The 115,788-nt window shown below is 42.8% G+C and overlaps 4 protein-coding genes and 1 pseudogene across 7 annotated transcripts; 2 read left to right on the forward strand and 3 right to left on the reverse strand.

Annotated features, from left to right (window-relative positions):
* Positions 1–2,332: 2,332 nt before the first annotated feature.
* gas7b (growth arrest-specific 7b) lies at positions 2,333–56,285 on the reverse strand. Its single transcript, XM_038975001.1, has 14 exons — positions 56,106–56,285; positions 31,695–31,812; positions 22,286–22,363; positions 21,515–21,603; positions 20,141–20,194; positions 18,618–18,707; positions 14,384–14,499; positions 14,036–14,110; positions 8,344–8,422; positions 7,189–7,317; positions 6,272–6,395; positions 4,288–4,367; positions 3,960–4,058; positions 2,333–3,853 (listed from the first exon to the last, which is right to left on the reverse strand). The coding sequence occupies exons 1-14, from the start codon at positions 56,283–56,285 to the stop codon at positions 3,740–3,742; spliced, it is 1,425 nt and encodes a 474-aa protein (XP_038830929.1). The 3' UTR covers positions 2,333–3,739.
* Positions 56,286–57,243: 958 nt separating this feature from the next.
* Positions 57,244–69,066, reverse strand: LOC120029641 (myosin heavy chain, fast skeletal muscle-like). Its single transcript, XM_038974928.1, has 38 exons — positions 68,863–69,066; positions 68,049–68,192; positions 67,235–67,391; positions 67,098–67,125; positions 66,894–66,999; positions 66,669–66,761; positions 66,512–66,575; positions 66,332–66,430; positions 66,129–66,232; positions 65,822–65,960; positions 65,536–65,654; positions 65,290–65,439; positions 65,026–65,196; positions 64,625–64,931; positions 64,464–64,528; positions 64,283–64,370; positions 63,622–63,739; positions 63,394–63,517; positions 63,168–63,304; positions 62,794–63,049; positions 62,190–62,432; positions 61,915–62,091; positions 61,673–61,818; positions 61,489–61,579; positions 60,994–61,383; positions 60,676–60,921; positions 60,387–60,583; positions 59,998–60,181; positions 59,753–59,918; positions 59,517–59,641; positions 59,061–59,369; positions 58,652–58,855; positions 58,396–58,521; positions 58,134–58,304; positions 57,812–57,916; positions 57,585–57,680; positions 57,354–57,488; positions 57,244–57,255 (listed from the first exon to the last, which is right to left on the reverse strand). Exons 1-38 carry the CDS (start codon positions 69,064–69,066, stop codon positions 57,244–57,246), a joined length of 5,796 nt encoding a protein of 1,931 aa, XP_038830856.1.
* A 1,932-nt stretch (positions 69,067–70,998) lies between these two features.
* LOC120029642 lies at positions 70,999–79,849 on the reverse strand (annotated as a pseudogene).
* A 9,345-nt stretch (positions 79,850–89,194) lies between these two features.
* On the forward strand, positions 89,195–90,994 carry adprm (ADP-ribose/CDP-alcohol diphosphatase, manganese-dependent). Its single transcript, XM_038975215.1, has 3 exons — positions 89,195–90,016; positions 90,330–90,452; positions 90,572–90,994. The coding sequence occupies exons 1-3, from the start codon at positions 89,440–89,442 to the stop codon at positions 90,859–90,861; spliced, it is 990 nt and encodes a 329-aa protein (XP_038831143.1). The 5' UTR covers positions 89,195–89,439; the 3' UTR covers positions 90,862–90,994.
* Positions 90,995–94,280: 3,286 nt separating this feature from the next.
* Positions 94,281–112,115, forward strand: map2k4b (mitogen-activated protein kinase kinase 4b). Of its 4 annotated transcripts, XM_038974841.1 has the most exons (13): positions 94,281–94,546; positions 95,355–95,390; positions 96,011–96,043; positions 98,527–98,638; positions 99,369–99,543; positions 103,018–103,137; positions 106,550–106,669; positions 106,790–106,841; positions 106,956–107,083; positions 107,738–107,815; positions 109,938–110,086; positions 110,279–110,324; positions 111,596–112,115. In XM_038974841.1, the coding sequence occupies exons 1-13, from the start codon at positions 94,429–94,431 to the stop codon at positions 111,707–111,709; spliced, it is 1,281 nt and encodes a 426-aa protein (XP_038830769.1). In that variant the 5' UTR covers positions 94,281–94,428; the 3' UTR covers positions 111,710–112,115. The 4 variants fall into 4 exon arrangements, with proteins under 4 accessions (XP_038830769.1, XP_038830770.1, XP_038830771.1 ...); XM_038974842.1 differs by lacking the exon at positions 96,011–96,043; XM_038974843.1 differs by lacking the exon at positions 95,355–95,390.
* The last annotated feature ends 3,673 nt before the right edge of the window (positions 112,116–115,788 follow it).

A 115,788-nucleotide genomic window follows, 5' to 3' on the forward strand; every position in this document is an offset into this window, starting at 1 on the left:
CAAATACATTTAATCTTCGTTTTTCACAATTCCTAACATTTAATCCTAGTAAAAATTCCCTGTCTTAGGTCAGTTAGGATCACCCCTTTAATTTTAAGAATGTGAAATGTCAGAACAATAGCAGAGAGAAATATTTATTTCAGCTTTAATTTCTTTCATCATATTCCCAGTGGGTCAGAAGTTTACACACTCTCAATTAGTATTTGGTAGCATTGCCTTTCAATTGATTAACTTGGGTCAAACGTTTTGGGTAGCCTTCCACAAGCTTCCCACAATAAGTTGGGTGAATTTTGGCCCATTGCTCCTGACAGAGCTGGTGTAAATGAGTCAGGTTTCTAGGCCTCCTTGCTCGCACACGCTTTTTCAGTTCTGCCCACAAATTTTTATGGGATTGAGGTCAGGGCTTTGTGATGGCCACTCCAATACCTTGACTTTGTTGTCCTGAAGCCATTTTGCACAACTTTGGAAGTATGCTTGGGGTCATTGTCCATTTGGAAGACCAATTTGCAACCAAGTTTTAACTTCCTGACTGATGTCTTGAGATGTTGCTTCAATATATCCACCTAATTGTCCTCCCTCATGATGCCATCTATTTTGTGAAGTGCACCAGTCCCTCCTGCAGCGAAGCACCCCCACAACATGATGCTGCCAACCCCGTGCTTCACAGTTTGGATTGTGTTCTTCGGCTTGCAAGCCTTCCCCTTTTTCCTCCAAACATAACGATGGTCATTTTGGCCAAACAGTTCTAGTTTTGTTTCGTCAGACCAGAGAACATTTCTCCAAAAAGTACGATCTTTGTCCCCATGTGCAGTTGCAAACCATAGCCTGGCTTTTTTATGGCAGTTTTGGAGCAGTGGCTTCTTCCTTGCTGAGCGGCCTTTCAGGTTATGTCGATATAGGACTCGTTTTACTGTGGATATAGGTACTTTTGTACCTGTTTCCTCCAGCATCTTCACAAGGTCCTTTGCTGTTGTTCTGGGATTGATTTGCACTTTTTGCACCAAAGTACGTTCATCTCTAGGAGACAGAACACATCTCCTTCCTGAGCGGTATGACGGCTGCGTGGTCCCATGGTGTTTATACTTGCGTACTATTGTTTGTACAGATGAATGTGGTACCTTCAGGTGTTTGGAAATTGCTCCCAAGGATGAACCAGACTTGTGGAGGTCTACAATTTGTTTCTGAGGTCTTGGCTGATTTCTTTTGATTTTCCCATGATGTCAAGCAAAGAGGCACTGAGTTTGAAGGTAGGCCTTGAAATACATCCACAGGTACACCTCCAATTGACTCAAATGATGTAAATTGGCCTTTCAGAAGCTTCTAAAGCCATGACATCATTTTCTGGAATTGTCCAAGCCGTTTAAAGGCACAGTCAAGTTAGTGTATGTAAACTTCTGACCCACTGGAATTGTGATAGTGAATTAATTATAAGTGAAATAATCTCTGTAAACAATTGTTGGAAAAATTACTTGTGTCATGCACAAAGTAGATGTCCTAACCGACTTGCCAAAACTATAGTTTGTAACAAGAAATTTGTGGAGTGGTTGAAAAACGAGTTTTAATAACGCCAACCTAGGTATATGCAAACTTCCAACTTCAACTGTATAACAACAATGCTAATGTTAATGAGATTGTTGTCCTTTTGATTTCATTCGTATGATTTAATCCATCCTAGGTATTTGTTTGTGATTCAGTTCATAATACTGATGATAACCAAAACCACTCTTATTAAAAACTTCATCACATTTATATTCTACAGCTCAAATGTTCTGTAAAAAAATATAAAATTGATGCTTGGTTATAAAGACATTGATAGACAGTTTAAATACCTACATAGAGAAGTTAAAGGAAAATTTGTGTTCACTTTTGACTCTCATTCTACTTGCTCATCCAAAGAGTTTGACCAAGTAAAGTTATATAGCAGTAATGTGCATGACCTTTTACAACTAGGGGGCAATATCCTTACCTGAAATCTGCATTTGTATCGCAAGTCTTCCACTGGCATCTGAGGTTATACCCGCTTGCATGTCGAGTAAGAATTTCAGTAACACTTCATTTGGCTAGTCCATCTGTAGATGCTCCAGACTATCAGTAACACTTCAACAAACCATCTACTAACTAACCTTAACCCTTATTCCAAACCTAACCGTAACCTTAGCAAGCAATTGCTTATCAACAGATGGTTTGTTGATAGTACGACCGTCTGTAGAGCATCTACAGATGGACTATCCAAATACACTGTTCCCAGAATTTTGGACAAAGATGCTATATCAAAGTTTACCATTATATAAATGTGCAGACATATATATCACTGCCAAAACATTTTTTACATTACTTGTCCAAAGCATTTTATTGTTGAATGTAAAAATGTGTTAAGAAATAAAACCTTTTTTCATTCCTTAAATGTCTTCTTGTAGCCTCAAGATAATTTGCCAGAAACACAAATACCTACAAAAATCACCTGGTTCTATTGTCAAATAAAAAACAGCAGAAAGGAACTACCAGAGATAGATGTAACATAAAATGTATATCTATATATTTACCATATCAATGCAAAGACATTAATGCCAAACATTCAGCAGTTATGTCCATATGCAGAATCCTTGGAACGTTCAAGGCTCTTGTTGCACCAAACAAACAATAAATGGAAAAGTCTGTACAACATGTATGCGTCTGCATGGAACAGTAGTAACATGTACGTAATACTTACAGGAGAGAAACGGGATCATGATATACTGTAACCATTTCAACTTCAGTTGAGGATCTACACCCAGTTAGCGCGTTTCTGAAACAACGTTGTCGTCATTTCATTTAGTAGAAAAATAATCATTGTGTAATATCACTTTAATATATTATCTGTACCATCACTCCTGTGTAATGTATATATATATATATCATCTGTTCTACTGCGGATTCCACTATTTTACATCCTTCATTCTCTAGATGTTTTACTTCTACACCCCATTATCTTACATTTAGTATATTCATCTTGTATTTACAAAAGCGAAAGCACATTCCCTTGTAACAGCATCCCAGTTGTACTGCCCCCTTAGAGACTATAATTCAAATGTTGATCAATTCAACAGTAAGGAAAACGTCACAATACATTGTAGATCTGTTCAATTTGTGTCAAGCTCTCTTCCAAACGACCCATTTGATATACGTTTGCAGAATCAATATTCACCTTAAAAACCTTTTGTTCACCTCACTTTACAGTTTCAATTTAGTGGCGCAGATAAAAATATAATCTATAAATCGGAATGCATATGATGTACGGTTATTACATAAAAGCAGCAGTAGCTGTTAAATTTCATAATTAACCTTTGCGTCAGTATTTCAGTTGGCCAACCATTTACAGAATTTGTTTGGGGTTATAGCTCACACAGCCTCAGTCCCACAGGCTTGTACTTACTGTAGACCATAGATTACGTACAGGTCAAAATAGCCATGCCGTTTGTTTATGTTGGTAATACATTCCCCTCACCTGAGTTTGGCCCATATACACACCTGTCTTCCCTATAGTAGTCCTCTAGGTCATAATGAACACTGTCTGTCTACCATACATATAGAATACTCAAGGGCATCAAGTCTCTCTCTCTCTCTCTCATGACTTATTCTCATTTCTCAGGATGTCCATAATATCTCAAAGTTGACTTTAGTAAAGGGGCTAAGGTCTTGAAGCCCTAGTATAGATTGATGCTTGTGGATCCACGTGTGTGACCCCTGGGAACCAGGTGTGTTATATCTCAATGTCCACAGGCCTGATGTCTCCTGTCTTATGCTCCTGGACCCAGAGCTCTCGGTCTTTAGCTGGGTCCACACTCTGTAACAGCTGATCCACTGGCTCCATCGTCTGCAGGGGCAGGTGGAAAAACAATCAATGCCCTGTATGTTTGTGTGTGAAAAAAACAAGGCATTTAGTGCCCTCTAGAGGTACTACGAGGTGGTGCTTGACTTACACTCTGGTTAAACATGTCCGTCTCATGCCGCAAGGTGGTGTACTGACACAGATGCTGTCGTATCATCTCCACCCTCTCTACCTCCAGCCTCTCCAACTCCTGATGGACAGAATGGATTGAAGGGAACGGGGTTTTACAAGACATGATTCAGATTCCTCCTTTCTGTCGTTAAAACCAACGCCTCGATAGCCAGCCTCACCGTTTTTGGAGATGGCTGGAGTAGAAACAGACTAGCACCCAGGCTACCAAAGCAATAAGTTACATACAGAGTCACTTTTAATAAAAGGAGGAAATACAAAGGAGAATATGAACTACAGATGAGTCTTACCAGGCTTGTGGTCACCATCTCCTCAAACCATTTGGACTGGGACTGGTTGTAAAGGTCGACACAGCGCATCAGGTCATCTCCTGGTAGAGACAAAAATGATGTTTAGACAAACCTATCTATACTTTGGACACTGGCTGGCACCTTTCTCTCTTCTGGGTTTATGATGCATGTTCAATAACTTATCCAGCAGGGGGAGCCCCAGTCTAAATATGAACTTACAAAAGAGAACGCCCCTCTTCCTTCTTCTCCTTGAACCTTAGCGCCAACAAAAAAACGATAACTAAGGCTCACGTTGCAGTACAACCTGCTATAAATGGATCTATATCCAATTTCAGTCTTAGATAGTGTTTTATTTGTTTGTATTTTATTAGGATCCCCATTAGCCCCTGATGCAGCAGCTACTCTTCCTAACACATCATCAGATGCAATATGAATAATACACAGTTCAGTCTGATACATTCTGGTTACAGTGTAATACATACCGACAAGAACATGTATGTAGCCTAACATACCCTACTCATAAAATCAGAGCGATGCCTCTAAAATTACAATGATGTGTGACTAACCCAAGACAGTGATGGTCAATCCCTTCCCTTCTCTCCCTTCCCTTCTCTCCAAACTTCTCTGCTTCATCATTTATTGCCTGAATGTAGACACTGAGATCATCCTAACGTGCATGTTCAAACCTATTATCCCACGCTGTGTTTACTTCCCTTAAGACTTAGTAATTAATAGTATGTATTTGGAGAGGCACAGTACATTGTGTTTAATGAATTGCCTTTAGTCAGGGGTAGAGAACATATCTATGGGGACTGGGACTGAGAATGTAGCCTTGCTAAAGGCTAAGCAGATGCGTTGTGTTGTGTGTTGGCGCTCTCTCTCTGTCCTCTCTGCCTCCTTCACACGACTGTCATAGCTGGCACACACACCACCATCACCATCGTCACAAACAACTGCTGCTGCTTTTCACACAGACTACGCAAGCAAAGAGGAGGTGTGAGTGTGTGTGGTGTGTGAGTGCGTGTGTGCGCGAGTGTGAGCAAGTTTGTGCGAGAGTGTGTGTGTTCATCCACCTCTCACTGCGAGTATCTGGCGAGCCATGATGTGAGTGTATGGTCCAGCCATGATGTCACTCTCCGGATGAGGTCATCTGTTTATTCTCAACAGTTACTTTTCCAAATCTCTAACCGTATAACTACATTTTGTCTACAGCATTCTCCCTCCCTCCCTCCCTCCCTCCCTCCCTCCCTCCCTCCCAGAAGGTTAGCCTCCAGAGGGAAGCATGGAGAGAGATAACCCCCCACACCCACGCCTGTCTACAGGCCTAGAGATGCACTACACTGCGTTTCTGTTCTCCATGTCGTTCCACAGACCCCCCCCCCCCCCCCCCCCCCAGTCTCAGTGAAACTGCTGATAAACCAGTGACTCATACACAGTTAAATGTCTACTGTACAGATAGATTAAAACACATGGTTTGCAGTGCCATCTCCATCTGATAGTCAAAAAAGGAGGCCCTTAAACATGCCCCTGAGGGATGAGATTAAGCCTCAAGACACCTTTCTGTTTCACTGCACCATTGCCAGCTTCAAGAGCTTCCTTATAGGAACTTTCCTTTTCTTCTTGTTTATTGCTATATATGCTATTCTGCATGTGTACTCGGTCTCCACGGCAACATGCCATTGGACATAACACTGACCGCACAGTCATGACGACTGTTTGTATATAGTTTAGAGTGTCTGTTAAGCAAGTCATAAACAACTTTTTGTTTAAAGTTAGGTGTTAGCTAGCTACATCTTAGTCTCACTTGGTAAGATTTGTACTATAAGAACCTGTAATCTGTACAGATAAAATACTCAAACACCCAGAAGGGGACGTAATTAATGACACCCCTTTCAGTTATAACAAACATGTGAGTCTTTGACCCCACTGGCTAACCCCACAGTGACTGATGACCTTTGGTTTGACCTTTGACCTGGACTCTGACCTGCTTGTGTGGACTTCCGCCGGGCCTTCTTGATGTCCTCCTCGATCTTGTTGCTTAGTTTGACCTCCATCTGCTGCGTTTTCACCTCCAGGTCCTTCTGTCTGTCCGCTAGAGCCTTACGGGCCTAGGGAGATATATTAAGATGTTATAAAAGCTGTTATGAATGCTTATAGCTGCTGACTCTTCACCTCCAGGTCCTTCTGTCTGTCCGCTAGAGCTTTACAAGCCTAGAGATGCATTCAGATGTTATAAAGGCTGTCATAACATTGTTGTAAGCTGTTCAGAACGCTTATAACAAAGCGAATGGGGACATACCGGAGGGTATTTCAGTAGGCCAGGTGTAGGCAACCCTGGTTCTGGAGTGCTGCAGGCACTTCATGTTTTTGATTTAACCAACCTGGAAGGCCAGGTGTGTTGAATTCAGCTCAGTTGGATGCCTTCTTGGAACAAAATCACTCCAGGAACAGGGTTGCCTACCCTGCGGTAGGCTACTACTTGCTATTAGCCATGCATTATGAATGTCTAAATAACTGATGGTGAGGAGTTGACAAGTCTATGGTAGCTACAGGGATCGGTCCAATCATTATTTATAGAAGCACAAAGAGGTAGTGTTTGTGTGTGTGTGTGTGTGTGTGTGTGTGTGTGTGTGTGTGTGTGTGTGTTGACAGGAAATGGTCCTCTACTTAGGGATAAGTTGTGGAATTTTAATCTCATGTGAGAAGATTCCTGAAATTCTACAGCTGCAAAGTGCAAGGACGGTTATTATTGCGTCAACTTTTGTATAACTAATGTAAGTAGCTCTGCATAAGACCGTCTGCTAAATGACAAAAATGTAAAGGTAGATTTGTGTGTGTGTGTATGTGTGTGTGCCTGCATGCGTATGTGTTTGTTGCGCCTCTTTGCGTCAGGATGCGTACCTTCTCCACGGCTGTGTGCCGTCCGACCAGATGTTTCCGTAGTTCTGCGATGTGATGGTCGAACCGCTTCATGTCCTTCTTAAAGTTATCTCTGAAAGTCAACAGAGGCTTCTCCACCTCACTCTGGAGCTGAAAGAGTTCAAAAACAATACATGCAGACCTCATTGGAGACAACTGTTAGGAAGGCCTATAACATTACCTGGGGGGTTTCCTGTTTAAGTCATGTGGTTAGTAAAAACAGCTGGCCATGGCCTTTCCTATAATAATGATATATTGTGTTGACAGTTGTGTTGTTTTTGTCTTGTTTTTCTATGCCTGTATCTCATATGCTTAGTGGCTAAGGGACAGCTATTTACAAAAGCCCCTTTTACCCATAAAACGTGTTTATCTGACAGAGCTGTCAATGAGTTATAGTCACAAATGTGTCTCTCTAAAACATAAAAGTAGGTCAATGTAGAGTTTGATTTGTGAGCAGCTTTGATTCTACTGAAGAGTGTCTGCTTAGGACCAGGAGATTATTTACGGTTGGGAGACAGACTCCTACCCATAAACAGTTTATAGAAATTATACGGGCAAATCAGTAAATTATGAAATGCACAATGCAAGAGGAAACATTATTAAATTACTGCAGAAACCTGATTGAATAGGACACAGATTTAAGGATAATAAATAGCTATTGAAGAGATAGGAGGTGCATGAAGAATGTATTCAAATCTGCTCATTTTCCCTCCCCCCCCTTTCCTAGATAAAACTCTGCTCATTCTCTCACTCTTTGCTTCCATCTCTCATACTCCCCCCTAAACCTCAAGTTGTACTAAATACAGCACATCTGTGTGTGTCTGTCTGTCTCCAGAGAATTGAAACACTGACGTTGTCTTCCTCCACTCAGTCCAGCTGGGCTCCTGGCTGGAACCTCTCTTTCTCTCACACACAATACCCCCCCCCCCCTCTCTCTCTCGCTCCCAAGACAAACCAATCATACATGTGTACTTCACAGCAAGGGGCCAGAGTAAATAGGCCTCAATTAAGTGTTACAAAACCACGGGACACAATGTTAAATAGGCTGTACTGTGAATTGAAGTCATGTGGAAAATAATTCCCAAAATGTGAAGTGTTTTCTTTGTGTAAAGAATACAGTCCAGTGTAATACAGTACCTTAGAGGAGAACTTGAGGTGAACCTCAGCCTCTTCAGTCAAACTCTTCTTCAGCTGCACCCAAGCTTCCCCTAGAGTACTGAGGAGAGAGATAACACACCAGTTAGACCACAGAGAAACCACACTATCACTGTATGACACCACGTAGTACTAGGAGACAGATAGAGAGAGGGGGGTAATAGTAGAAAGAAGGGTGGGAGTGAGAGGACCACATCCTGTATGAGCTAAGTACCACTCACATCAAGAGTTAAGACCACACAGGCTTTACAGAGAGAGAGAGAGAAAGTGAGAGCGAGCGAGAGAGAAAGAGGGAGCGAAAGAGAGAGAAAGCAGAAAGGGAGGAGTAAGAGAGATCATGAAAGAGAGAGAGGGAATGAAAAGAGAAGTGTCAGGGTGGATCCCGCCAAACAGAGAGAGCGATGAGGTTTAAACTGAAGGTTCAGTTTAAAAGTTCATAGGCTGCATATAACCCAGCAGGCAGCCCATCTCACAGTTGTGTTTGGTCCTCTGCAAGTTAACTGGCTGGTTAGGATGTATAGACTGAGGATATGAGATGAAGCTAAACCCTTTCATGGCTCCTTCTTACTTTAACACTTTAACCTCTGTAACATAATGCAGTGTGGGTAAAAGGTATAACACGTCTTTAATTAATGTTTACAAATTAATGCTGTCAATTTATATCTTATCAATCATATCTACAGAAAATAATGACAAAAGGTGAGCGGACACCAACATTAAGGGGCGGCAGGCAGCCTAGTGGTTAGAGCATGGGGCCAGTAACCGAAAGGTTGCGAGATCGAATCCCCGAGCTGACAAGGTAAAAATCTGTCGTTCTGCCCCTGAACAAGGCAGTTAACCCACTGTTCCACGGTAAGCCGCCATTGTAAATAAAAAAGTGTTCTTAACTGACTTGCCTAGTTAATTTAAATAAAATGAACACTGATCATAGCAGAGGGAACCAGACGTTGTTAAAAAAAAGAAAGTCTACATATCCTTAACGGAAAATTCAAAGCCATGGTACATCAGTGAGTGAGACACCAGGCTAGCCTTGAGTACTATGCAACCTCATGTCCTCTGAACATAAATCTTGAGTCCTCCATTCCAAATATTAGCAGAATATTTATCCAAGTTGCCATACAGTGAGCCAGCAGCAGGCCCATTCAGCCATGAGGCACTTCTGGGTCTGGGTCTTGGTCTGGAGCAGGAGAGGAGAGGAGAGGAGAGGAGCTGAGGGTCTTTAGCCTCTTCACCACTAGCCAGGTCACATCAAAGCACCGCTCTGAACGGAAGACATATGTGGAATTCTCTCTGACACCCGTGCAGGCTACATTCCTACAGCATCGGGGTGCTGCTCTCTGCTCTGCCAACTGCACTTTAATATACTATATTCAGCTACTTTCAGAGCCATCGGAGAAGAGACAGAAGATGGATAAGAACAGATACACAAACAAATTGCTAAAAAAAAGGTATTTTTTACTTTGATCAAGAAGTCCCACTGAGATGAATAATGTGTCTTGCAAGGGAGGCCTGGCCAAGAAGGTTTCTATACTGGTAGGTTATAAAGTGTTATAGGCTCCTAAAAAGTACACGATGGCACCGATCCAAAACGCATTCACAGTTGGTTCCTCATACTCATATCCTTAAGACAGCTGCTTAAAGTGTTCATACCCCAGAGAGCATTGGCCAACAACAGTTTAGTCAAACAAATGGACCAGTGTCCACTCCTTTCTAGCCCACTGTAAATACAGCACATGATTGGTAGCGAATCTAGTGATACAAGCTAGTCACATGCTCTCGGGGCTGTGTTACGGCCAGACAAATGGTAAATTCAGGAATAAACAGGCAGTATTTCTGGGCTCGGACGCAGGCAGGGCAGGAGCATAGCAACAAAACAGTGATTGTCCAGGAAGCCAGGCTGACAACAGAGCAGGGTAGAGGGAGAGGAGATAATAACAGTATTGTGTTGCTCTCTCTGGATGTGGTGGGCGTCAGTGGACGGAACTCACTGGCATCGTCTAGATTCTAGAATCTATATGAAACAATTCCACCCCACCCTGCCATTCTATCACAATAACACTGGTGCAGTACAGTAGTGGAGAGAGGTCAACGTGTACAGAGTTGTATAAAACGCAGAGAAGGGGTTTTAGTAGTCCAGCATCATATGTCTAATGCAGGAGAGTGCCGTACCATCTTTGTTTCAGTGTTGACCGTAGGGCAGTATCATAAACATCAGTATATCAAGCCTCTCATAAACTGGAGCAGCATCTCTCTCTCCTCTGTCTCCATTCTCACCCCCTCTTAGAGCCATAAAGAGCAATATCTGGTACAAGTATCTGGCACAGGGCAGCCTCATAACACAGTGTGTTTAGAGCACATGTACTGTAGTTCAGTCTGGCAGAGTGGCCAGACTCATTATATCTGTGTGGTAAATGTGGTATGCAGATGTTCTTTTACAGCCTTCCCTCCCTCTCATCCTAGCCCAGGACCCTCACCATACAGCCTGCCATTCCCCCTCAGCCTAGCCCAGGACCCTCACCATACAGCCTGCCATTCCCCCTCAGCCTAGCCCAGGACCCTCACCATACAGCCTGCCATTACCCCTCAGCCTAGCCCAGGACCCTCACCATACAGCCTGCCATTCCCCCTCAGCCTAGCCCAGGACCCTCACCATACAGCCTGCCATTACCCCTCAGCCTAGCCCAGGACCCTCACCATACAGCCTTCCCTCCCTCTCAGCCTAGCCCAGGACCCTCACCATACAGCCTGCCATTCCCCCTCAGCCTAGCCCAGGACCCTCACCATACAGCCTGCCATTCCCCCTCAGCCTAGCCCAGGACCCTCACCATACAGCCTTCCCTCCCCCTCAGCCTAGCCCAGGACCCTCACCATAAAGCCTGCCATTCCCCCTCAGGAAACCATTTACCAGGGGAGCACCAGACAAAGAGGTGCTCACAGTGAGAGGTTTCCCTATTGTGCCAGACTGAAGAGGGGTCCCCCTTCTCTCACTCTGTGTGTGGCCCCCCCATCTGTCTCTTAATCAATCCCCCCATCTATCTATACCTCCCTCCTCTCATACAGTGCCTTCAGAAAGTATTCAGACCCTTGACTTTTTCCACATTTTGTTACGTTACAGCCAGTTAAATGTTTTAATTTTTAAAAAAAGGCAACCTCAACCTACATACAACACCCCATAATGACAAACCAAAAACATGTTTTTAGAAATTGTTATAAATTGAAATATCACATTTACATAAGTATTCAGACCCTTTGCTCAGTACTTTCTTGAAGCACCTTTAGCAGCGATTACAGCCTTGAGTTTTCTTGGGAATGAAGCTACAAGCTTGGCACACCTGTATTTGGGAAGTTTCTCCCATTCTTTTCTGCAGATCCTCTCAAGCTCTGTCAGGCTGGATGGGGAACGTCGCTGCACAGTTAATTTCAGGTCTCTCCAGAGATGTTCGATCGGGTTCAAGTCTGGGCTCTGGCTGGGCCACTCAAGGACATTCAGAGACTTGTCCCGAAGCCACTCCTGCGTTGTCTTGGCTGTGTGCTTAGGGTCGTTGTCCTGTTGGAAGGTGAACCTTCGCCCCCCAGTCTGAGGTCCTGAGCACTCTGGAGCAGGTTTTCATCAAGGATCTCTCTGTACTTTGCTCTGTTCATCTTTCCCTCGATCCTGACTAGTCTCCCAATCCCTGCAGCTGAAAAACATCCCCACAGCAGGATGCTGCCACCGCCATGCTTCACCGTAGGGATGGTGCCAGGTTCACTCCAGAAGTGATGCTTGACATTCAGGCCAAAGAGTTCAATCTTGGTTTCATCACACCAGAGATTCTTGTTTCTTGTGGTCTGTGAGTCTTTAGGTTTGTTTTGCCAAACTACAGGCTGTCATGTGCCTTTTACTGAGGAGTGGCTTCCGTCTGGCCACTCTACCATAAAGGCCTGATTGGTGGAGTGCTGCAGTGATGGTTGTCCTTCTGGAAGGTTCTCCCATCTTCGCAGAGGAACTCTAGAGCTCTGTCAGAGTGACAATCAGGTTCTTGGTCACCTCCCTGACCAAGGCCCTTCTCCCCCGATTGCTCAGGTGGCCGGGCAGACAGCTCTAGAAAGAGTCTTGGTGGCCACTATGTTATTGGGGACCTTCAATGCTGCATATTGTTTTTGTTACCCTTCCCCAGATCTGTGCCTCGACACAATCCTGTCTCGGAGCTCTACGGACAATTCCTTCGACTTCGTGACTTGGTTTTTGCTCTGACATGCACTGTCAACTGTGGGACCTTATATAGACTGGTGTGTGCCTTTCCAAATCATGTCCAATCAATTGAATTTACTACAGGTGGACTCCAATCAAGTTGTAGAGACCTCTCAAGGATGTTCAATGGAAACAGGATGTACCTGAGCTCAATTTTGAGTCTCATAGCAAAGGGTCTGAATACTTATAACCTGATTTACATATTTAAAAATAATAATAATAGCAAAAATGTCTAAAAACCTGTTTTCACTTTGTCATTATGGGGCATTTTGTGTAAATTGCTGAGGACTTTTTAAAAAATGTAATCAATATTAGAATAAGGCTGTAACGTAACAAAATGTGGAGTCAAGGGATCCGAATACTTTCCGAAGGCACTGTATGTAATGGTTTAAAAGGCACAGTCTGATGGGGTCTGGATCAAAGGAAGTTGTAGCGATTTACAGGACGACCATACTTCCTGTTTCACTGATTCTTCTGACTGGCTGGGCCTCCATGCAGTCTCACCAATGAGTCTGGCCTGATATGGTTCAATACCACCCTAATGGGAGAGCCACAGTACCCTGCTGTCCAGTCCAACAATAAACACAGTGTTCCTGCTCCTAGCTACATGATTGTTTTATCATCAGAAAGTCTCCACCATCTTTGACTAAAATGTACAATCATCAAATCCTTTCAGATCTACAGGAGTTGGAAAATAATTTACATAATCTGTGAAATAACTTTCGACATGGAATCTTTCAAAATGTTGACGCGGAGCAATTTTCTTGTATTGTGCCATATCTTCCTAAGCGTCAGTGAGCACGAGCACAGTGTGTGAGTGAGGCGACAGACGACAGCTATTCCAGCTGTGACTCATACACTGAGTATACCAAACATTAAGAACATCTTCCTAACAATGAGTTGCACCCCCCTTTTGCCCTCAGAACAGCCTCAATTCGTCGGGGCATGGACTCTGCAATGTGTCGAAAGCGTTCCACAGGGATGCTGACTCATGTTGGCTCCAATGCTTTCCACAGTTGTGTCAAGTTGGCTGGATGTCCTATGACTGGTGGACCATTTTTGATACACATGGGAAACTTGAAAAACCCAGCAGCGGTGCAGTTCTTGAACCAAACCAGTGAGCCTCGCACCTACTAACATACCCCCTTCAAAGGCACTTAGATATTTTGTCTTTCTCATTCACCCTCTGAATGGCACATATGCACAATCCATGTCTCAATTGTCTCAAGGCTTAAAAATCCTTCTTTAACCTGTCTCCTCCCCTTCATCTACACTGATTGAAGTGGATTTAACAAGTGACATCAATAAGGGATCATAGCTTTCACCTGGTCAGTTTGTGTCATGGAAAAAGCAGGTGTTCTTATTGTTTTGTACACTCAGTGTGCATGTAGGTTCCTCTTTATCAAGGAAGCACCACAGGAAGTGATGCCACCGCTCACTCACCCTTCCTCCTGTCCTGCGAGGGGAATCTGTGACAGCTTGGAGAGGTTCTTGGCATATTCTTCTTCTATCTTTATTCTGAAAGAGGGAAGGAGAAAACATTTTGTTACAGTACCACAGAATTGCAACACAAAGCAAGTCATTTTTCCTGTTTTGCACAAAGTGGAAAAGTGCACATCTGTGCAAAAAAAACATTTATTTCAAGAAATGATATTTTCCAATGCATGGTTTTCATGGCAACACGTGTCAAACATGAAAATGCTCAAGATTAAAGAAGGAGTCGTGAAACATTGGTCTGACCAGGATTGTTGACAAATCAGCTGAGATAATGATATTCGATTTTGTTGTTACCTTTCTCGTATAAACTCGGCCATCTCTTTCTGCATCTGTTTCCCCTTCAGCTGTTTCTGCAGTAAGACCTCAAACCCTGAGATAGAGCTTGTCCCCTGAGGGTCCTTCTTATCCTCCTAGACAACAACAACAACAACACAAATACACACTACTGTATAACAACATCTAGTGTAACATACTGTAAATCAACAAACAATCCACAAATAATATGACCATTACTGTAAATTATTTCACTGCTGGGTTGTATAGTATAGTGATATTGTATTGTACTTTATTGCATGGTATGCATTCATTCATACAGTTATTCATTGTATTGTATTGCTGGGAAAATACCAGGCAATATTTACTGCAGCACTATAGTCCATTCTACGGCACCACAGCCAGTGTTCTAGAAAGTCTACATTTCACACACAGCAGGGAGTACTAAATACTTGGCAACCTGTTTTAATCTGACCCTCTGTGTCTCAGTAAACGCTGTCTCTTAGTGTACGGTATCCACTCTTTCTTTACGAGCGTCTTCTGCTGTTGTCACCTTAAAGTGTAACCTTAGCCCAGTCTGACTGTAACATTAGCTGAGTGTTAAAACCTGAGAACACACCTTGTGGTGATTACGTTTCAGCCGTGGGAGAAATTAAAGCAGAGCCAATCAGATGCATGGAGTCGCTCTCACTACGTCTTGTGTTATTCTATTACAGCTCTGCAGCCTTACTCTGACCATTCTGTAAAGTGTCCTGTTTCTAACTGTTTATCGCACGGCTGTTTATGTGGAAGAGCTGCGGGCTGCAGTCTAAGGCACGGCAGCACAACACCAGTCCTTGAAGGCTGCAGTGTCTGAATGTTTTTAGTAGATTTTTTATTCTTGCCCGGACAATGTTTTGATTATTCATACCAAGGATACATGAAAATCAGCAGAACTGTGGTCCTCAAGGACTATGTAGTGCAGTGTATTGTAGAGTTGTGTAATGTAGTGTTGTGTATCGCTGTGTTGTGTAATGTAGTGTTGTGTACCGCAGTGTAGTGTAGAGTTGTGTAATGTAGTGTTGTGTATCGCTGTGTTGTGTAATGTAGTGTTGTGTACCACAGTGTAGTGTAGTGTAGAGTTGTGTAATGTAGTGTACCACAGTGTAGTGTAGTGTAGAGTTGTGTAATGTAGTGTTGTGTACCGCAGTGTAGTGTAGAGTTGCGTAATGTAGTGTTGTGTACCGCAGTGTAGTGTAGAGTATCGCAGTGTAGTGCAGTGTAGACTAGTGTTGTGTAGTGTAGTGTAGAGTAGGGTTGTGTAGTGGTGTAGTGTAGTGCAGTGTAGTGTATTGTAGAGTTGTGTTGTGTAGTGTAATGTAGTGCATCGTAGTGTAGTGCAGAGTAGAGTGGAGTAGTGCAGTGTAGACTAGTGTTGTGTAGTGCAGTGCAATGCAGAGTTGTGTAGTGCAGTGTAGAGTAGTGTAGTGTAGAGTAGTGTAGAGTAGTGTTGTGTAGAGTAGTGTTGTGTACCGCAGTGTAGTGTAGAGTTGTGTAATGTAGTGTTGTGTACCGCAGTGTAGTGTAGAGTATCGCAGTGTAGTGCAGTGTAGACTAGTGTTGTGTAGTGTAGTGTAGAGTAGGGTTGTGTAGTGGTGTAGTGTAGTGCAGTGTAGTGTATTGTAGAGTTGTGTTGTGTAGTGTAATGTAGTGCATCGTAGTGTAGTGCAGAGTAGAGTGGAGTAGTGCAATGTAGACTAGTGTTGTGTAGTGCAGTGCAATGCAGAGTTGTGTAGTGCAGTGTAGAGTAGTGTAGTGTAGAGTAGTGTAGTGTAGTGTAGAGTAGTGTAGTGTAGAGTAGTGTTGTGTAGAGTAGTGTTGTGTAGAGTAGTGTTGTGTAGAGTAGTGTTGTGTAGAGTAGTGCAGTGTAGAGTAGTACAGTGTAGAGTAGTGCAGTGTAGACTAGTGCAGTGTAGACTAGTGCAGTGTAGACTAGTGCAGTGTAGACTAGTGCAGTGTAGAGTAGTGTTGTGTAGACTAGTGCAGTGTAGACTAGTGCAGTGTAGACTAGTGCAGTGTAGACTAGTGCAGTGTAGACTAGTGCAGTGTAGACTAGTGCAGTGTAGAGTAGTGCAGTGTAGAGTAGTGTAGAGCTGTGTAGAGTAGAGTAGTGCTGTGTAGAGTAGAGTAGAGTAGTGCAGTGTAGAGTAGTGCAGTGTAGACTAGTGCAGTGTAGACTAGTGCAGTGTAGAGTAGTGCAGTGTAGAGTAGTGTAGAGCTGTGTAGAGTAGAGTAGTGCTGTGTAGAGTAGAGTAGTGCAGTGTAGAGTAGTGTAGAGTAGTGCAGTGTAGAGTAGTGCAGTGTAGACTAGTGCAGTGTAGACTAGTGCAGTGTAGAGTAGTGCAGTGTAGAGTAGTGCAGTGTAGAGTAGTGTAGAGTAGTGCAGTGTAGAGTAGTGCAGTGTAGACTAGTGCAGTGTAGACTAGTGCAGTGTAGACTAGTGCAGTGTAGAGTAGTGCAGTGTAGAGTAGTGTAGAGCTGTGTAGAGTAGAGTAGTGCTGTGTAGAGTAGTGCAGTGTAGAGTAGTGCAGTGTAGAGTAGTGCAGTGTAGAGTAGTGCAGTGTAGAGTAGTGCAGTGTAGAGTAGTGCAGTGTAGAGTAGTGCAGTGTAGACTAGTGCAGTGTAGACTAGTGCAGTGTAGACTAGTGCAGTGTAGAGTAGTGTAGACTAGTGCAGTGTAGACTAGTGCAGTGTAGACTAGTGCAGTGTAGACTAGTGCAGTGTAGACTAGTGCAGTGTAGACTAGTGCAGTGTAGACTAGTGCAGTGTAGACTAGTGCAGTGTAGACTAGTGCAGTGTAGACTAGTGCAGTGTAGAGTAGTGTAGAGCTGTGTAGAGTAGAGTAGTGCTGTGTAGAGTAGTGCAGTGTAGAGTAGTGCAGTGTAGAGTAGTGCAGTGTAGAGTAGTGCAGTGTAGAGTAGTGCAGTGTAGAGTAGTGCAGTGTAGAGTAGTGCAGTGTAGACTAGTGCAGTGTAGACTAGTGCAGTGTAGACTAGTGCAGTGTAGACTAGTGCAGTGTAGAGTAGTGCAGTGTAGAGTAGTGTTGTGTAGAGTAGTGCAGTGTAGTGCAGTGTAGACTAGTGCAGTGTAGACTAGTGCAGTGTAGACTAGTGCAGTGTAGACTAGTGCAGTGTAGACTAGTGCAGTGTAGACTAGTGCAGTGTAGACTAGTGCAGTGTAGACTAGTGCAGTGTAGAGTAGTGTAGAGCTGTGTAGAGTAGTGCAGTGTAGAGTAGTGCAGTGTAGAGTAGTGCAGTGTAGAGTAGTGCAGTGTAGACTAGTGCAGTGTAGAGTAGTGTTGTGTAGAGTAGTGTTGTGTAGAGTAGTGCAGTGTAGTGCAGTGTAGAGTAGTGCAGTGTAGAGTAGTGCAGTGTAGACTAGTGCAGTGTAGACTAGTGCAGTGTAGAGTAGTGCAGTGTAGAGTAGTGTAGAGCTGTGTAGAGTAGTGCAGTGTAGAGTAGTGCAGTGTAGACTAGTGCAGTGTAGAGTAGTGCAGTGTAGAGTAGTGCAGTGTAGAGTAGTGCAGTGTAGAGTAGTGCAGTGTAGAGTAGTGCAGTGTAGAGTAGTGTAGAGCTGTGTAGAGTAGTGTAGAGCTGTGTAGAGTAGAGTAGTGCAGTGTAGACTAGTGCAGTGTAGAGTAGTGCAGTGTAGAGTAGTGTAGAGCTGTGTAGAGCTGTGTAGAGCTGTGTAGAGTAGTGTAGAGCTGTGTAGAGTAGAGTAGAGTAGTGCAGTGTAGAGTAGTGTAGAGTAGTGCAGTGTAGAGTAGGTTTGTGTAGAGTAGGTTTGTGTAGAGTAGTGTACACTCTTAGAAAAAAGGGTTCCCAAAGGGTTCTTCGGCTATCCCCATAGGAGAACACATTTTGGTTTCATGTAAACTCTCTGTGGAAAGGGTTTTACATGAAACCCAAGGGTTCTACCTGGATTCAAAACATTTTCTTCAAAGGGTTCTCCTATGGGGACAGCCGAAGAACCGTTTAAGGTTCTGATTGCAACTTTTTTTCTAAGAGTGTAGTGTTGTGTATTGCTGTGTAGAGTAGTGTAGTGTAAAGTAGTGTAGAGTAGTGTAGAGTAATGTAAAGTAGTCTAGAGTAGTGTAGAGTAGTGTAGTGTAACGTAGTATAGAGTAGTGTAGAGTAAAGTAGTGTGGTGTAGTGTAGAGTAGTGTAGAGTAGTGTAGTTTAATATGACTCTGTGGTGTGGCCAGTCTGTCTCTTACCCAGAAGTAGTCACAGTAGCTCCACTCATCTGGCTTCAGCAGCTGCTGCTCAGGCATACTCATAGGGAGGGGGAACGTTACACAGTTAATCTGGAAGAGAGCGCGAGAGAGAGACAGGAAGAGAGGGGGGGGGGGGGGGGGGTATGGAGAAAGAGCGATAGAAGGAGCGAGGGAGAAAGAGAGAGAAAGGGCAAGAGAGAGGTGCTCGGTCTCCCAATTTTTCCATTGTGCATGGTATTTTATTTTAATAAATTAGACTTGGTATGCACGGGTCTGAGGAATCTAAGCCATGAAGGTCTACATTAAGATTAGCAATAGTGCAGGATGTGGAGCTGCACACACATCCACACTGCACAGACGCTAACTGTCCAACTCTGCTGATGCTACTATTCAAGGTGCTCTGCCACCGTTGCTCTGGCAACACTTCACCTCCTCAGTTCATCTTGACTTCATATCGCTCCTTGAATTTGTCAACTCTTTTTTATTTCCAGACTTCATGAATAATGCTCCATGAAAACACAGAAACTGTCAACCTTGTCCTGTCACCAGCATTTATCATTGAACAGTCCTGACAGTATGTTATAATTCTCTTTCTCCTCTAGATGTTAAATCTGTTGGTAGAGCGACTATCTCCCTGCTCGGCTCCTCTATCTGTTCTCTTGCTGCTGCACAGGGCCTGAGCGTTGTGTATTAAAGTCGCTCTCCACACACACACACACACACACACACACACACACACACACACACACACACACACACACACACACACACACACACACACACACACACACACACACACACACACACACACACACACAGTGAGGCAGGCAGAGTGCTAACAGCAGGTCTCCTGTGTGGTCGTCAGTTCCAACTGTTAGCACACAGAGCGGGACTGTTGTCTCCCCTCACATTAACTTTCATTACCTCCAGCAGCAAAACAACTCCACCTCGGGGTGCTGGAGGTGTGAGCGCATGCGGATCCACCGCTGAGCATGACCAGCAGTTTACTGCTGTGAAATTGCAAGTGGAAATGGTATGATAATGAAGACGGTCCTCTTTCCACTATTCCCGTCTTCAGATGAAAGTTCACACAAAGCAGCCAAAACATCCACATCTGGCTTCCGTCACTTTCTAATGAGCCTTTAAGTGACCTTAGTTGACCTCTATCAACCACTCCCTTAACCCCTGACTTATTGGCTGAAGACTAAATCAGCACTGTCTGCCAATTCTCCCTCTCAAACATCCGCCAATCAATAGCATTGTCCTGGTTGCTGTGGGAACAGGGTGAGCAGCTTGTTTCCCTCCACTGCAAACCCCTGTGCACTCCTTCACCTCTGCTCAGGTCTCAGTGTTTCCAGAATTTCTACAACTGTTTTACAAATTCAAAATGTCAATATTCAATTCTGTTCGACACTGGCATCTGGATTATGAAACTTTGTATTGCTCATGCGTGTTGGGGTTAGGGTCAGTGTTAGGGTTTGTGTTAGGGTTGGGTCTGGGATTGTTTTAGTAGTGGTACTCACTGTGATGGTAGTCTCTTTGCTCTGTCTCCTGGTGGGTGATGTAGGACCTGGATTCTGTTGAACGAGACAGGATGCTCCGTCAAAACCTTCCTCTGTGTCCGACATGGTCTCTGGCTAACACACACACACTCACACACACTGGAGCTGTTGAAGCTCTCTGGGACTGGCTGTCTGTGCGCTGCCTCCGCTCCGGCTACTGTGTGTGTGAGTGTGTGTGTTGCAGTGCTGAGTAGGGGGGCATGTCTGCAGCGCTGAGCAAATCGCACTTGGATGTATGTGTGTGTGTGTGTGTGTGTGTGTGTGTGTGTGTGAACGCACTTCGGCTCAGACTATGTCATCACATGAGCAATATGAGTGTGTGTGCACATGTGAGTGTGTATGCGTGCGTGTGTGTGTGTGCGCGGAGCGAAACAGAGAGAAAAGGTGGGCGTAATGAGATGGAGGGGGTAGACGTAGATTTAAAAAAAGGTAGAGACAGAAAACGAGAGGGAGAGAAAGAATGAAAGAGAGTGCACATCCCCCACCGTCCATAAAATGCCCACTGAAGCAAGACACGGGGCTGGCGAGAAGGAGGGAAGGAGAGGAGGAGGAAGGGAGGGTGGGGGGTTTATTGATAAAGTACAGAATGCTCCACACCTCCTCTCCCAATGAGAAAAATAGAAAGGAGAAGTTAAAGGAGGAGCTAAAGGAGGAGCTAAAGGAGGAGCTAAAGGAGGAGCTAAAGGAGGAGCTAAAGGAGAAGTTAAAGGAGAAGTTAAAGGAGAAGTTAAAGGAGGAGCTAAAGGAGGAGGATGAGAAGCTGGGTAGTGGTGGGGTGTATCTGGATGGTGTGTGACTGTGTGCGTCTGAACGACGATGAGTGCTCTCCTAATTATGATCTGAGGATAAGATAATGAAAGGAATCAGGATGGAGAAACTGCTCTCCTTTCCTGGGGTAATGAGTATCATTATCTCATTTCATGATGACGGGGTTGTGTGTGTGTGTGTGTGCGTGCGTGCACGTGTCGGTCTTTGCCTCTGTGTCTTTGCGTGTGTGTCTTTGCGTGTGCGTGTGTGTAAGCAGGTTGGGTAACCATGTCACCAGTAACCATGGCATTACTGTACATAGGAGAAATCTGCTGTTTGAAGCTACTACTGTACAGTACCTCTATCAACGGGGATGCATTGGCATAGCTTCTGCTAAACGCTGCTAAATGCTTTCGTTGACTGGCTACCACTGTGGCGTGGTGGTGGCTGTTGGTGGTGTAATATGAAGAAACAGAAATGGGCTATCTTCTGTGTAAACATAATCATAGTTCATGGGGTTCATGGGGAAGCCCTTAACTGGAGTAAGGAGAGAAGGAGGAGGAGGAGGGAGGAGGACACCAGTTTTACCTGTAGTTCGGAACTGGGCTTTTTGACCAGACTGATGTGGGAGTGTTCACTCTGATGCAACGTACCGCCACTGGAGTGAAACCCGTTCACTGTGGAGTGAGAGAGAGGGAAAGAGATGGAGAGGGGCGGGGAAACGAGAAAGAGAATTTAATTTGTAACACAGAGCCTGCGGAGGAGGAATAATGTGTGTTTGCCTCCTATGAGTTGTCTGTATATCTGAGCCGGGGTAAATTAACTTATCTTTGTGACTCAAACAAAGCTATCAGAGAATCGCTTCTTCTTTGTTAAATGTCTTTATCAGGGCGGTTACTGGAAACCAGAGACCGAGCACCTCACCAAACCCAGCTCTGAGTCCAGACCGCCTGGGTTGTCCTCTGGTACACAGGCAAGGAAAATGAGCTATTATTTGGGAGAGTTGCTCTGCATGTGTGTGTGCATTGTTTGCATGTGTTCATTTGAAGGTGTGTTTGAGTGATCAGGCGGCATGCGAGACTACATGTCAGTGTGTGTGTTGGAGAGAATTATTATGCCGTCTAGATGATACCCCACTGTGTCACAGGAAGTGTGTGTGTGTGTGTGTGTGTGTGGTCAGAGGCCTCTGGAATTTTCTGTGTGCTGCCACACAGCGGTAGGCCTATGTTCAGCCCTCACGACACTGGCAAAGGAGGAAAAGTGAGAGAAAGAGAGTGAGAGGGAGTTAAGGACAGAGTGAGCAAGAGGGGGGATAAAGAGAGAGAGAGAAAGAGCGAGAGAATGAGATAGCGTCAGTACCTGTAGGTAGTGAGTTCTTGTGTTTCAAAGGTGTTTTGGGGGTCCCAGGTACACTGGAAGGTCTCTCCCACGTTGTCTCTGGAACCAGACAGGAACATGAAAGTCAATTTAACTTGTGTGGTCAGAAGTACATGAAAACTTGTTCATATTAAGGTTCTTGATGATTATGTTGACGGGTCGTTCTTGAATTGCAGTGGCAACTTCATTTTTCTAGATGTGTTTTTATGTAAATGTATTGGGTACATCTTCCCATTCTAAATCAATGAATATGGCAGCTTAACGACTTTAAATCATGTTTACCATTACCATAACATCGTGCCACCAGTAGGAGTAGTGACACCAATGACACACTTTCGGTCCATTAAGATTTTCTGAAAAGTAGGCCACAGATGCTCAAATCTAAGGTCATTAATGCTGGAAAAATTATTTACTAAAGTCAAATGATTAATCATTTTGCTCCCTATGTAATTCCCCTTAATGTAAATTGAGCAACACTTTGGATTTGGACACCAAATTATCAAAAGAATCCTCAATTTTTGTACATAATAAAAGGGTGTGATTACCTAATATCTATATTTCATATAGAAGCCTCCCCCAATAACAGTTTGCCACTGGAGGGAATGTTCAAGGTCTTTGCATATCTTTGTAATAAGTGATTTTCAGGCAGTAACACCGAGGACAAAACTTAAGGACACTTTTTGGGGGGGGGGGGGTACGATATTTTAACAGCCTTCTTTTGTTTTATTGATCTATAGAAGATATCAAATACTTTTGATTACTTTCTAGCATTCATGATAATAGACACAGTTGAAGTCGGAAGTTCACATACACTTAGGTTGGAGTCGTTAAAACTCGTTTTTCAACCGCTCCACAAATTTCTTGTTAACAAACTATAGTTTTGGCAAGTCGGTAAGGACATCTACTTTGTGCATGACACAAGTAACTTTTCCAACAATTGTTTACAGACAGATTATTTCACTTATAGTTCACTGTATAACAATTCCAGTGGGTCAGAAGTTTACATACACTAAGTTGACTGTGCCTTTAAACAGCTTGTAAAATTCCAGAAAATTATGTCATGGCTTTAGAAGCTTCTGATAGGCTAATTGACATCATTTGAGTCAATTGGAGCTGTACCTGTGGATGTATTTCAAGGCCTACCTTCAAACCCAGTGCCTCTTTGCTTGACATCATTGGAACATCTAAAGAAATTAGCCAAGACCTCAGAAAATAAATTGTAGACCTCCACAAGTCTGGTTCATCCTTGGGAGCAATTTCCAAATGCCTGAAGGTATCACGTTCATCTGTACAAACAATAGTACGCAAGTATAAACATCATGGGACCAAGCAGCTGTCATACCGCTCAGGAAGGAGATGCGTTCTGTCTCCTAGAGATGAACGTACTTTGGTGCGAATAGAGCAAATCAATCCCAGAACAGCAGCAAAGGACCTTGTGAAGATGCTGGAGGAAACAGATACAAAAGTATCTATATCCACAGTAAAATGAGTCCTGTATCGACATAACCTGAAAGGCCACTCAGCAAGGAAGAAGCCACTGCTCCAAAACAACTATAAAAAAGCCAGACTATAGTTTGCAACTGCACATGGGGACAAAGATCGTACTTTTTGGAGGAATGTCCTCTGGTCTGATAAAACAAAAATAGAACTGTTTGGCCATAATGACCATCATTACGTTTGGAGGAAAAAGGGGGATGTTTGCAAGCCGAAGAACACCATCCCAACCTTGAAGCACAGGGGTGGCAGCATCATGTTGTGCCGGTTCTTTGCTGCAGGAGGGACAGACATCTACTCACAAAATAGATGGCATCATGAGGACGAACAATTATGTGGATATATTGAAGCAACATCAAGACATCAGTCAGGAAGTTAAAGCTTGGTCGCAAATGGGTCTTCCAAATGGACAATGACACCAAGCATACTTCCAAAGTTGTGGTAAAATGGCTTAAGGACAACAAAGTCAAGGTATTGGAGTGGCCATCACAAAGCCCTGACCTCAACCCCATAGAAAAGTTGTGGGCAGAACTGAAAAAGCGTGTGCGAGCAAGGAGGCCTACAAACCTGACTCAGTTACACAATATCTGTCAGGAGGAATGGGCCAAAATTCACCCAACCTATTGTGGGAAGCTTGTGGAAGGGTTCCCGAAACGTTTGACCTAGGTTAAACAATTTTAAAAAGGCAATGCTACCAAATACTAATTGAGTGTATGTAAACTTCTGACCCACTGGGAATGTGATGAAAGAAATAAAAGCTGAAATAAATAATTCTCTCTACTATTATTCTGACATTTCACATTCTTAAAATAAAGGTGGTGATCCTAACTGACCTAAGACAGGGAATTTTTACTAGGATTAAATGTCAGGAATTGTGAAAAACTGAGTTTAAATGTATTTGGCTAAGGTGTATGTAAACTTCCGACTTCAACTGTAGTTCTCTAAATCCCCAAAACATGTCACTACAACTCTACTGGGTCACTGCTGGGACAAGACAATTTGCTTACCCTAAGTAAGTTAAACAACGCATAAAACAAAGTTGTGCAGTATAAATCACTTGCATTCTTTTTTATCATTGAGAAACTATTCAATATAAACAAAAACATGTATGACGTGTAGCTAGCTGTCATTTGAAAGTGTTTTTCATGGTTGCGAAGGTGAGGGACGCACAGTTTCTGTCCAATCCAACTAAACAGTTGTCAGACTGACTTTGACAACTTCCCAGAGCGATATAAGAATATGAGCCAGATTCACTAAGTGTTTGCACCTGTGAGCAGAGCACTGCACCTGCTATTTTCATAAGGATAATAAAAGACAAGACAACAAAGGAATCATTATTTCATCTTTCGTTCTACCGCTTTATCTTCAACTCCCTGTGTTAAAAATAACAGGTGCAAACTTTCAGTAAATCCAATATGGCTGTTTAACTTCACCAAGACTCTCTGCCTCACTCTTTCAATTCACGTGTCCCCATTTGACTCTTGCCGGAGGAAGCAAGAACAAGAGAAGGAGAGAGCGAATGAAAAGAGGATAAGAAGCATGACTGACAGAACCTGACAGAGAGAAAATCTGTCATTCACTTGACTCCAATATCCAAATTCACAATACACAGTTGATCTCAATTACCCCTTAGTGTCACCAGGGAGAGAATAGTCGTTGAGACTAACAAGCTTTTATTTCATTTGTGGCTTTGGCTAGCACTCAGCTGTCTGCCTGTACTAAGCAGAGACTGAGCCAAAACCATCAGTTCTGATGACACACGTGGATAGAGAGGGAGAGAGAGAGAGAGGGGGAGAGAGGGAGAGAGCGCAAGACGGAGACAGAAACAGACAAAAGGTGAGAGATTTGGCAGACAGACTCAAAGGAGGAGAGTCTTTCCCTTCCGATACGATGTATAACACTGTCAAAACACAGTCACAACGGTTCATTAGAAGGTGCTTTCTGCCTCTATTTCTCTCCGTTAGCTTGACAAAGGAAATCGATCTGATGGGAGGATTCAGATATTAATGGAGAGACATACAGTATAATTAGGTTAGCTCTGGGGAATTGTATGTCACTGTATCCTTCTCTCAGGAGCTACAGCAGTAGCAATAAAATCCTGAGAAGGGTCAAGTCTCTCTAAGTGTCATTACGCTATACTAATGATACATCAAGATAGGATTCAATCAAATCTCGACTACACTCTCTATAATTGTCATTGTGCTATAAAATACATCACCAGAATAATTCAATCAAATCTCTACTGCAATCTGGGAACAGGTATCATCATTAAAGATGGAATCTGCAGTAGGGGAAACAGCGCCACTAAGCCCCACGGCCGCGATTATTGTTTTTGTTTTGTTGATGAAACGAAGTTGAGGAGCGTCACGCAACGTGGTAACATACATTTGCTGTATATATTCTGCTGTTCTATAGCACGTGTAATGATGTCCGAGGGGGAAAAAAACAACAGTGTTCGTTGTTTGCAGTAACTTCTTTGTTGTTGTAATATCACAAACAGATGCAGCTACTTCAAGAGACACTGACATGTCAAATTAGCATGAGTAAAGTGTGTCAATGAGCAAAGTTAAATACGGGTTTACGTTATATTTACAGTACCAGTCAAAAGTTTGGACACCTACTCATTCAAGGGTTTTTCTTTATTTTTACTATTTTCTACATTGTAGAATAATAGTGATGGCATCAAAACTATGAAATAACACATGGAATCATGTAGTAACCAAAAAAGTGTTATTTTATTATTATTCTTCAAAGTAGCCACCCTTTGCCTTGATGACAGCTTTGCACACTCTTGGCATTCTCTCAACCAGCTTAATGTGGAATGCTTTTCCAACATTCTTCTGTGGTCCAACTCATCCCAAACCATCTCAATTGGTTTGCGGTTGGGTGATTGTAGACAACAGGTCATCTGACGCATCACTCCACTCTCCTTGGTCAAATAGCCCTTACAACTGGGTGTGTGTGTTGGGTCATTGTCCTGTTGAAAAACAAATGATAGTCCCACTAAGCACAGACCCAGATGGGATGGTGTGTCGCTGCAGAATGCTGTGGTAGCCATGCTGGTTAAGTGTGCCTTGAATTCTAAATAAATCACTGACAGCGTCACCAGCAAAGCACCCCCACACTATCACACCTCCATGCTTCAGGACAGATTTCCACCGGTCTAATGTCCATTGCTAGTGTTTCTTGGCCCATGCAATCTCTTCTTCTCATTGGTGTCCTCTAGTAGTGGTTTCTTTGCAGCAATTTGACCATGAAGGCCTGATTCACGCAGTCTCCTCTGAACAGTTGATGTTGAGATGTCTCTGTTACTTGAAATATGTGAAGCATTTATTTGGGCTGCAATCTGAGGTGCAGTTAACTCTAATGAACGTATCCTCTGCAGCAGAGGTAACTCTGGGTCTTCCTTTCCTGTGGCGGTCCTCGTGAGAGTCAGTTTTATTATAGTGCTTGATGTTTTTTGCGACTGCACATAAAGACATTTTCAAAGTTCTTGAAATTTTCCACATTCACTGACCTTCCTGTCTTAAAGTAATGATGGACTGTCTTTTCTCTTTGCTTATTTGAGCTGTTCTTGCCATAATATGTGACCCGATTCAGGAAACTAGGTGTATGTCGCAAGTCACAACTTCACAGAAGAGCAGTTTGAGTAGTTGCATGACAACTTTACTAAGAAAATGAACAGGAAATGAATGTTTCAATGTTTAAATTACATTGAAAAAAATGACTTAATTTTATATGTAGGCCTTGATGCATGACATGTTTAATCAGAAAATGAACAGGAAATTAATGTAATATCAGTGGATAATGGACTGAAAGGTGAAAGAAACATCTCTATTTACTATCAGGATTACAACAGAACTGTAACACTGTTGACATCAAAAGGGTCTGTTACTTAGCAACTGGCACCTGGAAATGCAGATTGGAGTGATTATCTACTTCACATCAGTGTGCTCAGATGAGAGGTAGGCTGCAGCTCTACACACATCCTCCAACATATTTACTCTGTAACAAGCTCATTACAAAGCTGTAATTCCAGGATAGCTGAGACAAGATTTCAATACACTTACACAGGTGTGTCAAACTCATTTTGATCCCGGGGGACCGCACAGAAAATTGGTTATATTTCCTCGCCATCAAAATTTGTAAATCTATCCATCGTTTTTGGAATGTTCGATGATCCCGGACTGTCTAGCTTTCATTTCGGTGATTATTAGCGAGCTGGATACAGTAAAAAAAAAAAAAATGTATGAATGTAGGTCCATTATAATTTCTCCACAGTTTTGATTTGATTTTAAAAGTATATTAAAGTTCATCCCCCCGCCACACACACATTTTGCCAAGGGGGCATTACAACACTATTACAGCTAGAAATACAATAATTTCGCTGCACCTGTGATAACATCTGCAAATCAGTTTATGCGACTGACAAACTTTGATAACGTTGCAAATTTTATACATTTCATGCAATTCTACACAATTTGACATGCGGCAGAGATATTTTTTGCAGTTTTACAGGTAATTTCCTGCAATTCTGCACATTTTGTAATGACTTATGCATGTTAATATGATATCTGAGTGAGAATGACTAACAAAATCAATTGGGGGCCCCCTAGAGGTCAGGGCCCCTAGGCACGTGCCCTGCATGAATTACTACAAGTTTAGAGAGCTGGCTAGACTAACTACCAATCTAAAAATTGTTAGTTTACATGGCTAAATTGACTGACTGTCCATGATTGACATAACAGAAAAACTGCTGATTCACCTGGTGTATTCTACTATTCTTATTTTCAATAGTAAGTTGAGCCCCCGACTGAGTTCTTAAAAAAATTATTAGAATTGTCACGCCCTGATCTGTTTCACCTGTCTCGTTATTGACTCCACCCCCTCCAGGTGTCACTTGTTTTCCCCAGTGTATTTATCCCTGTGTTTCCTGTCGCTCTGTACCAGTGTATTTATCCCTGTGTTTCCTGTCTCCCTGTACCAGTGTATTTATCCCTGTGTTTCCTGTCTCTCTGGGCCAGTTCATCTTGTATGTTTTCAAGTCTACCAGCATTTTCCCTTGCTCCTGCTTTCTATTTTTCTTTGCTAGTCCTCCCGGTTTTGACCCTTGCCTGTTTTCTGGACTCTGTGCCCACCTGCCTGACCACTCTGCCTGCCCCTGAGCCTGCCCGCCGACCTGTACCTCTGCATGCCCGCCGACCTGTACCTCTGCATGCCCGCCGACCTGTACCTCTGCATGCCCGCCGACCTGTACCTCTGCATGCCCGCCGACCTGTACCTCTGCATGCCCGCCGACCTGTACCTCTGCATGCCCGCCGACCTGTACCTCTGCATGCCCCTGAGCCTGCCCACTGACCTGTACCTCTGCCCACCCCTGAGCCTGCCCACTGACCTGTACCTCTGCCTGCCTTGACCTGTCTTCTGCTTGTCCCTGTTGCAACATTAAATATTGTTACTTCGACAGTCTGCATCTGAGTCTTACTTTGATATCTGATAATAATTGTGTTTGGGGCTCCTAGCAGCCAAGGGCCCTAAGCAACCCCTTATGTTGCTTATGCCTGGAACCAGCGCTGGTTGTGTGGGATATCAAAGTGAGTGAACAGAATTAGTAGTAATATGGCCTAGTTAGGTCTAGCAATCCCCATCTTTAATTCATAACCAGCTGACGCTCTGACACTCTCCTCGCATGCACACACTACGGCCCATTCACACTGACTACATTTATCTGGTTATAGCATGGAGGGTAACTCACAAATGCCCAACACAGCTCACAACCAATGATGAATTGAAAAAAGGACAAATGATGGTATCTGTCAAAGTCAGATTGAGAGAACTAAGCATAAAACATTGTGTCACTGTAGCCTTTACAGAGTCTACTGAACATTTTATAGACAATAAACAGTCTAGGCATCTGTCTAATAGTGTCTGTTGGGAGACGGCAGGCTGTGGGTCTATGGAGGATTTTTTTACAAAGCTACGCTCTGGACAGAGAAGAGGATGCCCAGGGAGAATGTAAGGAAACCACAGTACAGAAACACACTGAACCACAACATAGTAGCCAAACTGTAATGCACAGAAATACAGGAAGGAAACCTCCAAGATACAAGCTGTAACTCAGGAACCTTTACAGCACTAGCTCACCCACGCATGACGGTCCTCTGGTTACTATAGCAACGCAGAAACATAATACACACGGACGCACATGCATGTGCGCGCATACATATATGCACGCACGCACAACATTATCTAATCTATCTGAACTTTAACATAAGAGGGATGGAGGCCCGTTTGAAATAGCGGATATCCTATAAATAGCAGATTGCTTCAGTTAAATGTTATTAGATAGTTGGAGACTTTGGAAAAGTCCTAGTTACAGTGGCTCTGCTGGTTGTGTGTGTGTGTGTGTGTGTGTGTGTGTGTGTGTGTGTGTGTGTGTGTGTGTGTGTGTGTGTGTGTGTGTGTGTGTGTACACTGTGCATTTATTGTGCTTACATTTCCAATTACTTGAGGAAAGCACATCAAAGAAGTACTGGTGATTGTCTATGCCCCTCAGAGGCCGATTTTGCAATACCACAAGTACAATAATCATTTTAATTTTTCAGCTGGGATGACCGTTACAGCTGTGTGTATTTCTGTGCAAAGTTATGAAAGATGAAGCATTTCCCTCCAAGGACATCTGACAGCAAGTAAAACTAATCCAACATCAAGAACAAAAGAGTGTCATGGGATCATATCCCCCTCATCTCTCTGCAACCCTGGAGTCAGAGAGATGGTTAGCTACTGAAGAGATGCTTATTCTCCACATAGAGATAGATATGATAGATATGAAATTATAGATAGATATGATAGATACTCAGATATGAAATTAGTATGTAAGGGAAATAACAACAATGTGAAGGGGTTTTGCCATGCTTTTGGCTGTGTGGTAGACACTCCTTCAGAAGAGGGTGACATGACTGCCCTCTAGTTTGGTTTGTCTTTTCTCTTTCCCATTAACACATTAACCAAAGAGATCTTCATCTAAAAAGGAGAGGGAGGAAGGAGCAACTTGTTATTCTGGTCGTGTTTCTGGGTGGAGTTTTGGTTTGCCAAATTGTAGATGTTTTCTCATGGCCAAGTGTAGACCATGTGCCCAACTCTACACACACAATCTTCCCGCTCCACACAGTAAAAACATGATCCCAGACAGGCACACTGGGAATGCCTTTGGTCTTAATTACAGCTACTATCATTCACAACACAACTTGTTACGGCACTGAATCGCTTTACTCATAAGTGAGTGGTTTCATGACAAAAATACAGTAGATCTACATCTTCTAGTGTCTACAACCTCCCAGTGCTGCGCTGCCAATCTTACTTCTCTCAAAAATAAACTCAGAACCTGAACTGCATTCATCCATCCCCCCCCCCCTCCTCTCTGTAGTTGCCATGACACCCACAGCAGGCATAATAACATCCCCCAGCAGGTCTTCCATTCCATTTCACACCATCATGTCAACACTTCACGTTTCCTCCCGAGTTCATTTAAGGTCAGTAAATCAATACGGTGCCAGTGCCTGTCCTATTCTAGACAGAGGAAAGCTCACCGTGTTGCTTTCTCTGTCTCTGTGTGTCTCTGTCCCTGTCTGTGTGTTTGAGTGGTGGTGCTGGGGATAGAGACAGACAGCTAATTGTGTGGACAGAAACAATGGTGTGAAGAGGAGAGAGAAGAGGAGATATCTTCCCCAAGTCTTTAATGTGCCTCGACACCCAGCAGTACCAGTCAGACACCTCAGCAGTCAACTAGTGCTCTGTGGACATTGTTATGTAGCAGTGACCTTCAACATCTCTAGATTCATATGAATCAACTTATCTTAGGCAATACATGTATATCAGTCTCCATGTGTGTCCTTACCATTGCTGGCTGTGTTGACATAGTAGTGCCGCCCTTGTGGTGACATGTAGCACTTCCAGTGTTGAGGGAGAGGCTCTCCGAGGTCCTCAACAGGCAGTGAGGTCATAGACGCAGTTTTCTGTCAAAACAGATACATAAAAGACGTATAAGATGAATAAAATGAACATAAGGGCTTTCAGCATTCACATGAGTGCTTACCGTGTCTTTTGTTTCTAGCTCATTTCACAATTAGCAACCATTGGTGGATAGACTGCGGTATATTGCAATACAAAAAACAACAAAACAACTAGAGCCAGTCTGCTATTGGCCAGGCATGATAGAACTAATTGAACGTGTCTGCACACACATACGCACACAAACACAGGTGAGTGTGTAGCCAACTCTGGCCAGCTGCTATTGATTAACAACATGAAAACAACATAGTTAAGTACAAGGCCAAGGCCATTGTAACACATGATTGGATGTTATTGGTGGTGGTTGGGAAAACCGGATGAAATTCCATAACAATTACTCTCTGTTATTGGAGCGGGTGCCAACTCGTCAAGCGTCTATAAGAGATTAGTTTTAGTGGGTGTAAGTAATAGTAATCCATAGACTGGAGTGATTCAGGAGAGTTCTAAGTGCAGGTTAAGGTCTTATAACTATTACATGACTGCATGTCTACAGCGGGACAAAGGGAGAGCTAGGCTTAAGATATCTTATTAGTTAATGAGAACCTTTGATTACTTTTAGGTGAGGGGCATTTTCACGGTACACTCAAAAAGATGCTGGGTTAAAAACTACCCAATTTGGGTTATTTGGTAAATATTTGAAAAGAACACATGCTGGGTTATTTTGATTAACATGGGTTAATTTAACCATCAGTTGGGTTTTTAATTCACTTTCATTCTGGGTAGACCCAGCAGCTGGGTCTCAATGTAATCCACAGGTTATTTTCAGGAGGCGTGGTCTATTAGGGGGCGTGGCTTTCATAGTTATATAATTAGGCCACCCGTGAGAGTAAATGTCATTCCTGTTCATTATGTTAAGTTTGTACACTGCACATTTCAATTTCCTTGAATATTTTTGCACATTACGTATTTTAGTATAACATTAATATTTATGGTATTTGATTTGGAGGAGCAGGCGAGTTTGATAAGGACTCACCCCGTTCCTGTACAAAGGACCAAAGACAGACTTTTAGCAAAGTGACTTAACATGGTATCCATGTCTTAAAATTGTTTTACCTTGTTAAATAATTTGTACACATTTTAAATGGCATTTACAGAATTTGATGTTTCTTTACAAGGACAAAGTACTTTTATTTATGGTTGTTTCTATTGTTTTTAACAACATGTACTTTTTAACAAATTTAAAATGCATAAAACATAACAGTGTTATTACGTGTATAAAATGATGAGCAAAAATATATAAGCTGCTTTAAAAGGAAATCCAACAATAAAACTTTTCCAAAAGAAAAAAACATTAATATTTACATATTGTAACAAAGTGGTAACTATCCAGACAGTAGGATATGCATGAGGAACTCACACAGTTGTATAAGCCTCATTAAAGCCACAAACATGTCAGTGTTGAACCATAACATGTGATAACAGAACAGATTAACTGGAATGACATTTACTCTCACAGGCTGCTCTGGATCATTACTCCTAGCTAGCTGCTAGCTAACTAGCTGCAAACGAGTGGCTACTGTTAGCTAACGCCTCTCTCCCGAAGCAAGCACCAGCTAGCCTCGAGCGAAGCCCATATACCAACTAATTCTAGGGCTACAATTACCTCCTTTGCCAATTGGCCTGGACCCTTTATTGTCGACACGGAGCCCTGCCGATCCATCACAACTGGACTGCCGATGTGATCGCCCGATGTGGTCTCAACAGGCTATTCTGTTATGATATCGCCGCAGAACCATCTACTAGCCCCGGCCGTTAGCTCTTTCTGAACGCTGTGTCCCCTGCTCGCCCAGCATAGTAGTGAATACCGTACAGCACCCTGTCTTACCTATTGCTACACTTTTGACCCTATGATCACTCGGCTACACAGCTGATGCTGTTTCAATAACACGGTACCTCATTTTGTTTACCTGTCAGCCCCAGCCTCGAACTCAGGTCCTGTATGTATCTAACTGACCCGCTCTTCGCCATTTACCCGTTGTCTTAGCTCTCCTGATCAACACCTGTGATTGATTTATGCCTCTCTCGAATGTCAATATGCCTTGTCTACTGCTGTCTTGGCTAGTTTTTATTGCTTTATTTCACTGTAGAGCCCTCAGTCCCGCACAAATTGCCTTAGATAGCTCTTTCGTTCCACCCCACACACATGCAGAGACCTCACCTATGTTAATTGATAACTCCAGAGACTAAACCCCTCTCATCATCACGCAACGCATAGGTTTACCTCCACTGTACTCACATCCTACCATACCCTTGTCTGTACATTATGTCTTGAACCTATTCTACCACACCCAGAAATCTGCTCCTTTTATTCTCTGTCCCCAACGCACTAGACGACCAGTTCTTATAGCCATTAGCCGTACCCTTATCCTACTCCTCCTCTGGTGATGTCGAGGTTAACCAAGGCCCTGTAGCCCCCAGCTCCACTACTATTCCCCAGGCGCTATCATTTGTTGACTCCTGTAACCGTAAAAGCATTGGTTTCATGCATGTTAACATCAGAAGCCTCCTCCCTAAGTTAGTTGAATTCACTGCTTTTGCACACTCCGCCAACCCTGATGGCCTAGCCGTGTCTGACTCCTGGCTCAGGAAGGCCACCAAGAATTCTGACATTTTAAACATTTCTGCCAAGATAGTACTGCCAAAGGGGGTGGAGTGGCAATCTATTGCAGCGATAGCCTGCAGAGTTCTGTCATGCTATCCAGGTCTGTACCCAAACAGTTTGAGCTTCTACTTTTAAAAATCGACCTTTCCAGAAATAAGTCTCTCACTGTTGCCGCTTGTTACAGACCCCCCTCAGCCCCCAGCTGCGCCCTGGAAACCATATGTGAATTAATTGCCCCCCATTTATCTTCAGAGTTTGTACTGTTAGGTGACCTAAACTGGGATATGCTTAACACCCCGTCCTACAATCTAAGCGAGATGCCCTCAATCTCACCCAAATTATTATGCAACCTACCAGATACAACCCCAAATCCGTAAACTCGGGCACCCTCATAGATATCGTCCTGACCAACCTGCCCTCTAAATACACCTCTGCTGTCTTCAACCAGGATTTCAGTGATCACTGCCTCATTGCCTGCATCCGTAATGGGTCCGCGGTCAAACCACCACCCCTCATCACAGTCAAACGCTCCCTAAAACACTTCAGTGAGCAGGCCTTTCTAATCAACCTGGCCCGGGTATCCTGGAAAGATATTGACCTCATTCCGTCAGTAGAGGATGCCTGGTTATTCTTTAAAAGTGCTTTCCTCAACATCTTAAATAAGCATGCCCCATTCAAAATATTTAGAACCAAGAACAGATATACAGTTGAAGTTGAAAGTTTACATACACCTTAGCCAGTTTTTCACAATTCCTGACATTTAATCCAAGTAAAAATCCACTGTCTTAGGTCAGTTAGGCTCACCACTTTATTTTAAGAATGTGAAATGTCAGAATAATAGTAGAAAGAAAGATTTATTTCAGCTTTTATTTCTTTCATCACATTCCCAGTGGGTCAGAAGTTTACATACACTCAATTAGTATTTGGTAGCATTGCCTTTTAAAATTGTTTAACCTAGGTCAAATGTTTCGGGAAGCCTTCCACAAGCTTCCCACAATAGGTTGGGTAAATTTTGGCCCATTCCTCCTGACAGAGCAGGTGTAACTGAGTCAGGTTTGCAGGCCTCCTTGCTCGCACACGCTTTTTCAGTTCTGCCCACAAATTTTCTATGGGATTGAGGTCAGGGCTTTGTGATGGCCACTCCAATACCTTGACTTAGTTGTCCTTAAGCCATTTTGACACAACTTTGAGAGTATGCTTGGGGTCATTGTCCATTTGGATGACTCATGTGTGACCAAGCTTTAACTTCCTGACTGAGGTCTTGAGATGTTGCTTCAATATATCCACCTAATTTTCCCTGCCTCATGATGCCATCTAATTTGTGAAGTGCACCAGTCCTTCCTGCAGCAAAGCACCCCCACAACATGATGCTGCCACCCCCGTGCTTCACGATTGGGATGTTGTTCTTCGGCTTGCAAGACTCCCCCTTTTTCCTCCAAACACAATGATGGTCATTATGGCCAAACAGTTCTATTTTTGTTTCATCAGACCAGAGGACATTTCTCCAAAAAGTAAGATCTTTGTCCTCATGTGCAGTTGCAAACCGTAGTCTGGTTTTATGGCGGTTTTGGGTCAGTGACTTCTTCCTTGCTGAGCGGACTTTCAGGTTATGTCGATATAAGACTCATTTTACTGTGGATATAGATACTTTTGAACCCGTTTCCTCCAGCATCTTCACAAGGTCCTTTGCTGTTGTTCTGGGATTCATTTGCACTTTTCGCACCAAAGTACATACATCTCTAGGAGACAGAACGCGTCTCCTTCCTGAGCTGTATGACAGCTGTGTGGTTCCATGGTGTTTGTACAGATGAACGTGGTACCTTCAGGCGTTTGGAAATTGCTCCCAAGGATGAACCAGACTTGTGGAGGTCTACAATTTGTTTTTGTTTTTTCTGAGGACTTGGCTGATTTCTTTTGATTTTCCCATGATGTCAAGCAAAGAGGCACTAAGTTTGAAGGTAGGCCTTGAAATACATCCAATTTCCCAAGCTGTTTAAAGGCACAGTCAACTTAGTGTATGTAAACTTCTGAACCACTGGAATTGTGATACAGTGAATTATAAGTGAAATAATCTGTCTGTAAACAATTGTTGGAAAAATGACTTAGGACATCTACTTTGTGCATGACACAACAGACTTGCCAAAACTATAGTGAATAGCATCTCAGCACGCTCAATGTCCCAAACGATATCAAAATCGCCAAAAGACAATACTGTGCAGCCGTATTCATCGACCTGGCCAAGGCTTTTGACTCTGTCAATCACCGCATTCTTATCGGCAGACTCAACAGCCTTAATTTCTCAAATGACTGCCTCGCCTGGTTCACTAACTACCTCTCAGACAGAGTTCAGTGTGTCAAATCGGAGGGCCTGTTGTCCGGACCTCTGGCAGTCTCTATGGGGGTGCCACAGGATTCAATTCTCGGGCTGACTCTTTTCTCTGTATACATCAATGATGTCGCTCTTGCGGCTGGTGATTCTTTGATCCACCTCTACTCAGACGACACCATTCTGTATACTTCTGGCCCTTCTTTGGACACGGTGTTAACTAGCCTACAGACAAGCTTCAATGCCACACTACACTCCTTCCGTGGCCTCCAACTACTCTACTTAAATGCAAGTAAAGCTAAATGCATGCTCTTCAACCGATTGGTGCCCGCACCTGCTAGCATCACTACGCTGGCCGGTTCTGACTTAGGTATTTGTAGTTGTCCACATATTCTAGGTGTCTGGTTAGACTGAAACTCTCCTTTCAGACTCATATTAAGCATCTCCAATCCTAAATTAAATCTAGAAATCGGCTTCCTATTTCGCAACAAAGCATACTTCACTCATGCTGCAAAACATACCCTCCTAACACTGACAGTCCTACCAATCCTTGACTTCGGCGATGTCATTTACAAAATACCCTTCAACACTCTACTCAGCAAATTGGATGCAGTCTATCACAGTGTCATCCGTTTCATCACCAAAGCCCCATATACTACCCACCACTGCGACCTGTATGCTCTCATTGGCTGGCACTCGCTTCATATTCGTCGCCAAACCCACTGACTCCAGGTCATCTCTAAGTCGTTGCTAGGTAAAGCCCTGCCTTAGTTCACTGGTCACCATAGCAGCACCCACCTGTAGCATGTGCTCCAGCAGGTATATTTCACTGGTCACCCCCAAAGCCTATTCCTCTTTGGCGGCCTTTCCTTCCAGTTCTTTGCAGCCAATGACTGAATTGCAAAAATCACTGAAGCTGGAGACTCATGTCTCCCTCACTAACTTTAAGCATCAACTATCAGAGCAGCTCACAGATCATTGCACCTGTACATAGCCCATCTGTAAATAGCCCATCCAACTACCTCATCCCCATATTGTTATTTATTTTATATATTTTTTTTTTGCTCCTTTGCACCCCAGTGTCTCTACTTGCACATTCATCTTCTGCACATCTATCACTCGTGTTTATTTGCGAAATTGTAATTATTTCGCCACTATGGCCTATTTATTGCCTTACCTCCCTAATCTTACTTCATTTGCACACACTGTATATAGACTTTACTATTGTGTTATTGACTGTTAGTTTGTTTATTCCATGTGTAACTCTGTGTCACACTGCTTTGCTTTATCTTGGCCAGGTCACAGTTGTAAATGAGAACTTGTTCTCAACTGGCTTACCTGGTTAAATAAATAAATTAATAAAAATGTAAATTGATTTTTATTTGGATTTCATGTAATGGACATACACAAAATATTCCAAATTGGTGAAGTGAAAAAAATAACTTGGAAAAGTGGTGCGTACATATGTATTCACCCCCTCTGCTATGAAGCCCCTAAATAAGATCTGGTGCAACCAATTATTTTCAGAAGTCACATTATTAGTTAAATGAAGTCCACCTGTGTGCAATCTAAGTGTCACATGATCTCAGTATATATATATATATATATATATACACCTATTCTGAAAGGCCCCAGAGTCTGCAACACCACTAAGCAAGGGGCACCACCAAGCAAGCGGCACCACGAAGACCAAGGAGCTCTCCAAACAGATCAGGGACAAAGTTGTGGAGAAGTACAGATCAGGGTTGGGTTATAAAAAAATATCAGAAACTTTGTAACATCCCACGGAGCACCAATAAATCCATTATTAAAATATGACAAGAATATGGCACCACAACAAACCTGCCAAGAGAGGGCCGCCCATCAAAACTCATGGACCAGGCAAGGAGGGAATTAATCAGAGAGGCAACAAAGAGACCAAAGATAACCCTGAAGGAGCTGCGAAGCTCCACAGGAGGAGATTGGAGTATCTGTCCAATAGGACGACTTTAAGCCGTACACTCCACAGAGCTGGGCTTTACAGAAGAGTGGCCAGAAAAAAAAGCCATTGCTTAAAGAAAAAAAGAAGCAAATACATTTGGTGTTTGCCAAAAGGCATGTGGGAGACTCCCCAAACATATGGAAGAAGGTACTCTGGTCAGATGAGACTACAAATTGAGCTTTATGGCCATCAAGGAAAACACTGTCTGGCACAAACCAACACCTCTCATCACCCCAAGAACACCATCCCCACAGTGAAGCATGATGGCAGCATCATGCTGTGGGGAAGTTTTTCCATCGGCAGGGACTGGGAAACTGATCAGAATTGAAGGAATGATGGATGGTGCTAAATACAGGGAAATCCATTTCAGTCTTCCAGAGATTTGAGACTGGGACGGAGGTTCACCTTCCAGCAGGACAATGACCCTAAGCATACTGCTAAAGCAAAACTTGAGTGGTTTAAGGGGAAACATTTAAAATGTCTTGGAATGGCCTAGTCAAAGCCCAGACCTCAATCCAATTGAGAATCTGTAGTATGACTTCACTATCACTAGGGTAGGGGGCAGCATTTGAAATTTTGGATGAAAAGCGTGCCCAAAGTAAACTGCCTGCTACTCAGGCCCAGAAGATAGGATATGCATATAATTAGTAGATTTGGATAGAAAACTCTAAAGTTTCCAAAACTGTTAAAATAATGTCTGTGAGTATAACAGAACTGATATGGCAGGCAAAAACCCGAGGAAAATCCAACCAGGAAGTACTATTATTTTGAAAGGCTGTTTTTCCATTGAAAGCCTATCCACCATACAAAGACTTAGGACACAGTTCACGAGCGCCGTGGCTTCCTCTACGTGTGGCCAGTCTTCAGGCATTGTTTCAGGCTTTTACTCTGAAAAATGAGGGAGAAACAGCACTTTCAATCAGTGGCCAGTGGATTTCCATTCATCAGCCATGCGCCCTGATCGGGAACGCGCCTTTCTTGTTTCTCCTTTCCTATTGACGAAGCTTTTGTCCGGTTGAAATATTATTGATTATTTAGTTTAAAAAACTTTGTCTGGAATTAGTGCACGCGCCTTTTATTACTGGATTACTGGACAAAACGCGTGAACAAAAAGGAGGTATTTGGTCATAAAGAGGGACATTATTGAACAAAATGAACATTTGTCTAACATAGAGACCTGGGAGTGCCACCAGATGAAGATCAAAGGTAAGTGACTAATTTTAATGCTATTTCTGACACTCTCCTTGGCTGGAAAATGGTGGTATGGGTTTCTGTGGCTAAGTGCAGATCTAACATAATCGCAAAGTGTGCTTTCGCCGTAAAGTGTTTTTGAAATCTGACACAGCGGTTGCATTAACTGCTCTGTGCTACGGATCCCTTTAGCGGGATCATTTTCTTAAACAACCGCTGAATTGCAGGGCGCAAAATATTACAAAAAATATTTATAATCATGCAATCACAAGTGAAATATACCAAAACACAGCTTAGCTTGTTGTTAATCCACCTATCGCGTCAGATTTTGAAAATATGCTTTACAGCGAAAGAAATCCAAGCTTTTGTGATTGTATCAATCAATGCTAGAACAGTTAGCCCCAAATTAGCATGGTCACGAAAGTCAGAAAAGCAATAAAACTAATCGCTTACCTTTGATAATCTTCGGATGTTTGCACTCACGAGACTCCCAGTTACACAATAAATGTTATTTTTGTTAGATAAATATTACTTTTATAACAAAAAAAAAAGCCATTTGGGTTGTGCGCTATGTTCAGAAAACCAAAGCCTCGTTCCGTTCGACGAAAATTCCAAAAAGTATCCGTAATGTTCGTAGAAACATGTCAAATGTTTTTTATAATCAATCCTCAGGTTGTTTTTAACAAACATAATCGATAATATTTCAACCGGACCGTAACCTATTCAATAAAAGAGAGAAAGAAAATGGAGAGCTACCCCTCTTGCTCGCAGGAACTAATCAAAGGACACCTCACTAGTTTTGAAAAATCTCGCTAATTTTTCAAAATAAAAGCGTGACACTATGTCTAAAGCCTGGTCACAGCCTGAGGAAGCCATTGGAAAAGGAATCTGGTTGATACCCCTTTAAATGGAAGAAAGAAGGGCAAGGAAACACAGATTAAAAATCTTTAAAAAAATCACTTCCGGGTTAGATTTCTCAGGTTGTCGCCTGCAGAATCAGTTTTGTTATACTCACAGACAATATTTTGACAGTTTTGGAAACTTTGGAGTGTTTTCTATCCTAATCTGTAAATTATATGCATATTCTACGATCTGGACCTGAGAAATAGTCCGTTTACCTCGGGAACGTTAGAAAAAAGATATGACCCCTAGCGTCAAGAGGTTTTAAGGAGAAGTTTATCTATATTTCCATGAATAATACTTGTATCGTTTATCAATGTTTATGATGAGTATTTCTGTAATTTGATGTGGCTCTCTGCACTTTCACCGGATGTTTATTTGAGACAATGCATTTCTGACCATAACGCGCCAATGTAAACAGATTTTTGGATATAAATATGAACTTTATCGAATAAAACATACATGTACTGTGTAACATGAAGTCCTATGAGTGCCATCTGATGAAGATCAAAGGTTAGTGATTCATTTTCTCTATTTCTGCTTTTTGTGACTCCTCTCTTTGGCCTGAAAAATGGCTGTGGTTTTCTGTGACTAGGTGCTGACCTAACATAATCGCATGGTGGTTGGACTGTGGTTGGATTTACAAGAAGTTCATCTTTAAAATGGTGGATAATACTTGTATGTTTGAGGAATTTTAATTATTGGAATTCTGTTGTTTTGAATTTGGTGCCCTGCAATTTCACTGGCACTTGTACCAGAGAGGTTAAAGATTTCCACTGGTGTACAGCACCTATCCAAAAATGTGCCAAGCTTATAGAGACATACCCCAAGTGACTTGCAGCTGTAATTGCTGCAAAAGTTGTTTCTACAAAGTATTGACTTTGAGGGCGTGAATAGTTCTATTTTTTGTCTTATTTCTTGTTTGTTTCACAATAAAAAATATTTTGCATCTTCAAAGTGGTTGGCATGTTGTGTAAATCAAATGATACAACACCCCCTCAAAAATCAAGGTAACAAAATAGAAAAAATGCAAAGGGGGGTGAATACTTTTGCAAGCCACTGTATGCTAGCACACTCGTTTGGTTCGCCTAGCCGACTTCAGCTTGCCACCAGCTGAACTGAAGCAGGCTTACGTCTTTACACTAAAAGGGCATGATCATCATTTTCACAATTTACAGTATTATTCCAGCCTCATAGTGTGGAAATATATACAGTGCCTTCAGAAAGTAGTCACACCCCTTGACTGTTTCCACATTTTGTTGTGTTACAGCCTAAATTTAAAATTGATTAAATATATGTTTTGGGGGGGGTCACTGGCCTACACACAATACCCCATTATTGTTATGGCATGCCTAAATAAGTTCAAGAGTAAAACTGTACTTAGCAAGTTGCATGGACTCACTCTGTGTGCAATAATAGTGTTTAACATGATTTCTGAATGACTACCTCATCTCTGTACCCTACACATACAGATGATTGTAAGGTCCCTCAGTCGATCAGTGAATTTCAAACACAGATTCAACCACAATGACCAGGGAACTTTTCCAGTGCCTCACAAATAAAGGCACCTATTGGTAGATGGGTAAAGAAAGTAGACATTGAATATCATTTTCAGCATGAAGTTATTAATTACACTTTGGATGGTGTATCAATACATCCAGTCACTACAATTCTGTTGCTGGAGAGGAAGGAAACCACTAAGTGATTTCACAATGAGGCAATGTCTCAATGCTGACTTTAAAATAGTAACAGGGTTTAATAGCTGTAGGAGAAAACTACAATGTTGTTGATCCATCCTCAGTTAACTCCCCAATACAAACCTAAATGACAGAGTGAAAAGGAAGCTTGTACAGAATTTAAAAAATATTACAAAACATGCAAAGCAATTAACTTTTTTGTGCTGAATACAAAATGTTACATTTGGGGCAAATCCAATACAACACATTACTGAGAATCACTCCATATTTTAAAGCAAAGTGGTGGCTGCATCATGTTATGGGTATGCTAGTAATCGTTTAGGACTGGGGAGTTTTTCCAGGATTAAAAAAAACGTATTGGAGCTAAGCACAGGCAGTTCAAGCACTGAGTGACAGTTGACTTAAATCTAGTTGAGAATCTATGACAGGACCTGAAAATGGTTTTCTAGCAATGATCAACAAAACAAAATGACAGAACTTGAAGAATTTTTTTAATATATATTTTTTTAAGTTTATTTTTTTAAACAATGGGCAAATGGTGCTCAATCCAGGTGTGGAAAGCTCTTAAACACTTACCCAGAAAGACTCACAGCTGAAAACGCTGCCAAAGGTGCTTCTACAAAGTATTGACTCAGGGGTGTGAATACATACAGTAGCAGTCAAGTTTGGACACCTACTCATTCCAGGGTTTTTCTTTAAATTTTACTATTTTCTACACTGTAGAAGAATAATGAAGATATCAAAACTATGAAATTACATATGGAATCATGTAGTAACCATTTATATTTGAGATTCTTCAAAGTAGCCACCCTTTGCCTTGATGACAGCTTTGCACATTTGACATTCTCTCACCAAGCTTTGAGGTAGTCACCTGGAATGCATTTCAATTAACAGGTGTGCCTTGTTAAGTTAATTTGTAGAATGTCTTTCCTTCTTAATGCGTTTGAGCCAATCAGTTGTGTTGTGACAAGGTAGGGGGGTATACAGAAGATAGCCCTATTTGGTAAAAGACCAAGTCCATATTATGGCACGAACAGCTCAAATAAGCAAAGAAAAACGACAGTCCATCATTACTTTAAGACATGTAGGTTAGTCAATTCCGAACATTTCAAGAACTTTGAAAGTTTCTTCAAGTGCTGTCGCAAAAACCAAGCACTATGAAGAAACTGGTTATCATAAGGACCGCCACAGGAACAGAAGACCCAGAGTTACCTCTGCTGCAGAGGATAAGTTCATTAGAGAGTTACCAGCCTCAGAAATTGCAGCCCTAATAAATGCTTCAGAGTTCAAGTAACAGACACGTCTCAACATCAACTGTTCAGAGGAGACTGCGCGAATCAGGACTTCATGGCCGAAATGCTGCAAAGAAACCACTACTGAAGGACACCAATAAGAAGAGACTTCCTTGGGCCAAGAAACACGAGCAATGGACATTATACTGGTGGAAATCTGTCCTTTGGCCTGATGAGTCCAAATTTGAGATTTTTGGTTCCAACCACCATGTCTTTGTGAGATGCAGAGTAGGTGAATGGATGATCTCCGCATGTGTGGTTTCCACCGTGAAGCATGGAGGAGGTGGTGTGATGGTGTGGGGGTGCTTTGCTGGTGACACGGTCTGATTTAAAAAAGGAATCAAGGCACACTTAACCAGCATGGCTGACACAGCATTCTGCAGCGACACGCCATCCCATCTGGTTTGTGCTTAGTGGGACCCATATTTGTTTTTCAACAGGACATTGACCCAACATACCTCCAGGCTGTTTAAGGGCTATTTGACCAAGAAGGAGAGTGATGGCATGCTGCATCAGATAACCTGGCCTCCACAATCACCCGACCTCAACCTTATTGGGTTGGTTTGGGATGAGTTGGACCGCAGAGTGAAGGAAAATCAGCCAAAAAGTGCTCAGCATGTGGGAACTCTTTCAAGACTGTTGGAAAAGCATTCCAAGTGAAGCTGGTTGAGAGAATGCCAAGAGTATGCAAAGCTATCATCAAGGCAAAGGGTGGCTACTTTGAAGAATCTAAAATATATATATATTTTGGTTACTACTACATGATTCCATATGTGTTATGTCATAGTTTTGATGTCTTCACTATTATTATACAATGTAGAAAATAGTACAAATAGAAAAATCCTTGAATGAATACTTTCTTAAAAGCACTGTTTAAAAACATAGGAAACTCACATTTTTGACTGTTCTGGGCCTTTAAAGTGAAAAAGTCCCAGTGAAACTCAGTTAACGTGGAATTGCACTGAAGTATTCCAACATCATATAAGCTCATTCACAGACGACCTACTACAGTTATTCTTAATGACCTTTAAATACATCTAATCCCTCTCTTCAGCTAATCATCAAGATCATGCTTAGCTTAGTCTGGTTTGTTGGTTGGTGATGGGCTGGAGCAAAAGCCTCCACACCCCTCCTGACCAATAAACTAGAGTCTAGTAACAGGCAATGCAAGCAGCTTGAGTCATACTTATTTGACCAGTCATAATTCCATCAACTTGGAATGCTGGAAAGGTGCTATGGAACATACTTTCAGCGCTAACATGCATGCATCATCATCATCATTACACAATCAGACACAACCTGTACACAATTGTTTCTGACTTAATAGTCAACTGGTCATTTTTATCGTTGAAAGGAATGTGAGTCAGCATTCTAGAATGATAAAATGATCTGGGAGGAACAGGGTCTAACATGAATGAATCACCAATATTATACACAAAATGTCTGAGAATCCAAAATAACAGACACATCACCACATTCCCTCACTAATGCTGGGAATAAGAACCCGTGCTGCTTTGATCTTCAACGATGACATCACCAACTTGCAGGAGTCATTTATATAATTGAAGGCAGAAACTGTCCCTCAAGACAGATCGTTCCTTTTCTGTCCCTCTCAGAATTAACTCATTCCATTCAACACTTTCCAGGAAAAGAGAAGAAGAGAGGTTTGCTGCTGGTCCCACAAGGATGGAGAGTATGAAGCAACATCAACCCTGGGTGACTTATGACTCCATGTAATTATACAGAACATTACAGCATCGTACTTCCTTTGATGGTCACTGTGTTATATATGTCCACATCCGCCCTTCAGAAATGTATTTACTTAACTAACCTTGGATATTCCTCTATTTATTAAGAAATGGAGGCGTATAATATTTCGAAACAGAAAAAATTAAATGGGATGGATGTACGAGTGTAAGCGAGCATGCTGTCTTGATGGGGGTAGTGGTCAGAATGTCATAAAAGAGCAACCAAGATGCTTGAACAAAGGAGTAAACCAAAAGCACAATTTTCAGTGTTTTGTGTTTCTAAACCCAATCAACAAGGGTCCAATCACCATTGTTTTCTCCTCGCATGAAAACAAATAAAAGAGAGGTTCAGTAAGGGATCTTAGTGAGTGAAAGTGACCATCACCGAAAGCAAATTTCCTGTAGAAACCCGAGACACCAACTGAGTGTCTGTTTACTTCCCCTTAGTCTGCCTTCTTGTCTGCTTCCATACGTCTGAAACACACACACAGTCCAACGACATGGTGAAACCTCACATTAGCTGGGGAATGTGTAACACAATGTTGGGTCACGTCTTGGTCTTATCAGTAAGGTGACACTAGGGTTTTTCTCCTGCTCTGCAGATAACACTGAGGAAGACAGATGGGAGTGGGCTGTACTCAGTCAGGACACTGATTTCAAGAAAAGAGGACATCATTGGTTCACCCCATTGACATGGTCCGTTTTCTAGACGGCAATATCTCATTGACTGTCTTTGAACACGGTCACTGAGTGAATTTGTCTTCGAACTGCCAGTCAGTAAATCACCGTTCAAAGAGTATATGGGCTCTGTGAACTGGGCTCAACCTTTTAATAACGACACGTGTTGGACCTCAATGTAAAATCTCTAACCCCGCTTCACAACATTGGGAGAGGTCACATCTTGAATTAACGTTCATATGAACCATGCATTGATATCAATGGGGAGTTAGGATTCAGGCCACAATTAGGCACACGGGGATGCAGTGAGTGAGGGAATGAGCACCGCGCACCTGTGTGTGCTGGGAACTAGGAACTTTGACAGCACATGGAGACAGCTTGTCCCGGCATATGCAACATTAAATAATGCACCATGCCAGATGGTTAACCTCGACAACCCCAGACTGCCTGTGGCTCTGCATTCACAGGATGCCAGAACAGCCCCTGGCTAAGAACATATGGTTTCAGCTATGGCTGTCTGGAGAGCAACAACAACAACAATCATGGTTGTCACTGTGAATGGCTGGCTGTCTGTGTTCTGTAGAGCCACAACAATCATGGTTGTCACTGTGAATGGCTGGCTGTCTGTGTTCTGTAGAGCCACAACAATCATGGCCGCCATCATGTTTCGAATACAGTATCTATTCCATTCTAATTTTTGTTGACATGTCGCTTATTCCATAAACCTAGAACCTAGTAAAGTCCCCCAAGTCATAAAGAGAGTTACCGTAAGCTCAAGCTGAGGATCATTTCAACACAAGCCAATGCCATTGATTCATTTTTGCTGAAATAACCAAATCAAGTCACCCGACCTTAGTTAATGATGACTAGTCCCAGTAGTGCTACGAGTACAAACAAACATGCTTATTATAAGAGCAGAGTGGTCCATGGTATGTATGGCATGACAGACACATCCCTGTGACGGTTTACATCCACGTTTCCCACACCCAAAAACACAAACAGCATCTCTTACTATGGAAAAACTAAATAGGTCATAGCTTTCCATTTCAGTGCCACTGGCTCCCCGCCTGGAAAACCAGGAATCATTTGTCAAATTCCCTTCGGAAAAATGGCTGTAAATACCCTGGGCCTGTGGAGGAGGTCAGTGAGAGTATGAAGAGGCATTAAACCATGCCGTTACCCTTTCACCTGAGTTGTAATAGGCTAGCTAAGACCTGAGGAAGAGAGAGAAAGTGTTATGTTGAGAACAAACATTAAAAGGATAGTTCACTCCACAGTCAAAGTATGTCAGAAGTTTTAAGTTTGCTGAAAGTGGTTGAGCTTCCAACGGGGAATATGAACTCTTGGATCCATCTAATTCAATTATACATGTAGGGTGGACACAGACATTTGATATACAGATTTTAAAGTTTTGTATAAATAAATATCTCGACTGGACCTCTGCGTAAAATAAATCACTATTTGTTAACCATATTTTTGTTAAAATAACGTCAAGAAGAGAGAAAACTGGGTTATGGAAGTACTAAAGCTAATTCCCCCAGCCTCACCAGAAATAGTGTAAACATTAGATTGGGTTTCAGACCACCCAATAACAATTATTTTTATATCATATCAATGTCTTCGAGACAAATGAATATAATTTAAAGATGTAAAACTTCTGGCTTGATCAATTGAAAAGATTCTAATATTGAAGTTGAAGAAAAAAAATGTATTCAGTAATGAATTGCAGCAAGTCATTTAAATCTCATTTAGAACAAGACCAAAAATTGTGGGCTTCTGTCTTAGAATGAGATTTTCTATGAGTTTCTCTTCAACTTCCATCTGGGTTTTGACATGAGTTTATTCATGTTTGACAACATAAGTAGGTGATTCACTGAGTAGATACTGAACGGTCAGCAGGTTTGTGAAATGGAGGTCGCCCACTCATGGACTGAGAGGAGAAATGTGCAGCCTCTGTATTAGTGGTCTTCCAGAGTTCCAACAGAGGATTACCAGTCAGGTCCTTGTCCAAAGCTTAGCTGCCCTTACTCATGCCTGAATTACTCATAGTCTCCTGACATGTGGTGGTGTGAGCTCAGTGTGTGTGTGTGTGTGTGCCACAAGAGGTTGGTGGCACCTTAATTGGGGATGGTAATGGCTGGAGCAGAATGGTATCAAATACGTCAAACACATGGTTTCCTGGTGTTTGATGCCATTCCATTCGGACCGTTCCAGCCATTATTATGAGCCGTCCTCCCCTCAGCAGCCTCCCCCCGTGCGTGCGTGCGTGCATGCCTGCGTGTGTGTGTGTGTGTGTTCAGCCTGTCCTCCAGTGACCTCTAGTCAAACATCTGGATGTAGGAAGATGGGGGTATGAGGGTCAGGGTCTGTATGTGAAACCAGCGGTTCTGTTCTAGTTGAGCCAGGGATGGAAGTGTCCAGTACACGACCAGTTATAAGACAACACACCAGAACAGAGGTGGAACAGTATCATGAACCAAGGACAACAAGCCATTACATAGAACATAAAAAAAGTTCCCAGTACACCAACTGTAACAGGTCTTTCAACTGTGGTTTAAATAAGTATATGTTGTTCAGTATACAGAAACATTGAGGTCGCAAACAATGCTGGTGATGATTCTTGAGAATGAGAAATGTTTGGAGTTTTCCAATATTGCCAAATGTTGTACATCCTCAAAGCATCTGAAGTAGCCTTGGGCTGTACAGAGATACGATGTGAACACAAGCCCAAAAATGTGCATATATTTACATGCCAGCATATAGCCACAAACAGGCGCTGGCACACACACACACACACACACACGCAAGCACGCTGACACACAGAGCAGAGGGTACCTCCTAGTCATGAGGGATGGCAAAAATAGTAGCAAGGTACACACTGTCTCTGTTTACTTTGCCTCTCCATCCCCCCATCCCTCTCCCTCCCTCTCACTCTCTTCCACTGTGATCTCTCTATCCCACCCTATCCTGTCCAGTCAGCACATGCAGTGTCAGAGGAACAGAGGTGTGACTGATGGTGGAAGTGTCTGTTTCCTATTATTCACTCATAAATACCTTTACTGTACTCTTATCAGCACCATCATATGTATATACCCAGAGTCCCTTGCCTTCATAGGTCACTACCAATAATTACAATGATGAAGGACTGGTGAATGTTGATGTGTACTTTCAGACCATGCAAAAGCTATACTAAAAGCCAATACGAAATATGGATGCTGTCAGGGTACATTTCCCCCCTCAAATGTAGATAAAAAGGCTCTGGTACACACACATGGTTGTGACTCAGCAAATATGAGCTCTTCACAATCTATCGTCATCCGTTTAACAATGGCTCCCAATGGAGAGTGGAGCAGCCAGCTAACGGCTGTTGCCCAAGACTTCTGAGGCTGCGAAGGAGAAAAGGAGAGAGTTCTCAACCCTGTGAGATCACTCAGCCAGTGACGGGCGGCTAGGGGGCCCAGGCCTCTCTCTCCGGGTGTGAGGAATACAGTCAGAGAGAAACATCTCTCACACACACAGTCACTTAGTCATTACTACCGTAAGACTGTCTAGCAGATGCAAGTGTACAGTGGAAAGACTAACAGTGAAATGAGAGAGGGAGGTGAGATGGAGAGCGAGAGAGAGCTCTGCTTTGGGCTGTAGAGTATGGGAGCAGTAGCAGACGTCTTTATTTAGAAGAGTTTTTTTTTGGTTTAGGGCTATTGTGAGAGCCTGAAGCCACATTCCCAGATGTGCACACACACACACAGAAACTAGACACACATTCAGTCACAATGAGAGAGAAACACAGGCTATGAGACATAAGGAAGCAGACAATAGCAGACAGTGTGTGGTGAGTGCTAGGGTGCTCCCTACGTGCAACAAAGCCCGTTTTGTGCTTCCTCTGCCCATACCAGTTTATGTGGATTGCACAAGACCTGTACCATGCCTTGTAAGTCTCTCTATCCCTCCTCCGGTCTCCTTCTCTAGCCTTACAAATTTAACTGATAACACTGTAGAAGTGACGTGAGACAATTGAGTTAGTGAGGCATGTGGAATGACTCTACTGACTGCTAAGGTCATGCTGTACAGTGGAAGATCATATCTTGTATTCACTAATTTGACAAAGCAAACAAAGAAATACAGACACTTAATCCTTCTACTTGAATACTATCCCAGGTAGGAGATATCAAACTGCATGCAACTACATAGTACCTATACCCTAGTAACTAATTTCCTTTATAAAACAAGGAAAATCCTCATCTGCAGCTACCGTGTAGAGCAGAGTAAACAAACAGTCTGGTTGTTATTCAAAGTAGTCAGAGTAACTACGGTATGATACTGAATAAATACAGATTATATGCACTTTAGTGGAAAGTGTTTACCACAGGTATGACGTCAGCATTGGGAGTGGTGTTTAGAGAGTTGTAGAGTTTTCCCATGTTCCAGGCAGGGAAACACCTGGCAGTGTGGTGTGTAGGGGGGCAGTAGGTCTCAGCAGCTCCCTGACCCTCACATTCCTCTACAGGGGGATTATGCCAGCCTAAATGACCATCTACCTACCCCGCGTGTGCAGAGCCCAGAGTCCTAACACTACACTAGTCCAGCTACAACCACAGATACAGTTTCATAACACAGCTGACTAACCCACTGAGGGAAGGCTTTAAAGGCAGTAATGAGAGAGGGTTTTATTTAACTAGGCAAGTCAGTTAAGAACAAATTCTTATTTACAATGACGGCCTACCGGGGAACAGTGGATTAACTGCCTTGTTCAGAACGACATTTTTTTTTTTTACCTTGTCATCACGGGGATTCGATCCAGCAACCTTTCGATTACTGACCCAACGCTCTAACCACTAGGCTACCTGCTGTAAGTTCCCTTAAGGGAAAAAAACATGAATTCCACATGTGAAGTGTTCCGAAAACACACGTTTTCATGTGGTCCCCTTTTAGTTGAATAAGATCAGATCAGTTGGCCAATTCAGTATATTGCCTGGTTTCATTTACTCATTTGAAAGTTTAACATCAAAACACAACTATCTTTAAAAACATATGCCATATGGAGATTAAGTTGTATGACTATTACACATTTCTATAAATAATATCCGTTACAAAAAACAAAAAAAACGTGTTTTTGGAACACTTCACATGTGATCAAGTTTTCACATGTGTAGTTTAATGTTATCACATGTTGCTTTACTTGTTGTCACATGTTATGACATTAACTTCATATAAGATCCCATGCCTAATTTCAACAGTAGAAAAGTTCTGCCTCCTACTGCTGTTAGTAGACGTGAAAACCTCAACAAGTAAAATGATTTAGTCATTGTTTGAGAGTCAAGGTGAACTCTCTACCCTAGTCTCTACAGATGGTCCCTCTTAGGCCCATCTGCAGAGTTAGGGTTACATATCCATCCACATTAATATTTCAGGAGTAAAGGGGGCGTCCTGATTAGTTATGGGAGTGGTGCCCCAGTAACGCTGACCCTGCCCAGCTGTCATCTAGACTAGAACTGTGGTCTCCATGCCCACACAGCACAGAATATAGCAGGCCTCATTGCCTCGCCATGCCAGCTCCCTCAGTCACGCCAGTGCTGATAATCACACTAGACTGTCTTTGGGTTGGAGATTAGAGCGAGAGTGGGCTACTAAGGAGAGATGAATGCAGGATGCCATTCCATAGCAACTATTGGAATAATAAAATAATAATAACATAGCATGGACACCACAAAACCCAGTAAGTTACACTATAACCTATAGTCTAATCTGTTTTGATTGGAACAGAGGCTAGCTAAAATACATAAGTATAGGAAATGAGCAAAATACATTTACAGTAAGCTGTGAGCTACTTCAAGATGATTAGGCAAAGGAAAGTGACATCACACCAAAGTGCTAATTAGTTTAGTTTAGCGTGGAGACTAAATTGTTTTCTGGTAATAGTCGGTCATTGCCAACTCACCAACGTGGTAAACGGCTGTATATGTAACTAACTATTATACACCGAAATGTTAATGACTCATTCACTCATTCTTCGAACCAATCAAATTCTTTGTCCCCCGGAGAGCCATTTCCATTGGGTGAAATCTGTCATCAATGGTGTGTCTAATTGGTCCATTCATCTAGATTCTACAGCTTTCATTTCCTTTGTCCTTTTTTCCTCATCTCTTCCTCATTAAGCTCCACCTCAATTAGTTTGGCACTAATCAGCAATCACTTGACTTGATGACTCAATGGCATGATCCATGATTCACCGTGCCCTGTTCCACTTCTGTTCATCAGTTAGGTTGTCAAGACCACCAGAGTCACACCGGTACAGTTGAAGTCAGAAGTTTACATACACTTAGGTTGGAGTCATTAAAACTCGTTTTTCAACCACTCCAAAAATATCTTGGTAACAAACTATAGTTTTGGCAAGTCGGTTAGGACATCTACTTTGTGCATGACACAAGTCATTTTTCAAACAATTGTTTACAGACATATTATTTCACTTAGATCACAATTCCAGTGAGTCAGAAGTTAACAAACACTAAGTTGACTGTGCCTTTAAACAGCTTGGAAAATTCCAGAAAAGGATGTCATGGCTTTAGAAGCTTCCGATAGGCTAATTAACATCATTTGAGTCAATTGGAGTTGTACCTATGGATGTATTTCAAGGCCTACCTTCAAACTCAGTGCCTCTTCGCTAGACATCGTGGGAAAATCAAAAGAAATCAGCCAAAATTGGAGACCTCCACAAGTCTGGTTCATCCTTGGGAGCAATTTCCAAACGCCTGAAGGTACCACGTTCATCTGTACAAACAATAGTATAAACACGCAGCCGTCAAAAGCCAGACTACGGTTTGCAACTGCACATGGGGACAAAGATCGTACTTTTTGGAGAAATGTCCTCTGGTCTGATGAAACAAAAATAGAACTGTTTGGCCATAATGACCATCGTTTTGTTTGGAGGAAAAATGGGGAGGCTTGCAAGCCGAAGAACACCATCCCAACGTGAAGCACGGGGGTGGCAGCATCATGTTGTGGGGGTGCTTTGCTGCAGGAGGGACTGGTGCAATTCACAAAATAGATGGCTTCATGAGGCAGGAAAATTAGGTGGATATATTGAAGCAACATCTCAAGACCTCAGTCGGGAAGTTAAAGCTTGGTCGCAAATGGGTCTTCCAAATGAACAATGACCCCAAGCATACTTCCAAAGTTGTGGCAAAATGGCTTAAGGACACCAAAGTCAAGGTATTGGAGTGGCAATCACAAAGCCCTGACCTCAATCCTATAGAAAATGTGTGGGCAGAACTGAAAAAGCGTGTGAGAGCAAGGAGGCCTACAAACCTGACTCAGTTACACCAGTTCTATCAGGAGGAATGGGCCAAAATTCACCCAACTTATTGTGGGAAGCTTGTGGAAGGCTACCCAAAACGTTTGACCCAAATTCAACATTTTAAAGGCAATGCTACCAAATACTAATTGAGTGTATGTAAACTTCTGACCCACTAGGAATGTGATGAAAGAAATTAAAGCTGAAATATATAATTCTCTACTATTATTCTGACATTTCACATTCTTAAAATAAAGTGGTGATCCTAACTGACCTAAGACAGGTAATTTTTACTCGGTTTGAATGTCAGGAATTGTGAAAAACTGAGTTTAAATGTATTTGGCTAAGGTGTATGTAAACTTCCGACTTCAACTGTATATAAAACCATATAGACAACGGGTAGACTCATACTGATATAGAAAAATACCAATTTCAGCACTTTACTGATGTTAGGGGTGGAACCCCTCTTTAACCACCCTGTCCTAAACATCTCATAACATCATAAAATGACATTACCTCTGTCTCTTAGTCAATCAGTGAGCTTGGAAAATACACAAAAGGACAGGAAACAGTTCCTCAATCAAACACAGCTGTCATCCCTCACCCAGTGATCACTGCTATAGTAACAGCAAATGTATAGCTTATTATCACCATCCCCTTTAATGTACTCACATCTGAAAGTAGCCGGCAGGGCCCAATTATATTACACATTCTCCAGCTTCCATAAGAATAACACAAAAATAAAGTCTACAAGTTAAAGTTAAAAAAAAAATAAAGTTATGAACATCTCATCATAAAATATGAACTGAATGCCTTCTGTGTTGTATTTGTTTGTTCAAATGAAGGCAGTATCTATCTATACAAGGAGGTTCCTGGGGACTGTGTGGATCTGAGGGTCTGTCAAGGCGAGCACAGGCCTGATGACAGGTTTTCTGTTGAATGATTCATCAAAGTTTGAAGAAGAAGAAAAAAGAAGAATAGACTGTTTGGAGAACAAAGCCTCGTCTGCCGAAGATGACAATGGAGCGTGTCTCAGAGAGATCAAAGCACCGCACTGTAAACTACGCCAGCGGTGAAAACACACATTCCCCCGATTCTGTCGTTGAAAACACCTTGGTCTGAATTGATGATATGACTGTTTCTAGGTGCGTTTTCCTCTTGTATGAATTCATGTAGAAAAATGCCTGGCTAGTTTGATTGGTCGACTAAAATAAGGAAGTTTCTATTGTGGTTCTTCCATTCAGATCTATATGCAAGAGCCAAGTCAGCATTAGTAGCAATCATTTGGTAACTCATTCGGAAGAACTTCCTGTTTCTACACACTTCTACATCAGTGTTTCAAATGAAATGTTGATGGTGCAACACACATCCTAAACCTGAGCCAATGAAACTAACTATTCAAGTAATTTCCTTCAATGCAGCCTCCACCTGTTGCACACCCAGTATCAGGTCGTGTCAGAGCTGCTTCCCACTTCTCCTTATCTGTAAAAATAGAGATGTACACTACTGTACCAAGTACCAGATTCCAGACCTCCCTGTATGTACATGTACAACCTCTATCAAGAGATCTGACCCTTTATGATAAAAGGTGGATGTTCACATGCTCTGGAACTACAGGGTCACTGGTGATTTGGCAGTTCCCCTTCAAGCGCTACACAACTACATCAACCTGGTATTTTGAATGACCGATTGAGGTGTGTTGAGGACCAGCTGCCTCGGCCAGCCGGCCAGCCCACATCCTACAGATCTACTCCCATCTGCCCATCTCATTTCTGATCCAGTGATTTACTGTGTCCGCGAGTGTGAACATTGGGCTAGTGTCCATTTCCTTTTGCCAATTGTTGATAAAACAAGTAATTAGCTGTGTGTTTTCTTGTCACTCTTGGCTAAAACCTGATTCAAGACAGTCTTTGCCAAGGATTTCCCTGCCCTTCTGTGAACCTTGTGTTCACCTGCATACTGCAAAAGCGCGTGTTTGTGCGTACTTGTGACCTTGCTGTGACAGAGCAGTGTGTTCCCCCAGTAAACTGCCCCGTGCACTCATGCAGACAGACACAGGCAGGAGACCTGAGAATTCCAGTGGAATGTGTCAGGAATGAGGAAGTGTGGTGGAGGCCTCAGAAGAGTGGACAGGGGTGGGGAGGCTAGCTCTCAAGCTGATGAACACCAATAGGAAAACTGTTTAAAACCCTAGTCGCCTCTGAAACAAATCTCCACATCTGTTAGATACCAGCCATGGGTGTGAATGTGGGGTTATGTGGATATGAGAGTGGACATATGTATTTATCACAATGTCAAAATATCTGAGTGTGTTATTTAAGTGTAAAGACATATTGACTCTTTATGATGACGTTATTTCATTGGGTAATATAGTAAGCATCATAAGAACTCTTACTACTTCATTAGGTCATACTAAGTATACATTTCACTCCAAACTCAAAGGGAGAGAAAAAAAGTGTTTATTTTGTTGGTATTTGTTTCACCATTGGTATTGTACCATTTATTGATCTGAGAGTGGACATTCAGACTTACCTCTAAGACCTGAACATAACTTGCTGGGAACCATCCCCTGACTCCATCCAGCTCTCCTTCCCACCAGCCGCCTGGCAATGGCTGAACTATCTTTAGGATTTCTCCAACTTCAAAAGTCAAACCCTGCTGATGTTGGTCCCCGCTGAAGGAGTATAAACTTTTGCAGTAAGATCCAGACATCGTTATCTTCTCCGGTATAACGTCGGGTCCGCGCGTAGATTCACACAGACTGATCCCCTTCCTCGAGATTCACTTGGCTCTTTCTTGTCAAACTTGTAATGTTGATTAGTTACCGCATCAATGACAACAATCCAACATGTTGCGAATCTGGTTAAAGTACTTTCTGAGTGAATGAAAAGGTATCCCTTGTCAAAAGAATCCTGTAAAATCCTGAACACAGCGCAGATGCGTTCTGAGCGTGTGTATATGGGCGCTTCTCCGTTTGTGTGAACTCCCTTTCGCAAACTCCACAGTCAAGTCTGTGCTCCTTCAATTCCTATTGCGCTTTTCTATGAGATAACTCGGTACTCGCTTCCGTTTTTTGCACATGAGTTATGTTGTGGGGATTAGTAATCAATTAGCAACTTTCACCAAGGCTGTGCCTATTGAAATGTAATGTACTTTGTCAATTGAATCACTTCTCCAAGACGCGATTGTTTATGAAGGGTTGACAAGGCGACCGTGTAAAATAATGTGACTTTGCCATAACGTGAACTGTTGAAAAGGAGCTCCACCGATCAATGATATGCACGTCCAATGAATGCAGCTACGTAGTCATACTTTTTGAATGTGTGCCACAATTTATTTTGCAATTAAACGTAGTGCAGAACTCACAATCATGGTAGGCGAGCCTATGCTCTTTGTAACATACAGCATAGCCATATTTATTAGGTCGAAAATCATCTTAGTGTCGCAATCTAGAAAATACAACGGGTGTTAACCACAAGGCGGCGCCAATATACTTCAGGTAGAAATGGACTATTCTTTCCAAAGGAGCTTATATCATAGGTCTACTACACACAAAACCCATATTATGTGAGTTTAATAATACAGCACATACAGTGAGCCAAGCATGCATAGTACATAAGTCATTAAAAACTCTTATTTTAGGAGTCTTCTGAGTCATATCTTCTCTTCACTATTCTTTGCTCTGTTTGGAGAAAAGAAAGATTTGATATCATTCACTACCTATGAATACTGTGGCATTACTAAACAAAATTTACTGTAAAGGTATCATTTCAAACAAACCGTTGAGCCCATGTCTCTGCTCTTGGCTCTCATCTTGTTGACCTGGGACTCAGCGAGATCAGCCCTCTCGGATGCCTCCTCCAGTTCATGTTGCACTTTCCTGAACTTAGTCAGGTGGGTGTTAGCCTGCTCTTCCTGTGGAGAAATTAAGCATCAACAAGGTCAACATAATCAAATAAATATGCAGACATTTTGAATTGGGGTATAGATCACAAATGAAATTTTTCTTACAGCTTCCTCAGCCTGGCGTTTGTATGCCTTTACTTTCAGCTGCAGCTTGTTCACCAGGTCCTGGAGTCTGAAGACATTCTTCTTGTCCTCCTCTGCCTGGAAAATATTATTATTATTACCATTTTGTCTTCATCCACCTACCCCACATCATCGTCATCATCATAACCATCATTATCATTAAACTACTGTAGTAGTGGTAATATCAATGCAATATGGTAATCCTCTACCTGGTAGGAGAGTTCCTTGACTCTCCTCTCATATTTCCTGACTCCTTTGATGGCATCAACTCCCATCCTCTGCTCAGCCTCCAGTTCTCCCTCCAACTCTCGCACCTGCAACCCAGAGGGTCAAAGGTTGGAATGTCACTCAAATATATTTGTTTAATTAATATGCACTTCTTTTGAAAAATCAATTTGAAATTCAGATGCAGAGTTATTATAGCCTAGAGATTTTCCTACCGCTTGTACTCAGTCGGCTAATCCTCTGGATATCATCCATTTGAGAGCTATGCATTTGCATATCAAAAGAGAATAGCTGTTATTGACTCACCCTGGTCTCCAGTTTCTGGAGTTGCTTCTTGCCTCCCTTCATGGCCAAGTTCTCAGCCTCGTCCAGACGGACCTGCAGGTCCTTGACTGTGACCTCCAGGTTTTTTCTCATCCTCTCCAGGTGAGCGCTGGTGTCCTGCTCCTTCTTCAGCTCCTCAGCCATCATGGCTGCCTGCATTGGCACACAGAGAACAAGGACAAACAGGATTGAAAGAGGGATGTCTATGACAGTGTACTCAGTGAAACCTCTGGTTGTCACTCACTTCCGTGATTGCCTTCTTGGCTTTCTCCTCTGCATTCCTGGCCTCCTGGACAGCATCCTCAACCTCAGCCTGGAGTTGGGTGAGGTCAGCATCCAGCTTCTTTTTGGTGCTCATCTGGTTGATGTTCTGAAACAGAAGTTCTTAAACTTGAGAAGTTCTTCCTGACTTGACCGATGAGAATAGATCAGGCCTCAACTGTAATTTACATGATTATATTTCCTTATAAATATGATGTAAATAAGCCACTGACACTAACCTGGGAATGCAGCAGCCCCACTCTCTCACAGGCATCAGTCAGCTCCTGCTCGGCCATCTTGCGGCTCCTCTCCGTCTGCTCCAGGGCAGCCCTCAGCTCCTCCACTTCGGCCTGCATCAGGGAGCTCCTGCGCTCTACCATGGCTGCCTGGTCCCTCAGGTCCTCTTGGCTACGCAGAGCCTCATCCAGGTGCAGCTGGGCATCCTGGCAAACCAGTCACAACCATGTCTTGATTAGTTCTATGAAGCTGCAACTGAAGTGCAGCAAGGAAGTAGAGTTGTGGATCCTACTTCTAACACCAATTCAGCGAAGTTGGGGATAGTGCTACTACCATGCTCTGTTATGATGCCACACATTACCCTGCTCCAAAATTCATCACATGGCTGTTTGCAGTAAAAGTGACCCTCACCTTAAGTTGTCCCTGGACATTCCTCAGCTGTTTCTGGGCCTCAGCAGACTGCCGGTTGACATGGCTCAGCTGGACCTCCATCTCGTTAAGATCAGCCTCCATTTTGCGTTTGAACCTGAGAGCATCATTCCTGCCCCTGACCTCAGCTTCCAGAGTGCTCTGCATGGACTCGATCAACCTCTGACTGTTGCATTTTAGCTTATCCATCTCCTCGTCCTTCTCCGCTAGCTTCCTGCCCACTTCGCCTTTGACCTGGGCCAGCTCCAGGTGCACACGTAGGATCTTGGACTCCTCGTGCTCCAGAGAGGCCTGAGGGAGATACGGGTGGTGATTGAAGAGCACTTGCATTGAAGTGTACATGTAACTATAAAGAGTACAACCTACCAGGTTTCATGCGCAGAACTGAACTGAACCACACCAACTTTACTCATCTACAGTATTGTTGAAACACGGTACCTCTGCTTCCTCAAGAGCTGTCTGGATCTCTGCTTTCTCAGTCTCTATAATCTTCTTGGCCTTCTCCACTTCATGGATGCTCTTCACAGTCTCAACAAGCTGATCACGCAGGCCTGTGACCTCCTCTGGTGATCAAATAGAAAAACAGAGATTTGGTCTATAATTTTATCAGTTGCCTTTGCCTATAGGATACGTTTTAAAGTCTAAGAATGACAAAACCACAGTCTCAGCCATACGCTGCAGCGTCTTGTTCTCTCTCTTCATGGCTTCCAGCTGATCCAGACATTCCTCGTAAGAATTCTTCATTTTGAAGAGCTCAGTGCCCATAGCACGAGACCCTTTCTGGGAACCTTCCAGCTCAGCCTGACTCTCCTCATACTTCTGCTTCCATTCAGCCAAAATCTGAGGAGACAAAAAGTTTGTTACCAAGAAATAGACCTCAACTTAAAATGATTTGAGTCCTCTCCAAGTCATTTAATACCTTGTCAAAGTTCTTTTGCCTTTTGTCCAGGTTAGCGGCCCAGGCATTATTTTTCTCCTGATCAATCATCAGGTCCTCCACCTCTCCCTGCAGCCTCTGCTTGCTCTTCTCCAGAGAGGAACACTTAGCGTTCACAGCCTCAATTGTCTCTTCAGCATCCTGAAGACGCAGGGCAAGCTTCTTCCTAATAGATCAATGAAAAGTTATAGAGAGCCATAGATAGAGATTTCAGCAAACGCTGCTATATATTAAGAAATAGAATGGTCTCTATATTGTCATCACCAGTTTCAAAAAAACACTGTATGTAAATCAGAATATCTTTGCAATTGAATGTTTGGTGTCGGCATGAGAGCCTAACACTGTATATCTACAGGTCTGACTAATCATACTTGGCCTCCTCCAGCTCTTCTGTTCTCTGGATGGCATCAGACTCGTATTTGGTTCTCCACTGAGCCACCTCTCCATTGGCCTTGGATATGCCGTGCTGCAGCTCTGCCTTGGCCTCCTGCTCCTCCTCGAACTGCTCCCTCAGCAGGTCACAGTCGTGGCGGGACGATTGGAGGACATGGGCTAGGGCATTTTTGACCTGCAAACACACCCAGTAAGGGAAACGTTTAGTATATGTCTTAATGTTTGTTTGATGTGATGCGGACATTTGAATCAGTTGTGTTTCTGTACCTTAAGCTCCTCTTCAGCCAGCCTCTTCAGTTCATCCACCTTCGAAGTCAAAGCCTGTTTGCTTCTGGTCAGCTGGGATACCAGCGATTCTCTCTCCTCCAGCTGACGAGAAAGCTCGCCACTCTCTGTTTGGAATCTTGCTTTTTGGACAGTGATGTCAGTGACGTTTCGCTGACTTTCGTCGCTTTTGGCCTTTAGCTCGCTGATTTGATCTTCAAGGCTTCGGCACATTTTCTCCAGGTTACTCTGGCAGAACAAAACATTCTTTATAGCCACAAATATAGGTTTGAAAATGTGCAATAAATCATGTTAACTTACCTTCAATTTGGACACCGACTCCATGTTGCTGACCAGGTCACTGATCTCCATTTTGTATTCTCCCTTCTCCTTCTCCAGCTTCTGTTTGACTCGCTGCAGGTTGTCGATGTGCTCTCCCATCTCGGCCATACTTTCTGCATGTTTCTTACGCAGGGCAGCAGAAGTAGCCTCATGGTGCAGAGTTGACTCCTCCAGGTCTCGTCTCAGTTTCTGAAACTCGGCCTCTCGCTTCTTGTTCATCTCAATCTGAGCAATGGTGGCTCCACCAGCTTCTTCAAGCCTCTCACTGATCCCCTCAAGTTCCCTGGCGAGATCAGACCTCTGTTTCTCCACCTTAGCCCTGGCAGCACGTTCAGCCTCAATCTCTTCTTCCAGCTCCTCAATACGGGCCTGGAAAAAACAGAACAGTTGATTAAAAAAAAACATTGGATGCATTGTTGGCAGTTGCACCACATATCAACATCATTGCTTGAAACATTTGTTGCATTTTGATACCTGATGTTCCTTTAGTTTCTTCTGCAACTGGGCACCAAGGGCTTGCTCATCCTCCATTTTCCCAGCAAGATGACAAATTTCAAAGTCTTTCCTATAAGTTACATATTAATTGAAAGTTGTTAAAATGTGGATAAAACTTGATCCACTAGAATGTATACAGTATGTAAGAAGTATTTAATCTTACTTCTTCTGCTTTTCATCCGTTTGCTGTTTTTCATTCTCCAGATCCATTATGGATTCCTGGGCATGTTGTAAATCTCCCTCAAACTTCTTCCTGGATCTCTCAAGGTCCATGGAATGTTTCTTCTCTTGTTCAAGAGAGCCCTCTAGCTGTAAAATCACATGGAATAATTTTAAGAATATACCAAGGTTAGGACGTCATGAGTAGGCAGTAGGCCTATGATGTACTGGACTTGTCAAACTCACGTCGTCCACTTGCTGTTCCAGCTTGACCTTAGCTTTGGTCAGAGTGTTGACTTTGTCTTCCTCTGCCTGGAGATCATATAAGACTTGCTGGTGGGCTTCTTGGAGGGCTTTCTTCTCCTTGGATACTTTAACAATGGTTTCATCCAGCGTTGACACTTCTTCAGTCAAGTTTTTCACCTGTTCACACAAACACAGAAACACAAAAGTGAACAGTTCTCATACTGATAAAATATATAGCTTCAATGTAGACTTTATGCCGGGGAAGTTTCTTTAACCTTGTTTTCCGTGGCATGTTTCTCTTTCTCCACTTTAACCAGGGTGAGCTCCAGATCATCAATGTCCTTCTTTAACTCAGAACACTCGTCCTCCAGCTTCCTCTTCCTGGCGGTCAGCTCAGCGTTTATCTCCTCCTCATCCTCCAGCCTCTCACTCAGCTCTTTAGCTTTGACCTCCAGCTGGATCTTGTTCTTGACGAGACTCTCACATCTCTCCTCCGCATCTGAAAGGTTCTCACTTTCCTACAGAATTATTTTCAAAACATGTTTAAATCAAATATTATATTTATTTGTTACCGGTAACTTCACAATTTACCAGTAATCTACCAGAATTCTGGAAACTTTAAAGGATTATAGCTAATTTTCATAACATGTAAAATATATACAATTAGAAAATAAGATGTTTTAAAAATGAAAAATAGAATGACAAAGCTGTAAAACATTATCCTAAATATAACCCATCAACTTAGTGAATACCGTTGGTGTTTAATATGAGGGTTTCAACATAAAATAACCTTTATATTTTGACATGCTTTTATTTATTTTACAATGTCAATATAGCTTTGTTGTACATTTTTTGGGGCCTAACTGGTGAATAACATACCGAAGCTACTTGTAACTGAAGATCGTTATTTTCCTGCAGAAGGGAGACCATTTTCTCCTCTAGTTCCTTCTTCTTGGCTTCAGCCTTGGCCAGGTTCTCCTTGCACTTGGCAAACTCTTCCCTCATGGTGGCCATTTCCTTCTCTGTCTCAGCACTTTTCAGCAGGGGCTTGATCTTGAAGTACAGCTTCATCCATGGCCAGTGTTTCACGTTCATGAAGGAGCGGATGTTGTACTGGACGATGAAGATAGATTCTCTGTGTGAGGAATAAGTGGTTATTACATCATCCCCATGGTCAGAAAAATGAAATATTATAGCTTCACAGATAATTAGTCAAGCAGATCAGTCCTACTGAGTCAATTGAACAGTCTTACCTTCGCTCCATCATCTTTTTGAACTCCTTCCTCATGACGAAGCCTCTGCAGAGCGCTTGAGTCATTGTAACCAACGCTGCCAGCTTCTCATCTCTCATCTCCTCCAGAGTTCCCAGCAGCCCAGCCTTAAAAAACACCTGAGAGACAAAAATACATAGTTGGGCCGTAGAATAGGATTTAGATTGACTGCCAATGTTAATAGTGAACAAAATTGGGCTCCTCTTACCTTGGTGTGCCCAAATTTGTACTGAGTGTGGTCCACATCAATTGACCCCAAGAGCCTCTCTGAAGCTTTCTTGTTGTCAATGAACTGGCCATCGGGGATAACACTGGCATTCAATACTTTGTACCTGTTACAAACATGAAAGATATATACTTTAGGTATGTTGTATTTTTTTCAAAGGATTTAAATGCATAGCATTTTTGGTGAACTACCATGGGAATGATTGTATACCTTTGCTTGAAATCCCCATACAGGATTCTGCTCGGGAAACCTTTTCTGCAGATTCTGATACCTTCTAACACACCATTACACCTCAGCTGGTGGATCACCAAGGCATTCTCCATGAGACCTAAGATGTACAAGATTTTGGCTGCATTTTATCTGAAGAGAATGATTGTTAACTGCCATAGTGAGCTCCAAAAGTTTTGGGACAGTTACACATTTTTTGTTGTTTTGGCTCTGTACTCCAGCAATTTGAATTTGAAATGACTATGAGGTTAACGTGCTGACTGTTAGCTTTAATTTTATGGTATTCTCATCCATATCGGATTAACCATTTCGAAATTATAACTTTTGTTTTACATAGTCCACCCATTTTAGGGGACCAAAAGCATTGGGACAAATTCACTTATGTGGATTAAAGTGGTCCAAAGTTGAGTATTTGGTCCCATATTCCTAGCACGCAAAGATATTTGTGCGTCTGTAACTTTCTCACTCATCATTATTCACAATTCTTTCAGGATTATCCGTAATCATGGTAGCATCCACATCCATGTAGAAGTGTTTTACAATACATTTTACAATTAAACAAAACAAAAAATTCACTGTCCCATTACTTTTGGAGCTCACTCCATCTCGTACATACACTCAGTAACCAATGCTTTAGTGCTACCTGGAGTCTTTGACTCGTTGGGAATCAAGCAGCGCACAAAGTGAGGATGAGTGCATCTGAGGTTTGTCATCAGCTTGCCCAAGTTCTCCTGTGGGATGATAGTAACGTGTTTGAGTGGAACGTTTGAGTCTCAATACCTCATTTGTAGTCATCATTTTCACTACTTGATGAATCCCCCTACCCTAAACAAGGCAGACACTGTTTGGAAGGAGCCCCCTTTCTTCTTGGCACCTTTCTTGCTAAGATCTGTCAATGAAACAAGCAAGAGTTGTGTGAATATCTATAACACCATGTTGTGTATACAAGACCATGTTTGTAGAGGTAAAGTTATAGATCCCATACCATCGGCTTGTGTAAAGCTTGCATATAAGAGAGACAGCAGTTTAACTGCAGACTTCTGATACAGCTGGACCACAGACTCGTTCAGCGGGTCCTTGTTCTTGTCCAACCATCCACAGATGTTGTAGTCTACAGTTCCGGCATAGTGCATCAGGGAGAAGTGGGCCTCGGCCTTGCCTTTGGCAGGCTTGGGCTTCTGAAAGCAGCCAGTCTTTCCCAGATGCTGGTCGTACAGCTTGCTCTTGAAGGTGGTGTCTGAAGCCTTGGGGAACATGCACTCCTCTTCAAGGATAGAAAAGATGCCCATTGGCTGTAGTGGAATGAGGTTGATAAGAGGTTGATACGAGATACAACAGTAGTGTAAATTCTTCTCATCTGACGTTAAATATTCCCATTACACTTACCTTCTCAATGAGCTCAATGCAGGCAGCCAAGTCCATTCCAAAGTCTATGAACTCCCACTCAATTCCCTCTTTCTTGTACTCCTCTTGTTCCAGCACAAACATGTGGTGGTTGAAAAACTGTTGCAGTTTTTCGTTGGTGAAGTTGATACACAGCTGCTCCAGACTGTTGTACTGTAGAAAGTATTTGATTGACATACTGTATTTCAATGTTACAGAGACTGTATCATTAGATGAAGTACTGTGCTGAGGACATTCAATACTTACATCAAAGATCTCAAACCCAGCGATGTCCAGGACACCAATGAAAAACTGCCTTGGCTGCTTGGTGTCCAACATCTGGTTAATGCGGATAACCATCCACAAGAACATCTTCTCATAGATGGATTTTGCCAGGGCCATAACTGAATTATGGACCTAAAAGTTCAACAATAATACAACAGAATTGGAATAATCATAATGGACTGATTGATATGCATTTATTGGTAATATTGAATAGATATGATTTTTCACCTGCTGGACTGTCTGTCCCTTGGTGACATATTCATTTCCAACCTTCACTCTGGGGTAGCAGAGCGCTTTCAGCAGGTCTGCAGAATTCAGGCCCAGGAGGTAGGCAATTTTGTCAGCCACTAAAACAATGACAGGAGCCGCAGAAGAGTTATAACATCTCTATTACTTCAAGTTGACCACCCTCAAGGGACCATCACTGAGATGAGTCACATGTTGTACTTTTCAGAGTAGGTGTATATATACAGTATATTCATAGTATGTATACATATCCAAAACCCATGTTTACCCTCAGTGCCGTCTGGCTCTGCTTGCTCCTCTCTCGGCTTCTGCTTGAACTTCATGTTCCCATGATGCATCACAGCACCTGTCAGCTTGAAGATGCCCATCTTTTCATCCAGCGTGAAGCCCAAGATATCAATAGCAGTCTAGTAGCCAAATCAATCAGATATAAGTAGATTCAATGTTAATAGAAGAGTAGGAAACAATATATATACTATAAGTAGATTCCACATCATGTTGTATTATGCTAATCGCATTATGGTAAATGTGCAAACATAATTTGCCAAGTTATTTGTCAAATCAAGAAGACCTACATCGGTGGCGACCAGTTCATCTTTGTCTACGATGCTGGTCACAGTGATCTGCCCCTGACTGATCATGGGGAAATCATATGGGTTGGTTGTGATGAGCAGCATCTCTGTGGAGATGAATATAGTCATTAGTGATTTAAAATTCAATACTCAGCATTAATGTCAGGATGGACCATTGGCAATACCATTAATCATGTGATCCTTACCTATCAGCTCTGGCTTGTGGTTGGTCATTACTTGATAGAAGATGTGATAACTTCTCTCATCAGCGAGCTGGAATGTCACTCTGGACTTTTCCAGCAAGTCTGGGGAAAGAGTCAAGAGTGTCAATGCCTTCCATAACCTCTAGTCTAGACCATGCACAGAAACATACAGCATAGACTCACATGTCTCAATGTCAGCTGATGCTAGCTTTCCAGTGGTTCCAAAATGAATCCTGATGAATTTACCCTGTTTGGAAAATAATCATTTATGATTCCTGGTTTGAACTGTAACATGTCTTTAAGAATTATATTAAAGGTAACGGTAATAGGCTCAACTTACAAATCGCGAGGAGTTGTCGTTCCTCACAGTTTTGGCATTCCCATAGGCCTCTAGCAGGGGGTTGGCTGCAATGATTTGATCCTCCAGCGAGCCCTGTAGAATAATAGCTTACACTTTACTTCACAAACCACTATTTATCTGATACTTACTTGTTAAAATGACTATTACATACATTTGAACTAGGTTTTTGTCAGCTGGCACCAGCCTGGTATCACAGGGCCTCACCTGCATTTTGCCACTGGTAGATTCTTTCTTCCCAGACACTGCGATTGTCGCAAAGTACTGGATGACACGCTTAGTGTTCACAGTCTTCCCTGCACCAGATTCTCCACTGAGTTCAGATAAATAAACAAGGTTGGGAAAAGAATAAGATAGGTAAGATAAGTGGTAAAAAAATATGACGGTTTGTTAATATAGAATGCAACTTACGTGATAAGGACAGACTGGTTCTCTCTGTCTGTGAATAAAAATATTTTGATGAGAGGGTTTAATGAGGGGGATATATTGACATAATCAGGTAATTCTGCTGAATAAGGTTTTCCATTGCAGCCAAATATCAACCTTACCAGTGAGCATGAACTGATATGCGTTGTCAGAGACAGAGAAGATATGAGGCGGGGCTTCCATGCGTTTCTTCCCTCTGTAGGCCACTACCACCTCCTGGTTGTAGACTGGTAACCACTTATAGGGGTTTACAGTAACACAGAACAGCCCAGAGTAGGTCTGAAACACAGTTTAGTAACCAATTACTTTTGGCTCATCTCATTGATATTGTATTGGAGTGAATGATAAAGAATTGTACATACTACAGTGGTCTAAAGTACTTAAATAAAAATACTTTATAGTACAACTTAAGTCGTTTTTTGGTGTACGTTTACTTTAGCCAACTTTTACTTCACTACATGCCTAAAGAAAAGAATGTACTTTTTACTCCATACATTTTCCCTGACACCCATAAGTACTTGTTACATTTTGACAGGAAAATGGTCCAACTCACGCACTTATCAAGAGAACGTCCCTGGTCATCCCTACTGCCTGATCTGGTGGCCTCACTAAACACAAATGCTTCATTTGTAAATTATGTCTGAGTGTTCGAGTGTGCCCCTGGCTATCTGTAAATGTAAAAAAATATATATAATAATTGTGCTTTCTGGTTTGCTTAATATAAGGAATTTGAGAGGATTTATACTTTTACTTTGATACTTAAGTATATTTAAAACCAAATACTTTTAGACTTTTACTCAAATAGTATTTTACTGGGTGACATTCACTTGAGTCATTTTTATATTAAGGTATCTTTACTTTTACTCAAGTACTGTATGACAATTGAGTACTTTTTCCACCACTGACAGTACGTAATGTCAAGCAGTCTAGACTCACGTAGATCATCCATACTGCGTAACGCTCTTTGAGGTTATACAGCACAGTGGCCTCGTTGAGGTGGGTCATCATGGCCATGTCCTCAATCTTATCAAATTTAGGAGGATTCATTGGATACACATCATCCTCCGTCACTGTTACACCCTTGGAAAGTTAGACATGAGAGTTATTAACATGTAGTACTACTTCTGTTAATTACTAACATATTGTATTATCTATTATTACAATGTACACTACATTATACAAAACATTAACACCTGCTCTTTCTATGATAAAGACTGGCCAGGTGAATCCAGGTGAAAGATATGATCCCTTATTGACGACACTTAAATCCACTTCAGTGTAGATGAAGGGGAGGAGACAGGTTAAAGAAAGATTTTTAAGCCTTGAAACAGTTGAGACATGGATTGTGCATATGTACCATTCAGAGGGTGAATGGGCAAGACAAAAGATGTAAGTGCCTTTGATTGGGGTATGTTAGTAGGTGCCAGGCACACCGGTTTGTGTCAAGAACTGCAACGCTGCTGGGTTTTTCCACACTCAACAGTTTCCTGTGTGTATAAAGAATGGTCCGACACCCAAAGGACATCCAGCTAACTTGACAAAACTGTGAGAAACATTAGAGTCAAAATGGGCAAGCATCCCTGTGGAACGCTTTAAACACCTTGTAAAGTCCATGCGCAACGAACTATGGCTGTTCTGCGGGGGCAAAAGGGGGGGGTGCAACTCAATATTAGGAAGGTGTTCCTAATGTTTGGTATACTCAGTGTAGTAATACTGTCTATATTATTTACTTGTGGAGTCAAACACTCACTTGTCCACCAGTAATCTTTACAGTGACTTTGCCACCGTCTCTCTTCTGGATGTTGCCTTTGAGGTACAGCTCTTTGCTGTTGGTCACATAGCAGGCTGTCTTGGCATCAAATGGGATGTTCTGAGCGGCAATCCTCTCTCTCTCCGGTTTCCGGAGGTATATGGCTGCCTCGCCGAAAATGGCCATCTCTGCGTCCGTACTCATGGCTGGGCTTTTACTGTGAAGAGAAAGCAGAGTTTCAAAATAAGTCCAAAGAATTCACTTTCTCTGATGGAGAGACATCCAGTGACAGGAATCAATTAAAAGGACCAGCTGAGAGAGGACTGTAAAATAAAGCGTCTTCAACCTTACCCAAATCCAGACTCACTGAGAAAAGGTTGCTGTTTTGTTTCACTCACCTGAGGAGATATAGGAACCATTCTTTTTTTATTCATTTTTGAATGAAATAAAACATTTGAAAACATCATAATGGAACCTTTTGCTGATAAAAAGCTTTAGCATAGACAGTCAGTAGTGCACAAACCTCTATAGGAGAGGGTTTAATATTACTCACCAGAGTTCTCCCTCAGACGGATCCCTCAGTAATCAAAGGGACTCACTGGAGCGGCTTTTATTGAGATAATTTGGGTCGCCCCTCAAATCCTTCCCGTTGTTTTGGGCATGGAAAAGTAAGCCACCCCCCTGATTAGTTCTCTGTCATCTCTCATTATGGGGCTTATTCTGGGATCTAGTGGCATGGTGGCCAGACAATGGTTTTCAGAGGCCAGACATGACATAAACCGATAGATGGAATAGGAGAAATGTGAAACCTTGAAATAGTTTGCATCTTAAATTTTTTGGGAGGGACAGCTATCCATTTAAGATGACGCAAAGATAAGGATACATTTGTGATCCTATTCTAAGCATGATCTTAATTTGTCCAAGAAATGGCATTTCAGCATCTGTATATTTTGCCAGGCATATAGATGTTCCATCTATAATGTATAGTTCCATCATTTATATTTCTAGTTTAAAACATCAATCTAACATAAATCAATAGCATGGAGATACTCATCTGTTAATCTGTTTGTATTTGGGCAGAAAGAGCCCAGGACCTTATTGGAAATCGAATTAAAGCTCCAGTGTAATCCTGCTGTATACAAAACATGCAGAATGGGTATTATACTTCCATGCCAAGTGTAAATTCCAATCTGGTTTTCAGACAATTGAAATTCCAAAGTTATGATGATGACTTGACTGAATGCGTGCGTTTATAACTGGACCACAAAAATAAGACAAACACAGGTGGGATGCGCCACCCTAAATATGATAGTCAATCACTGTGCACTAAACAGGAAGTACTAAAGAAGGCATCACACAGCTAATGATTTAGCTCAGCGATAGGAAATGTCTCTGTGCCTTTCTGATCAGTCTGGATTGACTTTTGATTATGGGGCCTTAATCATGGCTAATCCTGAGATAGCATGCAAGCTTTAGGCCCGTAGGCCTTTGTGTGTGCGTGTGTTCTGTATTGGACTTTGACATTGGAGAGGTCTATTTTGGCTGTCGTGGGGAAGCCCAAAATGTCACCATGCATTCTCCTGAGGATCTCTACTAATCTCTGAAAATCGCAGACTCTCAAATGAAATTAAAACTACACGCACATGGCGGTCCTGCCGGGTCTAAATTGAGCCTCAAAATCCATACTGTTTGGCTAAGGGACTAATGATTTGGATGATTGTATTACACTTGTTATACTGTTGCCTTGTTTGGCAAGATAAGGACCAAAATTAGATCACTGGAGGATATGTTAATGCAAAACAGATAAAAGTGAATGTTAATGTTTTGTGTCACACTTTAAAACAACCCCAGAAACAGTTATACATGCACCTGCTTCATTTATTTTGTACTATAGTTCCACTAGGTTGTGCTACAGTCTATACATAAACAGATCCAGACATCCAGGTAGGCATCCAGGTAGGCATCCAAGTAGGTACAAATCCTGGGCCTTCTAACCACTTCTGGGTCTTCTACTCACTCAGATTAAGGCTGGTACATAAGATAAAAAATATGTAATACAAATGTTGTTTTTTATTTTCCTTTTTTTGGGCAAATAATACACACATCAATCAATGTAGTACTGAAATATATGAATACTTATGTTTTTGTATCGTATCGTACCTTCCCGGCATCCCTGCTCTTGGCTCTAATCTTGTTGAGCTGGGACTCTGCGACGTCAGCCCTCTCCTCTGCCTCCTCCAGGTCATGCTACATCTTTCTGCACTTAGTCAGGTGGGTGTTGGCCTGCTCTCCCTGGAACAACACCACCAGACCATAATACAAGAAGTCAGGGATTAACAATAACATCCAGGTACTTTCTCATTAGGTCATAGGTCATTGATCTAAGCTTACAGCTTCCTCAGCCTGACATTTGTAGGCCTTCACTTTCAACTGCAGCTTGTCCACCAGGTCCTGCAGCATTTGGACAGTCTTCTTGTCCTCTTCGGTCTGCAAGCAGAGATCAGCAGATCAATCAGTGAGGTAAAGGAAATTAGATCACTTCTGATTGATTCAGATTCCTCTGAACTCATTTCTCTACTACCTGGTAGGTGAGCTCCTTGACTCCCTGCTCATATTTTCGGACTCCTTTCATGGCATCAGCTCCTCTTTTCTGCTCAGCCTCCAGTTCTAATTCCAGCTCCAGGATCACATCACAAGTAGTCAACACTTTATGAATAGTTTCAGGCTTCCTCTGGGATACGCTTCTATTATAGCAGCTAAAAAACAATGATTTCACTATGCCTCCAGTCTAGCAGCTCTGGGAGACAGCACCATCTGCCGGTATGTCATTAGATTAATCTAGAGTATTTGAGTCCCATACTATGATAATCTTGTGAAAAGGGGATGGGTTACCTGAGCCTCCAGTTTCTGGAGCTGCTTCTTGCTGCCCTTCATGGCCAGGTTTTCAGCCTCATCCAGGCGGTGCTGCAGGTCCTTGACTAACCTCCAGGTTCTTCTTCATCCTCTCTACATGACCGCTGGTGTCCTGCTCCTTCTTCAGTTCCTCAGCCATCATGGCCGCCTGTGTAGGAGAACATTTCATCACATCATATTGCTGTTGGTTTTACATGACATGATATGGAGGTAAAATATTGTGAATCTTTGCTTTAAATGACACAGTGATGGCTTTCTTGGCTTTCTCCTCTGCGTTCCTGGCCTCCTGGATGGCATCCTCAACTTCCCCTTGCAAGCTGACTGACATCTGCATCCAGATTTTTCTTGGTGTTGAGAAGACTGGTGTTCTGTTAAAGTATGGCATTATAGATAATGTTATTAGATGTTACAATAGTGGCATGGGAAATTTATATAAACCAAGGCAAGGCTACATATTTGCGAGTATACCTGGGAATGCAGCAGCCCCACTCTCTCACAGGCATCAGTCAGCTCCTGCTCGGCCATCTTGCGGCTCCTCTCCGTCTGCTCCAGGGCAGCCCTCAGCTCCTCCACTTCGGCCTGCATCAGGGAGCTCCTGCGCTCCACCATGGCTGCCTGCTCTCTCAGCTCTTCCTGGCTACGCAGAGCCTCATCCAGGTGCAGCTGGGCATCCTGAGGAGAAATAAACTCAACTTTATAATAAAGTTAATTAGTAAGACATTATAGATTCATATTATGTAGAAATGCTTTGAATGCATTACCTTGTGGTCTGCCTGGATGTTTCTCAGCTGTTTCAGGGCCTCACCAGCCTGCCTGTTGGCGTGGCTCAGCTGAACCTCCATCTCGTTGAGATCGGTCTCCATCTTCTTTTCGATCTTCAGGGCATCATTTCTGCTGAGGGTCTCAGAGTCTAGGACCGACTGGATGGTGTCAACGACATGCTGGTTGTTTAGTTTGATTTGCTCCATCTCCTCCTCTTTCTCCGCCAGCCTCCTGTCCACCTCACCTTTGACCTGGGTTATCTCCGGCTGGATACTAAAGATCTTGGATTCTTCGTGTTCCAAAGAGGTGTCACGTTCCTGACCTGTTTTCCTTTTTCTTGTATTTATTTAGTTGGTCAGGGCGTGAGTTGGGTGGGTTTGTCTATGTTTGATTTTCTATGTTGGGATGTTTGTGTTCGGCCGGGTATGATTCTCAATCAGAGACAGCTGTCAATCATTGTCCCTGATTGAGAATCATACTTAGGCAGCCTGGGTTTCACGTGTGTTTTGTGGGTGTTTGTCTTCCGTGTAGTCGTTGTGCCACACGGGACTGTTTGTCGGTTTGATTTTCTATTTGTTATCTTGCGTCATATAGTGTTCAGTTCGATGCTAATAAATTATGGACACTAACCACTCCGCGTATTGGTCCGATCCTTCTCGCCTCTCCTCGTCCGAGGAGGAGGAATATGAAAGCCGTAACAGAAACACCCACCACCAAAGGACCAAGCGGAGTGGAGAAGGGCGGCAACAGCAGCGGAAAAAGACCCAGGATTCCTGGACTTGGGAAGAGATTCTGGACGGCAAAGGACCCTGGGCTCAGCCAGGGGAATATCGCCGTCCCAAGGCGGAGTTGGAGGCAGCGAAGGCAGAGAGGCGCTGGTATGAGGAGGCAGCGCGGCGACGCGGTTGGGAGCCCGAGAGTCAGACCCAAACATTTCTTGGGGGAGGGGCACACGCGGAGTGTGGCAAAGCCGGGTAGGATACCTGAGTCAACTCCCCGTGCTTACCGTGGAGTGAGAGGGCGTCGTACTGGTCAGACACCATGTTATGCGGTAAAGCGCACGGTGTCCCCAGATATTTCTTCTGGAATAACATTAGTATCATAGTTAGTTACAGATCTGAAGTTTAAACCTGCAGAGACACAGACTATTGTCCAGTTAGCATACGCTGCAGGTTCTTGTTCTCTCTCCATGGCCTCCAGGTTCTCCAGACATTCCTCGTAGGAGTTCTTTATTTTGAAGAGTTCAGTGCTGAGGGAACAAGACTCTTTCTGGGAACCTTCCAGCTTGGCTTGACTCTCCTCATACTTCTGCTTCCATTCAGCCACAATCTAAGGAGGGTTTGAAAGATATTGGTTAAAGGTGGTTGACTTGATTTGAGCTTTTTGGCAAAACATTGGTAGTCTAATTTAGTGTAGTCTACTACTTAAGGGTCAGAATTGGTGGGTGACTGATAAACTTTTTTATGGAGGTCGCTACATGTAAATTCAATACAAGTGTATTACCTTGTCATAGTTCCTTTGCTTTTTATCCAGGACAGCTGCTTGACTATTTGCTCTCTCCACATCAGCCATGAGGTCCACCACCTCTCCCTGCAGCCTCTGCTTAGTCTTCTCCAGAGAGGAACACTTGGCATTCACAGCCTCAATGGCCACCTCAGCATCCTGGAGTCGCTGGGCAAGCTTCTTCCTGAGGATATGTCCTTCTTTTAGTGTTGAAACACAATGTTTCTTGGCCTCATGAAGGTGAGCAGTACATTTCTAAAGCACAATATTTAAAAAGCCTGTATCTTCTGACTCACTTGGCCTCCTCCAGGTTATCAGTACGCTGGATGGCATCAGTCTCATATTTGGCTCTCCACTGAGCCACCTCTACATTGGCTTTGGACATTCCCCTCTGCAGCTCTGCCTTGGCCTCCTGCTCCTCTTCAAACTGCTCCATCAGCATCTCACAGTCATGGTGAGATGATTGGACAGCGTGGGCTAAGGCACTCTTAGTCTTTACAGAAACAAATTAAAGCAGATTAAGTATCCACCTTTACACCAAAAGATGGGAGTTGGTTATGATTTGGATGTTATAATTTTTAAGCATGTGTAGAGCTGTGTACTTTGACTTTTTAGACTCTTTAGAGGTCTAGATATGAATTCATTCTTCAAAGTAGAATTTTAAAACAAACTTTGGTTTCTTCTTCAAGCTGCCTATTAAGCTCTTCAATTTGTTGAGTGAATGACAACTTGGTCCTTGACATCTGAGAAAGTATCTTTCTCGTCAAGCCGGCGGGAAAACTTGCCTTTCAAATAAAGTATTATAAGAACATTTGTTAGAACAGGCGCTCTTTAATTGTGGTCCAAGTGGTGGATTATTGCCAACTCAGCATGATGTATTTCCGACCATTCTCAGTTTGAAGTCTTGCTCTTTGAGTATTGAGATCAGTAAGCTGGCAAGTGTTCTCATCATGTTTGGCCTTGTATTCGCTCAGCCCGTCCTCCAGAGCATGATACATCTTCTCGTAATTTGCCTTAGAAAAATAATAAGCAATGTTATCTGTTTTCATGAATTAAAAAAGTATGAATGCATATTTCTGTAATGGAATGAGATTGTTTTCTACCTTGGATTTGGACACTGATTCCATGTCGCTGAACAGATCATCAATCTCCATTTTCTGTTCACTCTTTTCTTTCTCCAGCTTCTGCTTGATACGCTGCAGATTGTCAATGTGCTCTCCCAGCTCTGCCACTGTCTGCATATTTCTTATGCAGGGAAGCAGAAGTAGCCTCATGGTGCAGAGTTGACTCCTCCAGGTCTCGTCTCAGTTTCTGAAACTCGGCCTCTCGCTTCTTGTTCACCTCAATCTGAGCAATGGTGGCTCCACCAGCTTCCTCAAGCCTCTCACTGATCTCTTCAAGTTCCCTGGAGAGATCAGACCACTGCTTCTCCACCTGAGCCCTGGCAGCACGTTCAGCCTCAATCTCCTCAATATAGGCCTGAAATAAAGTATTGAAGGAAACATTTTAAACACATAAAGGTCTTAATCTTGAAGGCAATATTTTCTCGTTGAGTACCTGGAGCTCCTTGATCTTTTTCTGAGATTGAGCTGATGAACTTTGCTCGTCCTCAAATTTTGGTGAGAAGCTGGCTGAACTCAAAGTCTTTCCTGCCAAGTCAAACCATATGATCAGAGTTTCTATCAAAATCACATGTTCTAGAATATGAATGGATGAATAACTGAAGTGTTTATTGCACTTTTTCAGTTGATCATCCAGCTGCTGCTTGTCGTTCTCCAGATCCATTACAGAGTCTTGTCAGTTTCAGATCCCCTTCAAGCTTTCTCTTTGTCCTCTCAATATCCATCCGTATCTTTTTTTCTTGCTCCAGAGAACTCTCAAGCTGTAAAAGGAAGTAGGAAGTATGTTTAATAGTGAAACCTATCCAGAATAAAAGCTAATAAAGCTCAATGATTAGACTTACATCGTCCACTGGTTGCTCCAGCTTAACTTTGGCTTTGGTCAGAATGTTGACTTTGTCTTCCTCTGCCTGGAGGTCATCCAACGCTTGCTGGTGGGTCTCTTGGAGGGCTTTCTTGTCCTTGGATAATTTTCCAATCGTCTCATCTAAACCTGACATTTCTTCTGTCAAATTTTTCACATGAAGTTTTTGGAAAAAAGACACGTCAGTGAATGAAGGATCTTACCTTTTTTGGAAAACAGACCCGTTCATGAAAGACATTCACCCTGTTTTCAGTGGCATGTTTCTCCTTCTCCACTTTGGCCAGGGTGAGTTCCAGATCATCAATGTCCTTCTTCAGCTCAGAACACTCATCCTCTATCTTCCTCTTCTTGGAAGTCAGTTCAGCATTGATTTCCTCCTCATCCTCCAGCCTCTCACCCAGCTCTTTGGCTTTGGTCTCCAGTTGGATCTTGTTCTTGATGAGGCCCTCACATCTCTCCTCTGCATCCACCAGACCTTCACTTTCCTGGAAAGAAAATGTCTCAAACAAAATATAATATTCTGTTGATATTTTCTATTGCATCCTAATAACCTTGCTTTTTGATGTGATAAAATGACTCTGGATCTCTAGAGCAAGTCATTCAATGTTGTAAGAACATTGTTTCCTATCCTTTGGCACTCAATAACTATACTTACAGCCTGAACTTGCAGTCGCAGGTCATTCTTCTCCTGGAGCAGGGTCACCAATTTGGCCTCCAGCTCGTTCTTCTTGGTCTCTGCTTTGACCTGGTTGTCCTGGCACTTGTCAAAATCCACTAGTCTAAAGAAGGCCAGTTTTATTGCTTCTTTAATCAGAACAACAGTTTTCAGCTGTGCTAACATAATTGCCTTTTAAAATGATCAACTTGTATTAGCAAACACAACGTGCCATTGGAACACAGGAGTGATGGTTGCTGATAATGGGCCTCTGTACGCCTATGTAGATATTCCATACAACATCTGACGTTTCCAGCTACAATAGTCATTTACAACATTAACCATGTCTACACTGTATTTTTGATCAATTTGATGTTATTTTAATGGACAAAAAATGTGCTTTTCTTACAAAAACAAGGACATTTCTAAGTGACCCCAAACTTTTGAACGGTAGTGTATATATTTTGTTTTATAATTCAATTAAAAGTTTCCACCATATTAGAGCAATTCTATCAGATATGTGAAGGGGAGTGAACAATGGTAGGAGGGAGGGAACAACTTTCTGGAGTGACATGCGTCCCAGGTTTTTACCCTCATCGCCATCCGGTTCTGCCTGCTCCTCTCGCTGCTTCTGCTTGAACTTCATGCTCCCATAATGCATCACAGCACCAGTCAGCTTGTAGATGCCAATCTTCTCCTCTGAGGTGAATCCTAGGATGTCAATAGCACTCTAGAAGCACATCAGTGGACAGTGTTTTTTTAAATTAACGAAACAGAGCATTTGCAAGGGATCCTGATCAAATCAGGAATTAGGAGACAAATTCAACACATTTTCTGCAATTTGAGTTTGACTGCATTTAGCCCAAGTTTCTCTACTTACATCAGTAGACAGCAGTTCATCACAGGCATCGATACTAGCCACAACAATTTCCCCTTGGCTGATAAACGGGAAGTCATAAGGGTTGGTGGTGATGAGAAGAGTACCTATGAGCTCAGGCTTCTTGTTGGACATGATCTGGTAGAAGATATGGTAGCTCCTCTCTGCTGACAATTGGAATGTCACCCGGGATTTTTCCAGGAGATCTGCCAAAGCAAAGAGAACATGTCTGTGCTGTGTATCATGTGAATGTCACCGTGTAACATAGATATTTCTGAGCCAAATGTGGCATACAACTTACAGTAACACTTTACTTGGATAGTCTGTAGAGTATATACAGATGGACTATCAGTAACATTTCAACTAACTATCTACTAACCCGAACCCGAACCCTAACCCGTGTCCTAACCCTAAACTTAACCCTTACCCTAACCTTAACCATTTCCCTAACCCTTATTCTAAACCAAACCCCAACCCTAACCGTAACCTTAGTAAGCAGTTTCTTATCAACAGTCTGTTGATAGTATGACCTGGAAAATCCGGACTATGCAAATAGTGTGACCCAACTTACAAGTCTCAAAATCAGCGGAAGCCAGTTTTCCTGTAGTTCCAAAGTGAATTCTGATGAATTTTCCCTGAACAGAGATAAAACAAGACGGTAATGACCTTGATGACTTAATAATGAGGACAAATAAGTGACACCATATGACATAGACAGAATTGCTAATTTACAAAGCGAGAGGAGTTGTCGTTCCTAACGGTCTTGGCATTTCCAAAAGCCTCCAGCAGAGGGTTGCCTGAGATGATCTGGTCTTCCAGGGTTCCCTACAGGTAAGATACGACAGATCAACCAGTCAGCCAATCAAGTAACATGAATTCATTCAATCATAAAGTACAGCAGATGATCTGTCTGTTTAGATTACTACTAAAGGCATGTTCTTTGTATAGCTGTCTGAACAGTGTTTCTTGAGAGGAAAATAAAGATGTTGAATTCTACTTGCATGCATTTTGCCTGGACCCTCTTTCTTCTTGTCCCCATTTCCAGACACTGCAATGGTCGCAAAGTACTGGATGACACGCTTGGGGTTCACAGTCTTCCCTGCACCGGATTCTCCAGAGAGAAACACAAAGTACATCCATAAAAAACACCATGTTTCTTCCTGTTGAAGAACTTAAGTCTGTTGCTTTTCAGGTTCCGTTACTTACGTGATCAAGATGGACTGGCACTCTCTATCTAAATGAAAAGGAGCATCACAATCATGATAAGAACATCCTGTATATGAATAGACGACAAACTAATAAATGACATTGAAGAACTTGAATCCTACCAGTCAGCATAAACTGATAGGCATTGTCGGAGATGGAGAAGATGTGGGGTGGAGCTTCCTGACGTTTCTTCCCTCTATAGGCCACTACCAGCTCCTGGTTGTAAACTGATAACCACTTGTAGGGGTTCACAGTGACACAGAAAAGCCCAGAGTAAGTCTGAAAACACACCAGTGATTGTAATATATGTTTAAGGAGAGTAATGTGGAAAGGGTGAGCTTTGGAAACAAGCTCAACTTCAGACAAAGACCAACCTTCACTCATGTCAAATGTGACTCGCGTAGATCTTCCATGCTGCGTAACGCTCTTTGAGATTATACAGCACAGCGGCCTCATTGGGTCATCAGGTGGGTCATCATGGCCATGTCCTCAATCTTATCAAATTTAGGAGGATTCATGGGGAAGACTTCGTCTTCCTTCACTGTTACAGTCTATGTTTAAAAAGAAGAAATAGATACATTTCTGGAAAATACTCGATCTCGACTGTTTACATCTTTTTTTTTTACATGGCACTGTACTAGTTTGATTAGACGTAACTCAATGCTCCCGCTTCAGTCTGAACGGTTGCTTTGCTGCCCTCTTTGCTCAGTAGAGTGCCTTTGACATATAGCTCCTTAGGCTCAGACACAAACACAGCCGTCTTGGCATCAAAGGGTCTGTTCTGTGCTTCTATCCTCTCTCTACCAGACTTCCGGAGGTATGGGGAAGCTTCCCCCAAAACACACCCATCTCAGCCTCTGAACTCCTCTTTGTAAAGCACCCTGGAGGGGACTGGGGGGACAGAGATGGAAGTTGGAAAAGAAATTCAAAGTATTTGTCAATTGAACTGAAGAATAAGAATGACTTTTAGACCACAAGAGGCTGCTGAGGGGAGAGCAGCTCATAATAATGTCTGCAATGGAGCAAATGGAATGGCATCAAACCCGTGGAAACCGTGTGTTTGATGTATTTAATACCATTCCACTCATCACGCTCCAGCCCTTACCACGACCCCATCCTCCTGACTTTTAGACACTTACCTCCCTCTGAGGATTGAATTCATGTATGAGATCCTTTCAGTAATGTGCGTTCCTATAAAAGAGAACTCAGATCACTCATCAAATCATAAGATCACAGTAAAAATGTTGAGCAAAGTTTTCATTGGAACGTAATGGAAGTCATCACAAGGCACAAGTACACTATACTTCACAGAGTTTGGAGGGCCTCATCAATAGCACCTCCAATCGTAAAATGTAGATGTCTGCTTCTCCTCCTCCTTTTATAAGGTTCCCTTTGGCTCAAGCGGAGACTGAGCAAATGCCTATATTTGGGTCAAAGCCCCTTGAGAATGCGTGGCTTGAGGGAGGTGATGAGATTGGTATGTGATATTAAGGCAAATTAATGTCACTCGGCTTTTGTCACAAATCTGCAGGGAGCAGCTGCAGCTCAGGGGGAGATCTCATAGGACAGACTCAGAGGAGAGTGACCTCTGAGATACATCCTTGGCCAGCAGCCTCTGATGCAAGGGTCTCCAAGGTTTTCAACATTACCTTGTTGACTCTTCTATGCAGAGAAACAGAATGCAATGCTTTCTTAAGAATCATGCAGATCTTTGTATTACAAGAGGTGTCAGTGAGGGCTCCAAAAGCTTAATGGCTGATTTAAATAACTAAAATCCATCTGACTTGTGATTGGGCTTATGAATTAAAGCATAGCTGGTTTCTCCTTCAATACACATTCCTTCAATAGACATTCCTTTAGGCTCTTCACAGAAGCCTCTGAGATTAGTGGATGAGGGCGTGGCCGAGATTTGGTCCTCAAGGTCCAGCATCTCACCATGAATCAGCTTTGAGTACAAAAGGACAACACCCAAGATGTGTATTGTGCTATGCTGTACTTTACTGTGCTGTACTGTAAAGTACAGCACAGTAAAGTCCTTGTTGATAATTACTGTACTTTAGAAAGCCATAGAATATTATGTATAATTACATAAACAATGGCGCCGCAGAAGGGGCAGATGGAGTGGTCTTCTGGTCAGGCTCCGTAGATGGGCACATCGCCCACTGCTCCCGAGTACTAGCCAACGTCCAATCTCTTGACAACAAGGTAGACGAAATCCGAGCAAGGGTTGCCTTCCAGAGAGACATCAGAGATTGTAACATTCTCTGTTTCACGGAAACTTGGCTCACTCGGGATTTGTTATCAGAGTCGGTACAGCCACCTGGTTTCTTCACGCATTGCGCCGACAGAAACAAACATCTCTGTGGTAAGAAGAAGGGCGGGGGTGTATGCCTTATGATTAACGAGTCATGGTGTGATCATAACAGCATACAGGAACTCAAGTAATTTGTTCACCTGACCTAGAATTCCTTACAATCAAATGCCGACCGCATTATCTACCAAGAGAATTCTCTTCGATTATAATCACAGTCGTGTACATCCTCCCCAAGCAGACACCTCGACGGCCCTGAAAGAACTGGAAACCACATATCCTGAGGCTGCATTTTTTGTAGCTGTGGATTTTAACAAGGCTAATCTGAAAACAAGGCTCCCTAAATTTTATCAGCATATCGAATGCGCAACCCGGGCTGGGAAAATTCTGGATCATTGTTACTCTAACTTCCGCGACGCATACAAAGCCATCCCTCGCCCTCCTTTCGGCAAATCTGACCACGACTCCATTTTGTTGCTCCCAGCCTATAGACAGAAACTAAAACAGGAAAGCTCCTGTGCTCAGGTCTGTTCAACGCTGGTCCGACCAATCTGATTCCACGCTTCAAGATTGCTTCGATCACGTGGACTGGGATATGTTCCGGATAGCGTCGAACAACAACATTGATTCGGTGAGCGAGTTTATTAGCAAGTGCATCGGTGATGTTGTACCAACAGCGACTATTAAAACCTTCCCCAACCAGAAACCTTGGATTGATGGCAGCATTCGTGCAAAACTGAAAGCGTGAACAACTGCTTTTAATCAGGGCAAGGCGACCGGAAACATGACCGAATACAAACAGTGTAGCTATTCCCTCCGCAAGGCAATCAAAGAAGCTAAGCGTCAGTATAGAGACAAAGTAGAGTCGCAATTCAAAGGCTCAGACACGAGAGGAATGTGGCAGGGTCTACAAGCAATCACGGAATACAAAAAGAAAACCAGCCCCGTCGCAGACCCCGATGTCTTGCTAAACAACTTCTTTGCTCGCTTTGAGGACAATACAGTGCCACCAACACGGCCCGCTACCAAAACCTGTGGACTCTCCTTCACCGCAGCCAACGTGAGTAAAACATTTAAACGTGTTAACCCTCGCAGGGCTGCCGGCCCAGACAGCATCCCTAGCTACATCTTCAGAGCATGCGCAGACCAGCTGGCTGGTGTGTTTACGGACATATTCAATCAATCCCTATCCCAGTCTGCTGTTCCCACATGCTTCAAGAGGGCCACCATTGTTCCTGTTCCCAAGAAAGGTAGGTAACTGAGCTAAACGACTATCGCCCCGTAGCACTCACTTCCGTCATCATGAAGTGCTTTGAGAGACTAGTCAAGGATCATATCACCTCCACCCTACCTGACACCCTAGACCCACTCCAATTTGCTTACCGCCCCAATAGGTCCACAGACGACGCAATCGCAATCACACTGCACACTGCCCTATCCCATCTGGACAAGAGGAATACCTATGTAAGAATGCTGTTCATCGACTACAGAATTTAACACCATAGTGCCCTCCAAACTCGTCATTAAGCTCGAGACCCTGGGTCTCGACCCCGCCCTGTGCAACTGGGTCCTGGACTTTCTGACGGGACGCCCCCAGGTGGTGAGTGTAGGAAACAACAACTCTACCCTGTTGATCCTCAACACTGGGGCCCCACAAGGGTGCGTTCTCAGCCCTCCCCTGTACTCCCTGTTCACACATGACTGCGTGGCCATGCACGCCTCCAACTCAATCATCAAGTTTGCAGACGATACTACAGTGGTAGGCTTGATTACCAACAACGACGAGACGGCCTACAGGGAGGAGGTGAGGGCCCTCGGAGTGTGGTGTCAGGAAAACAACCTCACACTCAATGTCAACAAAACAAAGGAGATGATCGTGGACTTCAGGAAACAGCAGAGGGAGCACCCCCCTATCCACATCGACGGGACAGTAGTGGAGAAGGTGGAAAGTTTGAAATGGTCCACCCACACAGACAGCGTGGTGAAGAAGGCGCAACAGCACCTCTTCAACCTCAGGAGGCTGAAGAAATTTGTCTTGTCACTAAAAACACTCACAAACTTTTACAGATGCACAATCGAGAGCATCCTCTCGGGCTGTATCACCGCCTGGTGCGGCAACTGCTCCGCCCACAACCGCAAGGCTCTCCAGAGGGTAGTGAGGTCTGCACAACGCATACCGGGTGCAAACTACCTGCCCTCCAAGACACCTACACCACCCGATGTCACAGGAAGCCAAAAAGATCATCAAGGACAACAATCACCCGAGCCACTGCCTGTTCACCCCGCAATCATCCAGAAGGCGAGGTCAGTACAGGTGCATCAAAGATGGGACCGAGAGACTGAAAAACCGCTTCTATCTCAAGGCCATCAGACTGTTAAACAGCCATCACTAACATTGAGTGGCTGCTGCCAACATACTGACTCAAATCTCTAGCCACTTAATAATTAAAAATTGGATGTAATAAATGTATCACTAGTCACTTTAAACAATGCCACTTTATATGTTACATATCCTACATTACTCATCTCATTTGTATATACTGTACTCTATACCATCTACTGCATCCTGCCTATGCCGTTCGGCCATCGCTCATCCTATATTTATATGTACATATTCTTATTCATTCCTTTACTCTTGTGTGTATAAGGTAGTTGTTGTGAAATTGTTAGATTACTTGTTAGATATTACTCCATGGTCAGAACTAGAAGCACAAGCATTTCGCTACACTCGCATTAACATCTGCTAACCATGTGTATGTGACCAATAAAATTTGATTTGATATTGTAGTTAAAAAGCCTAACCTTTCATGTTTCTCTTCTAACAGCCAACTGCCTTAGAATATCTCATTTGTTAGAGTGCTAACAAGCATTGGAATCAGGGCTGAAAAGCAGCCAGTAGTTCTGTCACTCATTGCAAGTTGAATAATGTCATCAGAAGGAGTTAAGAGAGATGGTAACTGGTAAGAGAAGTGATAAATCATGAACAAGCATGCTGTGAACCCTCCGCTTATGCTGCCCCCTATCCAGGCAAGGTTACTATGGTGTTACTTAGGAGACTTAATTGAATGAATACATTCCTGGAGGGCCAGCTGTCCTAAAGATGACAGTGAGAAGGGATCTTAGGGTTGGGGATGCGCCTCATTTCAATAAGTTATCTCCTCTACCCCTGCCCTTGTTCATTCCCCTTTGTCAATCTCAGACGTCCAGGTCAATATGAGAGTTTTCAGAAACTCTGCCACTGAGAGAAAAATAATAGCTTTGCTTCTGAAAAGTCTGTAAGCATGTATTTATTTCCTGAAATATGCCGAATTCAAGTGAGCCCTGGCCAAGAGCCCTGGTCAAGAAAGCAGCATACATATATTTACACATGAGACACAACACAACATAAAACATAACTATGGATGGAAGTTAAAACAGTGCAAAGTGCATAAAATAACTTAAAAGAGCAGGTTTAAAAACGTGCAATCTATGGTCAACAGCCCTCCAATTTCAAAGCATCAATCAGAATAGAATGATTTGGTTTTAATTCCTTCTGCAAATTGTTCCAAGATGACCGAGCAGCAAATCTAAAAGCACTTTGACCAAACTCAGTTTTCTGTGTTGGGAACCTTATATAAAATACAGTTCTGTGGCCTCAGACGAGTGTCTACCTGAAGTGGAGTAGGGGGTTACTTTCTTGATTTTGAGAATATTCTTTGTTTTGTTTTCTCTGCATTTAAAGGCCCAGTGCAGTCAAAAACGTGATTTTTCTGTGGTTTTATATACTGTATTTTTCCACACTATAAGGTTGGAAGAATACTGTGAAATTGTGAAAACGACAATAATTCCCTTTTAGTGTACAGTAAGAGCTGTTTGAAAAGACTGCCTGAAATGTCAGCCTGTTTTGGTGGGATGGCGTTTTGGCCTTCCTAGGTACGTCACCAGGCGGTAAATTAGTTAATAGGCCAACAAGAGAGTTCAAAACCCCTACCAATAACTCGTTTTCAGTTTTCCCCTACACACGCCCATCCTAGCGAAATTATTGCTATTTTGGTTTATTTGTGACTATTTTAATTGAAAACAATCACAGTAAGGTGCATAATTGTAACCCAGAAATGATTTGATTTTTATTTTTTTATTTTTTATGTCTGCACTGGACCTTTAAGACCAATTTGAGCTGAAAGAGGTTATGTTGGACAACATTAAACAGCTCCTGCAATTTGAGAATTGCCTCAACTAGTGTGGGAGAAGTGCTATTTTGGTGTCATCTGCATATAGATGTTTGGAGGGCATGATAAAAGAAAGACATGGATTACAATGGATTGGCATCATACTCTGTTTAAAAAGCTCATCTTTAATGCAACAGATGGTAAAATCTCTAGGCTTATGAGTTAATGTCAAGTCAAGTTCAAGTTGTCTAAATAAAGCACAGCTATCAGGGTTGTTCAGTCCATTATCAGACTCATAGACACACTTTTATCTGATGGTAAACAATAAACAAACGATGGTATGAATTGACCCTTCGTTAAGTCCCGCACCTGAATTTTGGGCAACCAATCGCAATGCTCCAATGAGAGCAGCTGCGATCAGTCCTGATCCCTCAGACAAGCTCACTGAAAGCCAGTGAGAGCTATGGCAAAAACGGAGAGTTTTAACATAATGTAATGGCTAAATAATGTAACTGTGTACCAGTAGTACTTGCTACTGTGATTACTGAAATGCAGAGCCTGTTGGAGTATTTTTCGAATCCGCAATTCGACTTTTGTTGCATTGTTTACTAGCTCAATTGGTTAGCTAGCTCTCAGTCTCATTGACCACCAAACATTGCTAATGCTAGCTAGCTCGCCACTTAATGTAACTTGTTTTCTCAAAATATATGTTAGCTAGCTAAGTTAACCATGTTATGAATACAACTTCCATCTGCTGTTGATATGATTTGAGAGCACTCGTTAGCTCCAAAAGGGGTCATAGCTTTGACTGCTTGCTGACAGTGAATGCAGAGCCATGCAGTGGCTAGCTAACCTACAATAATAATTTGACCAGGTTCCTGCGAAGCAATTGTAATGACAATACACCACAACATATCCACGAGTTTCCTGATTAGCAAGGGGTAGTCTGTGTTTAATTTCATTGTGTATTAGAAAAGCAGTTTACAATTATTGTGAGGGAATTTCGCCACACAGTGGTTGAATGGGGGAAATTATTTCTTTTTTTCACCTTTATTTAACCAGGTAGGCTAGTTGAGAACAAGTTCTCATTTGCAACTGCGACCTGGCCAAGATAAAGCAAAGCAGTTCGACACATACAACAACACAGAGTTACACATGGAATAAACAAACATACAATCAATAATACAGTAGAAAAGTATATATACAACATGTGTAAATGAGGTAGTATAAGGGAGGTAAGGCAATAAATAGGCCATGGTGGCGAAGTAATTACAATATAGCAATTAAACACTTCTTTGGTATCATGGTGTTTGAACATTTTGTTTGTGCATGCCGCCACCGAATGTGATGTAGTGTGTGTTTAATCATATTACATTTGTGATACAAAATGCTCCTGCGCCATACCAACGGGCTGGGAGGATGGCACACCCTGTAATTCTTCTGAAGTCAAATCTCGTATACCCTTATACTTCTCTGCAGCTGCCACCACAACATCTATTTTCTGTGATTTACGTTCCATTTATGCGGTACAGTTGATAACCATTGCGATGAACGCTAAGAAGCCAACATTACTGAAGCATAAATCACTCATTGGCCTATCCCTCTGTGCTGGCACAGATCTACTACTCACTGGGATCCACCATTGACCAATCCTCTACTTTCTTCACTACCTCAGCATACAACACCTTCTGCACTACTCTGACCACTTCAACCTGCCTCTCTCGCATCGGACACTTCCAATCACCAGCAACATGGTCACCCCTACAGTTGGCACGCACACCTCTATCCACTGAAACTACACAATCCTCTGTCCCATGCCCTCCTGCACACTTCCCACATCGTAGAATCTCCCTCCTACACGCTGCTGCGACATGACCAGAAATGTTGCACCGGATTCTGCACAAAAGCTCTAACAGGATGATATATCTTAATAATTTTCAACTTCAATTGCTCCATCTCCACACTTAACGCTACACAAGAAATCACTCCTTTCAATGGTGCTCTGTTCTTGAGAGCAAAGCAAGAAACAGATCTTGACCCAAGTTGCATGATATGGAGCGCGCCTGTTCTCTCTGGTCAGAAGGTTACCTTCACTGATTCGCCTTTCTCACCCACCCTGAAACCACAAATGGATCTGCCAAAAGGCAAGTGTGCACTTTCTCCAAAAACGTCCCTCCTAAGAGACCAGATTCTTCTTTACCATGTCCAACGATGCCAGGCTCTGGTTACAAGCTCTTTACCACACCTTCCACCTCACTTAACTCGCCCTCATTCATTTCCATTTCCCCTCAAGAACTCGGTCTGGCGCACAGCTCACTTTGTTTGCACTTGACACTAATCTTCTTCGACACCCCATCTCCATTTTTATTGCAATCTTCCTCAGATTCAAATCCAACCTATATTTTCCTCAGTCTTTTCAACCTCCTCTTCCTCTTTTTCCGCCTCCATTCGTCCTAATAAATCCACGTCTCTGTGCCCCTGTCCCAATATTCCTGTTTTTGATTCCCTGTTCATGATTCCCTGAATGGGGAATTGGGATTCCTTGAAAATGTTGTTTGAGGTTGCAACAGTAACCAAGGGGGGGGCAGAATTTAGCGAAAGTTCAATTGTTTTTTTAGGATCTTAATAAAACATGAAACAGCCTGAATAGTGGGCGAGTTCAAACACACCTCTAGGTCTATGTGATTAATATAAACATGTAAAGACTAAATTAATCAGATTTTGTTTACTGTGTGAAAGTGTTCAATAGCCAGTGATGTGTAGTATTACTACCCTCTAGTGTCAATACTGTGAAAATACGGGGAGGGGTCACTTTCACAATTTTTGTTGAGTCAGTAGAGCCACATTACTATACCTGCTAGATTTGTCTATGGCCCTGTTCAATATTTCACAAGAGTCCCGTGCATTTGGTGGTAGTGCAGTACTCGTCTGTTGTTTACGTAACCTGCCATGCATTCCCAATACTGTATCTGATACTGCGCAGTTGCAGCGCAGCTGGGATGTTCGTGAACAAATGCAGTCGGAATTACCGTTCTTCTAGCATCAGGATATTGTGGCCGGCAGCAGGATCGAGGATATGTCTTTCTCAAAATAAGAGTTCCCCTGCAAAGACATGCTAAACTTTGGGAATATCTATTTTTTGGGGGGTGCAGTACAACTGTTTTTCACAGCATTGCAACCACATTTGAAGAAATAAATATATATTTTGACGCTTTTTACTATGTATTATTTATACCAGCGTCGGAAATACTCAGTAGGTTCGCGACTAACCAAATCTGGTTCCTTTTTGAGGGGGACTGAGTCGCACGCCTTTTCGCCGACCCCTCCATAGACCCCAATGCATTACATTGTAATATACTGTACATGGGATACATGTTGGTTTGTAGAGAGAATTTTTCTACTCAGTAGGGTCTCTACTAACCAAATATGCAGTTTTGGACGGGGACTTTGTCGTAAATATCTAGCAGCACTTCGTTCTCCAACGTTCCATAGACCCCAATGCAATACACTGAGAAAGGAATAAATGTTCTCTCTACAAGCCAATATGTATCCCTTGTACAGTATGTTACAGTGTATTGCATTGGGGCTATACGAGTGTTGGAAAACGAAGTGCTGATGGATATGTACGATAGAGTTAGAGACCCTACTGAGTATTTCCTACCCCACTTTAGCTGACACAGTTAGAAAAGTTGTCTTTCTACAGCCCAACATACCAGTGTCAACGTAGTATTTTTTTTATTATGTTGGTCTTAAAAATGTTTTTAAAACCAGATGTTGTATTTGTTTTCATGAATTGCTTATTGTATGTTCTTGTTGGCACAATAACAGTGGCCATTGATTAGATTCCATATCTATTGAATGAAATAGTTATTGACAGTAGTTATTCACTTTGCAATGTTTTGAAATGCGGGCTTTTATTTTGAAAGTTTTCTCATACAAACGTGACATAATCATGTGTGCTGCTGGCAGAATAGTAGTGCAGTCGGACATGTAACAACTCTACCGGTGTTTTAGAAAAACTGTAACCTAACTGTATCAATTGACATTGAAACAATGTACAGTATCTAGTACAAGAGGACAACAGCCACAGAATATCTTGGCAACCTTCACTCCATTCTAGTAGGTAGAATAAACAAGCGTTCTGGCAGCGGTCAAAAATGTTAGAAGGTTAGCTAGCTTTCTCAAGTGGACTAAAAGTAGAAGTTTGATCGATAACATCATGACAACCGGAATGGAGAACTGCGCCAAACCACTGTTTACATTTGGAATAATCGCCGACATTCAATACGCCGACATAGATGATGGCTTCAATTTCAAACGCTCAAGGAAACGATACTACAGGAACAGTCTTCGCCTATTGCACAATGCACAGAAAAGGTGGACCGCGGATACTGTCAAACCCCGGTTCATCCTTCAGCTCGGTGACATTATCGATGGCTTCAACAAGAGGCATGACGCATCAGAGCGAGCCCTGGAAACGGTGATGAAAGAGTTTGACTCCTCTCCGTTTGAAGTCCACCACGTTTGGGGCAACCATGAGTTTTATAACTTTAGCAGAGACACCCTAATGCGGTCGGTTCTCAATAGTACTACAGATTCTGAAGCAGGAGGGGGGCATCTCAGCATCTGTGAAATCTATGCATATCATTTCAGTCCAGCCCCCAAATACCGATTTGTCGTTTTGGATGCCTATGATGTGAGCCTACTAGGGAGAGAGGAGTCCAGTCTGAAATACCAGCAGGCTATTGCTATTTTAAAAGCCCACAATGACAATGAAGATCTGAACCATCCCCCAGGTAGGTCTACTGTTAGTTAGGAGGTCTGGACCTTTAGCCTATAGCACAGGTAGTGCACTTGCTCTGTTAACTGCAGGGTAGCTAGTTTTAAACGTTGTTCCCCCACAAGTGCTACACTAACCTCATCACATCACTTATGAGCAGAATAGCCTACCACTAGTAACTACTATTTTATTGATAATGCACAATTCCATGTAGCTTGACTGTGGAGAACCTAATGCCACAGTAGGCCTAATGCTGAGAATAAGAGGTGTTTCACGTGAATCTAAGTATTTGACACTTGTTTAATAATGTCTTTCTCCATATGTTTTAGCACCTGTGGGGATGGAGCAAAGGTTTGTGAAGTTTAATGGAGGATTCAGTCAAGATCAGCTGGACTGGCTAGAAGGAGTTTTGTCGTTGGCAGACAACAAACTGGAGAGGGTCACCATTGTCAGTAAGTCAAGTCATGAGGCCTACATAACAAATGTCATAGCAGTCATCATGACATTTGAGATCACTAATGTGACTCAATAGACAAATTAACTAAATAATGTTGACTGTTTTCTTGTACAGGCCATCTCCCTATCCACCCCAGCTCTACAAGTCCTATCTGCCTAGCCTGGAACTACGATGCGCTGCTCTCCATACTCCAGGCCCATAAGAGTGTAGTCTGCTTCATGGCAGGACACGACCATGATGGAGGGTATCACAGAGATGACTCCGGAGTGCACTACCTCACACTGGAGGGGGTGATAGAGACCCCTCCGGGCAGTGATGCCTTTGGTACAGTCTATGTGTATGAGGACAGAATGTTTTTAAAGGGATATGGAAGGATGTCTGATAGAATACTGATGTATCCATGATAATGCCAAAGATTCTACGGCTATACGGAATCTGGGGAGGGACAATTCCTTGGGTCCTCATATACACTGAGTATACAGAACATTAAGGACACCTGCTCTTTCCATGACATAGATTGACCAGGTGAATCCAGGTAAAAGCTATGATCCCTTATTGATGTCACTTGTTAAATTCACTTCAGTCAGTGTAGATGAAGGGGAGGGGAGGTTAAAGAAGGATTTTAGAAGGATTTTTAAGCCGTAAGACAATTGAGACATGGATTGTGTATGTGTGCCATTCAGAGGGTGAATGGGCAAGACAAAATATTTAAGTGCCTTTTAACGGGGTATGGTAGTAGGTGCCAGGTGCACTGGTTTGTGTCAAGAACTGCAACGCTGCAGGGTTTTTTGCGCTCAACAGTTTCCCGTGTGTATCAAGAATGGTCCACTATCAAAAAGACATTCAACCAACTTGACACAACTGTGGGAAGCATTAGAGTCACCATGGGCCAGCATCCCTGTGGAACGCTTTAGACACCTTGTAGAGTCCATGCCCTGATGAATTGAGGCTGTTCTGAGAGGGGGGAGGGGGGGGGGGGTGTTACAAATCAATATTAGGAATGTGTTCCTAATGTTTGGTACACTCAGTGTGTGTATATATATATATTTCATTTTCTGAGTTAAAATGGGCCAGTGATTAAAATAAAACGTTATACCAATATTGATTTAAGTGGAAGACAACAGGTACTGATAAAACATGTTGCACATTCCATCTGGCCTGAGATTGGGTGCCAAAAGAGTGGGAGAATGTCTCTTCATAACATATAAACACACTTTCTCTCATAATATGTTACCTCAATAAGTTGATATTGTAGCTCTAAATGATGTTATTGTGGTGATAGACCTATTGATAATTACCTATGTATAATGAATGCTTTGACAAGAGTAAATTGATTAATCTGTATTGCACTGTAAGGGGTTCATTATTTTACCTTCAATAAATTTCATTTGATTTCTAAATGTTCCTGTAATAGTCATGCAAATTAAGTTTATTGTCATTACTAAATATATGCCATTTGACGCATTTATCCAAAGCACATGGTTGCCATGGGTCTAAGAGTATAAGAAGCACCATTAGTTAAATCATGACGGCACACATCACATTACATATTTGTAATGTGTATCAAGAATGGTCCACTATCCAAAAGATATTCAACCAACTTGACACAACTGTGGGAAGCATTAGAGTCACCATGGGCCAGCATCCCTGTGGAACGCTTTAGACACCTTGTAGAGTCCATGCCCTGATGAATTGAGGCTGTTCTGAGAGGGGGGAGGGGGGGGGGGGGTGTTACAAATCAATATTAGGAATGTGTTCCTAATGTTTGGTACACTCAGTGTGTGTATGTGTATATATATATAATTTTCCGAGTTAAAATGGGCCAGTGATTAAAATAAAACTTTATACCAATATTGATTGAAGTAGAAGACAACAGGAGACTCACGGCTGGAGGAGGCTCACGGCAGATCACACTTTAAGAAATATATTTTCTTTATTCTACTATTTAAACCCTTTTCTACATTTCCTTTATTATTGTAACATATTCAGGAGGTAGCCCTGACCGGGGCTTGAACCCAGATCTAGCAAGTGTCAAGCCAACACCTTAACTGTTATTCCAAGAGGTCCAAACCTATTGATGAGGTCATTGGGTTTTGAATTAAAGGGAAAATCCACTCAAACTATCTTTAGATTTAAAAAAATAATATTCCACTGTTGATACAGTCCCAAAATGTTCTGCATGTCAGCAGTCTCAAGATATTGGACTTTCAAGAAGCAAACTGACTGGTTGCATCACTATGGCAACTGCTCGGCCTCCGACCGCAAGGCACTACAGAGGGTAGTGCGTACGGCCCAGTACATCACTGGGGCCAAGCTTCCTGCCATCCAGGACCTCTATACCAGGTGGTGTCAGAGGAAGGCACTAAAAATTGTCAAAGACTCCAGCCACCCTAGTCATAAACTGTTCTCTCTGCTACCACACAGCAAGCGGTACCAGAGCGCAAAGTCTAGGTCCAAAAGACTTATAAACAGCTTCTACCCCCAAGCCATAAGACTCATGAACAGCTAATCAAATGGCTACCCAGACTATTTGCATTGCCCCCCCCCCCCCCCCGACCCCCACACTCTTTTACACTGCTGCTGCTCTTTGTTTATTATCTACGCATAGACACTTTAAAACCTCTTTGGGCTAGGGGGCAGTATTTTGACGACTGGATGAAAAGTGTGCCCAAAGAAAACTGCCTGTTACTCAGGCCCAGAAGCTAGGATATGCATATAATTGGTAGATTTGGATATGCTATTGTTATTTTACTGCTCCTCTTTAATTATTTGTTACTGTTTTTTTTCTTATTTTTTTCTTCCTCATCTATTTTTTCCTTATTTTTTCTTAAAACTGCATTGTTGGTTAAGGGCTTGTAAGTAAGAATTTCACTGTTGTATTCAGCACATGTAACAAATAACATTTGATTACCGGCTACATCATTGTGATGATGCAAAAAGCTTGACTGCTGACATGTAAAACATTTGGGACTGTATTAGCCTCGGTCAGGGCTACCTTCTGAATTTGTTACAATAATAAAGGAAATTAATTTTTATTTTTTTTAGCAAAAGACAGTTTTAGAGTGGATTTTCCCTTTAAGGTTGCTAGATTACCCTTCCTTCAGGAGAGCATGTCCCCATGCTTCTCTACATATCAAGTTCCTCACGTATACATCCCACTTCTCACACCAATGTAGTGAATCTGGAGTATAGCCCTAGACTGGGACTCAAACCCGGGACATGTGACTGTCAATCCAACACCTTAACCATTACACCAAGAGGTCCAAACCTCTTGACAAGGTTGCTAGATGTTGTGTTAAGGTTGCTACACTATATTTTATCTTTCCACTGACCTGTCATACCTCACACCAGCCTCAGACAAACGCCCTGCCCATGGTAGATCATAGGAAACTGCGTTGAGCATTACTTACAAGGACAATATTCTGCTAGCCCTGGGCCAACCTTACAATGTCTCCATAACCCCCATTCAATAAATGATCATGTACATAGCCTTCCCTGTAGCCATATCAACTGGATTACTCAACTCAAAAATATGGGCTCTCGAGTGGCGCAGCGGTCTAAGGCACTGCATCTCAGTGCTACAGGCGTCACTACAGACACTCTGGTTCGAATTCAGGCTGCATCACAGCCGGTCATCTTGTAAAAAATAATTTGTTCTTAACTGACTTGCCTGGTTAAATAAAAAAAAGTGTATATATATAGTATTTGCAGTGCTGAAGCTGGGCGTTCAATTATACCAGCCCAATGGAAACCCCCGCCCCATCTGGCGTAGGCTAACTGTTACGCACTGTCTTCCGTGACTCAGGAGTGTCCATGGTGCAGAATCGGGTGCCATAGCACATCCATAGACGTGGCCGTCGTATGCTGTGCTGCGTTCGCTCGGCTGGCGCAGTGTCCCGTGTGGAGCGAGAGAGGGCGAAGTTGACTCTGCCTGCATTGCAGCCTGAGCGCTGCTGGAATCGAACACAACAATGGCGTCTCCCAGTTCCAACAGCAACTCAACAACCTCCAACAGCAACATCGCAGGATCCACCTCTCACCACCATCACCCGCAAACACAACACATGACCACCGTCAGCAACATGCAAGGTAAGAGCAGATGCCCTAAATGTCGATTTTCAACTTGATCAGAGTTATTTAGCTGCTGAAAAACATGACTTGGCTAGCCTAGTTACCATTGCCCCGAGAGGCTAAGCTACATAGAAGAGATGCAGCTAGCTAGCTATATGCTGCTAAATGTAGCGCCTCGGCCATTTGTTGCAACTTGTAATTTTCTGCGCGGTGTACTGTAACAATGTTACAACCACTGAAACGTGATCGCGCCATCTGGAAATTGTTACATTGTAACGTTAGTTACGGACGTTTCACTGCATTTGAGTTTCCATCAATCGATTTTAGTCGAGTTAGTTGCTGCATCCACCACTAAAGACAGGGCCTAGTACCAGATTGAGAAATTTATGTTTTCCCTTTCACCAAATGTATATAGGTAGGCTATGTACTACTGTTTTGTTAGCAAATTAATTTTACATGTAGATGATAACACATTTAATTATTTTGTGTTTCTATGTATATTTTACCTTGGAAATATTGAGACATAATTGGCATTGACATGTCAGTGCTATATTGTTAATTATAAACTGGGTGATTTGAGACCTGTACGCTGATTGGCTGACAGCCTTGGTATATCTGTGGTATATCCAGGCACTTGGTGCTAAATTGTGCATAAGAACAGCCATTAGCCGTGGTATATTGGCCATATACCACACCCCCTCGTGCCACTGTTGTGTAATGTTGCAATCTGTGATCAGTGTTTTAGTGCTATTAATCTAGGCCTACTTTGACAAATGTAATTGTAGATGTCTGTCGCAAATTTTCTGCTTTATGTTAAACATTTCAGAAATCAACACGTGCTGGAGGTGTCAAAACGAAACAGGTACTATAGATTTTTTAATAGGATTTCAGTAGAATATTACTAGGTTGTTGTTGATGCGATATTCTGTTCATCTTAGTGGAATATGATTTACCATTGTTTCAGTCCCCATTTCCCTTTTGATTTCCTCATTGAGTTCCCCATTCTGTATGTTTTCATTCACTGGTATGGGTTCTAGGTTAGAGATTTCCCACCATTCCATAGCTCCTGAAATAAACGAATTGTTGTAGCCTAATATGAGGCTCAATATCTTAGACGGCCAAATATTTGTAGGGTAGCATAAATACACAAATAACACGACCAGCTCTCACTTGCCATTGAAAGCTAGGGTTGCGCAGTCATGGTAGATTGACGACTTCCATCCAGATGACATAGATCTTCCTGTTGTTAACTCACTATCTATCCACCTGTAAATCACACAGAATCAATGTATTCATCTTCAACTACATGTTGCGCCTATATTGCACTGTTGCGGAACAGCAACTGTTGCTAAATTTAACAGGCTAAATTCATAATCACAGGGATAACCAGATTAACCAGAAACCTATTGGAAAACACTCCCATGTTTTACAGTAAAAGAGCGCAAAGCCAAAATGTAGTAAAATGTCTTTTCTTTACCTTAGGGTTTCAGATAAGCCTGTCTGGAGTGCCCCAAAGTAAGCATTAGCACTCTCTCATAGCACAACAACCCTCTCTCTCTCTGTGGGTGCATCCAATAGTCTGAAGTGTCTCCTTTCCTCCATCTGCACTGACTGGACAGTTGACAGTAAATATTTGTTGGGCATCAACCAAATCTCTTTCACCTAGGATGTGTTGTCAGAGCAGTGAAGGATAGGATACAAGGTAGGTGGGAGAGGAGACAAGGAGAGGAAGCCACTCTAGACTATTGAGATGCAGCCTGTGTGGTTCTCTGGTAGTGGGGCAGTCTGTCTACTGTTCTCTGTTGACTAATCTAATCCACGGTGGAGCGTTTTGTTTGGGTGAGGATTCATTTGCACCTGGGCATAATGGTTCATGGGACCACTAGTACTGCACCTCTGATTTGGGCCTGTAGGTCACTATACTCTGTATGTCAAAGAAGACCCCACGCTCCCATCTCATCTTCAACATTATCATATAGTTGAGTACCTAACAGTTTTTTTTCTGTTATGTATAGGCTGATAAAAGACCATGATAGAAACATTTAGCACTCAAAGAGTTAACAGATACGGACTATGTTAGTATGGGATAGATTATATCTTGCTGTCTCGTTTGGACATCATATCATGTTTTGAGGGTGCTGGTGGGTTTCCTCTTTGACAAGTCTATTACTGTAGCTACTGCACAATTTAAACAAACTATGGAAATGTCTTAAATGGATTCCCAGTGCATGCTGGTTTGCAATGCAATCAATTCATGTTGGGTTAATTTTGTAGTGGTAATTCAGTAATGACACTGGGGTGTTGTCTGCATTTCTTGGCAAGTGGGAGCCCCTGCATTTGTGGGCACTTTGCTTGTGTTTATAATGCATCGTGCTTGTGTTCTGTCAATATCCGGCAAACCCAAGCCTGAAAGGTATGGGGAGGCTGTCTCTCTGAGCATGTGGCAATGACACTATAATTACACCAAAAGTATGTGGACACCTGCTCGTCGAACATCTCATTCCAAAATCATGGGCATTAATATGGAGTTGGTCACCCTTTTACTGCTATAACATGCCTCCACTCTTCTGGGAAAGCTTTCCACTAGATGTTGGAACATTGCTGCAGAGACTTGCTTCTAATCAGCCACGAGCATTAGTAAGGTCGGGCACTGATGTTGGTTTGCAGTCGGCGCTCCAGTTCATCCCAAAGGTGTTGGATGGGGGTTGAGGTCAGGGCTCTGTGCAGGCCAGTCAAGTTCTTCCACACCGATCTCGACAAACCATTTCTGTATGGACCTCACTTTGTGCACAGGGTCATTGTCATGCTGAAACAGGAAAGGGCCTTCCCCCAAACTGTTTCCACAAAGTTGGAAGCACAGAATCATCTAGAATGTCATTATATGTTGTAGCGTTAAGATTTCTCTTCACTGGACCTAAGGTGCCTACCCCGAACAATGAAAAATAGCCCCATACCATAATTCCTTCTCCACCAAACTTTACAGTTGGCAATATGCATTCGGGCAGGTAGTGTTCTTCTGGCATCCGTCAAACCCAGATTAGTCCATCGTACTGCCAGATGGTGAAGCATGATTCATCACTCGAGGAGGCGTTTCCACTGCTCCAGTCCAATGGCGGCGAGCTTTACACCACTCCAACCGATGCTTGGCATTGCGCATGGTGATCTTAAGCTTGTGTGCTGCTGCTCGGCCATGAGAACACATTTCCTGAAGCTCCAGATGAACAGTTATTGTGCTGACGTTGCTTCCAGAGGCAGTTTGGAACTCGTTAGTGAGTGTTGAAACCAAGGACAGACGAGTTTTACGTGCTACGCATGTCAGCACTCCGCGGTCCCGTCCTGTGAGCTTGTGTGGCCTACCACTTCGCGGCTGAGCCGTTGTTGCTCCTAGACGTTTCCACTTCACAATAACAGCACTTACTGTTGAACGGGGCAGCTCTAGCAGGGCAGACATTTGACGAACTGACTTGTTGGAAAGGGGCATCCTATGACTGCCACGTTGAAAGTTACTGAGCTCCTCAGTATGTGCCATTCTACTGCCAATGTTTGTCTGTGGAGATTGCATGGCGGTTTGCTCTATTTTATACACCTGTCAGCAACAGGTGTGGTTGAAATAACAGAATCCACTAATTTGAAGGGGTGTCCACATGCTTTTGGCCATGCAGTGTGTTATTTTCCAGTCTCCTGAAACATTACTGATACTTTCATTTGCTGAATTTCTCACTCAATTTACACTGAAACTAAACTTACTCAGGGACTTCTCCTGGTTAGCATGAATTAGTGGGGTTTACTTACTAGTTGTATTGAACGAGTTCTAACTGATCCCATCATTTTTAAATCTATTTATTCCATGTTCATTCATCCTGTTCTCTTACAACCCCATATCATTTTTATTCCGTGTCCCATCTACCAGCGTATCATTACCTGCTCACCCTTTTCCCTCGCCCTAACCAGCATGTGTTGTGTACGAACATGTCTGTTTCCTCCTGTCTCTCTGCCAGGTAAACGTAAAGCCCTGAAGCTGAACTTCGCCAACCCTCCAGTGAAGCCAGCTACCAGGTTGCCCCTCAATCCCTCACCTTCAACTGCCCCCTCCTTCCAGAACCCACACATGTAAGTACTGTGCAGACCGGGTTGAAAACACACCCATATCCTAGTGCTAATCTAATGGTCAGTAAGAGGGGTGTTACGAAAGGGTTTTTGAGCCCTGATAGTCCTGGGCCTAGTTTATAACTTTCTGTAAGTTTAGTTCTATAACAGGCTATGTATTTCTGTTTGGTGATTATGTAGGCTTTATTGTTGTAGGGAAATATCATCTTCATACACACTGTAGGGTACTGTTTGTGTGCAGGTATAAACAGGGTTTAAAGCACTCTTATTCTCAGCCCTGAGAATACAGTTAAATGTCTGTGTAGGATGAGTCAGCATCTTATTAGTAATAGTAATATCTTATTTCTCGTGTTTAAAAAAAAAAATTGTTATACTTTTTGGATATTGAATACTGCACTGTTGGGTAGGGCTTGCAAGTGAAGCATTTCACTGTACTTGTGCCAAAACGTGATGCTTGAATGCAATAGGAGCGAGGTGGAGGCATCCTCTAAATGTCTCCAAATAAGATTAGCAGCTCAGGGACTTGATACATTATTTATCACTTCCTCATGTATGTATAATGTATTCTCCCCTCTCTGCCCCAAACACACTCCTCTTCGTCTCTCTCTCTTCTGTCTCGATTCCTATTTTACCCCTCCTCCCTCTGTTTTACCCCATCTTTGTCCTTCCCCACATTTTTCCCTCTTTTTATTCTCCTCTTCCTTCCTCCCTCTCTCTTCTCCCTCCCCTAAAGAGAGCGTATGAGGACACACAGTATCGAGTCGTCGGGGAAGCTGAAGATTTCTACAGAGAATGCCTGTGACTTCACGGCCGAGGACCTGAGGGACCTGGGGGAGATCGGCCGTGGGGCATACGGCTCCGTCAACAAGATGCAGCACAAACCCAGCGGACAGATCATGGCCGTCAAGGTGACCACACCAGCTGCTCTCATCCTCACTGACTGAGCCATTACAGGCTGAATACTAACATTGATATACTGTAGTCTACCCACCTCGTAAATTGCTCTGTCATGTAAATAAATCATGGATGTGTGTGTGACAGTTTGGTGTAGATGTGCGCATCTCAAGGAGGATGCATAATGAATAGGAAAGCTTATAAAATATTGTCTTGATTCTTGGTCAAATCAAATTTTATTTGTCACATGCGCGCCGAATACAACAGGTGTAGACGTTAGTGAAATGCTTATATACAAGCCCTTTACCAGTAATGCAGTTTTAAGAAAAATAAGTGTTAAGTAAAAAAATAACATTTCAAAGAGCAGCAGTAAAATAACAGTAGCGAGGCTATATATAGGGGGTACCGGTACAGAGTCAATGTGCGGGGGCACCGGTTAGCTGAGGTAATATGTACATGTAGGTAGAGGTAAGGTGACTATGCATAGATAATAAACAGAGAGTAGCAGCAGCGTAATAGAGGGGGCGGGGGGGAGCAATGCAAATAGTCTGGGTAGCCATTTGATTAGCTGTTCAGGAGTCTTATGGCTTGGGGTTAGAAGCTGTTAAGAAACCTTTTGGACCTAGACTTTGCGCTCCGGTACCGCTTGCCATGCGGTAGCAGAGAGATCAGTCTATGACTAGGGTGGCTGGAGTATTTGACAATTTTTAGGGCCTTCCTCTGACACCGCCTGTTACAGAGGTCCTGGATGGCAGGAAGCTTGGCCCCAGTGATGTACTGGGCTGTTCGCACTACCCTCTGTAGTGCCTTGCGGTCGGAGGCAGAGCATTTGCCATGATGGTTGCAGTGATGCAACCAGTCAGGAAGCTCTCGATGCTGCAGCTGTAGAACTTTTTGAGGATCTCAGGACCCATGCCAAATCTTTTCAGTCTCCTGAGGGGGATAAGGCTTTGTCGTGCCCTCTTCACAACTGTCTTGGTGTGTTTGGACCATGATAGTTTGTTGGTGATGTTGATACCAAGGTACTTGAGGCTCTCAAACTGCTCCACTACAGCCCCGTCAATGAGAATGGGGGTGTGCTCTCCTCCTTTTCCTGTAGTCCACAATCATCTCCTTTGTCTTGATCACATTGAGGGAGAGGTTGTTGTCCTGGCACCACACGGTCAGGTCTCTAACCTCCTCCCTATAGGCTGTCTCAACGCTAGCGGTGATCAGGCCTACCACTGTTGTGTCGTCGGCAAACTTAATGATGGTGTTGTAGTTGTGCCTGGCCATGCAGTCATGGGTGAACAGGGAGTACAGGAGGGGACTGAGCACGCACCTCTGAGTAGCACCTGTGTTGAGGATCAGCGTGCCAGATGTTGTTACCTACCCTTACCACCTGGGGGTGTCCCGTCAGGAAGTCCAGGATCCAGTTGCAGAGGGAGGTGTTTAGTCCCAGGGTCTTTAGCTTAGTGATTAGCTTTGAGGGCACTATGGTGTTCAATGCTGAGCTGTAGTCAATGAATATCATTCTCACGTAGGTGTTCCTTTTGTTCAGGTGTGAAAGGGCTGTGTGGAGTGCAATAGAGATTGCATCATCTGTGGATCTGTTGGGGCAGTATGCAAATTGTAGTGGGTCTAGGGTTTCTGGGATAATGGTATTGTGAGCCGTGACCAGCCTTTCAAAGCACTTCATGGCTATAGACGTGAGTGCTACGGGTCTGTAGTCATTTAGGCAGGTTACCTTAGTCATATTGAGCACAGGCACTATGGTGGTCTGCTTGAAACATGTTGGTATTAGAGAGGTTGAAAATGTCAGTGAAGATACTTGCCAGTTGGTCAGCGAATGCTCAGAGTACACGTCCTGGTAATCCGTCTATCCCTGCGACCTTGTGAATGTTGGCTTCGGAGAGCGTGATCACACAGTCGTCCGGAACAGCTGATGCTCTCATGAATGCTTCAGTGTTGCGTGCCTCGATGCGAGCATAGAAGCAATTTAGCTCATCTGGTAGGCTTGCCACTGGGCAGATCGCGGCTGTGCTTCCTTTTGTAGTCTGTAATCGTTTGCAAGCCCTGCCACATCTGACGAGCGTCAGAGCCGGTGTAGTACGATTCAATCTTAGTCATGTATTGACGCTTTACCTGTTTGATGATCTGTCGGAGGGCATAGCGGGATTTCTTATAAGTGTCCGGGTTAGAGTCCCGCTCCTTGAAAGCGGCAGCTCTACCTTTTAGCTCAGTGCAGATGTTGCCTTTAATCCATGCCTTCTGGTTGGGGTATGTATGTACAGTCAATGTGGAGACGACGTCGTCGATGCACTTATTGGTAAAACCAGTGACTGATGTGGTGTACTCCTCAATTCCATCGGAAGAATCCCGGAACATATTGCAGTCTGTGCTAGCAAAACAGTCCTGTAGCTTAGCATCTGAGTCATCTGACCACTTCTTTATTGACTGAGTCACTGGCGCTTCCTGCTTTAGTTTTTGCTTGTAAGCGGGAATAAGGAGGATAGAATTATGTTCAGATTTGCCAAATGCAGGGCGAGGGAGAGCTTTGTACGTGTCTCTGTGTGTGGAGTAAATGTGGTCTAGAGTTTTTTTCCTCTGGTTGCACAATTACATTTCTCTGCATTAAAGTCCCCGGCCACAGCTCATTGAGTGCCGGCATCGGTTTGTGGTGGTAAATAGGCAGCTACGAAAAATATAGATGAAAACTCTCTTGGTAAATAGTGTGGTCTACAGCTTACTCTACTCAGATACTCTACCTCAGGCGAGACTTCCTTAATATTAGACTTTGTGCACCAGCTGTTGTTTACAAATATACACAGACCGCCACCCCTGTCTTACCGGAGGCAGCTGTTCTATCTTGGCGATGCAGCGCTAACCCCGCCAGCTGTATGTTATTCATGTCGTCGTTCAGCCACGACTCGGTGAAACAACATAAGATATTACAGTTTTTAATGTCCCGTTAGTCGGATATTCGTGGTCGTAGCTCGTCTATTTTGTTATCTAATGATTGTACGTTGGCTAATTGTACGGATGGTACAAGTAGATTACCACCTCACCGTCGGATCCTTACAAGTCACCCCGACCTACGTCCTCGTTATCTCTGTCTCTTTCTCATGCGAATGACGGGGATTTGTGCCTTGTCGGGTGTCTGAAGTAAATCGCGTCCGACGCGCTAAAGAGAAAATCTTCGTCCATTACGAGGTGAGTAATCGGTGTCCTGATATCCAGAAGCTCTTTTCGGTCATAAGAGACGGTGGCAGAAACATTATGTACAAAATAAAAAACACACACAATGGCACAATTGGTTAGGAGCCCATAAAACGGCAGCCATCTCCTCCGGAACCATTCTATGTTAGACCTAGTAATACAACAATGTTTTGACCATAATGGTCTTTATCAGGTGATGACTAGTACGTCCTATGAACTGACCTCTAAGCTGTTGATAGTTTCCCCTATTTCTGCTGAACATGTTTGGTTGTTGTCACTGTCCCCCTCAGAGGATCCGCTCCACGGTGGATGAGAAGGAACAGAAGCAGCTGCTGATGGATCTAGACGTGGTGATGAGGAGTAGTGACTGTCTCTATATCGTCCAGTTTTACGGAGCTCTCTTCAGAGAGGTGAGACTGTTATATTATACAAAAGTATGTGGACACTTTGCTGTTATCATAGCCTCCACTCTTCTGGGAAGGCTTTCCACTAGATGTTGAGGTCAGGGCTCTGTGCAGGCCAGTCAAGTTCTTCCACACCGATCTCGACAAACCATTTCTGTATAGACCTCACTTTGTGCATGGGGGCATTGTCATGCTAAAACAGGAAAAGGCCTTCCCCAAACTGTTGCCAAAGTTGGAAGCACAGAATTGTCTAGAATATCACTGTATGCTGTAGCATTAAGATTTCCCTTCACTAGAACTAAGGGGGGTAGCCCGAACCATGGAAATCAGCACCAGACCATTATTCCTCCCACCAAACTTTACACTTGGCACTATGCATTGGGGCAGGTAGCATCCTCCTGGCTTATGCCAAACCCAGATTCGTCGGACTGCCAGATGGTGAAGTGTCATTCATCACTCCAGAGAACGCCTTTCCACTGCTCCAGAGTCCAATGGCGGAGTCCAACCACTCCAGCCGACGCTTGGCATTGCGCATGATCTTAGAATTTGGATGGCTGTTCGGAATGGAAACCCATTTCATGAAGCTCCCGACGAACAGTTCTTGTTCTGACATTGCTTCCAGAGGCAGTTTGGAACTCGGTAGTGAGCGTTGCAACCGAGGACAAGTTTTACTCGCTACACGCTTCAGCACTCGGTAGTGACTGCCTCTATATTGCCCAGTTTTACGGAACTCTCTTCCGTTATATTATATACGGTGCATTCGGAAAGTATTCAGACCCCTTTTTCCACATTTTGTTACGTTATAGCCTTTTAAAAAAATGTATTTTACCCCCTTTTTCTTCCCATTTTCTGTCTAGTCTCATCACTGGTACTCCCCAACGGGCTCGGGAGGCGAAGGTCGACTCATGCGTCCTCTGAAACATGACCCGCCAAACCGCGCTTTTTAACACCCGCCCTCTTAACCTGGAAGCCAGCCACACAAGGACACGCTACAAGGAGTCTCTAGAGCGCGGTTGTGATACAGCACGGGATCGAACCGCTGTGCCACTCGGGAGGCCCTGTTACAGCCTTATTCTTAATTTTTTATTTGTTTTATTCCCTCATCAATCTACAGACAATACCCCATAATGACAAAGCGAAAACAGATTTTGACATTTTTGCAAATTTAAAATAAAAAACGGATACCTTATTTACATAAGTATTCAGACCCTTTGCTCTGAGACTTCAAATTGAGCTCAGGTACATCCTGTTTCCATTGATCATCCTTGAGCTGTCTCTACAACTTGATTGGAGTCCACCTGTGGTAAATTCAATTGATTGGACGTGATTTGGAAAGGCACACACCTGTTTATATAAGGTCTCACAGTTGACAGTCCATGTCAGAGCAAAAACCAAACCATGAAGTCGAAGGAATTGTCTGTAGAGCTCTGAGACAGGATTGTGTCCAGGCACAGATCTGGGGAAGGGTACCAAAAAAGTTCCCCAAAAACACAGTGGCCTCCGTCATTCTTAAATGGAAGAAGTTTGGAACCACCAAGACTCTTCCTAGAGCTGGCCACCTGGCCAAACTGAGCAATCGGGGGAGAAGGGCCTTGGTCAGGGAGGTGACCTAAGAACCCAATGGTCACTCTCACAGAGCTCCAGAGTTCCTGTGTGGAGATGGGAGAACCTTCCAGAAGGACAACCATCTCTGCAGCACTCCACCAATCAGGCCTTTATGGTAGAGTGGCCAGACAGAAGCCACTCCTCAGTAAAAGACACATGACAGCCCGCTTGGAGTTTGCCAAAAGGCACCTAAAGGACTCTGACCATGAGAAACTAGATTATCTGGTCTGATGAAACCAAGATTGAACTCTTTGGCCTGAATGCCAATTGTCACGTCTGGAGGAAACCTGGCACCATCCCTACGGTGAAGCATGGTGGTGGCAGCATCATGCTGTGGGGATGTTTTTCAGGGACTGGGAGACTAGTCAGGATTGAGGGAAAGATGAACAGAGCAAAGTACAGAGAGAACCTTGATGAAAACCTGGTCCAGAGCACTCAGGACCTCAGACTGGGGCCAAGGTTCACCTTCCAACAGAACAATGACCTTAGGCACACAGCCAAGACAACACAGGAGTGGCTTTGGGACAAGTCTCTGAATGTCCTTGAGTGGCCCAGCCAGAGCCCGGACTTGAACCTGATCGAACATAGGTGTCAGGCGATGCTCCTCATCCAACCTGACAGAGCTTGAGAGGATCTGCAGAGAAGAATGGGAGAAACTCACCAAATACAGATGTGCTAAGTGTGTAGCGTCATACCCAAGATGACTCACGGCTGTAATCGCTGCCAAAGGTGCTTCAACAAAATACTGAGTGAAGGGTCTGAATACTTATGTAAATGTGATGTTTCAGTTTTTTATTTTCAATACATTTGCAAAAAAATTCAAAAAACCTGTTTTAGCTTTGTCATTATGAAGTATTGTGTAGATTAATGAGGGGGGGGGGGAACTATTTCATCCATTTTAGAATGAGGCTGTAACGTAACAAAATGTGTAAAAAGTCAAGGGGCCTGAATACTTTTTGAATGCACTGTATTAGGAGTAGTGACTGTCTCTATCGTACAGTTGTACGGAGCTCTTAAGGATCCGCCCCTTTTTTCAAATTTTCGCCTAAAATGATGTATCCAACTCTAACTGCCTGTAGCTCAGGCCCTGAAGCAAGGATATGCATATTCTTGGTACCATTTGAAAGGAAACACTTTGAAGTTTGTGGAATTGTGAAAGGAATGTAGGAGAATATAACACAATAGATCTGGTAAAAGATAATACAAAGAAGAAAAAAAACATTATTTTGTATATTTTTTTTGTACCATCATCTTTGAAATGCAAGAGCGAGGCCATAATATATTATTCCAGCCCAGTTGCAATTTAGATTTTGGACACCAGATGGCAGCAGTGAATGTGCAACGTTTTAGACTGATCCAATAAACCATTGCATTTCTGTTCAAAATGTTATATCAAGACTGCCCAAATGTGCCTAATTTGTTTATTAATAACGTTTCATGTTCAAAATTGTGCACGCTCATCAAACAATAGCATGGTATTATTTCACTGTAATAGCTACTGTAAATTGGACAGTGCAGTTTGATTAACAAGAATTTAAGCTTTCTGCCAATATCAGATATGTCTATGTCCTGGGAAATGTTCTTGTTACTTACAACCTCATGCTAATCGCATTAGCCTACGTTAGCTCAACCGTCTCGTGGACGGGACACCGATCCTGAAGAATATTTATAAGAGCAGTTAGAATATCTAATTAGAGAGGTTCTGTTCTGGGGCAGAAGTAATTATCAAATGTTGGGTCGGGACTGGAAACATTGTTTTGTTTCAATTATATTTGTTGACTTGTGGTCAATAATGAAATCTCTTTCTTTTTAGGGCGACTGTTGGATATGTATGGAACTAATGTCTACCTCATTCGACAAATTCTACAAATATGTATATTGTTCGTTAGATGACGTCATTCCAGAGGAAATATTAGGCAAAATCACATTAGCAGTGAGTTACATTTTTTTATTTACTGTGAAATATAATCTGTTTATAACATATTTATATGAATGCAGTTGTTGGTCACAGATACAGTAGATTGTAACAAAATGTTTACATTTCTTTTTACAGACCGTTAAAGCACTGAACCACTTAAAAGAAAACTTGAAAATAATTCACAGAGGTAAGTCTTGGTTGTCAGATACATCTTTTGCAGTTTGGCCATATGTGTACAAATTATTCTCACCGCTATGTTTGGTGCATGAACTCTAAAACCTTTGTTTGTGTGCTCTCCCAGACATCAAACCTTCCAACATTCTCATGGATCGTAATGGCAACATCAAGTTGTGTGACTTTGGCATCAGCGGTCAGCTGGTGGACTCAATAGCCAAGACCAGAGACGCAGGCTGCAGACCCTACATGGCTGTAAGTCTGGTTGAGACGGGAGTCATGTAAAAATCATTCCAGTGTGAAATGGTTCCCAATCGTTCTGATTGTGTTGTGATTGTAACGTCATGCTGTAAGACTTCTCCCAGTGTGAAATGTTCCCTGTTCAATAATTGCACCCGCAGCTCTTTATGTGGATGGCTGAGCAACATGTTTCTCACACCCTTTCTCGACCTCAAAACTGTTCTGTGGGCACGCATATTTGCTTAACACATCTGCCAATCAATGGTTGCCAGGAGTATTGACACTGACCAATCATTTTTGCAATTACAAAGACTTTGGCGCTACGGGAGGGTGTGAGAGAAACATCCGCACAAGCTCAGCCATCCACATAAAGAGACGCACGTGCAATTATTGAACTGGGAACATTTTCCCGCTGGGAGAAATTTTACAACATGACGTTACAATCACAACACAATCAGAATGATTGGGAACTATTTCACGCTGGCAAGATTTTTACATGACAACGGGCACTGCTTTCTTTATATTGTTGGAACAAATACTAAGTAGTTAGACGCATGGGTAACTTGAATTTTTGTGCAAATCTCACTACAATGTTAGCTAGGATTCCTGGATTGTCCAGTATATCGTATATAAGTGTAATGTTGGTTGAGTTGTGTTTTTGGCCTCCAGCCGGAGAGGATAGACCCCAGTGCTTCCAGACAAGGCTACGACGTCCGATCAGACGTGTGGAGTTTGGGGATAACCCTGGTAATTATCTCATTCAGATGATTCATACACTGCTCAAAAAAATAAAGGGAACACTTAAACAACACAATGTAACTCCAAGTCAATCACACTTCTGTGAAATCAAACTGTCCACTTAGGAAGCAACACTGATTGACAATAAATTTCACATGCTGTTGTGCAAATGGAATAGACAAAAGGTGGAAATTATAGGCAATTAGCAAGACACCCCCAATAAAGGAGTGGTTCTGCAGGTGGTGACCACAGACCACTTCTCAGTTCCTATGCTTCCTGGCTGATGTTTTGGTCACTTTTGAATGCTGGCGGTGCTTTCACTCTAGTGGTAGCATGAGACGGAGTCTACAACCCACACAAGTGGCTCAGGTAGTGCAGCTCATCCAGGATGGCACATCAATGCGAGCTGTGGCAAGAAGGTTTGCTGTGTCTGTCAGCGTAGTGTCCAGAGCATGGAGGCGCTACCAGGAGACATGCCAGTACATCAGGAGACGTGGAGGAGGCCGTAGGAGGGCAACAACCCAGCAGCAGGACCGCTACCTCCGCCTTTGTGCAAGGAGGAGCACTGCCAGAGCCCTGCAAAATGACCTCCAGCAGGCCACAAATGTGCATGTGTCTGCTCAAACGGTCAGAAACAGACTCCATGAGGGTGGTATGAGGGCCCGACGTCCACAGGTGGGGGTTGTGCTTACAGCCCAACACCGTGCAGGACGTTTGGCATTTGCCAGAGAACACCAAGATTGGCAAATTCACCACTGGCGCCCTGTGCTCTTCACAGATGAAAGCAGGTTCACTGAGCACATGTGACAGACGTGACAGAGTCTGGAGACGCCGTGGAGAACGTTCTGCTGCCTGCAACATCCTCCAGCATGACCGGTTTGGCGGTGGGTCAGTCATGGTGTGGGGTGGCATTTCTTTGGGGGGCCGCACAGCCCTCCATGTGCTCGCCAGAGGTAGCCTGACTGCCATTAGGTACCGAGATGAGATCCTCAGACCCCTTGTGAGACCATATGCTGACACATGCACATTTGTGGCCCGCTGGAGGTCATTTTGCAGGGCTCTGGCAGTGCTCCTCCTTGCACAAAGGCGGAGGTAGCGGTCCTGCTGCTGGGTTGTTGCCCTCCTACGGCCTCCTCCACGTCTCCTGATGTACTGGCATGTCTCCTGGTAGCTGGCGCCTCCATGCTCTGGATACTACGCTGACAGACACAGCAAACCTTCTTGCCACAGCTCGCATTGATGTGCCATCCTGGATGAGCTGCACTACCTGAGCCACTTGTGTGGGTTGTAGACTCCGTCTCATGCTACCACTAGAGTGAAAGCACCGCCAGCATTCAAAAGTGACCAAAACATCAGCCAGGAAGCATAGGAACTGAGAAGTGGTCTGTGGTCACCACCTGCAGAACCACTCCTTTATTGGGGGTGTCTTGCTAATTGCCTATAATTTCCACCTTTTGTCTATTCCATTTGCACAACAGCATGTGAAATTTATTGTCAATCAGTGTTGCTTCCTAAGTGGACAGTTTGATTTCACAGAAGTGTGATTGACTTGGAGTTACATTGTGTTGTTTAAGTGTTCCCTTTATTTTTTTGAGCAGTGTACATTGATTTGATGCTGACCAATGGGACAAGAGAAAAATGGCTTTACTATATTGCCAAACATATGTTATAGCCTAGCTGCACTGTTGAGTTTTATTGATAACAATCTATTAAAGCTGCAATAAGTAACTTTTTGGGTGACCTGACCAAATTCACATAGAAATGTGAGTTATAGATCTTTCATTCCCATTGAAAGCAAGTCTGAGAAGCAGTAGATCTGTTCTATGTTCACTATTTTGATGCTTCCCGTTCTTGAGTTTCGTTTTTGTGTCTTTTACTTTCAGTTTTGTACATCAGCTACGATTAGGGAATAGATATCTCACAGCTGTTTAGGTGGTACAATGATTCTCTACACTAGCTTGTTTTTGTCACATAAACGGAAACTGTTAGAATTTTTGTAACAAGGAAATTGCATAGCTATTTCTGCATAGTGCATTTTTTAACTAATTCTAAACCCTTGGTGGTGGTGGTGGTAGCCAATGAGTAATAACATTTTTCTTTGTCTAATGCCCGTCTCTGTGTGTGTCTTCAGTATGAGCTGGCCACCGGCAGGTTCCCCTACCCCAAGTGGAATAGTGTGTTTGATCAGCTGACCCAGGTGGTGAAGGGCGAGCCGCCCCAGCTCTGCAACTCTGAAGACAGGCAGTTCTCCCCCAAGTTCATCAACTTTGTCAACTTATGGTGAGTATCACCTCTGGTGAAAGCAATCTACCAGTGGATATGCTATTGCACAATGACTGTCACCTAGAGGCGTTTTCATTTATGCCCTCTACTGGTAGAATGGTGAAAAGGCAACAGTGCTGTTTATCCAACAGCAGTATATTGCTGTTTGTTGTATTGATAATTGCTTCTTCCCCCCCCATTTTTCTACAGCCTTACAAAGGATGAGTCAAAACGGCCAAAGTACAAGGAGCTCCTGGTAAGTTTGTCTTTCTATGGTAGGACTTGGGATGTTATATGCCTGTGGATTTCACTGTGTATTGTCTGCTATGTGGGCAACTGTAAAGCTTGAGCTATACTGAACAAAAATATCAACGCAACATGCACTAATGTCAAAGATTTTACTGAGTTAGTTCATATAAGGAAATCAGTACATTTTAAAGTCATTAGGCCCTAATCTATGGATTTCACATGACTGGGAATACAGATATGTATCTGTTTGTCACAGATACCTTTAAAAATAAAAGTAGGGGTGTGGATCAGAAAACCAGTAAGTAACTGGTGTGACCACCATTTGCCTCATGCAGCATCACACATCTCCTTCACATAGAGTTGTTGGCTGTTGATTGTGGCCTGTGGAATATTGTCCAACTCCGAACTGCAGTCAGGTTAAGACCCTGGTGAGGACGACGAGCACGCAGATAAGCATCCCTGAGACAGTTTGTGCAGAAATCTTTCGGTTGTGCAAACCCACAGTTTTATCAGATGTCCGGGTAGCTTGTCTCAGACAATCCAGCAGGTAAAGAAGCCAGATGTGGAGGTCCTGGGCTGGCGTGGTTACACGTGGTCTGCGGTTGTGAGGCCAGTTGGACATACTACCAAATTCTCTAAAATTACATTGGAGGTGGCTTGTGGTAGAGAAATCAACATTCAATTCTCTGGCAACAGCTCTGGTGGATATTCCTGCAGTCAGCATGCCATTTGCATGCTCCCTCAACTTGAGACATGTGTCATTGTATTGTGTGACAAAACTGCGCATTCTAGTGGCCTTTTATTGTCCCCAGCATAAGGTTCTTCTTGATATGCCACACCTGTCTTGGCAAAGGAGAAATGCTCACTAACAGGGATGTAAACAAATTTGGGCACAAAATTTGGGAGAAATAAGCTTTTTGTGCGTATGGAAAATTTCTGCGATCTTTTATTTCAGAAATGATCAGAAGCGGTCTGCGCTCTTTTAAGGTCCTTACTACTGAAAAGTGTCTGTTCAAGGTGCGTAGGAGTCAAAATAAGAATAGTGGAAGAAATGGACCCGCACACTGTCAAAAAAAGGAATAGATCCAAAACGGAGGCTTGAATGCAAAATAAATCTTCTTTTTTTTTTGCGTATGGAACTTTCTGGAATCTTTTATTTCAGCTTATGAAACATGGGACCAACACTTTACATCTTGCGATTTTAATATTTTTGTTCAGTGTAGTTTCTCAGTGGCCATATTCAACTTGTGACTGAGGTCATGTGTTTGTCTCCTCCAGAAACACCCGTTCATCCTGATGTACGAGGAGAGGTGTGTGGACGTGGCCAGCTACGTGTGTCGCATCCTGGACCAGATCCCTGCCTCCCCCATCTCACCCATGTACCTGGACTGACGGGGGGACACGTCACACCGCAACACACATGCCGGGGGGAAACAGTACACCGCATGACATCTTAGCCCTCCGATACAGAGTTACTATAGTATCATCTGTTTGTTTCCGTGTTCCAAAGAACACGAGAACAATTCCATATAAAAAATGTATCGCCCTGTGCAATACGATAATACACACACACTCATGCTTGTTCAATGTCAATTAAAATATCTAGATTATCCTCCCAGCTTCAGACAGCTAAACTTGAAGACATTCAGTTGGCTCAACATATGTACAACGGTCATCTTTTTTTGTGCTAGAAGAAAAGGGTTAGAGTACATATACTGTATACATACAGTATGTGTGTGTGTATGTATGTGTATATATATATATAGTACCAGTCAAAAGTTTGGACACGCCTACTCATTCCAAGGGTTTTCTTTATTTTAACTATTTTCTACATGGTAGAATAATAGGGAAGACGGTAGAATAATAGGGAAGACATCAAAACTATGAAATAACACTTATTCATGTTATTCATGGAATCATGTAGTAACCAAAAAATGTGTTAAACAATAAAATGTATTTTATTTGAGATTCTTCAAAGTAGCCACCCTTTGACCTTGATGACAGCTTTGCACACTCTTGGCATTCTCTCAACCAGCTTCATGAGGTAGTCACCTGGAATGTATTTTAATTAACAGGTGAGCCTTGTTAAAAGTTATTTTGTGGAATTTGTTTCCTTCTTAATGTGTTTAAGCCAATCAGTTGTGTTGTGACAAGTTAGGGGGGGGGTATACAGAAGGTAGCCCTATTTGGTAAAAGACCAAGTCCATATTATGGCAAGAACATCTCAAATAAGCAAAGAGAAACAGCACTCCATCATTACTTTAAGACATGAAGGTCAGTTGATCCAGAAAATTAAAGACTTTGAAAGTTTCTTCAAGTGCAGTTGAAAAAACCATCAAGCGATATGATGATACTGGCTCTCATGAGGACCATCACAGGAATGTAAGACCCAGAGTTACCTCTGCAGAGGATAGACCCAGAGTTACCAGCCCCAGAAATTGCAGCCCAAATAAATGCTTCACAGAGTTCAAGTAACAGACACATCTCAACATCAACTGTTCAGAGGAGACTGTGAATCAATCAGGCCTTCATGGTCAAATTGCTGCAAAGAAACCGCTACTAAAGGACACCAATAAGAAGAAGACTTGCTTGGGCCAAGAAACAGCAACGGACATTTAGACTGGTGGAAATCTGTCCTTTGGTCAGTGAAATTATTGATTTTTGGTTCCAACCGCCGTGTCTTTGTGAGACGCGGTGTGGGTGAACGGATGATCTCTGCATGTGTGGTTCCTACCGTGAAGCATGGAGGAAGAGGTGTGATGATGTGGGGGTGCTTTTCTGGTGACTGTCAGTGAGTTATTTAGAATTCAAGACGTACTTAACCAGCATGACTACCACAGAATTCTGCAGCTATACACCATCCCATCTGGTTTGCGTTTAGTGGGACTATCATTTGTTTTTCAACAGGACCCAACACACCTCCAGGCTGTGTAAGGGCTATTTGACCAAGAAGGAGAGTGATGGAGTGCTGCATCAGATGACCTGGCCTCCACAATCACCCGACCTCAACCCAATTGAGATGGTTTGGGATGAGTTGGACCACAGAGTGAAGGAAAAGCAGCCAACAAGTGCTCAGCATCTGTGGGAACTCCTTCAAGACTGTTGGAAAAGCATTCCAGATGAAGCTGGTTGAGAGAATACCAAGAGTGTGCAAAGCTGTCAAGGCAAAGGGTGGCTATTTGAAGAATCTAAAATATTTTGATTTGTTTGACACTTTTTGGGTTACTACATGATTCTATATGTGTTATTTCATAGTATTTGAGGTCTTCTATTATTCTACAATGTAGAAAATAGTAAAAATAAAGAAAAACCCTTGAATGAGTAGGTATGGCTCTACTTTTACTGGTAATATATATTTACGCACACACACATACTTCAAAATCGATGTAAACGAATACAGAAGTTACCAAATAAACATGTTGGAAAGTGATGCTCATGACATGAACAAAATAGTATTATATTTGGATTGTATGTGATGGACTGTTTGTGTGCTCACTTCTATGTCGTCAGAAAATGTACAGATGTATGCAGACAGACTTGTCTAAGTGAGACGCACGTATCACACGGTATGTTATGGGCACCTACACTCATTGTAAATGAATGGGTCTGATGATGCAAAAGTTTGAAACACAAATCGATGGTGTTAATGTGGCTTTATTTTCTTAATATGCAATTTACAGTATGACTGTTCTGTCATCGCATAATTAACGTAAAAAAAACGAAATGTTGTTCACTCTCTGCAAAATGTAAAAATTACAGTAGGATTGTAAGACTCTTGTCCACAATTGTATATCTGTATGTACATCTCAAAACAGTCTGCTATTATACACCAGTTCTGTTCAGTAGTTAGTAGTGCGGACGCACACGGCAAAGTTTGCTGGAGCAGTTACATAGTTCTCAACCTGCTACACGTTGCTAAATGGATGAATTTACAGCCAGTCGCGATGGTCTGATCTGCATGGTCACTAGCTGTTTAACCTACCACTTTGCAAGGCATCACAAGTTGAACATGCCAGATATACATTGATTGCTTGACCAGGCCTGTGCTGCATCGGTCTGTGGATAAGAGATCCTAACTCCCACGTTATACTATAGCACTGTACAATCCATCTGCCCATCCCTCCTGATCACAGAGCTGTAAGATCAGCCAATAATAGATCAGTCAGCATGTTCTTCAGTGGCTCGGATTGCTCGGAGTAATACTCGAGCCTCGCTCCAGATGGAATGTTCTGTTTCCCTCACCAACCCTTAGGCATCACGTAGGGCGCACCTCAACAGTGTACTCTTTATATTTGCTCAGAAAGCCACGTTCAGTGTGTAGTAATGTAACGAAGCAAAACAAACACACAATGGAGTTAGTTAGCTAGTGAACCTGTCGTGTGTATGTGGCGTTGAGGGCGTTCAGCATCGGCATGTCAGCCATGTTAAATGACGACCAACCTGGGTTGTGCTTCACCAAGGATGGTCAATGTGTTTGCCAGATAACTTCGATAAACTTTCAGATGTAACTCCCAGGTCACTGTATGTGATATCTTTAAGAACTAGACAACTCAAGTTGTTCCTGAATGTTTAGTAAAGGTAGCTGGCTATCTCATTGGTTGTGCTTCATGAAATGCCCCCTTGGAAATATGTCAGGGGTCAGTACAGAAATGTTGCTTACATATGCAGCTGATCCAGGAGCATGGAACGTTACAGAACATTCAGATAGAAAAGTACTACATAGACCTGACCTGATTCCCTGTTATGTGGCGTATGGGATCGAGTCGGCTTTATTCATTCCATTTCTCTCTGCATTGTTCCAAATGTTCCATCCCTCTGGAAAAGCATATGCTCTTTTCAACTAAAGGGTGGGTGAGAAGATTTTATTGATGGTCCACCCATGTGTTCTGTGGATGTGGAACACTTATGGTTACTTGGTGAATATATTATGGAGGAGTACATGTATAAATTGCAATGTATTAGAATGTTGATATTAGATTATAAGATGATAAATGGCAATGAGTATTATATTGTATCTTTATCAAGGGTATAAAAAATAAAGTTCACAATGAGGAAATACAAATGCTGTATTGTGAACCTGGGCGATCTGTCTGTCATCATAGACAAAGGTACAACATAGAAACGTTGATTATTGGTGTTTCAGTTTATTGCTTTCTCTTCTACAATAATGCAGTGGTGTGGACACATTGGTTTACATGGTAAAGCTGTTCAGTGGCCAAGCAATAAGGAAGCTTTTTGTCAGATGTAACATTTTGATAAAAAATAAAAAAGAGAGAGAGGAAAATCCCCCCTCAACATTAGGTAAAGCTGCTGTAGGGGTACATGACCTGCCATCCGAGTGAGAACATAGGGAGCATGTATAGTCTTCTGTGCTTGTATTGGTTATTTGTTTTATTTATTTTTACAAGGTGTCAAGTGTTTCACAGGGATGTTGACTCCAATGCTTAACACAGTTGTGTCAAGTTGGCTGG

This window comes from Salvelinus namaycush, chromosome 35 (genome assembly GCF_016432855.1).
Source record: "Salvelinus namaycush isolate Seneca chromosome 35, SaNama_1.0, whole genome shotgun sequence".
Taxonomy (NCBI): domain Eukaryota; kingdom Metazoa; phylum Chordata; class Actinopteri; order Salmoniformes; family Salmonidae; genus Salvelinus; species Salvelinus namaycush.

Bases quoted from the DNA above. Each gene is read 5' to 3' on its own strand.
- map2k4b (XM_038974841.1), top strand. From the start codon at position 94,429: ATGGCGTCTCCCAGTTCCAACAGCAACTCAACAACCTCCAACAGCAAC. The intron at 107,816-109,937 runs GTAATTATCTCA...GTGTGTCTTCAG, and splicing joins GGAGTTTGGGGATAACCCTG to TATGAGCTGGCCACCGGCAG. The intron at 110,087-110,278 runs GTGAGTATCACC...ATTTTTCTACAG, and splicing joins ATCAACTTTGTCAACTTATG to CCTTACAAAGGATGAGTCAA.
- adprm (XM_038975215.1), top strand. From the start codon at position 89,440: ATGACAACCGGAATGGAGAACTGCGCCAAACCACTGTTTACATTTGGA. The intron at 90,017-90,329 runs GTAGGTCTACTG...CATATGTTTTAG, and splicing joins AGATCTGAACCATCCCCCAG to CACCTGTGGGGATGGAGCAA. The intron at 90,453-90,571 runs GTAAGTCAAGTC...TTTCTTGTACAG, and splicing joins GGAGAGGGTCACCATTGTCA to GCCATCTCCCTATCCACCCC.
- LOC120029641 (XM_038974928.1), bottom strand. From the start codon at position 69,066: ATGAGTACGGACGCAGAGATGGCCATTTTCGGCGAGGCAGCCATATAC. The intron at 67,000-67,097 runs GTAAGTTGCATT...ATCTGAACTCAG, and splicing joins AACCAGTCTGTCCTTATCAC to TGGAGAATCTGGTGCAGGGA. The intron at 62,433-62,793 runs GTATGTTATTCA...ATAATTCTGTAG, and splicing joins TTCAGTTACAAGTAGCTTCG to GAAAGTGAGAACCTTTCAGA.
- gas7b (XM_038975001.1), bottom strand. From the start codon at position 56,285: ATGTCTGGATCTTACTGCAAAAGTTTATACTCCTTCAGCGGGGACCAA. The intron at 21,604-22,285 runs GTACTGACGCTA...CTCACTCCACAG, and splicing joins CAAGAACTCACTACCTACAG to TGAACGGGTTTCACTCCAGT. The intron at 3,854-3,959 runs GTAAGTCAAGCA...CTGCCCCTGCAG, and splicing joins CGGACATGTTTAACCAGAGT to ACGATGGAGCCAGTGGATCA.